Below are 129710 nucleotides of genomic sequence, written 5' to 3'. Positions count from 1 at the left end.
ATTTGCCTGAGTCCTGACTGTAGGGATTAGGTTTCCACCTGCAATCTAGTTAAATTCACATCCATTTAGCATGTTTCTCATATGAGGTGAACATGATCTGGTTGTAATTGGGAGAGAAGTTGAATTGTGCCCGTGTCTATTTCTACATCAGTGGTTCCATTATTCTAAACTGTGACTTAAACTTTGCAAAACTTCTCCAGAGGAGAGGAAAAGGTCATTAATCAGGTCTTGTAAACGTTAACCAAACTGTTAGATTCCTTTAGCTTTTAAATAATAAATGCCCACCTAAAAAGCTCTTGTGTGCTCTGATGGGAAATTTCCATAGGAGAGTAACTAAAGCCATTCTGGTATAATTCTCCTGTGTGGGCACATTTTTATTGTAGAATAGTGTCCTCGCAGGGAGTTACACCAGCCCAGTTATTCCACTGCAGCTTTGCTGGGAAACTTCCCCATGTCGACAAGGTCTTAGGTTACGTCTTCACTGCAGTAAAAGATCCACTGCATGGCTGTGGCTGGCCCAGATCAGCTGACTTGGGCTCAGGCTCCCCCTGAACCCAAATGTCTACACTGCAATTTTTAGCCCTGCAGCAAATCCTGTGAGCCTGAGTCAATTGACCCAGGCTCTGAGACTTGGTGCTGTGGGTTTTTATTGCAGTGTAGACTTACCTTCAGTCACTTAACAAAGACCTCTTGGAGTTTTCCTTTACTCTGCCACCTGCACGATCTGACCAGTGTTCCCTGGCTTATCTTGAGGCTTGCAGTTCTCTGGAGAGAAATGCTCAGGTTCTGCAACCTTACCCATATCAGGTCAGAATCCCTAACATCCTAGGGGTTGTGTGTGTATTTATTATCATTATGGCAGAATCCTATTTGCCACTTCATTACAAAAACTCCATTACAAATCCAATTAGCACTGTGATTAAGCATTTAAGTGCCCAGAATTGTAAAAGATTCTTAATAGCTTTATGTACAGGATGCCTTTAGAAAGCTTAAGTATTCTTTTTTATATTTAGAATGTTTTCAAATGTTAAATTTAAATGTGTTTATATACATTTTTGTACTATGTTTCCTAATAAAATGCCAGTCATGTATATGCTTGCCTTTTTCTTACTCAGCATGGGTTACTGTAACATTTGTATCTGCATTTGAGATTTTATTCAGCGCTTCGGTACTGTGATTAAAAATCCCATAGGACTTTTTTCCCCTATGAATGTATTTCTGAACTTTCAATAGTAAACCGTTTAGTGTTGCTATGAGTTGTTAAACACTTACATTCCACCCCAGAGGTGGCTGTATTTTAGTAACGAGTAAAGCGATCCCAGATCTCTACATTCCCCTTGGACTTTCACAGAGGAACAAAGTGATAAAAAATCTCTGCAATATTAAAATGTACAGCCTTGCTGCCACATTACCTTCCCAGGAGGGATACAGTAGTCAGAGGGGTAAGAACTAATGCCCCTGTCCAATGCACACAAAATTTCACACTCCACTCGGCGCTGGGAGAAGAGATTTATTCCATCTACCCTACCACAAAATACTCAGGCTGCTAAAGTCCTTTTAGAGTAGGAGTCAAGTTTTGTCCATCATGGATTTTGCTTGGTAAGTTTTAGACAAGGTTTTTAGCTTTGTATACAACTGGTATCTCTCACAGCTGTGCCATGAGGCTTCATTATCTGATGTGCTTATTTCTTCAAATGTTTAAAATCCTTGGCCCGCATCCTCCTCCACAGTCTTGACAAAGGGCAGGGAAAGGTGGCTTTTGCAGCAGGTCAACGAATCTGGGCTCGGGGGACCGAAGCAGGAGAGGGGAATGAATTACAAAATCAAGGCTGCCTCGTGGCGAACACCCTCTCCTTTGTACCAAGAGTCTCTGCAGAGCTGAACGGTGGCAGTGTACCATGGGGAGAGGGAGTCTCTCAAAGGTTTCTGTAGCACTTTCAGGCTGCAGATCTAAGTATATTAACATGTTTATTATGTGTGGATGTCTGCATGGTTATGGGTGATTTGACTTGACTATTAGACGGAGTGCCAAATTCTGTTACATAAGTGTCAAGCCACTGCCTTTAGAGGAGTTACTCCAGATTTACACCTGTTTAACAATAGAGCAGGCTTGAGCCCTGGGCTTTTCTGCAACTGATAACTGCAGCATCCGCACAACCTCCTTGCAAGGAAAGACTTCACGGAAAGACTATGTGGTAGCTAGTGTGTTTTGTTAAGAAATAGATTTCTGTGCATCTCATTTTTCATGTTTACCGCTAAATGTCTGCGGATTCCTAACGAATGGATCCAGGTTGCAGAAAATAAATCCTACCCCTGATGTTTTAAATGGTGGTTTTGATCTGATGGAGATAATTTGTTTAGCTCAGAAGAGTTTAAACCTTGGGGAATGCCCCTAGTATTGGATTTCTCTGGTTTCAGAGAGGCTGTCTGCTCAATAAGAGAACAAGGAATAATCTTTAAAATTCCAGGTGTGTTGCCTCTCTTGCAGTGAAGTATTGACTAACAACGCACATTTTTATGGGTAGTTATGATCCATTTTGCTTCTGCTGCCACATTGATTTATAATAGCTTAGGAGACGTTCAACTGAGAAATAATTTTTCTTGAGAAACCACGGAAGAGTAGCAGCTTGCTGCCAGAAGCTGAAAAGCGCAGGGTGGCTTATCTAGGCATTTTCCTGTCCCTCCGTCAGTACAAACAGTTACCAGGCTAGATGTCAAGGAAACCAGTGCTCACTCCGAACACTAAAATAGCCAAGATTGGCCTCCTGTATAAGCAGCATCAAGCAAAAAGGCTTTTGGCTTCCTCCTACAGTATGTCTGCACACCTCTTCTGCCCGGCTGACTCGTGTTGTGGAGGGAGGATAGGTAGGACAAGCCTCACCATTGTTTCATATTTTGTCAATAGGTGATAGCGCTTTCTCTCGAGTTTCTCTACTGTAAAGCACCTGCCTTTGTCCCAGGGTGGTGCTTGGTGCTGCTGCAGCCTGCATGGCTCTTTACCTTGGGATTGAACCTCACCCCAGAAGTCCTGAATGGTAACGGGTCCTACCCCAAATGCGTTTGAAATGGTTCTTAATATTTTGGTCTTAAGCTGTCTTTCCTCTGCAGTCCAAACATCCATTCACGCAGAATCCGGGAGACAGCTGTAGGATCCAGCAGTGGAGGGGAACCAACATTTAAGGAGCAGATCAGCTGGAACCTCCGGGCTGCTCTCCTGCAGCGGAAGCAGGGGGTGGGTGGCAGAAGTGAAGACTGTCATTTCCCATCTCACCACTGGAGTCAGTGCAGCTGCAGGAGGGGAAAGGGGTAGGGACCCAAGACCACCTGCATGGAGCACTGGCAGTTGGTTGCAGGAGCACTCCCTGCCCCTTAAACCCAGATCCACTCATACGCTCCTTGGCAAGGAGGGATACCTATTTGCCCCAGAATTCTGCACTGACCCAAATTCCTCACCGCTTACAAGCCCCAATCATGGACTAAATGTCTACGAATTGCCCTTTGCTGCAGCTGCTCTTTGTCCGGGGGGGCGGGGGGAGAGAAGAGAACTGTCCACTGGTCAAAAGAAGACCAGGTTCCTCTGGATAGAGACAAATGTTGCCAGTATTTAATGCAGTCAACTGTGCTTTTCCGCAAAGGATGATCTTGGCTGGCTCAGGCAATTGGTAATTTTGATGGGGAACCTTTTGCCTCTAAGGCATGGGTTTGTAGCTAAACGGTACAACAGCATTTTCCCCCCCAAGCTTTCAAGAACCAGGAGTTAGGCCCTCTCAAATCATCTGTCTGGCTTTAAAATAATGAGATTTTAAATTGTATGGGGGAAGCTTTTTATTTTCCTTGTGGTTTTTGAGCAGTTAGGGCTCACATTTTCCAGCATTTCTCCTGAATAAGGAGAGCTAGAAACTTCCCTTTTAAAATATAGATGTAAAAAAATTAAAGCTGAGATTCCCTCATAAAGCCCCAGCTTCTGGAGTCAGGTGATTAAGAAACAGCATTTAGCACACAAAGAAATTCATCTTGGGCTGTGTTATTTTCTGTAGCTAAACAGCTGTTTATTTTCCAGGGCATACTGAGCTTCACACTGTAAAAGGATTGTAAATGTTGCCCACCACTGTCCTAAAAAGCAGTTGGAGGGAAAAGATTGACTCAAGGGGGGAAAAAAATCACACACAAATAGTCAGTGACTGCTCCTCAGAGCCGAGTGGTTTCTAGAAATGCAATGCAAGCAAGAATGTATCACTACCAACCAATGATTCAGCTAGCCAGCAGAAGGCCCCAGCCTTGCAACTGGACCCCTGTACTCACACATGGGTGTTAGCTGATATCCATGTAGTGCTCCTGTACAATGCGGGGCACAAGTTATGAAAACCATCTCTCCTCCTCTCTTCCCCTCCATGGTATATAATGGGTAAAACCCGGGAAATCTAGGTTCAAAGACCAGGGTGTGCTCTCACCGCATGACCTTGGGTATATCACTTTCAATCTCTCTCTGCTTCCCCATCTGTGAAATAACACATCACCTTGGTAAAGGGGTTGGGAGCGCCACGTCGGAAGGGAGCGGAAATGTGTTCTTGAGAAACCAAGAATGTGGGGTAGCTTTAGAACAACCAGCACTTTATTAAGCATCTGGATTTGACTTCTGGTTTCAGATTTAACAATAAGAAAAGAGTTAAACCATCAAGGCAAAGAATGGCCATGTGTGATTTGTAACTGTAGTCAATAAACATAAAAAAATCACCTTAAACCCCCCCACCCCACAACATTTCACTGTGAATAGGCGGAAGAGCAAAGGTGACCACCCGAGACTGAAAAATGGGGCTGGGAAGAGGGAAACCAAGCCACGTCTGCTGCTGCCCGTGCAGCATACATCCAACCTGGGACAGAACAAAAGTTGTTGCCTTTGATAGTACTTTGTGGACCACCTGGGAGTTAATCATGAAGTTACAGGGTGTTGCTCATTAGTGAAGGGAGCTATTATCAGAGTTGCTCAGAGACTTGTGATGAGATGTAAGTCCCTAGATCTCTAGACCTTGATGACCTCAGTAGGTACCAGGGTAATCAAATGTGGAAACGGCTGTCTGGTTTGACTGGTTGATTCCTACCCCATTTCATCGTCCCCATCCATGTGATTCTTGCACAAAGACAGGTTGTAGGCTAGAATGTGACTTTGGGATTAGGTTCAACACCACCGGCTGACTCCTCACATCCTTGTGCAATGACTATGTGGCTTCTTGCTAACTGCCCAACTCCCCCATCCAGATTTTGTCCCCTGATAGATGCAGGAGCGTTTGCCGTTCCCAGGTCCCTCCCTAACCTTGCATGGGCCAGCGAGACTCTACAGGTCTACAGACTGCATCTGTCACTCCACCTCAGAGCTGCGAGAACGAGTGCCATCACAGCCGGCACTGGGAAGGAGAGGCCGAGGAGAGCACCATGCCCTGTGTAACCCGGGTGAGGGCTAGAGTTCGGGCACCACCTGTTGTCCTCACCGAAGGACAAAGCTTCCCTGTTTCCCTAGTGGGACTTGACTGGAGGTTGCATGAGCAGTCAGAGGGCTGCTGGTCAGGGCCTGCGGTCGCATCCCTCCAGCCAGTGACACATGCCTAAAGGCTTGCTCTGACCTCAGGGCAACCACCACCAGGGTGTGTTCCTAGGTGCAGGTAGCTTGTTGCCTTGAAAGCGAGAGTCCTGGCAAGCTATGCAGGCCGGGCTGCCTGGGTCATGGGAATCCCTCCTCTCCCCTTGTTAAAAGAGCCCCCTGCAGCCCCCGGCCCCTGCTCAGGGGAGGCGGTAATCGGAAGTGTCTTTCTCCATGTAGTCCGTCCAGGTGGAGGAGGGCATGCTTCGGTACGGGTCCAGCAGGATCCGGAAGCAGCGGACAATCAAAAGGCCCAGGAAGATGAAGAGGAAGAAGACGAAGACAAAGGCTGCCTTCTGCTCCAAGGTCAGGGACGGGGTCGGAATGGGCAGGGCCACTCCCGGCACAGGCAGGGCGTCTCCCGGCACGGACAGGGTGGCGCTGAGGACGTCCTCTGCCATGGTGAGGAACGACAGGCCCGGAGGGTTGTCACTGGCTACTTACTGGGCCTGCAATCAGAAAACACCTTCTCACTGTTAGATCCCCAGGGCACGAAGCAGCCCCATCCTCAGCCAGGGCCTAGGACAGGTTAGTCCCCCGGGGCTTTGCTCAGCCTGGTTTCAAGCAGCCCAGGCAATGGGGCTCCTACCTTTTCCTCTGCCCCCCACAGCTGGGGAGTGGCCCTGTACCCAGCTCTAAGGATCGCTGCAGTGTAGGGAGCCATCATGGCCCTTCTGCTACCTCCCAGCCCAGCAGCTGGGGCAGAGGTGTGGCTGGGGGGAGGAAATGGGGCATCGGTGGGGTTTCCTGGCTTCCTCCACCCCACTAGGGGTAACAGCTCATCATGGCCATTGCCGCTGGGTAATTTAGAATTGCCTACATACTCCCTCAATTCTAATCTCCCCACTCTTATCTGGCACCTTTCAGCAGCAAAGAGCTTTGCTTGGAGGGCCAGTATCATTATCCCTCTTTTGCAGATGGGGAAACTGAGGCACAGCACATGGAAAGTGGCTTGCCCAAGATCACCCTATGACAGAGCTGGGAATTCCTTGTTCTAGCCACTAGGCCATGCAGCCTCCTTCGTGGCAGCCTGGCAGTGGGAGACACTAAGGTCTCAGAGGAGTTCTTTGGCCTGCTGCTGTTTAATACATTTTGGAACAGCGGGGAAATTCCAGAAGACTGGGAGTGTGCTACTTGGAATGACCCGGGTAGGCCAGTCGGTTAGCTTGGCTTCAGTCCTGGGCAAAATAATGGAAAACTTGGTACAGAATTCAACTGCTACCCTGTTAGAGGATAGCAGGACCATTAATACTCTTCAGCATGGTTTTATGGAGAATAGTTCATGCCAAACAAACCTGATTTCATCTTTTGAGGAGCGTATGGGTTTGGCTGCTCCAGGTAACAGCGTAGATGTAATAGACAGACTTTTTTAAGGTGTATGACTTAGTACAGCACCACATTCTGATTACGAAACGAGCCCTATACAATATACATCGGGCAAAAGTTCAGTGGATTAAGAACTGAGTCACTGGCAGAGTGGAGGGGGTTCAGCAGTGATCTGCACTAGGCCCAGTGCTCTTCAACAGCGGCATCAATGATCTGGAAGTAAATATAAAATCACTGCTGGTAAAATTTCCATATGACGCAAAGATTGATGTAGCGGTGGATACTAGTGAGTCCAGGTCAGTCACACGGAGCAATCTGGATCGCTTGGTAAGCTGGGCCCTTTCCAACAAACTTTTAATACAGCCACATGCAAAGGTATCCACTGAGGATCAAGGAAGGCCGGCCATGCCTCCAGCGGGGGGGGGCTGTCTGCTGGAAAGCAGAGAGTCTGAAAAGGATCTAGGGGACACAGTGGACAAGCACTGGCCACGTGCTCTCGGTGTCCCGCTAATGCGCTCTTTGGATGTATAAATGGGAGGACTGAGCAGACGTAGGGAGGTGATTTTACCTTGGTACATGGCCTGAAACTGTATGAAAAAAACATTCTTTGATATCTTCCAGGTGCATTATCCCCTGATATAGACCAAGGCCTGGCTCTCACACACAGACATGCTCTCTACACAGCTGTCACACACACGTGATACACTAGCACTCCCCTCTGTGACTGAGAGTAAAGGTGCTAAGGTCATTAAGCACCTAACTCAAAGGGCAATTCAGTGGGTTTGAGGCATCTGTCTCCCTCAGCTTTCCTTTGACAATAGCCTATAGCTACATATCACAGACACCCCTCTCCCTGACTACTGACAGACACTTCTCTGGGTTTGTTACTCCCCTGTCCTGGGGAGGTGGAATTTGGCCCAGCGTTGATGGTATGTAGAGCAGGACAAACATCTTTCAGCTAAAACTTTTTCAGCAAAAGAAGCAGGTTTGGTGACATCAAATTGTTTTGTGAGTTCATGGTGCTTTTGTCACATTGTTCATTGAAAACAAAACAAAGTTACACCCCTTCCCCTGCAAAATGTTTTGATTTTTTTGGTTCAAAACACCTTTCTGTTTGTCAGTTTCTTTTAATTTTATTTTAAATTAAGAACATAAAAGTGCTTGAAACTGGCAGTTGGTCTTGGGACCGTATTTGAGGCAAAATATGTTTTTGATGTGTTTTTTTTTTTAACTTTACAATTTGCCAAAAATTTCAGAACATTTCCCTTTTCAGTCTGATCTGAAATGAAATGTCCCCACAACTTGTCAAAATTGCCAGTAATTCAGGCATTGGTTCAGCTCTGATTGGAAGCTGTTTGGGACAGAGATTTTCCTTTTATATTTGTACAGAGCTAGTGCAAGGGCTGCTCATAAGCACCCCGAGGTTGGAGCACCCATGGGGAAAAATTGATGGGTGCTCTGCACCCACTGGCAGCTTCCCTCCCCCCCAGCTCACCTCCGCTCCGCCTCCTCCCCTAAGCGGGCCGTGTCCCCGCTTTTCCCCCTAGCTCCAAGCACTTGCTGCCGCGAAACAGCTGTTTTGCGGCAGCAAGCACTGGAAGGGAGGGGGGAGGAATGGGGGAAGAGGCAGGGCCCGGGCGGGGATTTGGAGGAGTCGTCCAATAGGGGCAGGGATGGGGTGGAGTTGGGGCGGGGACTTTGGGGAAGGGGTTGGAATGGGGGCGGGGTCCGAGGCGAGCACCCACCAGCACCGGGAAAATTTGGCACCTATGGGGCTGCTGTTTCTTGATTAGGGTCTCTAGTTGCTACTGTCATACCCCTAATAAAGAAATGATGACATCTGTGCAGCCCCGGACACCGCAAACAACTGCCTTAGTGTAAGAACGCATTGGCTGGGCCCCTCCCAAAGGCCATGGAGGCATTACAAGGATCTGATCCTTGCTAGAAATCCGGCAGGCTTTGCACTGATGGTACCAAATATTGGCTCAAATCCTGCAGCTTGCAGGATGCCCGAGGAAAGACTGCAGGATCAGGCCCTTAATTACACCTGCACAAGCGATTTTGTGTACGGTCAACAAACACCAGCCAATGAGTCAATCCATCCTCAGCCAGAGATTAATGAGTCACGGATGCCTGTACAGAAACTGTACAGATTCCAGAGCAGCTAGTCCCATCACCCTGAAAGCAGGGTTCTTAAAGGTTTGATTGGTAATTTTCCCTACACTTGTTAACTCTCCTAAAAGTGCCTTAGGGAAAAGTGGGAGTCAAGGAGGCTTGGCTCAAGCACAGCTATAATTTCCCAGGCCTGTCTCTGCACGGGGGGAGGGGGAAGGATGCTAGCCCAGAAGATGGTTCTGAAACATTACTGAGAATCCCCAGCCAAGATCAGGACCCCGTTGCATCAGGTGTGTTAGGTGCAGAAAATGAGAGAGCCCCAAAGAGTTTTCAACCTAAGTTTCATTGGGTGTTTGGGCGATGCCTCGCACCAATGGGGTCTTGATCCAAGACTGCGGGTCCTAGGAGTGATAAATGAAAAAATGAGGGAGAGATGGCGAAGTGGCTTGGACAAGGTCACGCAGCAGCTCGGTGGCGGAGTCCCAAATAGAGCCCAAATCTCTTGCGTCCCAGACTAGTGCCCTCCCCACTAGGCCATGCTGCCTCTCCATCAAGATTCTCTTCACAGCCCAGCTGCTAGTTGCTGCGAGCTCCTCTGGCTGGAAGGGATTAGAGACGAGCAAAGCGTTGCTGTGCCAGAGGAGAGGTCTCTGCCAGGCCAGAGCTTGTCCTGTTCCCAGCTGGTCAGTGCAGGATGGGTTCCATGCAGTGTAGCAGTCTCTAGTGATGGGGTGCCTGCTGCTTACCTGGGAAGTGTGCTCTAGTGAGTGGAACGCTGGCCAATGACTTGGGTCACCTGGCTCCGGTCGGCTCTCTGTGCCTCAGTTTCCCCTCCCATTCTATGACTATTCGGGCTGTAAGCTCTTTGGGGCAGCGACTGTGTCTCTGCAGCACCCACCCCAATGGGGCTCTGATCCCACTGGGGGGGGCTCTAGTTGCTATAATATTTCAGCTTTATACCTGTCCCCGTCAGGGAGTCTGGCCTGATTTTCAGTGTTCGGGTGTGATGTAATGCGCACCCTAGGAGCGGCCATAACAGTCGATAATCCCCTTTTCCTTTCGCTCATCTTACCCCATTGATCTTGGTCCATCTTGGGGTTCGGCACCTTCAGATCCAGGTAGCCCCTCCCCGTGTCATTGCTTAGCAGTCCGTGGGCATCCCTAGATTGCCACCAGCTCTAAGTATGGCTGAGCCTTTGGCTCCTAAGTCAGACCAGTGGCCGCGATAGCTCCCCGCAGCCTATGGGCATGTCGAGCTGGCGGGATCATTTCCAGCTCGAAGAGACATATCTGCGCTAGCTCTGATTGTGTTTAAAAAATGGTAGGGCAGCCGCCGTGGTGTGAGCAGTGGGAGGAGCTAGTCGCCCTGCGTAGGATCCCATCCGAGACATTAGGTATATACTCAGGCAGACAGCCCCTCCTGCTGTTTGCGCCACCTGGGCCTACATTGCTGTTTTCAGGATGCTAGCTCAGCCAGAGCGGGTGCACGTACGTCTCTCCAGCTGCTGTGCTGATGTCCCATAAGTCTCACTGCCTCTGTCTTTGCTCTATCATTGTAATGTAAGAACGACCATCCTGGGTCCGCCTCCTGTCTCTGACAGTGCTTGGTGCCAGGGGCTTCAGCAGGAATGAACAGAACAGGGCGATTATCGAGTGATCCATCCTCTGTGGTCCAGTCCGGGCTCTCCCCATCAGTTCAGGGGACACACACACACACACACACACACACACACCTCCCCATCAGTACTGGATATAGACACATATAGCCTGCACAAACACACACTTCTCCGGTTAATAGGGACAAATAGCCTCTCTCTCTCTCTATATATATATACACTCACACCCCTTCTCTATCATTATACTATATACAGTACAGTACATGTATAGAGTGTATGTGTATCTGTACCTATGCAGACAGAGAAACACATTATACACACTCACGTTACACGCAGACATGCACCTTTCCCCACAGGTACATTATATCTGAATCACGCACCCCTCCCCCTGTTCTAGAGCTACACACACACACACACACACACACACACATGCTGTATGAGGGACACCAAGTTGTCCCCTGTACACACAGCACACCCTGGAAGTTGGGAAGATCGGTCACTATGTCCCACTCCGGAGCATCTCTCTGTATGAGCGTCTCCCAGATCAAGCATCCTGCCCCTCTCCATCCCGCCCCCTGCACAAGAGCCGAGCGGAGTCGGGGCTCAGGAAAGAGCCACACACCCCAGGAAGAACCAGTTGCGGGCACTGCTGGTACATACCACCGGTGTGCAGAACTCCATGTGCGGCACAGTCCCTCGCCACCCCGGCCAGGGGCTCTGCATTGGCAGCGATGCCCACTGGGATGCTGAACAGCGGGGATGGCCTGCCCAAGCCGCAGAGTGCTGTATGGAGACGCCGCCGGCTGCTCAACACAGGACGGGTTCGGTTCATAGATTCACAGATTCCAAGGCCAGAAGGAACCACTGTGCTCGTCCAGTCTGATCTCCTGGATGACACAGGCCAGAGAAGGTCCCCAAAGCTTAGCCCTTCCCTTGGCCTACGTTGGCCCCCAAGCCCCCTTGATCTCCCAGCCATGCCCCTCTGCCCATTTCTCAGAGACCCCGGCTTGATCGCCTTCGATCTCACGCGCACAGTGATGCCTCGGATGCTTTGAAGCGGTTGCCCATGGCAACCAGTATCTATAGCGACGCCCACGGTAATTCATTCACTACTAATCTGGTGATGCCCGAGCCAGGGTCCCTGCCCACTCTTTGTGCCAGTGGCCAGTGCTGGAGGGATGGGGATGCCCTGGTGGTGCCCTAGGCTGCGCCCAGACCTGCCAGCCCCTGGGTGGGTGGTGCCAAGTGGCTGAACGTGTAGGGGGCTCTGTGCAGGGCCCAGGACATCCCCGGCTCTGCCAGCTGCCTCGTCGGGTGGCAGGGAGCCCCTGACAGCAGCATCTGGGCTGGGGTGTGGGGGGTGTCCCTGCAGCAGCAGCCTGCATGGGGTGGCGGTGGGGGGCAGTGCCTGGTGGTTCTCCTCCTGCTCACCCCACATCCCTGTGTTGGCTCCCGATTGGCCGTGGTGTGAACGAGAGTGGGAACCGGAGCCTTGGAATTTAATAATAATTGGAGATATACCAATCTCCTAGAACTGGAAGGGACCTTGAAAGGTCATCTAGTCCAGCCCCCTGCCTTCACTAGCAGGACCAATTTTTGCCCCAGATCCCTAAGTGGCCTCCTCAAGGATTGAACTCACAACCCTGGGTTTAGCAGGCCAATGCTCAAACCACTGAGCTCTCCCTCCCCCCTGAATCTACCTAGCCATTTCTAGTGACACCTCCGCGCCCATCACCCTGGCATCTGGGCATAAACCCCAGAACCCTTAGTCATCTGGGCCCCACCAAATCCCCAGTGCATCATGGGAATAAAAGTTGGAGCTTAGCAAGGATGGAGAAGGATCATTAATTAGCTCCTGGCTGCTGATCACCCTTCCCCATCCCATGGGAGTGCAGCTGTCACACTTGGCTTCTGAACCCCCTCACCCCCCCCAGCTGCCGATCCCTCTCCCCTCTCCTGTGGGAGCCCCACTCCCCTCTTTTTCTTGGGAGGGGATGGAGTCTTTTCTGATGCTTATTGATTTCAAATGCTTACCCTTTCTGCGTCCGTTTCTCAGCTCATTCACTGCGTTGGCGATGGCTGTTTAAATCCCAGCCGTGTTTGTTGTACCCTGGGTTTTCCTGGTTTCGTTACCTTCCATGCTTGAAGCAATGTGATCTCATCTGTAAGTGCACCAGGTTTGCACCAGGAGACTTTTCATTCCTAGATCGCAACGTTCTTGCTAAAGGATGGAGAAACTGAGGCACAGAGAGGGGAGGGCAACTTGCCCCAGTTCACCCAGCAGCTCAGAGGGAGACGTGGGAACTGAAGCCAGGTTTGCAATCCTAGCACGCTGCCCTAACCACTAGGCTAGATGGGGTTAGCACTATGGATCGGCCCCAATACACGCAGCAAATGGTCCGCAGAGGGCCCCAATCCTTAGAGACGGGCTGGAACGAGTGGGCCCACTGAGGCCCCATAAGACTAGGTGCTAGTTTGCAGCTGAGGCTGGGATGAACCTGGGACCACACCAGAGACGCCTTATGGAGGCCTCGCCCGGCAGAGCCCTTGTGGGAGACACTTGCGGGGATCTCTGGTGAGCTGATTAGCGTGTGTGTATGTTCTTTTACTGTTTTCTCTGTAGTGCTTCCACCCTATGAATACCTGGGCTTGTACAAGAAAGGTTGGGCGGCACCTGCTAGCTGCAGCAATTACCCTGTCACCATCTCTGAGCAGAAAGGCAGAGCAGGTTTGCTGAGACAGTCGGATTTGGCTGCTGAATCCACAGTCTAATCAGGGAGCTGGGAAGCCCGGTCAGGAGGGAGAGAGACGCGGGTCTCAACCAGGAATGCTAGAACCTGGCTGGTGGCTGCCCGTGTTGGACTATAGAAGGGAAACACAGGGGTGGTTGCCCTGAATTGTGACAATATTGATCTACTGCAGTATGTTTATATTGTGAGCTCATCAGGGCAAGGGCCTGGTCACCCGTCTTTCTGGGAAGCAATTAGCGTGCAGCTGGCACTAATCAGCATTAAAGGCCTGGGAGGATTTTCCACCGCACTCAGGGTTCATCACAGCATCCCACCCAAATTCCAGCCTCGCTCATCCATCCTAGCGCCCCCACGCCAATCAGCTCCTTTTCACTTCCTGTCCCAAAGGGTCACCGTGCGCCGTGAAACGCCGGCCACATCCCGCCGCAGAGATGCACTGCATTGCCGCGGAGATGGCCCAGCAGCTCAGCAAGGCTGGATTTTCCAAGGGGCAATGGGATTTAGGCCCTTTTGGCAATCCCGTCCTAAGGGTTTCGGGATCCTTTGGATACAAGCTACCCTCAAAAGCGCAGACATTCATCCCGTCACTTCCTTGCTCCAGTGTGGCGCAGAGCCAAGAGCACTGCACTCGCTTAGAATTTAGCAGCCCCTGGTGCCCAGCCCAGTACAGATTTCAGCTTCCTAAGGGGGTTTTGCATCCGCCATTTATCCCAATTACTTTGCACGCTACATCTATCACAGTATGTGCTCCTAGGAGCAGAAGAGAACATTGATTTGCCCCTGGGTGAGCGGGGGTGCGTGCCGGGGCTGGGGGAAGAGATTCAAATCATTCTTCCATTTTAAACAACAAAATGATCAGCTTTGGGGCATTTGAAGCAAACTGTGCAGGTTGGCTCTGGCGGCTGGTCTGCGCTGAGCGAAACAAATGAAGGTTGGAGAGATCAGAGGCAAGGGAAGGAAATTCACTAGGGCTGGGGCTGCAAAAATGGTTTCTGAACAGCCGCGGGGACCAGGCGTTTAGCTCTTTGGGGCGGGCAGTGTCTTTCGGTGCTGTGTTCGTACAGCGCCTGGCACACTGCGGTCGTGGGCCATGACTGGGGAAGGTGCTGCCCGAATACAGACGGTAAAAAATAGCAACAACACTCGTGCCAATGTATTCAAACGCAGGGTCTTCAGAGCTGAGTAAATGAACCTCGACTGATTGAGCTAGAAGATTAGCGTTTAGAAGCCCTGGAAGAATGGCCCGAGCCCCAGGATATATGTTGGATGGAGCATCCCACTACGTCCTGGCTGGGGCTACCGGTTAAGCGAGGCCTGCAGGAATAGGTCCTTTTGAGCAGCAGCATGGGCCACAGAGAGTCCACACGCTAGGAGTCTAGTCCTGGCTCTGCCTGTGACAAACCTCTTTCTCCTTGCACCCTTTGTCTGCTGAGCCTGGGAGCTTGTCAGGGTTGGGTCCGTCTCTCACGCTGGGCACAACGGGGTCCTGAATTGACTTCAGGGCTATGAGGGCTACCTGGCTAGAACTAACTAACGAGTCAGTGCCAATGAGCATGTGCTGAGCTGGTCTGGCCACGAGGGGGACCTGTTGGCCCATCAAATTCTCCCTCTGGCTGGAAATGGTGAACGTTGCGGGTCGTAGGCTGGGTCTGAAGGTTCCACCAATGTCACGGGAGCGGAGAACCCATCAGAGTCTGCCAGGGCTATGGAGAGCCCATACAGAACTACCAGGGAAGGACCAACCACGGGGAACAGGTTAGTGTTAATCAGACCCCAACAGTCCCCAGATGCCCCCCAAGGTGCTAGGTGCTGTACATACATACGTACGTTCCATGCTAACACATCGTGCCTGCCCTAAAGGGCTCACAGTATAAAGAGACAAAGGGCATGAGGGGAAACTGAGGCACAGAGCGGGGTAGTGACTCACTCAGCAGCAGAGCCAGGATTAGAACCCAGGTGTCCTGGCTCCCAGTCTGCTGCCCTGTGGGCTAAAGCATGTTGACTGCCCGGGGCTGCTGATTGTTTCCATCACTCCTCTCTGACCCCCTAGTTCTGGTTTCTCTAAGACAGGGATGTGTGACCATAATTAAACAATTCTAATTGACACGGGGCTCTCAGAACCCAACCCAGCACTGCTGGTCACAGTGATCCGCTGGCTCCCATAATGGGATTAGACAATGGTTCGTATTTTAATCCTTAGACAGCCTAAGGCTTGGGTTGTTTGGTTGGCCGGGGCGGGGCAGAGGTTTCCACTGAGCTGTCTGTAGTAACACCCAGTCATTCTCCTACCTCCACAGCACACTGAGAACCCTCACTCAGATGGTTCCTTCTGACCTCTATTACTGGCCGACGCCATATTTTTTGCCATTGTCCTGCCCGTTCGCCTGGCTTAGTCAGGTCCCTCTGAAATGCCTCTAGCCAGGAGGAAGCCGAATTATTTGGCAGAATCGGCACAATTTTCCGCTTTGCTCCTCAGGACCAGGTGCTATCATAACACATCCTGTTATTAGTATTAATTGTGTATTATGGTAGCACAGTCATGGAGCAGCTCCCCATTGCGCTAGGCGCTGTACAGGCAGAGAACAGAGACAGTCACAGCCCCGGAGAGCTTGCAATAATTGTTACCAGATTTACAGGCATGCACACACACACATATAATGCACAGGCACACACAAATGCGCACGCACTTACATAAACGTATGTGCGCACACGTAAATGCACACATACCCAAATGCGTGCACATACACATCAGTGCACACACAGAAATAAGCACACACAGAAATGCATGCACACACACACAAAAATGCACACGCACAGCTGTGCATGCTCACACACACCAATGTGGGCACACACACACAACAATATAAACGCACACACACACACATAATATGCATACACACGTGCACACTCACAACTATAAATGCACACACACAAATGTGTGCATACACACATGCGCACACACACAAATGCGTGCATACACACATGCGCGCACACACAAATGCATGCGCACACACACAAATGCGTGCATACACACATGCACACAAATGCACACAGACACACGCCTCCCTCTTCCAGTATTCACCCAAGCAACAGGCCACCGGGCTCTGCCCTCCTTCCCTGAGTCAAGCCACGATGCCCCAGCTGGCGGTGGTGGAACGGTTGAGGTGACACAGAAAGCAGCCAGGAAACACAGGCAGAGAAACGTTCCCAGTCGATGCAGACAGCGTAACACGGTGCACGATCGATAGATCAATAACTAAACCAGCGGGTGGTGACTGCAGAGCAAACTGCTCCATCCCCCCAGGGATATGCCACACGCAGAAAAAATCCATCCGTCGGTGCTACGGTGCAATGAGTCCACCGAGCTCGATGGGCGAGCACTTCCTAAGCCAGCGTTAGCCACTAGGGGAGGCTGTTGGAACAAGGACGTTGCTCCTTTTATGGCAAAACTCCTTCCAAGGGCCTGGCTCACGAGCTCCCGGCTGAGTCCGGTGCAGCCCCAGTACCTGGGGCTGCTCCTGCATGACCCCATCGACCCAGAGCAGCGGCCTGGCTGTGCCCCGGGATGTGTGAGGAACACGTGTGTGACAGGAGGGGTTTTGTGTGTGTCGGGGGGGGGGAGGCAGGTGTACATTTATGCAGGTGGGTGTATGCATTTGTGTACAGGTATCGATCTGCCCTTGTGCCACTGGCCCTGCCCATGACACACGCCGGGCTCTCGTGCATGTGGCACGGAAGGGATGGCTGAATCTCCCCGCAGGCAGCAGCAGAGCCAAGGAGCAGACGCCTGCCTCGGGCCGTCTTTGTTTGGGGGTTGTGCAAGGCAGGGGGTGACGGGGAAGCTGCTGGCTGCCCGAGCTAAGCTCCCGCTGCCAGATCAGGCCAGTCGGCCTCCAGCGGCCTGTCTCCCAGCACAGCCCGGCACGAGGCCGCCGGGGGAGCCACGTCGGCCAGGCCGCCAGCCATAGTGTGATGTGGCTAAGGGCTGGCGTGGAGCCACTCGAGCACGTAATACACAGGCCTCACCGCCAGGGTGTGCTAGCAAGACACCAAGGTTTGGCCCAAAATCATTTAAAAAATACAACGGGGATTTGTTCTAGGAGCAGGACGAATAAAAGTTCCCAGAATCCAGGCCAGGCTGAAACCCGGGCTAGCCCCCCCCCCCCTTACACACACACTGTGGGGTTAGTTCCCTACGTCATCATTATGACAGGAAGGCGCCAGACAAGCCATAGTTTATTGGCTTGGTCTAGGCGATAGGGTCCTAGGACCTGGGTGGGGGGTGGGTGGGCTCTAATTCCTGGCTCTGGCCTGTTGGGTGACCTTGGGCAGGACACGGCCCCGCTCTGTACCTCAGTTTCCCCATTTGTAAGACGATACCCAGCTCCGGGGCAAAGCGCTTTGAAATCTGTGGCGGCCCAGCACTGGGTAAGGGGGAGGGACATGGCTGATTGTAGCACCTACAGCCGAATGTGCCAGGCCTAGTCACACCGCGGCTCTGGCTGCCACCTGGCAGCTTCTAAACCAAGGAGCACAGTGAGTGCGGCTAGAAGGCTCGCAGGCGATTTAAAGGGATACCACCCTATTCCTCTGCGTGACAGCCCCGCCCCGGGCACAGGATTTGCAACTCCCTGGTATCGCTGGGGCAGCTATTGAACAGATGAACAGAAGCCCCAGATGTGCAAAAATCCTGGTGCAACAGGCCTGATGGCGCTCCCCGTACATCCCCCCCCCAGCCCCACACACTCCCCTGCATCCCAGCTCCACCCCCCCCCGCCCACATCCCAGCTCCACACACCCCCGTCCATCCCAACTCCACGCACATGCCCCCTGCATCCTAGCTCCACACACACACCCCCTGCATCCCAGGTCAACCCACACCCCTGCATCCCAACTCCACCCCCCACCCCCCGCATCCCAGCTCCACACACCTGTCCATACCAGCTCCACACACCCCCTGCATCCCAATTCCACGCACACCCCCGGCATCCCAGCTCCACATACCCGTCCATCCCAGCTCCACACACACACACCCTGCATCCCAGCTCAACACACACCCCTGCACCCCAGCTCCACACACATCCTTGCATCCCAGCTCCACCCCCTCTGCATCCCAGCTACACACACACACACACACACACACACACTTCTCCTCTCTGACACGTCCGCATCCACACCCCCTTCCTTTCAGAGCCACGAAACACCCAGCTCCGCACACACCAACACCTCTGCCCCCACTCCGCCCCCCCAACAGACACCCACTCAACGACACCCACAGACAAACCCGTCCTCCCAGCCCCGCTCCCACCCAGAGGGGTGTTCTGAACGCCGGCTACAGCGCCAGGGCCAGACTGTCGGGCAGCCTGGGGCGGGGGTGAGGGCAGTTGCGCCGCTCACCCAAGCTAAAAGCCAAGCGTTGCTATGGGCACTGGGTGAGGGAGCCCCCAGTTAAGAGCCCCCTTTTTTTGCAGTGCAGACAGAGCCACGGACACCCGCATCTCCACAATTGTAGGGACCCCAACCCCCATCAGCGCACCTGGGACTTGGCGTGTTTGGCGTGAAGGCACCCCCCCCTCACACCCTCACACACACACACACACCCAGCCCTGCCCAGCAACAGACAGGTCCCCACGGCTGCGCCAGCCCTCGGGTGCATTCAGTGCACGGGGCCCAGGAGAGCTGCAGAGGCGAGTAGCTGAGCACAGGCTCATGGGGGGCCCAGCAGAGTTGTACCGGGCTCCCCCCACGTCCCCGTTTCTCCCAGATCAGCTCTGACAATGGGTCTCAGCCCGGCTGCCGGGTGCCTGGGGCCCAGGCATTGTTCCCCGTGTGGGGGCATTGTTCGGAGCAGTTCCTTCCCCGGCTGGGCGATGAATGGGCCTTGCAATGCTAAGGAGCTGCATTCACAGCAGCGCTTCCTGCAGGTAGGTGGTGCCGGGGCGAGGGGTGTCACAGGATGCTGGGGGGGGGAGGTTGCACAATGGGGATTCAGTGACACCCCGTCCAGGCCAGGGAGTTAATCTGGCCCGGCCATTCTTCCCTGCAGCTGCATCTCCAGCGAGGGCTCTGCCGGCTGGATGCCTCCGCTTGGCCCCAGTCAGCGTCTGCCCCACCCCCTGCCCTGCTGGACCCCCTTAGTGTGGCACAAGGGTAGCTGGCCTCTGCGTCCCCTTGGATCCTTGGCCCCTCTGCTGGGGCTGTCCGTGAGGGAGCCGGCTGGAGTGACGGCTGGGTGCCACTGGCCTGTGTGCGCGGGCAACTGGGCTGAGACCCTGCAAACTCGTCTCAGCAGCAAGCTCGGGAAGGGCCCGGTTCTCCCCTGCCCTGTGCAGTGCAGCCTGGGCAGCCAGCCACTGGGCTCGGGTGTAACTGAGTGCCCAAGGGGCAGGGCGCAGGAAAATCCGGCCCTGCAGCAGAGACTCGGGTCTGATGGCTTTGAATTAAATCCGGACCGGATTGGAAAAACAGTGGCATAAACCACATCTCATTCCCTGGGATCCCCAGGCCCTGGGAAATAGCCCAGGTTCCTCCAGGCAAGTATTTCCCTGCTGTTCATTCTTAAAAATACAAAGGAAATGTGTGTCACCAGCCCAGCCCCCCGGAGAAAACAATTAGGTGTATTACGGTAATGCCAATTTTGCTCAGGCTTCCACGGTGCTGGTGCCGGGTTCTGCCCAGACAGAGCGAGAGACAAAGCTCTTAGGCCCAGAGCCTCAAAGGCGCATGGGAGTTACCTTTGCGGATCTGGGCCTCACCGTGTAAATAAAAGGCGGCAGGGGAAACTGAGGCCTGGAGCGCGTAAGAGCTTATGGTCACCCCGCAGGCCAGTGTCAGAGCCAGCTGGGACACTGGAAAAAATCCCCCTGCGAGATTTTCCCACAGGAAAACCCCAGTTTGTTGTGGGACATCAGGAAAAGGAACATTTCGCAATGGCAGTCCACTAGGAAGGGACACATTTCTGGTTTTGTTTCGGCTTTAAAATGTTTCATTTTGGGAAATCGAAATCGTCCGTTTCCATATCGGTTTGGGGCTTCGGGGTTTATACGGCCTTGTCTCTTGTTGCCACTGGAGAAAGGTTGGGGGAAGTTATGAAAAGGAGAGAAAGTAGCTCTCATTGGCCGTTTTACAGTCTAGTATTTGCGGGGGGCAGGTCTCTGGCCTGTGTAACACAGGAGATCAGGCTAGATGAGCCCAGTGGTCCCTTCCGGCCTCGTAATCTTCTTCTTCACACGTTGTTCGGTTCAAAAAAGTGTCAGAAAGTGTTTCCTGTCCCGACTCTACCCTCCCCCTCTTCCATTGGAAAAGGTAGATGAAAAAAAATCGAAAACTCCCCCACGTGAAACGGTTAAACCAACGGTTTTCCACAGCCAAAGAGCAAAATGAAATGACGTTTGAACGCCGAACGGAGCCGTGCTGGGGTTGGCAAGGTTGATTCAACACGACGCTGTTCGGTTGAATTTGCCCTGGTCGGCAAACTGAAAATTGGAATGAAAATGGACATTTGCGTGGGGCAGATCATTTCCAGTGAACAAATGTGGCTCAGCCAAGATTAGAACCCGGGGGGGGGGGCCTGACTCCCAGTCCAGTGGTCGAGTCACTAGACGGGGTCACATTTTCCAAAGTGCCTAAGTCCCATTTTCAAAAGTACGAAGGCCAAGTTCCTCCCAGGTATTTAGGTGTCTAACTCCTGTGTATTTAGGAGATCAACACCCAGGGAAATCAGTGGGAATAAGGAACCTCTACACCTTTGAGTATCTTGGCCTTAGTTACTTTTGAAAATGAGGCTTGGGCACGTTGGGACAATTTTTACCCTACAATAAAGCCAGACTGAGCAGGAGACCCTACAATAACAAACCAATGTTTATCTAGGCCTAGCTACGCTAATGGGGTGGGAGTTTCTTGGTTTGAGGCTGTTCCTTTGCCAGTCCCTCTGAATCCCACGCCAGGATTTGAATCCGTTTCGTTTATTTGAAGTGCCATTAAATACAGAATTATGCACGGAGCACTTAAACTGCCTTTGGAAAAACTCTGCTTCAAATATTTAAGAAGGAGCAGTGAGTCCCGGATTATTTATGAACTCGGGACGCTCCCAGGCCAATCCTCCGGAGCCCACTCGTTTCACTTGCAGTCCTCTGCTGTGACAGCTGGGCCTCCCGCCGCAGAATATTAATCAGCTGCGTGGTAAGAGGCGAAGGCGATGCACGGTGAGCCACCGCTCGCCTTTGAAACAGAACTCCAGCAAGGGAGCAGATAACTACCTCTGCTGGCCCTAGTGCGCATCCTCCCTGTGCAACACTGATGACCCTACAATAACAAACCAGCATGCACAGCCACTGCACCGACTGACCTTACAATACCAAACCAGCATGCACAGCCCTGGCACTGACCGACTCTCCAATACCAAACCAGCATGCACAGCCCCTGCACCGACTGACCCTACAATAACCAGCATGCACAGCCCCTTCACCGACTGACCTTACAATACCAAACCAGCATGCACAGCCCCTGCACCGACTGACCCTACAATAACCAGCATGCACAGCCCCTGCACCGACTGACCCTACAATACCAAACCAGCATGCACAGCCCCTGCACCGACTGACCCTACAATAACCAGCATGCACAGCCCCTGCACCGACTGACCCTACAATACCAAACCAGCATGCACAGCCCCTGCACCGACTGACCCTACAATACCAAACCAGCATGCACAGCCCCTGCACCGACTGACCCTACAATAACCAGCATGCACAGCCCCTGCACCGACTGACCCTCCAATACCAAACCAGCATGCACAGCCCCTGCACCGACCGACTCTCCAATACCAAACCAGCATGCACAGCCCCTGCATGGACTGACCCTACAATAACCAGCATGCACAGCCCCTGCACCAACTGACCCTACAATAACCAGCATGCACAGCCCCTGCACTGACCGACCCTCCAATACCAAACCAGCATGCACAGCCCCTGCACCGACTGACCCTACAATAACAAACCAGCCCCATCACTGAGGCAAAGCCCTATGAAAACAAACTGGTTCATGGCCCCTGCACTCATGAGTAGTCTGATGATAACAAGCTGGTGTGTTCACCCCTTGCACTGATGGATGAGCCTACGAAAACAGACAGGCTCAGCCTGAGGTGCAACCCTACAATAACAACCCAGCCCGCGCAGCGCAGCTGCCAGTTTTGCCCTCTAAGGACAGACGCGGCTACAGCTCCCCATTAGCCTGGACAGCTAAAGAACAACCAGAGCAAACGGGGGCCAGAGGTTCTGGGCCAGATCTCAGCTGGTGTAAATCCGCGGGGCTGCCCTGATTCCCACCAGCCGAGGATCTAGCCCTCTGCTCTGGGCCTGGCTGCAGGAAGGGAGAGGGGAAATTGGCATGGTTCGCTCAGTTCCTGGCCTTGTTTGGCTGCGATCCGTCCAGCCAGGGACACCTGCTTTCGATTGTCGTCGCCTGGCCAATAGCCAGCGCGTCGCACTGCTGGGGAGCTACATTCCTCTTATTATTTTAAACTAAGTCATTTAAAATCTAAGAGCGTTCGGGGGGGAGGGGGCTTTATAAATAGCACTTGTTAGTGGAGCTGGTGGGAAAACAAACCAAAGCAGATGGGGGGGGTGGGGAGGGCTGAGTGGGGATCTGGGAAGGAAAATGCAACCACATGCCGCTGTGTGTCACCCTCTGCTCCCCAGCTGTCCCCCGAGCGCACGTGGGCCGAGCCCTTTGCAAAGCCTGAGCCCACGGGCCACGCCGAGCCGCTGGAATCGAGGGAGATGCAGCAGAGACCTGGGCGTGGTGAAGTGCACCACACGCTGGCGTAGCAGCCAGGACACCTGGGTTCTACCCAGCTCAGCCAGGGGCCCTGCTGCAGGACTTGGGCAAGTCCCTTCTCTGGGCTCTGTTTCCAGGCCATCGGCTCTTTGCGGCAGGGACTGGGTGTGCAGCACCGGGGGGGGTGTCAGTGAGGGGCTCTGGGTTAGGGTGACCAGACAGCAAGTGTGAAAAATCGGGATGGGAGTGGGGGGTAATAGGAGCCTCTGGTCACCCTACTCTGGGTGCTCCCTCGATATCTGATGCACGTAGGAAAAAGCCTGGCTGATCCGCGGAGAAAAATGTTTCGCTCCCTTGCAACGTGGGAGCCTTGTGCGTTTGTCTGATCGGTTCCACCCGTACGATCAGTTGTTTCCCCCGTTCTGTGTGGGTCTTTGCGTGGAGAGTCTGCTTTTGTGTGCAAGGTGTGTGCCTTTGTGTTGGGAGGTGTGACTATGGGGAGATGGGATGGGGGTGCGATTATGTGTCTGAATGTGTGTTTTGGGGGGCTGATTGTGGGTGAGAGTGAGGATGTGTTGGGAGGTGTGTGATTGTGGCGGCTTGGGGCGTGATTGTGTATCAGTTGTGATTGTGTCGGGGTGTGTGGATTTTGTGTGTGTGTGTGTGTGTGTGTGACTATATCAGTTGTGATTGTGTGTCAGGGTGTGTGGATTTTGTGTGTGTGTGTGTGTGCGTGTCTGTATATCAGTTGTGATTGTGTGTCAGGGTGTGTGGATTTTGTGTGTGTGTGTGTGTGTGTGTGCGTGTCTGTATATCAGTTGTGATTGTGTGTCACGGTGTGTGGATTTTGTGGGTGTGTGTGTCTGTGCCTGAATATCAGTTGTGACTATGTGGCGAGGTGTGTGGATTGTGTGTGTGTGTGTGTGTGACTGTATATCAGTTGTGATTGTGTGTCAGGGTGTGTGGATTTTGTGTGTGTGTGTCTGTGCCTGTATATCAGTTGTGACTATGTGCCGAGGTGTGTGGATTGTGTGTGTGTGTGTGTGTCTGTATATCAGTTGTGATTGTGTGTCAGGGTGTGTGGATTTTGTGTGTGTGTGGGGTGTGTGTGTGTGTGTCTGTGCCTGTATATCAGTTGTGACTATGTGGCGAGGTGTGTGGATTGTGTGTGTGTGTGTGTGTCTGTATATCAGTTGTGATTGTGTGTCAGGGTGTGTGTATTTTGTGTGTGTGTGTGTATTTTGTGTGTGTGTCTGTGCCTGAATATCAGTTGTGACTATGTGGCGGGGTGTGTGGATTGTGTGTGTAATTGTGTATTGAGGAAGATGAGTCACCTCTCACCTTTGACCATGTGGGGGTGCACAGTTCAGTTGGCACTGGGTCAGGCACTGCTACAGTTATGCCCACCTGCCTGAGGCCATGGGGGGGGGGTGGAGGCCTACAGATCAGAGCCAGAGACCGGAAGCAGGACCCCTGGGTTCTATGCCTGGCTCTGACTTGTCAGGTGAATCATTTACCCATGCTGTGCCTCAGTTTCCCCTTTACAAAAACAGGGAGGCTTCCTCCTCTCAGATTTGTATGCGTGGCCTTTATTATGCAGGGGGTCAGATTCCTGGCCTTAAAATCCATGAAACTATTTCCCGGAGCAGATCGGATTGATCAGCGGAGCCCCACACCCAGTGGAGAGCAGAAAACAGGTTCGGAACATTTCTTCCTGACCTCCTGCTGGGGATCAGCTTATGCCCTGAAGCTTGAGGATGGATGACAAGATGTTAGCTTGTAATGCATTATTCTGCTACTAGAGGACTCTGTTTTCTGTAGAGGGTGTGAGCCCTGGTAAACAAAGGAGACGGTGTTGGAACTTGAGCCGCACAGAAGCTGCTTTGTGTCTGTAGTTTGTATAATAGACACAGACTCTCACTTCTTTCTTTTTAAATCTTGGCTCAGTTCTTTGTTTGTTTATCATGTAGCAGTGAGTTCCATGGGTTATTTATGTGCTTCCCATAAGTAAAGCTAGCTGCCTTTCCAGGTACGCCCGAGAGCTTAGCCACATGTCGGGTATTTATATTCATAGTAACACAGCAGCTAGTGGTCCCAGCTGAGATCAGGGACCCATTGCACAGATGCAGCGTGAGAGACAGTCACTGCCCTGATGAGCTCACAGTCTAAGTAGACAAGGGTGGGAAGGGAAACTGAGGCACAGAGACTTGCCGATGTAACCTTGGCGTCTCTGTGCCTTAGTGTCCCCACCTGTCCCCTGGGGACAAGAGCCCTGCCTTCGGGCGGGGGGGCTGGGAGGCTGAATACATACAGTGAGGAGCTGGAACGGTTTTCTTGCTCCAGTGCTGTGCTTAGCTGCCGGCTCTGCAGCGGAGCTGGGGTGAGGAGGCTGTACCAGGCCTGTCGGGATAACGCTGGCCAGACCAGAAAGCCGGAGGGGCCCTGCTCCTGTGTCCTCCTCGGTGCAGAGCTGCTGTTGGCTTCAGCAGACAGCTGTGGCCATCACAGGATTAGGCGCTGAAAGGAGGCTGCCCTGGGGCGCAGAGAGACGCTGGATTAATTGTCACGGTGGCTCTGCCAAAGTCAGTTGTGTTGAGGTCGTCCGAGCAAGGCCGGCCTCTCCCGATGTGCCTGGCACACTGATGCCCTGACCAGGGCCGGCTCCAGACCCCAGCGTGCCAAGCGCGCACTTGGGGCGGCATTTTGCCGGCAGGGCGGCAGGCGGCTCCGGCGGACCTTCTGCAGTCATGCCTGTGGGAGGTCCACCGGAGCCGCGGGACCAGCGCACCCTCCGCAGGCACGTCTGCAAGAGGTCCCCCAGAGCCGCGGGACCGGCGACTGGCAGCGCGCCCCCTGCGGTGTGCCGCCCTGCTTGGGGCGGCGGAATTCCTAGAGCCGCCCCTGGCCCTGACCTCAGCTGGCGCCTGTAGCCTCTGGTTTAACACAAAGCGTAAAGAGAAAGGACCTGTGTGTAACGGGGCCCAGCTGGGGCAGGGGTGCAGGGCAGCACTCGGGCCTTCTCAGGGCCAGCTCGTGAACCTGGTCCCACTAATTTGGGAGCCAGCCAGAGCTGGGTTGAGGCCTGAAGCATCCGCACCTGGTCTGCCGTGATGAGAGCAGAATCGCAATGTTCTTGGGGTTTTTTTAAACAGGTTCTAGCCCTCAGGGATGCCAAGAAAATATGCCCTGAGTGTAACCGAGCCTGCCTGAGTCTGCCGCCAGCCTGACCCGATGGCTCCGAGAGGTGTGAACCGTCCCATTCATTATCACTGAAACCTGCCGCTCTACTGCCGCCCTGCTGGACGGGTGGGGCCATAGCCTGTGGGCAGGGCTACAGAGGGGCACGCAGCGGGGACTAGAGCCAGACCTTCCCTGTTGTGTGTGTGTGTGTATGTGCTGCCTCAATTGGTGCTTCTCTATGGAAACCAGCCACAGCCTGCTGGAACATTCAATCACTGGCTGGGGCAAATGAGGTTCGGTACGTCCGGCTGGCTGCTGCTGCAGGATCTAATTCGCTGCCTGAACAAATCGCTTCCACTCCGGCTCAGTAATTTTCAGCTAACTCGGACAGCCAAGCCCAGCCAATTAGATGCGCCGGGTCTCGCTCACACACCCGTGCTCATTTTTTAAAAAACGTCTCTGCTCTTGGAAGTAATTTCAGGGAAGATCTCCGGAGTACCAGCCTCCTTGGGCTACGTGCCCTGTATCAGCTCATAATGGGGCTGGCAAATCACCCAGAACCCGCCGCTGGGGAAAGGAGTTGTTATATTGGGGTTCAAAAGGGAGCTAGAGAGATTCATGGAGGATAGGTCCATCCGTGGCTGTTAGCCAGGATGGGCAGGAATGGTGTCTCTAGCCTCTCTTTGCCAGAAGCTGGGAATGGGTGACAGGGGATGATGGATCACTTGATGATTCCCTGTTCTGTTCATTCCCTCTGGGGCACCTGGCATTGGCCACTGTCAGTAGACAGGCTACTGGGCTGGATGGACCTTTGGTCTGACCCAGTCAGGCCGTTCTTATGCTCTTATGAGTCTCAGAAAACAAGGGGACGCAAGGATCCCAGCCCGAGCCCGCCCGTGGGCTGGGAAGGTGTGATCACCGCTCCTTTCCTTCCCACATGCCATCCTGGGCAAAACCCATTGCTAGGGCAGGCTGTGGTCACAGTGAGCAGCGCTCGCAGAGCTCTGCTCCGTGGGGCTTGCACGACCATGGTCCCCACTCTTCAGAGCGGGAAACTGAGGCACAGGGTGATTAGGGTCCCATGGTCGTTTTCCAGCAAAGCCAGGCTTAGAACTCAGCTCACCTGGCTCCCGGGCCCCCATCTAGCCTGCTCTGATGGAGGAAAACTGCCCAGCAAGCTAATCGTCACCCTGTAGAGTGGGGAACGCCCCTTCCCCTGCAACAGCCCATTCAGCCGTAATCCAAATCCCCTCTGATCTGTGTTCCCATGGCACTGGCATTCCTGCTGGGCAGCCACTGTGGCCACCCACCAAAGACCAGGCTGAGACCCGGCCCCCTCGTTTCACGCGTGGCTTTTAGACAGGACCAGGTGAGGCAGGATTCAGAGCAGCCACCTGCAATGGTGTTTTTGTACTGCCACGTCAGGGAGCCAGGATGGGGGGCTGAATGCCTGGTCAGCCTTGGAAAAGTGTTGGGTCCTGTTCCCTGTTCTGCTTCTGACCTGCTGGGTGGCCTTGGGCAAGTCCCGGCCCTGCTCCGTGCCTCAGTTTCCCCTCCCGGCTATGTCTGTCGGGTCTCGTTAGCCTGAGATCTCTTTGGGATAGGGTCTGTGTCTGCACAGAGCACCCACCCCGATCCCAGCTGGGGCTGCTAGGAGCTCCCCTCATACAGCGATTAGTGGAGGGTGTGAACACCCAAGGAGGGGGTGTGGTTTGGGTGCCTAGGGGAGCTCAGGGTGACCCCAGGGCAGTGCTAGGAGGACGGGGAGACATTAAGCCCAGGGGAAATGTAGCTGAACAGCAGGGAAATCTTCCTGCCTGTTCTCGCTGCAGGGTTGTCTCCTGGGATTGCAGGGGGAGCCCCATCACTTGGGCTGCCGATGAGGCTGGGGGTGAACTACAGACAACGGGGAACGCTCCTGCCCTGGCGCAAGGGGGACAGATAGATGGTGTCTTATGGGGGCTATTCTGCCTGCTAATTCCTTTGGTTCATTCCCCCTCTGGCCAGGTCTGGCCAGGCCCAGCACCCTCCTATGGGAATGTGTCTGCTGGAGGCCAGATTCCCACCTAGCGTAAGTGGCTGGAAGCAGGCAATGGCCTGGTGCCGGTGTATATCAGCTAGGGTGACCAGACAGCAAATGTGAAAAATCGGGACAAGGGGTGGGGGGTAATAGGAGCCTATATAAGAAAAGACCCAAAAATCGGGACCATCCCTATAAAAACGAGACATCTGGTCACTCTAATATCAGCAGAGGGCTTGGTCCTTGGTCTCCGATGTCAGGGGCTTGGGGAGGGACTGTTAGGCCATGGTCTTGAGACGCCACTAAACCTTCAGCAAATGCCTGAGCTGGAGGGGAGGAGAGAGCTGGGGGGCGGGGGGTCTTTTCCATCAGTTTCCCACCTTGCTCCTGCTGACTGTTCAGCCCAGATGCCCCCATGCTGCTCTGCTGCCTGTCTCTCAGCCATGGAGAAGGCTGCTCAGAGTTGTATAGTTCCTGGATGAAGTTTTCCAGCCCTAAGAGTTTGCAGCCCACTCCCTGCTGGCTGGGTTGGCAGAGCTGGAGGTGCCTGTACCCCAAAGACATCGCTTGAATGTGTGTGTGTGTGTGCGTGTGGCTTGGACAGAAGCTGATTAGAATTGTGGGGGGGTGACGATGGGGTATTACCGTAGGCACCCGTCTTCACACCCTACACGCTCAGGGCCGTTCTTAGGCATAAGCAGCATACGCCACCCGAAAATGTGGGGCACCACCGGGACCATAGGCGCCGACTTCTCATCTTGCCAGGAGGGGCTCGCCCTCCCCTCCGCTCCAGGCCCCACCCCCCACTCCTCCCCTTCCCCCAAGTCCCCACCCTGACTCTTCCTGCCCCTGCTCCACCCCCCCAACCCGCCTCTTCCCTGCTTCCTCCCTCTCCCTCCCAGAGCTCGAACACCACGAGTCAGCTGTTCGTGGCATGCCGGAAGCGGTGGGTGGGGACGGGGGAGAGTTGAGAAGTGTGGAGCCACTGGCATGCGAGAGGTGTGGGGGGAGGGGGTGAGAGTGGGGGAGCTTGGCGCCGGTGGGTGCTCTGCACCCACTAAATTGTCCCTGTGGGTGCTCCAGCCACAGAGTCCGTGCCTATGAGCGGGATGGCAGGTAAGAGCGGGTCGGCTCCCGCCCACCCAGCACGCGCTGCAGTCTCCTTACTAGACGGAAGGCAGGGGCCGTATTCACAGAGCCGAATGCGCCGGCGTAGGGGCACCGCTCGTGCCGGCGTAGGGGCACCGGTTTAATAACGCTGCGTAGAGCCCCATAAATCCACGCTACTGCAAGGCTATTTCGTACCAAATCTGCCTTGTGAGCTACCATGTGACAACCGCGAACACACTGGCCAATGGTGTCATTGTAAAATCTCGGTGACAGCGTTAGCTGTCAATTCATGACTTCGCTCCCGGCGATGTCGTTGGAACGTGTTTAAAACCAGACGGCCAAGCCCCGGTCAAGGCAATGAACAGGTCTGTCCTAGACAAAGGACCGTGGATTTGCTTGGCTGACCAGCCTGGTGCTTGGGCTAAACCAATGATGGGGCATGGGTATAAAAGATAAACAAAGCCATCACGCTAACGAGGGGAGGAGGTAACCACCACCCAACACCAGCGGGGCGGAGAGCGTGAAATCTTCCCTGCCCGGGAGGAGAAAAGGGACTTCATCTGAGACCGCACCGCAGCGGTTAACTGGATGATAAAGACGAGGAGGCGGAAGCGCAGACGCCAGGCAGGTCAATGAACTGATTGCAGACAATATGACTGTCGTAAAAGAGTAGCTAGTCAGCTCTCTTATGAGCGCTAATGGTGATGAATCTTGTAACCTGTCTGTACTAACACCAGGGGAGGAATTATGGCTCCTCGCTGGCATTACACCGTAAAGTCTGGCCCCAAAGGATTTCTGCCAGACAGGAGGGAAGGCAGCTGCTCCCCGTCGCCAACGAAAGTAACAAAAGTGCGGCCAAACCCAATGCAAACCCCATTGGTATAGGAATGGGCAGGGGTGGGACGTCCCCAGGCAGGGGAGAACAGCAGGGGTCAGCCCGCGTCTGGGGACAAAACAGTGACGATACGCGAAGCCATCCGGACAGATGCAAGCGGCCACAGCTCTTGCAAGCCCAGACAGATGGAGCCTTCAGCAAGGAAGGGGGGGATTTGAAGTCCCTGGGAACTGACGAGAGCGAGAAAAAGATAGGTCACCTAGGGAGACGAGGGAAACCAGCCCCTTGCACGTCTGTGCCCAGGCCTGACTGAGAGAAGGTCGGCCATGACTGGGAGGAAAAAGATTGGCTGGAAATCAGCCTTGACCCAAGGCTGTAGCTTATGGCGTCTCAGCCACTTGCTCACTTTTATTCGCTTGTCACCGTTTTATCTTTATCCCTCGTACTCGGGCTCACGTCAAACCTCCAGCTTTTGTCAATAAACGTGTTGTAGGTTTAATCCGACCCCTGGCAGTGCTGTGTTTGCATCGACGGGCTCGTTACCTCCAGGGCCAGGCATAAGCTGCGCTTTTATCTTTATAAAGGAGCCCCACGGCCCTTAATGCTCAGAGTGTTCCAGGAGAGGGCTGGCTGCTGCGGGGCAGACGGTGTGGGGGAAATGCAGGACCGGGGGTGTGTGTGTGCTGGGGTCACCTAGGGCTGCCAACTTTCTACTCGCACAAAACTGAACATCCCTGCCCCACCCCTTTCCTGAGGCCCCACCGCTTCTCATAGGCCCCGCCCTACTTGTTCCATCCCCCCCCCCCTCTGTCTCTCACTCTCCCCCACCCTCACTCACTTTCACCAGACTGGGGCAGGGAATTGGGGGGTGAGGGAGGGGGTGAGGGCTCTGGCTGAGGGTGCAAGCTCTGGGGTGGGACCGGGGAGGAGGGGCTTGGGGTGCAGGGGCTCAGGGCTGGGGCAGGGGGTTGGGATGTGTGTGTGTGGGGGGGTACGGGGTACAGGCTCCAGGAAAGAGTTTGGGTGTGGGAGGGGACTCCACGCTGGGGCAGAGGGTTGGGGGTCCCAGTGGCGCTTACCATGGCTCCCAGGAAGTGGCCACTAGGTCCCTGCGGCTCCTAGGCGCAGGGGCAGCCAGGGAGGCTCTGCGTGCTGCTCTCGCGCCTACAAGCACTGCCCCCGCAGCTCCCATTGGTCACGGTTCCCGGCCAATGGGAGCTGCGGAGCCAGCACTCGGGACCGGGGCAGTGCATGGAGCCTCCCTGTGGGACCTGGCAGCCGCTTCTGGGAGCTGCGCGGAGCCAGGCCAGGTAGGGAGCCTGCCTTAGCCCCGGGCCCCTGCTGCGCTGCCGACCGGACTTTTAACAACCCGGTTAGAGCTGCTATCCTGCGCGACGCTGTCAGAACTGCGGCATCAGAGCAGACCAATCGACCCTCTAGCTGTGCGGCCCGGCTCCACCAGAGGCCAAGGCAGGTGCGCGTGTAATTTCTTTCTCACCTGGCCACCCCTGCATGCCCTGCAGGTGAGCGCCCGTGTAGGTAACCTCCCAGCTGACCAACCGCAGAGACTAGTCCTGAGGGGTGAGCTGGGACTGGGGCCTGGCAAAGCATTCTGGGACTTGTAGTCCAGGAGGACTGGTGGGCCTTGTAGACTCAGCAGCAGTGCATGCTGGGAAGGAATGCCCATGGAATATAAGAAGCAGCCTTCTGGGGAAACAGAGGCTTCCCCCCCAACATACCCCTTGGCAATCCCTGCCCCTTTCTTTGCAGGCACCTGGTACATAACCCTGCAATAAGTTATGTGGCTCAAACGTGTGGTGAGGCTGGGTCTTACCGGGCCCCCCTAACGCAGGCAGGCTAAGCATTTAGCCCAGGTAGAAGACCCAGGTGAGCTCCTGGGTCCCCTGAGTTAGTGGTGGTGTAGATGGGACTGCCCCACATCCCCTTAACAGGGACAGCCCGGACTTTAGGGCTCCTGCAGGTTCAGTTCTCTTTACACTCCAGCAGCGAACTGGGTTGGCATCGGGTGCCCTGTTGGGAAGATGTGGCCTTTGCTTCACATCCAGCTCTGCTGAGGATCCCAGTGCCCCTGAGCCCGCCCCCCTGTGCTGGGAGTCACTCACAGGCAAGGTTCCCCTCTGCCCCCCCACGCACTCTGCGTTAAAATCACTGGCTGGCTTCTGAGCTCAGCGTGAATCTGGCGTGACTCCGCTGGGCTGAATCTCATTCACACCAGCGTAACGCTCTCGAATTCAGTGGCGCTGGCTAAACACCAGGAGCCTGCACCGGGCCGGTCAAACTGGTTTCACTCTCATTCTGGGAAGAGTGGGGGCTCATTTCTGTGTAAATTAACCCTGCTCCCAACTGACTTCAGCCAAAATCAGAGTGCGCCCACAGCTCAGGTTTCAGTTCCTACCCGTGATTAAAGCTGGGCTGAACCAAGTGCCCCCACGGCCTGGTTCTCGCCAGCCTGGTACCTCGTGCAGAGCCAGATTTCCAGAAGTGCTCTGCTCCCATTGTTCTCAGTGGGGGAGGGAGGAGGATTCGCCATTGTTTTCTATGTCGGGGTTAGGAGTTGGCCATTCTCTATGGGCAGGAGAAAGGGATGATCCATTGTTCTCAATAGTAGTGTGTGTGTGATACTCCATTGTTCTCAGTGGGGGAGTGGGTGCTGACACATTTGAAATTCTAGCTTTTGGGGCCAGATCCAAAGCAGGCTGGAGATGATGAGAAGCCTCTCATTGAGGTGGGCTTTGGACCAGAGCCACATCCCTGTGCTGGGGGTTGGGGGGGGTTGGGGAGGGGGGCAGATAGATCAGACCATATCCCAGGGAGAGGGTGTGTGTGTGTGATGGATCAGTGCAAGGGAGTGGAATTATATGGATCAGACCCATACCCCAGTGCGGGGAGTAAGATGGATCAGACCCGTACCACAGTGTGGGGTGGGGAGGCGAGTGAGATCAGACCCGTACCCCAATGGGTGTGTGTGTGGCGGGGGGAATGAGATGGATCATACCCGTACCCCAGTGCAGGGGAGTGAGATGGATCAGACCCATACCCCAGTGGGAGGAGTGAGATGGATCAGAGCCGTATCCCAGTGGAGAATTCTCCCCCCTCCTCCAGCACTTATCCTGATGATCAGACTCAGCCCGAACACTGGAGCTCTCTGCCGGTGCCCCTCGTACAAAGCTCATTTGAGGGTAATTGACCCTGTCCACCCACAGCCAAAAAACGACCCAACATTTGGGGCATGACGAGATTATATAATTCAGGCATCAACACGGGCTGTGTCTGTCCCGACACCGCATGTCCATGGCTGCAGCACCATTGGCTTGTGCACAGTTCGCTCTCCTACACGGTAGGATTAATTTGACTTCTCTTATGTGAAGTTACCTTGAAATATATATATATATATATATATTTATAGCTATGTACAGTATTTATATATATATATTCCACAAGGCTCGTAGGGCCATCTGTCTGAGGCTTCCCAGCCCTCTGCAATCCTGTCACATCGCTGGCCGGGTTGGGAGTGCTCTGATCTTCACCCCCAAATTGATTTTTGCTCCACGATGGGCTGTCCCAGGCCGATGCTTTCACCTGCCTCGGGGGGGCTCCGAAATCTGCCTGGCTGCAGTGACGCCGCTGGGTGTCAAACCTCTGGCTCCAGCACGGGCCGATGCTACAACGGGGCCGTTGCGTTTAAATTAGTTTCATCTAATAAATAAAACCAGTGAGCGGCAGGTTACTGGGGGCTTAAATGGAGCTGGGGGGAGGCAGGACGAGGCAGAAACTGAGGCACGATCCCCTTTTCTTCCCGCCCCGGCTGGTTACTGGAGTCGTTTGGAAGCAAAATGCAGCTGTGGTGTGGCGGGCTGGCCCGACTTCCCTTCCCTCGGGTGCTGACAAGCCGCAGGCGACGGCCAGGAGGCGCTCTTGTCTCTCAGGGCTCCACCGGCCCTGCCTCCCTGCAAATCGCAACAGGCCGAGCAGGAAAGGAGGCGGCTGGTTGACAATGTGGCCCCTGCAGCTTTTTATGGGGGGGTGGATGTGGTGGCAGGGGGCCTGGGGGACATGTTCTCCGCCCGCCCCATGGTCTCGAAGCTCGGGCGTTAGGAGGGGACGTGTGCTGGATGCATGTTGAAAAAAAAATGCTCTTTTAGATGCAAAACTACAAATCCAGGGGGCAGAGGGCAGGGCCTTTTGCCCAGCCGCTGCCGATTGTTCTCCCCTCCCCCACCCCGGAGCCGTGGACGGGGGCTCAGGCAAGCAGTGCCCCCCCCGGCTCATGCTGGCGGGGTCAGTACTTGAACTGGGTGGCCGGCTTGATGGGGGACGAGGGCATGAAGAGCAGCTTGGGGGGCACGTCGGGCTTCATGGAGGCCGATCTCTTGATGCCGCCGGGCCTGGGCAGCGAGCTCTGGAAGATGCCGTGCCCTTCGAGGGGCACCTGGGTGCCCGTGGAGTGCATACGAGTCAGGAGCGCGGGGGGCGGGTGCTGCCGAACTGCCTGGCTCAGGCTGTGCTGCCGGGAGATCAGCCCCCCGCCCACCGCTAGGTTCATCAGCTTCTGCGCCGAGCACAGCGAGTGCCTCTGCGACGGGTGCCTGGGCGGCGGCTGCTTCTCCAGGCAGGACTGCGGCGTGCCGTCGGGGGGAACGTCCAGCCTCCGGGGCAAGCTGTCCCTGGGGAGGGTGGAGGAGCTGTAATAGGGGGCGCTCTCGGTGTCCGGGATCTTGGGCTGCACCCTGTTGGCGAAGGACATGGCCGCGTGGGGGCCAATGGCCGGCTGATGGCTCAGCAGCTTCTTTGGGGATCCACTAGCCTCATGGAGGTGTTTCAGCAGCTCCTCCAACGTCGTCACCTCCACCCCTTTGGGCAGGTAGCACTGGGAGTGGCGCACCAGCACCCGCTCCGCGTTGGGGATCTTCTTTTCATCCGGGTAGCCGGCCAGCGACGGGTCGTAGCCCTGGAGGTTGCTAGGCAGCACCATGGCGCCGGGGAACTGGAAGACCTGGGTGCCGGAGACGGGGCCGGGGAACAGGTGGCCCTTGCCTTGCGACTCCTTGGCGTTGTTGCAGTTCTGGTTCTTCTCCCATTGGTTCCTGATGGCCTTCATGTTCTTCATGGGCAGCTCCGGGGTGGACTCCGGCGTGGGCAAACCGGACAGCTCCGGGTGCTCCTTCACGCCGGCCTTGGCCGTTCCGTTGTGCGGCTCCTTCTCACTGGGCAGCAGCGTGGTGTACAGTTTCGGAGAGGAGGCTTCCGTCAGCCCATCCTTGGACGGGTTGTCCAGCAGCCCGTTCATCTTAGCCAAGCTCCGTAGGGACAGGGGGCGCTGGATCGTGTTCTCAGGGTCCTTGCTGACGTGCTTGGTCTTCTGGAACACGTGGCTGCAGTAGCAGGAGACGAACAAACCGGAAAAGAAAGCCCCAAGGACGAACGCCACAAAGACGCAGCCGATGAGGAAGGTGAAATGGACGCTCTTGGAGCCGTCTTTGCCTTCGGATTCCTGCCGCACACCTAGAAACACAACGAGAGAGTTAGACGGGCGGTTAATCTATCGATCCATCAACATCCTCAAGAGTCTCCGAAGAATTGGCTGAGGCAGGGATGTCCTTTTCGTGGGCTGGAGCTGAGTAAAATACCCTTCCCAGGTCAGGGCCCATTTTGGAGAGGCCGGAGACTTTAGCTCACGGCGTCTTTTCTCGCTTGTTTTCTGTTCAGAATGAAATAGGGACGAGCCAAGGAAATCCCCGAATTTGTGCTCCTGCTGAATAATCTCTGGGACTGCAGAAAGGGGCAATGACATGAGATGGGGAATGGAATTGGGTGGCCAACATGGAGTCAATGAAGGTGCAACATGGAAGATTCCTGCCTGAAATAACTCCTTTGATTTTGCCCAGGGGTGCAATCTGGCCCAGTGGCTGCTGTCCCGCATGGAAAGCTATGCCAGCTCTTTGGAGCCAGTGTGAAACTCCAAGGGTGCCCAGGCTGGGGGAAGGAGGGGGTTATTATTTCTAGCGATGGGCAAGCGAAGACGACCACCTGAAGGCCTCATTTGGGAGCAACTTCTTTAACGTCAACAGAATCACAGTGATGTAATGAAGAGGAGATTCAGGCTGTGGGTTCAGATGAGCATCTGAAGGTCCCAGATTCAGAGGTGTTAAGAGCAGAAGGGACCATTAGATCACGCAGCTGGGCCTCCCATGTGGCCACAGGCCAGATAATTTCACCCAGTTCCCCCTGGATTTGCCAAAACCTTGCACTCGGCTAAAGTTTTGGCTGTTGAGCCACGTCTTGGATGTTGCTTTGAACTTTGGGCTCACAAACAATATGGATGGAAATCTTGGGGGATGCTGGCCAGTCCCTGCCTCTGGTGGGGGCAGAAATACTGCCAAGAGAAGGTGAAAAATAGCAGTGGGGGGAGGCCTGAAGAACCCAAGTGGCTTCTGCTGGAGGTTGGGGTGATGGGTCCTCACCAGTTTACCCAGTTAGGGACGGCAACGTGTCAGCTTCCTGTGGGAAAAGCCCTTGAAATTCAATCATCCCGTTAGCCGGGCCGCTGCAGCTGTTTCTGCTTCTTTATTCTTTTCCTCCCCTTTGCAAGCCGCTGAGGCATTATTCTAATGGCACCGTACGGGGGGAGCTGATTAATTTCAAAGCTGCGCGCTCCGAACAGGGAATGGAGCAGCCGAGCCCAAGGCAGCCAGAAGGCAGGCGGCTGCAGAGAGCGACGAGTGGCCTAAAGCGCAGAGTGGCAGGGAAAGCAATCAGGCTGCCTGATGGCTAATTGTGAAAGCTGGCAGCAGAGAGAGAGAGAGAGACAAAGACCAGACAGAGGAATGGAAAACTAGAGAAAAAAGAGAGCAGGAAACATGGACACGGAGAGCGAAGGAAAGGACCCTCCCCCACTCCACTCCCACTGGCTATCAGCCAACAAGGGGCACTGAGGAGGGGGTCACCATTGGGCCCCAAGAAAGACATGGAGATAAAAGAGGCAAGGAGATTAGGGGACAGAAAAAGAGAGAGAAAAGAGATTAGCTAGAGGGTGTGTGTGGGGGGGGGCTAGCGAGATGGGGTGTGTGGGGATAGATAGATAGATAGATGGGGTATATGGGGATAGATAGATAGATAGATAGATAGATAGATAGATAGATAGATAGATAGATAGATAGAGGGGGTGTATAGGGATAGATAGAGAGGATAGATAGATAGATATAGGGGGTGTATAGGGATAGATAGAGGGGGTGTATGGGGATATATAGATAGAGGGGGTGTATAGGGATAGATAGATAGATAGAGGGGGTGTATAGGGATAGATAGATAGAGGGGGTGTATTGGATGGATAGATAGATAGATAGAGGGGGTGGACATAGATAGATAGATAGAGGGGGTGTGTGGGGATAGATAGATAGAGGGGGTGTAGATAGATAGATAGAGGGGGTGTATAGGGATAGATAGAGGGGGTGTGTGGGGATAGATAAATAGAGGGGGTATGGAGAGTGTTTGTCCATAGTTTGTCCACTGGCTCCCAAGGCCTTTGGGTTGGGCCGCTTTGTGTAACTTGCCCTGAGCCCCAGGCTGGCTGTGTGGCCCCCGTGGGTCTTTGCTGATTTAGCTCTTTCTGCGGGTTTGGGGTAGCGAAGGGAGATGGCCAGTGAGGCAGCAGGGAGGGACTTGGGGGATTTGACTCGTGGAGCAGCCACTGGGCCATCCCATCCCTGCAGCTTGTGAAGCGATCCAAGTGGGTCCTGCTGGGACGACGGGTGTAGGGAAGGGAGGGGTTCAGGACTCAGAGGCTGGAGAAACCCGCAAGCTGCAGAGCATAATCCAGCCACCAGTCCTGGGGCCAGGAGGGAGCATTCCCTGGGGGCAGGTTCTCCCATCGCTGCAGGATCCTGGCAGCTTCCTCTGATGCAGCTGGTCCCAGCCATGGGGCAAGAGGAGATTGCGGCTAGCCGGAGCCCCGTCCTGACCCACCCCGGACAGTCCCATGGGAAGGCAGTAGGGGAACAGAGCCCAGGGACCCAGCTGGGGCCATGGGGGTCAGCGGCTTTTGCAGTTATCCCAAAGGGCATGTGATGAGCACAAGACACCATGGGCTCTGCGCAGGCCAGGCTGATGGCACAGAAGCAGCATGCTGCCTGGACACACGCGCCCTGCCCAGCCCAGCCCCGAGGGACTAATCACACTCCGTGCAGTTAGTAATCACGCGAGAAGCATGTGTGCCACTGGGGAACTGAAGCTGCAGGGGGAGCTGGTCAGCCGACCGTGGCAGTAAAGCATGTGCGGGTGACAGCAGCAAGCAACGCGTTCCATGCAGCAGCAATGGCGGCGCTGGGGAAAGAGGCCCATGTGGAGGGGCTGGCGCATGACACAGGATCGGGGGCCTCCTACCCCGAGTACTCACGCTCACCCAACAGCTGATCAGTGGACCAAGAGAACAAAGGGCCATGAGCCCGGTTTCTGTCTCCTAAAAATATCCTCTGTTCCTCCCTGGCTCTAACTGCCAGACCCAATATCCTCCAGTGGAACCCAGGAGTCCTGGATTCCAGACCCCCACACTAACCACGAGGCCCCATGTCCTCCCAAAGCCAGGAAAAGAACCCAGGAGTCCTGGCTTTCATTCCCTTGCTCTTACAGCTAGGAAACACTTCCCCTCAGTGCCATGAACAGAACTCCAGGGTCCCGACCGCCAGTCCCCTACACCCCAAAGCCTGGAATAGAACCCAGGTGTCCTGACTCCTCCTCCCGAGCTCCGGCAGGGTTCAGATGAACCGTGGGGGGATCGCGACACTAAGTCGTGTGGGCGTGCGTGGTCTCCCACAGCTCGGCCAGACCATTGCCATTTTCTGTTAGCCACAGGGGTCAGGAAAAAAGGCACCGTCTTCCCATTCATGCCTTGAATTTTTCAAGTACGGTGCGAGAAATGAAAGAGACGGGAGGGGGCTGATTATTGTGACCGGGTACAAAATCCTGTGAGTCAAGGGAAAAAACGATTTTTTCCATTAAAAAAAAGAGGGGGTAATAAAGTATCCATGGAAACGGGCCATTTCTTTCTACTGGGGCCGGGAGAGTTGGACATCTGTAGTTCTTTTATCTGAGCAGCCGGGAGGGAAGGGGGACTGGAACTGGGTCAGTCCGGCATCTGCCAAAGGCAAACGCCTCCCCACAGCGAAGCCATCAAAACAGCTCCTTTGCACCCGAGCTTTTGGGAGTTAAACCCCCCAACCCAGCCCCTGCTGAAATCAGCCTTTCTGCTGCGCTGAGGCATAAATCTTAAAAATCCCAGAAGAGGGGGAAGGGGAGAAGGCTGGAAGAGAACTGGATTTCTTTTCCCTTTTTTTTGGGTTGTTTTTTAGCTCCATCCAGCAGGAATTTGCTCCCTGGCTGGGAAAACACCAAAGCGCCACATCACAGGCTGGAACTGGTCCACAATCTACCCCACAACCCCTTCGCCACGGACTTTTAACCCACTGGTACCTAGGAACCCTGCAGCTCCAATGCCTTCCATTTTAGGGGATTTATTTTACCGTTTCCTCTGTGCTTAAAGGGGGAGACACAAGGGGTCACAGTTGTTAACTGAGCTGGGTCACTGCGGGGCGCATGTTAAGTGCTCTTACCACAGCTGCAGCTCCCAGCTTATGATAGCCCCCTCCATTGCTTTCACTGCCCTCCCTCCTGCCCTGGCCGGGTGCTGCTCGCTTTACAAAAGCCAAGCCGTGTGAGGCCTTTCAAGAAAAGACAGCGGATCTCTTTAATCCGCTGCGTTTCGCCATGGGGAGCAAGGGGCAGGACTGCTGGACACAGGGACCTTCTTCATTTTGTTAAAAATGGGAGCTTGACGAATGACGCAGGAAATCCGCGTCTGTGCAGAACCGATCTGTTATTCAGCCAAAGTTCAAGGGACCCTGTGCTTTCAAATTCCCCTGAGGGCTGAACCCCTCCTTTGGCTGTCCAGAAATTCAGGCCAGCAGCTGGGAGAGTGGATTTTACAAGCACAAGATGCTTTTTTATGAGTGTTGCAAGCATCTCCCCAGCCCGCCGGTGGCAAGCGGTATGGGGCCAAGCTCGTCTCCCCGTGCCACGAGGGGTCAGATCCTCGGCTGGTGTAAATGGGCGTCGCTCCATCGGCGTCAACCGTGCTGCATAAGCTGAGGATCTGGCCCATTGACTCCAATGGAGCGACGCCCGTTCAACCCAGCTGAGAATCTGACCCCATGGACACGTCCAGCCTCAGGGAGAGGTACAGGGGTGGGGTGGGGGGAGACTGTTGTAAACATCTGTTAGTCTATAAGGTGCCACAGGATTCTTTGCTGCTTCTACAGAACCAGACTAACACGGCTACCCCTCTGATACTTGTTGTTACCTTAGGCACTCTTGGCTTTCCAAGGCTGCGGTATGAGGCACCCCGGTCTGCCCTGGGACCTGCCCTGGGTGGGGGGAGACTGTTGTAAACATCTGTTAGTCTATAAGGTGCCACAGGATTCTTTGCTGCTTCTACAGAACCAGACTAACACGGCTACCCCTCTGATACTTGTTGTTACCTTAGGCACTCTTGGCTTTCCAAGGCTGCGGTATGAGGCACCCCGGTCTGCCCTGGGACCTGCCATTTCCAGCTCTGATTTATTTCCCGGGGCAGGAGAGCGGGAGCTGCCCATCTGCACCGCGGCGTCTGTCCCGGCACGGCTTACGGGGGAAGCTGCCGGGATGGCAGGAACTGAGCCACTGGGGCTGCGTGGCTGGGTCGGTGGACTGGACGTTACAGTCTGGGCATCAGTATGGCTAAGCTCACCCCCCCCCCCCAGATAAACCCCATGCTGCAGTGAGGAGTGCGGGGGGCAGGCGAAGGGCTCTGGGGCACCCACGTTTAGCAGAAGGGTGATGGGGGGGGCTCGGCTCCCGTCTCTTTCTCTCGTCCCTTACGACTCAAGGCAGAGCAATGAGTAACCCTGGGCAATGGAAGCAAGGCGGCGGAACGTGCTGCTGATGGAAAGTCGCTGGCTCAGCTGGAGGGCAGGGGCTGGCACAGGCTGCAGGGAGCTGAGCTGCCTTGCACTGGGGTCCCGGCTCCGCAGGGCTAGGGAGGTCGGTGCTTGGAGGGGAGACCCACCCCCGGCCAAGAGGGGGTGCTGACCCCGGTGTCCCAGGGAGCTATGGTATTTCAGGGGAGGCGTAACCCCTTGTGGCTGGTGACGATCCTGAGGCACTTTCAGTTAGTGTCAGGGGGTTAACCCCCCTCTCCAGCCTGAACGCTAACCTGCGTAGTTCCCTTCTACCCTACCCCTGCAGGTTCTCTTCTGCGTCCCAGCTCGGTCTGCGTGGCTGTTAAACGGCTGCTGCGTTCCACCCCAGAGGTGGCTGCATGCTAGTGGTGAGTGAATGAGCCCTATATAAAGAGCTGCTGTGTTCCACCCCAGAGGCGGCTGCATGTCAGAGGGGGCTGAAGTAAAAAGAGCTGTAGCAGTAAAGTCACTCTCAGAGGCTTTGAGAGGTTTTGGTTATTAACAACACTGGGCTCTGCTCAGTCGCCCTGGAATGGCACCAAACACCCTCCTCCTTTTGCTGCAGAAGTTGGGGGCCAGGCCTCGCGCTGGGGAACGCTCCCCAGGAGCTGCTCTATTCGCCGGCTCTGGGAGCAGTGACAACAGCTGGTCCTTGACTGAGGACCTGGTTCAAAGGTCACATCAGCGACAATAGCCTGGGGCACCCCCCTCACGGCTCCCTGATTTAGCAGGGATCAGATGCCGTGCCCACGCAGAACTGCTCACCCCGCTGCTCTGGCCCTGCCAGCCCCTGCTCACACGAATTCAGCCTCACAGGCGCCCTGCGAGGGAGAGGCGTCCAGGGTCACAGTCAGCTCTCCGCTCGGCCTATGGCTTACACCCGGGATGGATTCGGCCCATTTCCCTCACTGGATGGCTGGGGAAGCGAAGGTGCAGAGGGAGGCAGTGGCCAGGCCACACACTGGGTCGGGGCTTGTTCACATGGGAACATTATCCCGGGGAGGGCTCATCCACACGACGGATGGCGCTGTAGCACCGTAGTATGGACGCTTCCTCCAGTGGGAGATGGGGTTTCTCCGTTGCTGTAGGAACACCACTTCCCTGAGCAACGGTAGGCAGCCGACTGACGCATCCGTCCATCGACCTAGCCATGTCTAGGCCGGGGGTTAAGCTGGTACAGCCGCGGAGCGGAGGACTGCAGATTTTCCACACCCCTGAGCGATACAGCTATGTCGACCTGCATTTTACATGTAGACCAGGTGTGAATTCAAACCATGGTAGGTATAACCCATGGGGGGGATGTTTTATCCCAGAACGAGGGGCTTTTTTTCTGGCTTAGTATAATCCCTGTCCAAAGTGATATATGCCAAGCCTAAAAGAGATACAGGGTTCTCGCGGAGGTTATCCTCGTATCTCTCTAGTGGTTTAAATTCTCACCTTATCTCATACTGGTATAACTTTCTCATACAGCCAAGCCCTTCGCAGCTGTCAGCAAGAGAATCCAGGTGTCCTGGCTCCCCGTCCCCTGCTCTAACCACTAGACCACACTCCTCTCCCAGAACCAAGACTGGAACCCAGGAGTCCCAACTCCCAGCCCCTTCTGCTCTAACCACTAGACACCACTGCCTGCCTGCAAGCTGGGAACAATGCCAGGACTCGTGACTACCATTTATCAGCTCTAACCACTAGCGAACACTTCCCTCCCAGAGCCAAAAGAACCCAGGAGTCCTGCATCCCAGTCCCGTGCGCTAACGATTGCAACTCCACCACTGATTTTCCAGGCAGTATATATAAGAGGGGGTGTGATGAGCCGTTTTTTCTGGGAGGTGGGGGAGGGTCCCCTGAAATCATCCCCTCTGATCCTCCAGTACCCTGCTGGGTCGGTGACTACCCAGGGCTCGGAGCTGCCAGCGATCTGTGGCCTTCCCCCTGCCCATCCTGGTGCCAGTGCTGACTGGGTAAGGCCAGACAAGCCTTTCATCTGCGGCGGAGGGGGAGATAATCTGGCTGCTTTTTGCGACCCATTTCCGCTCACTCCAGAGCCCGCTTCTGAGCACTCGCTGCAATTTGACCGTTATTTTCTCACCTTCCCTCCTGCCAGGAGCAGCGCCGCCTCGCTGACTGGCTTTGTTTTTATAGCTTGTGTGTCTGGCTGGGTTTTTTAAACAGACATTAGTCCTAATGCCCCAATCAGCTTGGCTTTTAAAAGCCATTTCGGCTCTGGCCCTTCAGCTGTCTCCCAGGCAAAGGGCATCCGTGTCTTCCCTCTCCAAAGGGTTGGGCTCATTTCGGCATGTGAATTTTGCAGAAGGGATGGACTGACAGCGCTGGAGCCTGTCGTACCTCAAGCCTCAGGTGGGAGACGGCATCAGAGTTCCACCGTCTTCAAGTCAGGACTCCTGGGTTCTGTTCTAGGTCCCTGTGTTGGGTTAGTGGTTAGAGCGGGTGTCAGGACTCCTGGGTTCTGCTCTGGGTCCCTGTGTTGGTTAGTGGTTAGAGCGGGTGTCAGGACTCCTGGGTTCTGCTCTGGGTCCCTGTGTTGGTTAGTGGTTAGAGCGGGTGTCAGGACTCCTGGGTTCTGCTCTAGGTCCCTGTGTTGGGTTAGTGCGGATGCAGGACTCCTGGGTTCTGCTCTGGGTCCCTGTGTTGGGTCAGTGGTTAGAGCGGACACAGGACTCCTGGGTTCTGCTCTGGGTTCCTGTGTTGGGTCAGTGGTTAGAGCGGACGCAGGACTCCTGAGTTCTGCTCTGGATCCTTGTGTTGGGTTAGTGGTTAGAGCGGACACAGGACTCCTGGGTTCTGCTCTGGGTCCCTGTGTTGGGTTAGTGGATAGAGCGGGTTTCAGGACCCCTGGGTTCTCTCCCAGGCTCGGGGGAGGTGCAGCCCAATGCCTAGAGGGAGAGGGGGGACAGGACTTCAGAGGAGCTACCCCAGTCTTTTCCAGCTGCGGATCTGTCTGTGCAGCACAACTCCCCAGCACCCGAATCCTGATGGCTCCTTCCCTGTTGGCACTAAGGGAGCAGCGGCAAGTGCCAAGTGCTCGCTGTGAGTTCAGCGGCAGAGGGCAGGACACTGGGGCAGCAAGGCCACTGACTGCAGCAGGGACACCGGGCAGATTCCTGTTCTAACCCCCTCCCACCCAGTGCCTGGAACAGAACCCAGGAGTCCTACTCGTGCTGGGGACAGGGTGTGGGACTGGCTCTGCTACTGATTCCCTCTGGGACCCTGGGCAAGTCCCGGCCCCTCTTTGGGCCTGTTTCCCCATCACGACACTGGCTCTGCTGCGTATGGCCGGGGGAACGAGGGGAGACGAGCTAAGGATGAGCCGCTCCGTGATACACACACGTACACACTGCTCACCACACGTGTGCACACCTACCACCGACACGCACACACAGAGCACCCTGTGCACACGTCCCCCCGTGCACACAGCTCTCTCTCTTTCTCACACACAGAGCACTATAGCCGGGCGGGAACCCTCTCTCCTGACCCATGACAATTTTCAGAACAACCCCTGTGTGGCCTGGGGCTAACGTCGCGCCCTTTTGCCATTCTTCATGAAAACCCAGCCAGCGAGAGCGGCACCGCCCCTCCCTAGAAGAGCCAGCAGCTCAGGGATCGGGGCTGTCGCCTGCGATGCGGGAGACCTAGGTTCAGAGCAGGGACTTGACCATAGATCTCCCCATGCCAGGTGACAGCAGTGGGCACCGGGCGATTGACTCCTCTGGGGCGGGAGGCTCTCTCTCTCTCTCTGTATTTCTCTCCCCCAGCAAGTGAAATCCCAGCCTGGCCCGGAGAACGGCCTGCGCAAACTTGCAAAAAGTATCAGTTTCTGATGAAAAACCTGCTGCATCACCTAATCCCCACCCCGGTCCAGCAGCATCCCGCCTGCGGTGGCATTCACCGCCCCTTCTGCAGCATCCAGTGACGAGACACTGGGCTAGACGGGCCCTGAATCCGGCCCCACACCGCTCTCATACACATGGGCGCCGACTTATATGGGCTCCTGGGGCTTTAGCCCCAGGAATATTCACAGACAGGGGCTCTGCTCCAGCAATATTTGGAGCTAGGTTTCTCCCCTGCTGTGCGCTGCCGGCAGCCCAGAGCCTTTTAAATCCCAGCCGCGGCAGGGAATCAGAGGGCTCTGGGCTGCCTGCCGCGGCGGGGAGCCCAGAGCCCTCTGATTCCCAGCCACGGCTGGGATTTAAAGGGTTCTGGGCTCCCCGCGGTTGCAGGCAGCCCAGAGCCCTTTAAATCCCAGCCGCGGCTGGGATTTAAAAGGCTCTGAGCTCCCCGCGGTTGCAGGCAGCCCAGAGCCCCCTGATTCCCGGCCGCGGCTGGCATTTAAAAGGCTCTGGGCTCCCCGCGGTTGCAGGCAGCCCAGAGCCCTTTAAATCCCAGCCGAGGCCGGGAATCAGAGGGCTCTGGGCTGCCTGCTGCGGCGGGGAGCTCAGAGCCTTTTAAATCCCAGCCGCGGCTGAGTTTTTAAGGGCTGCGGGCTCCCCGCGGTTGCAGGCAGCCCTGATCCCTTTAAATCCCAGCCGCGGCTGAGATTTAAAGGGCTCTGGGCTCCCCGCCGCAGCGGGCAGCGCAGAGCCCTCTGATTCCCGGCCGCGGCTGGGATTTAAAAGGCTCTGAGCTCCCCACCGCGGCGGGCAGCCCAGAGCTCTCTGGTTCCCGGCCGCGGCTGGGATTTAAAAGGCTCTGGGCTCCCCGCGGTTGCAGGCAGCCCAGAGCCCTTTAAATCCCAGCAGCGGCTGAGATTTAAAGGGTTCTGGGCTCCCCGCCGCAGCGGGCAGCCCAGAGTCCTCTGACTCCCAGCCGGGGCTGGGATTCAAAGGGCTCTGGGATCCTCGCTGCCAGCAGCCCAGAGCCCTTTGAATCCCAGCCTCTGTCCGCTGATTGCCCTCCCCAGACCCCTGCCCCAACTGCCCCCCAGAACCTCCACCCCTATCTAAGCCCCACTGGTCCTTGTTCCCGACACCCTCCCGAGACCCCTGCCCCTAACTGCCCCTTGGGACCTCAGCCCCTATCTAAGCCTCCCTTCTCCTTGTCCCCAACTGCCCCTCCTGAGACCCCCAAATCCCCCAGGACCGCACCCCCTACCTGTCCCCTGATAAACCTCTTAGACTCCCATGCCTATCCAATTGCTGCCTGTCCCCTGACTGCCCCTTCGAACCTCTGCCCCATCCAACTCCCCCTGCGCCGTGTCCCGTGACTGCCCCCCGGAACTCCCTACCTCTTCTCCAACCCCCAAACCGCTTACTGTGCCACTCAGACCAGCGTATCTGGCTCCATGCAGCTCCAGACAGTTGCTGCCATGCTCCCCCATGGAGCCCACAGCCCTCTCCCACCCCCAGCACCTGCCTTCCAGATTTGAACACCTCAAAATTCAGGAGTGCTCAAGCTCGGTTTGGGCAGCTTTTACTTCATTTCTCCCAAATCAGTTTCCCCTGCAAGGTGCCAACTGAAGGTGTTGGAGAACAGAGAGATCAGGTGGCCTCCTAATGCCTGGAAAAGAGACAAAGGCCGGAGGAGGGAGTGTCCGTGCCTGTGCAGACTTCCGGGAAGCTCATGGTGTAGAAGGGGATGCTGTGATGCTTTGGAACAACTCCATACAAAGCCAGTCAGGACTCTGGGGGAGCCTCCTCTCTCGGAGCATACTGTCTCCAGGGCAAGAAGCTTACACCTTCCTGGGTCTGACCTCGGAGCATTCAGCATGCCCTTCCACGTCATGCACTTTCCAAAGTGAGTCTGCCCAGGCTGGTCCTGGGGCAACCAGAGGTCGCTGCACCCCAACTCTGCAGTCAGATGTGACTCTCAGCCAGACAGTAAAACAGAAGGTTTATTAGATGACGGGAACACAGTTTAAACAGAGCTTGTAGGTACAGAAAACAGAACCCCTCTGTCAGGTCCATCTTGGGGGGTGGGGAGCCCAGAACCAAGTTCTGGGTCTCTCCCAATTTCCCCAGCCAGCTCCAAACTGACACTCCCTCCTCTGGCCTCTGTGTCTCTTCTGGACAAGGAGGCCACCTGATCTCTTTGTCCCCAACACCTTCAGTTGGCATCTTGCAGGGGAAACTGAGGCACCCACACAGTATTCAGAGAAAATATTAAGAACATTCCCACTTCATCACAACAGATGCAACAAAATATAATACTGTATATTGAAGTAGGCAAGTGCTGCTTCTGACTTTCCACTTTTAATTGACCCTTGTAATCTTGTGGCACTGACGCGTTGTAGCTTCATTTTATATTGGCTTACAGGGCGGGAGCGGGGGGACACCACCATTTTGGGCCCCACCAAAAATTATACAAACCTGCCGCCTATGCTCATACACACCCCCTGGCCTCCCGATCCTGTCCCTCTCCTTGCACTGCAGAGAAGCTGCCCCCTGTGCCCGCCCCACCACCGAACACCACTGAAAGGGAGAGAGCTGGTTATTCTCCGCTTGCAAACAGGTGCCATGCTCCCGCGGGTTAATCCTCGCTCTGGGGAACCGCAGCCGCCACAGCCCCGGGGCTTGAGTTAATGGTGCTGGTGACAGCCCATCGTGCAGCTCCGCGCGGGCACGTCCCCTCTTACCCTGAGTGTTTACAGCCACGCGTAAGGTGGAGCGTGGGTCCCCGGCGCCAGGGGCGGGCCGGGCGTCTCGGGCCGTGCCCGCCTGGGTACGGCCCGTGGGCGCCGGGAAGGGCGCGGCACTGGCGGTGGGGCCCGCGGCTCGGACTTGCCCTGCGTTACCGGCGACAAAGAAAAACGTCAGGGGGACGCAGCAGGCTGGTGACGGCAGCATGAGCCTGCACCCTTGTGGGATCCGGGTCGGGGGCCCCCTCCGACCTGCTGGAGGGCTGGGTCACCCCCCTCCACCTACTGCATTATCACCAGTGACTCCCAGCGCCGGCACAAGGGGCCAGAGGCCAGCCGCAAAGCAGGTAGCCCAGCACCTCCTGCCGGATGGTAAAATACCCCTGCCCAGATCCATCCCACTGGTGTCTGCAACGGGCCCCTACACACCAATGCCAGCTCTGCACAGAGCAAACGCAGGGAGAGCTTCCCCCACACCCTGCCCGCCTGCCCACGGGCCTCGGCCCTGCCCTGGGGAGACCCCCCCTTGAGGGAGAGGGAAAGAGGAGCTCACTCGCTGGGCTCCATTCAGCCCTGGCCCCATTGATCACTGCAGGGTGGGCCTAGGCGCAGAAGGCCTGTCTGTGATACAGCCCCAGGGGAGCCCAGGGCTGGGCTAGCAGGGGGCTGCAGGTCAGGATTGAGGGGCACTGGCAGAGCTGTGGGGGAAGCCCAGGGCGGGGACAGCAGGGGGCTGCGGGTCGGGATTGAGGGGCACTGGCAGAGCTATGGGGGGAGCCCAGGGCTGGGCTAGCAGGGGGCTGTGGGTCGGGATTGAGGGGCACTGGCAGAGCTGTGGGGGGAGCCCAGGGCTGGGCTAGCAGGGGGCTGCGGGTCGGGATTGAGGGGCACTGGCAGAGCTGTGGTGGGAGCCCAGGGCAGGGCTAGCAGGGGTTTGCAGGTCGGGATTGAGGGTCACTGGCAGAGCTGTGGGGGGAGCCCAGGGCTGGGCTAGCAGGGGGCTGCGGGTCGGGATTGAGGGGCACTGGCAGAGCTGTGGGGGGAGCCCAGGGCTGGGATAGCAGGGGGTTGCAGGTCGGGATTGAGGGGCACTGGCAGAGCTGTGGGGGGAGCCCAGGGCTGGGCTAGCAGGGGGCTGCGGGTCGGGATTGAGGGGCACTGGCAGAGCTGTGGGGGGAGCCCAGGGCGGGGACAGCAGGGTGCTGGGGGTCGGGATTGAGGGGCACTGGCAGAGCTATGGGAGGAGCCCAGGGCAGGGACAGCAGGGGGCTGCAGGTCAGGATTGAGGGGCACTGGCAGAGCTGTGGGGGGAGCCCAGGGCCGGGCTAGCAGGGGGCTACAGGTCAGGATTGAGGGGCACTGGCAGAGCTGTGGGTTGGGTGGGGGAAAGCCCAGCACTGCCCAGGAGGAGCTTGCATGGCACCTGCCCACACTGTGCCCGGCTCCGTGTACAGAGCAGCCGGCGTGAGCCCCACGCTCCAAAGGACAGATCCAGCCCCCACCCCATGCCAGGGGGCATCGCCCGCCGCAATCTAACCCCTCTCTTCAATAAACCCAGCTGCCCCTTCCTGCCTTCCTTCGAACAGGGACTATGCACAGAGCTGTCTGGCCCTGCTGTCTCCTCCAGACCTAGCCCCGGGGGAGGACAGGTCGGGTCCTGGCTGCCCGGGGGGCTACGAGGAATTCTGCTGCTGCGCACAGAACCAGGATCTGGCCCGCTGGATTCACAGCACGACCTTAGGGGTGAAGGCCGTCATCGCGGAGCCTGACTCGAGCTGTGCAGCACGGCTGGTGAGGGAGCCACTGGGTTCCCAACCTCTCTCCAGAGCCCTGGGGATCAGCGCTCTGTCCCTGCCCTGGCGGAGAGGGATGTGAGACGTTCTGAGTGATGATGAGCAGAGATGGCGGGTGGGGTGATGAGAGGTGACGGGGTTAGCGATGGCGGCCAGGGGACGTGGTTAGTGTCGGTGTGGATGGTGACAGACTAGCAACACAACTCCTGGCACCCATGGAGGGCACCCTCTGCCCTCTCTCCATTTTCCCACCTTGCCAAGCCTCACTGCCTGGTGAGCATTTTGTCTGGGCATGGTCGGGCCTGGTGGGAGCCATCTTTGGACACCAGGCTTCAGCAGACCCGGACTCCCAGAGAAGGAGACATTGGGCCTGGCCCTGAGGGAGTTTATCGCTGTCCCAATAGGATGGTGTGGGGGATTCATGGAGGGTGTTACTCTTACCCAACAGGAAGCAATGGTGGTACTGCAGACGGGGGGTCCTGGCCAGTGGCACAATGCTAATACTCTGGGGGGGGTCAGGGGATTCCCAACATGGCACCATCATGGAGTAACCCAACATGGCGTCACCAAGGGGCATCCCAACATGGCGTCCCCATGAGGTGTCCCAACACAGTGTCCCCATGAGGTGTTCCAATGTGGCGTCCCCATGAGGTCTCCCAACATGGCCTCACAACATAGCATCCTCATAACCTGTCCCAACATGGCCTCCCGCTGAGGTGTCCCAACATGGCGTCCCAACATGGCGTCCCCACGAGGTGTCCCAGTGTAATGTCCCAACATGGTATCCCCCTGAGGTTCCCCAACATGGCGTTGCCAAGGGTTATCCCCACGAGAAGCCCCAACGTGACATCCCAATACAGAGTCCGTATGGGGCAGACCAATATGGCATCCCAACATGGGCTGTCTCACTGTCCTGTCCCCATAGGCTGTCTCAATACGGCGTCCCAGCATGGCATGCTCATGGGACATCCCAATGTTGGGGTCTCAGTGAAACTGGGACAAGCCCTCTGTGTTGTAACCCACCCTCAAACTCTCCCCGGCCCCGGGGTGGGGGGCGAGAGCAGAACCATGATGAGGAGTAAACCGTGTAGGGCCCGTCCCTCCCTGGGGCCTTGGGGGGAGATGTCACAGAGGGTTGGGGGTGAGGGATCTGGGGGGCAGCAGAGTTGGCAGGAGGATGAAAGTGAGACGGGGGTGTCACTGACCATACGATGAGTCACTGGCAGTGTTGTGATTCCCCGTGGAGGTCACAGCGTCTACGGAAAGGAGAAGAGAGAGGGAGCTAGATATCAACGGGGAGAGGGGGCAGGAACAGGGAGACTGCAGCAGAGCTGGGGGGAATGTCAGGGTGGGAAACTACAGGGCAGGGGAGGGGGGTTCAGGGATTCATCCGACCAGGCCAGCACCTGGTCCACCTGCTCCCTGCATCTCAGCAGCACCCACCGCTAAGGGTCTCGGCGGCCCCGCGGGTCCCAGCGCTCCCAGCCAGTGAGGCCTGGAGCTCAGTTTGCAAACTGGGGCCCTTGTGGGTTCTGCACATGGGTCTTTTAGCAAGAACTGCCCCCATGGTCACAGCTCTGGGTCGCCACCAGATGGGAACCAGAGCCCGGGAGGTAACAGGCCCCACGCTACCAGCACCCCAGAAAGGCAAGTCCTCACAGCCCATTCCTAGCTCCCCTTAGCCAGCCAGTGCCCTGGCCTGGGCCCAGCTCAGCACTAACCTCCCAGCAGCGAAAGGCCCCATACCCCCTTCCTTGCCTCCCGGATCCCTCCAGTACCTCAGGATGGAAACACGAGGATTTTCCCCCTAGAATCCAGCTCCAAATTTTGCATCTCTCCACAACAGGCAGAACCCGGCCCCCCGCTGGCCCCACACCTGCGATATCACAGGGGGCTGCAAACCGGATGGGAATTTTTCTTTTTCGCAATTTAAAGAGGCTCCATGATGAAGAAACCATGATGGCTGCTGCCTCCTCCTCTTTCCTCAGATGAGGTTCACGCTCCCACGCAACAGCTATTCGCCCGCCGCCAGGCTGCCAGAGCCGGGCCTCTGGGGGCACACGGCCACTTTTGTTCTGCTGGGCCAGGCCTGTTTTATGGGCAGCCCGGGATGCTGACTCATCCCGTTTCTCCTCCACGGAGACCCCCAGCGCTTCCTGCCCCTGCAGCTGCCGCTGCTGGGGGGAGGCGGCCCTGGCCCCACGTACCTTGACAGCTCCCCGGCTGCTTGGCGGAGTTCTCAACATCTTGTTCGAATCCGGCCCTGGAAGGAAACCAAGGGAGAGCGCGGTGAAGGAGCCTGTCGCCTCGATTAGACCCTCCGCTCGTTAATCGGGGGTGGGGGGTGGCTCCAAGAAAATGATACAGAGATAAAGCTAGAGGCAAGGGACCCCTTCCCCCAAAGTACCCCCTCCCCCCAAACCCCCAGCCATTGCTCTGCTTGGAGGGGCCTGACGTAATGTCTTCCCTTGGCTGGTTAGTTGGGTTGATGTCGGATTTACCGCATGGATGTTTAGGGTCTTGGTCTCGTGGCAAAGGTAGGAGGGAGTCGGGGGGGCGGAAGCAGGGAAGGCCATCAGGAAGGAGCTATAGTGAAGAACCCAGGAGATCTGGAATTCAGGGGCCAGGCGGTTAGGAGAGGGCTCTTCCACCCTGCCCCCTACCACCTGGGCTCGGAGGCAAATGAGGCTCAATAAAGGGACCTCCCCCCCACTGCTCTCGTTCACACTATCACCCCCGCCGCCAACCCTTCTGGATGCAGGGTCACCGCATGGCAGAGCCGGGCTGCTCTCAGGTCCACACTCTCCACCCCCACTTAAGGTTTCCACTTCGCAAACAACATCCAGCCTGTGGCTGTGACGGGCTAGTGGGGTCATGAGGACCCCATAAAACACCCCGTATGGAATAGGCAGTGCCTCCACGGAAGTGTGATGTAGTGGTTAGAGCAGGGAGGACTTGGCGTCAGGACGCCTGGGTTCTGCTCCTGGTTTGGGAAGGGGAGTGGTGCCCAGTTGTTAGAGAAAGGGGAACTTGGAATCAAGAGCCCTGGGTTCGATTCTCTCCATTCATTCCAGGCTCTCTGTGCCTCAGTTTCCCTATCTGTCAGATGGGGACACTTGCCTAGACCTATCTCTTTCAGGGAAGACTGTGGGGATTACAGAACAGGTGAGATGGGGGGTGACCCACACTGAGATATTCAGCTCAGAAGGCTTCACCCTCATCATCTAGTCTGACCTCCTGGCTGACTGCCAGCCATAGGACTTCCCTGAATTAATTCCTAGTCCGAGTTGAACGCGAGCAGGTCTTTTAGAAAAGCAGCTGGTCTTGATCTGAAAATGTCCAGCGAAGGAGAGTTCCTGGCACCGCTAGGTCATTAGCTGGGCCAATGGTTAATAACCCTCGCTGTTAAAATTCCCAGTCCACATGGGTCAGAGAATATCAGGGTTGGAAGGGACCTCAGGAGGTCACCTAGTCTGACCCCCTGCTCAAAGCAGGACCAATCTCCAGACAGATTTTTGCCCCAGATCCCTAAACGGCCCCCTCAAGGATTGAACTCATAACCCTGGGTTTAGCAGGCCAAGGCTCTAACCACTGAGCTATCCCTCCCCCTGAGCTTGACCTCCCAGCTGTTGGGTTGTGTTGGATGGAAGAGCTCTCTAGTCTCAAATTTCTGTTCCCCTCTAGGTACCACTAGACTGTGATCAAGTCACCCCCCCAACCTGCTCTTTGTTAAGCTAAACAGATTGAGCTCCTTGCGTCTCTCACTATAAGGTTTTCCAATCCTCAATCTTGTGGCTCTTCTCTGACGCCTCTCCAAGAGGGAGGGAGGGTACGTAGGACAGGGACACAATGAGGGGTGGGATCCAGGTGGCCCCTGACCATACGACCGAAGCCGGATGGACCCGATCTGAGAGCATGACATTGCTACCTGGCACACGGAGTCACAACGGCACTCAAAGATAGGGCAGCTGGGCAGGGAATCTGGGCCCCGTTCTTAGCAAAACTCTGGTTGTGCTCCTGACATAGTGTTCCCAGAGAAGAGAAGAGGAGGGAGCAGCAGCAGTCTCGGAGGCCTGGTTTACACTAGGTCAACCCAGCTATGGGACCGCTCAGAGGTGTGACCGATGCGGTGCAGACTTTGCTAGATCCATGGAAGAATTCTCCCTCCGACCTAGCTACGGCTTCTCGGGGAGGTGGATTAACGACAGGGATGGGAGCACCGCCGAGGTCGACACTGAAGCATTTCACCATAAACCATCTAACACCCAATGCACAGCATGATCCCAGGAACTGAACAACCAGCAGCCTTGATTTCTGTCCTTCCCCCACTATCGCGCCGCTCGGACCATTTCCAGAGCCGACCAGACAATCCCCTTTCGAGGCGCAGAAACGTATTGTCCTTCTGCCTGGGACGGAAGCCAAGCCTCTCCGACCGTTTTTGCCAAAGAGAGGAGTTGAAATGCCCCAGGATGTGAGGCCAATGGCCAGGGATGGGGGAGTCCCTGCTCTGCCTGGGTCAAAGCTGAATTTTTTGACCCGGAGCACGCTGCTCCAGGCAGAATCTGGCTCTTCCCCCAGGCTACAGAACACGACTCTCCCCCGCTCCAAAACCCGCTTCGTCGCAGCCTGTCTCAAAACATTTCAGCTTCCGTGAAATTTCAGTGCATAAAAAATGTTCCTACCAGCTCCACCTTCCTCCTCTCCTCCCGGCCCCGCACGGGCTGGGTTTCAAGGGTTCCTTTCTAACACTCAGATCTGGCGGGACTCCTAAGGCAGGCTGAGGACCCAGGCTGAGGACCCAGGAGTCCGGGGGCGCCGCAGGAGCTGCTATGGTTGCTCTGTGGGTGAGCCCAGTCGCCTGTGTAGCCAGGGAGTGGGGTTTGTCCCAAGCTTTCTCAGGGATGGAGCCTTCCGTGTGTCCCCCGCTAGGCGCCCTGTTCTGCAGCTTCAGAAAGTGGCACGCTGGGGAGCCCTCTGGCTAGTGCCACTGTGTCTCCATCTCCGTGCGTGTTCCCAGGCATAACCGAACCCAGAGCTCAGTATTTCCCAGGCAGCTGTTCCCCAGCACAAGATCCTAATTAGATGCAGCTGGGAGGCGCGGCTGTACGGCCACCGAGCTCCATACACTCTAGGAGCCGGCGGTGGGGTTTATTTGTGCTGCGGCCCTAATGAGGCTAATTACACGTTTCGTGCCCTGTGGTTTTCTCATGGTCCCCACGCAGGTGTCTTCTCCAGCAGAGGGTGCTCTGGAGCACACGCCTGCTGGGTCCTGGCCAGCCAGGGAGATGGGGGAACCGGGAATTGAAGGGAACAGCTGGCACAGGGCAGGGCCCGAGGGAAGTCGCTGCATGGACACATGCACAATGCTTCCGGGTGGGCACGTGGCTAGCTCTGCCGTGGCACGGCGGCACTCAGCTTGCTCCTGCAATACGCCCGCTTAGCGCATGCGACTCTCTCTCCCTCTAATGGTCAGCTTGGCAACTGCACCAGCTCACAGAGAAAGGCGCCACTGCCCCCGGAGGGGTGGAGCGAGGCAGCTTTGGCATCGGTTGGTACCCAGCACCCTGTGTATTACACTTCCCAAGGGGACCCAGCTGCTGGGCATTCCAAGGAGGGTGGGGCTGGGGAAGGGGGGCTCTGCTAACCATCTTTGCCAGCACATGGGCCTCGGGCCTGATTCTCCAGAGCTGGGCATGGACAGCACAGGTGGGTACACAGCAGGGTGCTATCAGATGGCAGTGGCAGCCTGTCACACCCACTGTGCACTGGGGAAAACGACTGTGCAATCAGGGAACAGGCGCATGCCAGCTGTGAGAACCGGATCACACTCGCCACAGCTGTGTGTGTGTGTTACACCCCCCGCTGACGGGAAGGGGCTTTCCTCACTGGCACCCTGGGGACTCAGCTTGGGGAGAGCTTTCCATGCAATCTGTATTGCCGAGCTCCGTGGGATAGGAGCCGATTCAGACAGTGCAAGAGCGACTCAAACTGAGCCCGAGAGTTGGCAGTGGCAGAGAGGCCAACCCCGCCACCCGGAGACGCAGAGGAGCGACACTGTGTGAAGGAGACAGATGCATAGGGGTGGGAGAGGAGAGGAAATCTGAGCCGGACTCTCTGCTGCCCTGAAGTGGGGGTGAAAGGCCACCGTCCTGATTTGACTGGTGCAATGAGCGCACACCAGGTGGGCGATTTGTAACAGGCTCAGGGAGTGGTGGAGTCAGCCGGGCAGGGCAGCTAGTCAGGGACATATGGTAAATTCTTCCATCCTCCAGCTGAGTTGTGTCAGGGCACATTTGAAACCCGCATCTGGTTTGCTTCAACGGCCGTCCCTTGCGCTGTGCACAGACACTGACTGGGGACTGCAGACCCCGGGGAAATCCCCCTCCCAATCTCTAACCAGGGCCACTCACCTGATTTCTTGTCCAAAAGCCACGCATGCTCCCGGCCGGAGCCAGACACAGTATGGATCGCGGGAGGCCAAGCAGCTCCTGTGAGGGATTGGGAAGCAGATCAGACACAGAATCACAGAAATGCAGGGCTGGACAGAACCTCGGTAGGTCAGCTGATCCACTGAGGCAGGACTAAATATGATCTAGACCATCCCTGACAGGTGTTTGTCTAACCTGCTCTTAAAAACCTCCAATGACGAGATTCCAAAACCACCCTAGGTAATTTATTTGAATGCTTAACTCTCCTTACAGTTAGGAAGTTTTTCTTAATGGCTGACCTAAATCTTCCTAGCTGCAATTTAAGCCCATTACTTCTTGTCCTATCCTCAGGGGTTAAGGAAAATAATTTATCACCCTCCTCTTTATCACAACCTGTTACCGACTTGAAGGCTGTTATCATGTCCCCGACTCGGTCTTCTCTTCTCCAGACTAAACAACCCCAATTTTTCTAATCTTTCCTCGCAGGTCAAGCTTTCTAGACCTTTCATCATTTTTGTCGCTCTCCTCTGGACTTTCTCCAATTTGTCCACATCTTTCCCGAAGCGTGAACTGGACACAATACTCCAGGTGAGACCTTATCAGCACCGAGTAGAGCGGAAGAATTACCTCTCGTGTCTTGCTTACAACCCTCCTGCTAATACGGCCCGGAATGATGTTCACTTTTTTGGCCACAGTATTACAGTGTTGACTCATATTTAGTTTGTGAACCGTTATAACCCCCAGATCCCTCTCCGCAGTCCTCCTTCCTAGGCAGTCATTTCCCGTTTTGTATGTGTGCAGCTGATTGCTCCTTCCTAAGTGGAGTTCTTTGCATTTGTCCTTATTGAATTTCATCCTATTTAATTCAAACCATTTCTCCACTTTGTCCAGATCATTTTGAATTTCTAATCCTGTCCCCGAAAGCGCTTTCAACCTCTCCCAGCTTGGCATGGTCCACAGACTTTATAAGTGTAGTCGCTGTATGTATCCATGATGAAGATATTGACTACAACCAGAGCAAGGAGAGATCCTGGTGGGACCCCACTCGATATGTCCCTCCAGCTTGACTTTTCCAGCCTGTTGTGCACCCACCTTACAGTACATCATCTCTAAGCTACGTTTCTCTAATTCATTTACGAGACAGTCATGTGAGACAGTATCGAAAGCCTGAGGTTGAGATATACCGCATCTACCGCTTCCCCCCATCGACAGGGCTTGTTATCCTATCAGTGAAGGGTAGTAGGTTGGCTTGACATGGTTTGTCTTGACAAATCCATGTTGACTGTTACTTATCTTATTTTCTTCTAGGTCGGGGTAGGCACCCTATGGCACGCGTGCCGAAGGCGGCACGCGAGCTGATTTACAAGGGCACTCACACTGCCCGGGTCCTGGCCACCAGTCCCGGGGGGCTCTGCATTTTAATTTAATGTTAAATGAAGCTTCTTAAACATTTTAAAAACCTTATTTACTTTACATACAACAATAGTTTAGTTATATATTATAGACTTAGAGAAAGAGACCTTCTAAAAACATTAAAATGTATGACTGGCACGCAAAACCTTAAATTAGCGTGAATAAATGAAGACTCGGCCCACCGCTTCTGAAAGGTTGCCGACCCCTGTTCTAGGTGTTTGCAACTCGACTGTTTAATTATTTGATCCATTATCTTTCCAGGTACCACAGTTCTGTAATTCCCTGGGTTGTCTTTAGTCTCCTTTTTACAGCTAGCTACTATGTTCGCCCTTTTCCAGTCCTCTGGGATCGCTCCCGTCCTCCATGAGTTCTCAAAGATAGTCACTAACAGCTCACAGATCTCTTCAGCCATCTGCTTAAGCAATATGAATGGTAGCAGCCTGGACGGGGCTAGCCAGCCTCATGCTCCAGGGCAAAATCAGATCATCCTCTGAGGGCCAGGAAGGAATCCCCCACTTCTGGCCCCAGGGGTAGTTAATGCTCATGTTGGGGGTGGTTTACCTGCCTTCAAAATAGCTGGCAGGGGACACTGTCAGGAAACCAGACAAGACTGATCACGGGTGTGTTCTGGGGCCTGATTCTGCCTTCACTTATGGCCCGATCCAAGGCCTGTGAAGTCAGTGGGGGGACGTCCCTGGGTGTCAGATCAGACCTTGGTTTGATGCCCGTGTCAATGACGGACTGATCCTGGACCTCGCGGGCCTGAGAGCAGGGCCAGGATGTCCAGCGTACTCCTTTAGCTCCTCCCGCCCAGAGGGCCAGGGGTGCCGCCAGGTCGGGCAGGCTGCACCGGGCGGGGGAACTACGAATGCGAGGCAGCGGGGAACTCCTAGGCTCTGGTCCCGGCTCCACCGTCTGCGTGACCCCTGTGCAATGAGGCGAATGGTCCTGGGAGCCGCAGGGATTAGGCAGCTAAGAAGCGCGAAGGATTAGAGCGCCGAGCAGCAATGACTAGCAGTGTGGAGATGACGCAGCTGGTAACACATGCTGCAGACACCAGCTCATCACCTCCCTGCTCCCCACCCCCACCCCGGGGGCCACTTTCAGCCACATAGAAAATGAGGCTCAGAGGACAGACGTGACCCATCCGAGATCACACATATCACTGGCAGAGCTGGGAATAGAACCCAGGAGTCCTGACTCCCTTCCCCCTCCCCCGCTCCAACCACTAGACAGGCCCCCATGCTTCTAATGCCAGGCCGGTTCTGCTTGTTATCCCGGCTCCTGACGACTCGGAGGGGGGCTGCTCAGGGCTTCGCTGGGGGCTTTTTATAGGTGGTTTTAATTGCCAGATAAAGGCCATGGAAAGGTCAGAGAGAGACTGCAGGGGGCTCTGGGTTTCTTGGAACTGGCTCGGGTCGGACATCTACACCTGTCGGGGCTGGGACACGGGCCAGGCCGGGGCACTGGGGGAGCCAATGGCTGCTTACGGTGCAAACACACCCTACGCTCACACAAACACACACACACGCTGTACACCCCACCCTACACACACACACACACACTTCCCCCATACGCAGACACACACTCCCCCTTGACACTGGGGGAGCCAATGGCTGCTTACGGTGCAAACACACCCTATGCTCACACAAACACACACACACGCTGTACACCCCCACCCTACACACGCACACACAGACTTCCCCAACACACACACTCTACAAACACACACACGCTGTACACTCCCACCCTACACACACACACACACTTTCCCAACACACACACACCCTACTTACACATACACATGTGCGCACACACACTTCCCCTTGACACACATACACATGCTTTACACCCCCATACCTTTCACATACACACACACACTTCCCCTCGACATACATTCACATGCTGTACCTGCCCTTCACACACACACACACACACACACACACACACACACACACTTCCAACAACATACATACACATGCTGTACACTTCCCATGCCCTGCACACACAGACTTTCCCCAACACACACACTCTACACACACACACACACACTTCCCTGACACTCAGATACACACTTCCCCCGACAGATACACATGCTGTACACCGTGCACACACACACACACACTCCCCCACCTGACACACACACACACAGTTCCCATCCCTCTCCCCCCCCAGCATGCGCACTGTATGAATGGAGCCCCAGGCCCTGCCGGACCTTCGGGTCCCTCCAAGCCAGGGGGCAGCAGGCCCCCGCCCACCCCACGGCCCTTCCCCACTCACTTCCGGCAGCTCCCATAGGCGTCGCAGCGGCTGAGTGGCACGCGGCGCACGCAGCTGGAGAAGGCCACGTACAGGGCCTGGTGGGCCGTGTCCAGCTCCAGGCCCAAAATCCGCCTGTCCTCCCTCTTCACGTTGCACCTGGGGCCGAGCACAGAGAGCCAGAGTCAAAATCAAGCCCACGCCCCCAGTCCCTGTGCCGGCCTGCGCCCCTCCTCCCATGAGAGCACAGGGACAGCAGAAGCGCTCTCCCTGTTTGACAGGTGGGGAAACTGAGGCACGGAGAGGGGGCGGGGTGACGATTCCCAGGCTTAACAACTAGTCAGTGGCACAGGGGAATAGAACCCAGGAGTCCGGACTCCCAGGTGCCTTTGCAAATCAGTCAGCCATATCCAGGAACAGAACCCTGGAGCCATGATCCCCCTCCTCCTTGCTCTAACCACTAGACACCACTTCCCTAACACTGAGGCCAAAACCCAGGAGTCCTGCTCTAAGCCCTAGATCCCGTGTCCCCAAAACTGAGGCCAGAACCCAGGAGTCCTGCTCTAAGCCCTAGATCCCGTATCCCCAAAACTGAGACCAGAACCCAGGAGTCCTGCTCTAAGCCCTAGATCTTGCGTCCCCAAAATGAGGCCAGAACCCAGGAGGTTCCTCTAATCCACTAGGTCCCACGCTCTCCAGTGAGCACTTTGCTTGGTCTCCATCCCTCCGTCCAGGCGCCCCTCCCACAGGGCTGTGCGGAGCGCCCATTGCCCCGGCTGCACTCACTGGGCCGGGCTGTAGACGCTGATCTCCTCCAGGAGCAGGGTCTCCACGCTGGAGTTCTCCTTCGTCCCGGTAAGAACCTTCAGCACCTTCCCGTCCTCCGAGCCGAGGAACAGCACCGTGTAGTTCCTGTGGGGGCCGGCGGCTGTGTCGACTGCCAGCTGGGTCAGCTTGTACCTGCGGGGGGTGGCAGGGAGCGAGGTCAGGGCACGAGCCTGGTGTGGCAGCCATTGGACACACAGACACATGAACATGCATGTGCACCCACGTGTGTGCACATGAATGCACGCCCCTGCACATGCACTATTGCACAAGGGAAAAACATAACAGACGCGCACATACCCGTGCACACGTGATCACACCTCCAAATGCATGCACACGTGCCCAACGGGGGCACACAGAACCGTATCTGGGCATGGCGCACGCACATGCAAACGCACGCCATTGGGCACCCATGTGTCACACATGTGAACACACCCCCGTGAACACGTACACATCCGCGCACACCGGTACGTGTGCAGAGGCCGGTCTGTCGCCAGGGCCCAGGTGGTTTATTCTCACTGACCACTGGCCAATAGTAATAATAGTAACAGTATTACTGGCCCCAAAGGATCCCAGCCCCAAGAGCCCGGGGTCAACTGCTTCCGCCACTGATTGCTGCCCCCCAATCCCAGGCAGAGCCTGGTGCAGTTCCCCTTCCCTGGGCACAGCCGGCCGGAGGATCAGGCCGCACGGGGCTGTTTAGGGTGAGCCATCAGGGACTAGGGTGGACAGGCTGAAACGGAGCCAGAGGACAATTTAGCAGGGAAAACGTCCGGACGGCATCAGCTGCCGGGGGAAGGGCTGGGAGCCCCCTCCCCGGGGCCCTTTTGCCCTAGGTTGAGACCATCTTGATGGGGGCGAGTGTGGTACAGGAGAAGCTGGCCCTGAGCTAGGTGGACCTGGCTGGGGTTGAGGGTTCCCCACCTCGGCTGCCCCTCCAGCCCCAGCACCCACGTGGTACCTGCTGGTGGTCTTGGTGAACCAGGGCCTTCCCGTGGCGGCGGGCACGGCCTCGTCCAGCAGCGGGTAGGACTTGATGAAGGCCAGCGTCTCGTCGGGGAACTCATTGGAGGTTCTGTAGCCGGCCGCTTGGCCAACGCTGGCGCAGCTGCCTGGCCTGCAGGGACGGCGAGAATCCAGATGTAGGCGCGGGCGGCCCAGGAGTGGCACCTCAGCTGGCACCGGGGAGGGGGCAGTGCCCCCCCTACTGTAGCTGCTCCACACGCCCAACTCCCAGTCCCATCCACAGGGTTGGACTGGGGAGCCCCCCAGGGAGCCGATGTTGCGTTAACAAAACCTTGTGTACATCTCTTTACATAATTAAGGTGCCAGGGTAGAACCCCCTAGACCCCACTTCCCCGCTTGGAAGAGGCTCCCACCCCTGCTCCAACCACTAGACCATACTCCCCTCCAAGAGCCGGGAGAAGAACCCAGGAGTCCTGGTTCCCAACCCTCTGCTCCGATGCCCAGGCCACGGTTCTAGCTCCTAGTCCCAGTGCTGGAAATAGAACCCAGGAGTCCTGGCTTCTGGCCCATTGCCTTGACGGGCAGGGCAGGGGCTGTGCCCAGTAACAGCCCCCACACGTCCTGCTCCATTTCGGGGAGGGGGGGGGTTGTTTACCTGGGTTTAGGCACCTTCTCCTCCGGGACTGGGGCCCAGGCGGAATCCGCGTTCTTCTGCTCCTTGAACTTCCCGGCGAACGCCCGCTCGATGTCGTCCAGGTAGAAGGCGCAGACGGCCGAGCCGGTGATGCTGGGGGGGTGGGAGAGATGAGGGGAGGCGTGAGTGGGGCTGCCGGTGGCTCCAACCTCCACCCAGCTGCTGCTGGGCCCAGCTTGGATTCACGCCCTCCCCCGCAGCCATCCCCCTCCCTGTCACCTTCAGGCCCCGACCTCCTCAGGGGGCTGCAGCAACCTAGGGGGCTAATAGGGTCAGAGGCTGCGACGCGAGGGGTGGGGGTCACAGGCAGTGTATGGGCACCCGTGAGCAAGGAGGTGCTAGAGCCCCATTGCCCCTCCCCCTCCCTGGCATCTCAGTCCATCTCAGACCCGCCACAAGTCCCCCTCCCCCACATCCCGTTCCAATCCCACCCCCACCCCAGGACTCTCCTCCAACCCCTCCCATCCTGTCCTCCCTACACCCCCTCCTGCCCAGCACCCCCTCACCCAGCCAGGGTCCTCCTCCCGTCATACCCTGCCCCACACATTTACCCCTTCCCCAGTCAGCACCCCCCACCAGCCCTAAATCCCCCTCCACCCCCCATGACACCCCCTAGTCTCTTTCCATCCCCCCATAATGGGCAGAATCCATTCCCCCCCACAGCCCCTCCGCATCCTGGGAAATGGCCCCGACAGTGGTGGGTGAGGGGGGTTTTCTTATTGTAGGGTCTCTGGGCTGCGCACACTGGATTGTTATTGTAAGGTCTCTGGGCTGTGCACACTGGTTTGTTATTGTAGGGTCTCTGGGCTGTGCACACTGGTTTGATATTGTGGGGTCTCTGGGCTCTGCACACTGGTTTGATATTGTGGGGTCTCTGGGCTGTGCACACTGGTTTGTTATCGTAGGGTCTCTGGGCTGCACACATCACTTGTTATCATAGGGTCATTTATAAAGAATCCCAATGGGCTTTGCAGGCAGGAAGTGACAGGGCGATGGGAAAGGCACAGCAGGGAGATTTACAGAATCCAGGCTCCCTCCCACAGCTCTGCGCCTGCCCCTTTCAGCCTTTTCTAACAGGCTCCTCTGCTCCACATCGGAGCCTGTCACTGACAGGAATGGATGGATTCTCCCACCCCCCGGGAGGCAGGAACGTTTCCTTATCCCCACTGCACTGATAGGGAAACTGAGGCACAGTGCGATCAAGTGACTTATCCATGGTCACATGGGAAGTCAGTGGCAGAGCCAGCTCCCTCCTCCCCAGGCTGGGGAGTGGATCTCGACCCTTCCCCTCCTGCCATCACCCTCAGACTCCTCCCTCTTCCTCTGCAAGAGGCCCCTGAAGGCACATGGCATCCCAGCGCCACACTCCAGGGCCTGGCACCCCCGGGTGCTGCTGGGCCGTTAGCAGGAAGGCCCAGGAGGACCCACCCCACTGAGCGAGCCGGCAGGGCTGGAGGGGGGCTGCGGTACCTGTTGGACTGGGTGGTGAACACCCCGAAGACGGCGGGGCGCCCGTTGACCTGGAAGACGTCGGTGACGGCCTGCAGCACGTCGAAGTAGAAGAAGGCGTCTCCGGGCACGGAGCAGTTGAGCCGGGCCTTGAGGAAGGAGGTCCAGTACTTCTCCAGCACGCGGGGAGAACCCCCCATGTCGTTCTTACACACCCGGCCCACGCGCGAGAAGATCACCTGCCAGGACAGGGCACTGGTTACGGGGAGGGGCCGGCCGGCCCCGCCGGGGGCGCTAACACTCAGCTCCAGCCAGGCTGAGGTGCCCTGCGGCAGGCCCAGCCTTTGGGCTGAATGCTTACGCTGCCTTGGATTAGGATGCTGGGGGGAGGGGGGTGTTCTCTTCCTGCTGTGGGGCTCAACTGAAGCACGGCCTGGCCAGAGGCCACAGCGATGGGCACACGGCAGGCTCCAATCCTAAAGGGTGGACTGTTCAAAGCTGCTCAGTACCCAGCAGCTCCCACTGAGAATCCCCCCATGGAGAGCAAGGGGGAATCCTGCCCATCCCCCTGACAGCACCAGGACAGGGATTTAGAAAGGGGCTTAAAGGGTTCAGGGATCCCCTCAGCTTCCCTGTCTATGGGATTTAGATGCCCAGATACCTTCGACCCCATTGCAAAGCCCAGGCTGGGAGGTGCTGGGCTACCCTTTGGCTGTCAGGCCGCTACCATGTCCGGGCACCGGGGTATGGCCACACTGGGCTGTGGGTGTCCCAGAGGGCATGGTGCCCCCGACTGCCAGCATGCCAACCCCCACCTGCCATGGTTGCACCCCATCCCTTGGGGCCTGGCCACGTAGAGTCCCCTCGGCCCCGCCCAGCACTCACCCTGCCCAGCGTGGTGTATTCCATGGAGATCTCCCGGAAGAAGACATAGACGTAGTTCCCATACTCCAGGGCGTGGAGGAAGTGGGGCTCTGCGGGGAGGGGCAGAGACAGGGGGTGAAGTGGGGAGGAGCCATTATGATACATGTGTTGGCCTCAGGCACCAGCCACATAAGGAGCGCGAAGCACTTTGCAGCTATTAATTCAGGCTGCCTCGGAGCCCTGCCGCCCCGAGGGCTGGGTCACTGTTATCCCCACTATACATGGGGGGAAACTGAGGCAAAGGGTGGGGAGGGAGCTAGTAGCAGAGCCAGGGATAGAATCCAGAAGTCCAGTCTCACCTGCTCTAACCACCAGACCTCACTCCCCTCCCAGAGCTGGGAACAGAACCCAGGAGTCCTGGCACTCAGCCCCCCTGCTCTAATCACTAATCTATGCTCCCTGCTAGCGCTAAGGTTCCTGCTAGTTCCCTTGATATGAGTCATTTGCTTCCCTGGGACAGCTCTAAGCGCATCCTGGCCTGGGGGCAAGGCTCCCAAATGTGACGTATTCCTGCTGCTCCCCCGCTCCCCACCAGCCGGGGCTTCCCCACGGCTTCTGGCCCCCTCACCTCGCAGCCACTTGGAGTCGTACTTGACGGTGCGGAGCACGGGGCTCCTCTCGCCCAGGCTGCGGTAAATCACCGCGTCGCTGGCCTGGAAGTCTGCCACGGTGGCTGAGTACAGGTTCCCGTCTGGGAGGGGGGAGGAAGAACGAGAGAGAGAGGGAGAGGGAAGGAGGGAGAGAAAAGGGGAGATTAGATACACAGATAAATAGAGGGAGTGTACGGGGATGGATAAATAGATAGATAGATAGATAGTACGGGGATAGATACATAGAGGGATTGAACGGGGATGGCTGGATAGATAGATAGACAGAGGTGTTGTATGGGGATGGATGGATGGATAAAGGGTTGAATGGGGATAGATAGATAGATAGATAGATAGATAGATAGATAGATAGATAGATAGATAGATAGATGGGTGTGTATGGAGATAGACAGACAGACAGAGGGGGTGTATGGGAACGGGACAGACACATTTAGGGTGACCAGACAGCAAATGTGAAAAATCGGGACAGGGGGTGGGGGGTAAGAGGAGCCTATATAAGATAAAGACCCAAAAATTGGGACTGTCCCTATAAAATCGGGACATCTGGTCACCCTAGACACATTCGATAGATAGACGTGTAGGAAGGAAGGAAGGAAACATGAGGATGGAGCTCAGGGAGCTGTCTAGTGTAATGCAGATGGGCTTGTCCAGGGGTGCCCCACACGTGCCCCATAGCGCCCAGTCCTGGTAAACTCGGGGCAAGGACTGAGCTGGTCACCGTCAAGGGTTTATCCCTGGTGAACTGAGCCAACAGGCAGCTTCTGCCCCTCTCAATGGGATGCTGCAGGCCGGCCCCTGGGGGGCGTTGTCCCATGGGCTTTGTGTGCGAACGCTCCCGTGTGTCAATGCACACGCATCAGAGATGGGTCCCAGCCCCTGCCCCGCAGACCCAGTGCTCCCCAGCGTCAGGGTGTCAGAATGAAAACTCCCGTGTGGGTCACAGTTGTGTGCGAACTCCCCCCTGCAGCCCCAGAATGACTCCCAGGTCCGGACACCCTGGGGGAGAACAGGGGTCCGAACCCCAAAGAATAAGCAATTGACTCAGCTGATGGTGCACAATGTGACAGGACTACGATGCTCACTGACATTACGCTTTAAAGTCTGTGACCAAACAAAGGGAGAAGCGGCTTTTCCCCCAGGCAGGCTGGTGAATCGTGACTGGCTGCACAGTGCGACCACTTGCCTGTGCAATGGCGTATTCTATGGGGATCAGACCCCCTGTTCTCCCCATGGGGTGCCTGGACCCTGAGTGTCACCCCCGTATCCCAGCACAGCATCTGGAGGCTGGCTGCCCCCCTCAGCTTGTGTCCCACCACCCGCCCAGGGCGCGGCAGCGTACCTGCAAAGAGGGCAACGTTGGTCTGCTTGGCATCGAAGGGGCAGCGGGCCTGGCCGTTCAGCTCCTCCCCTTCCTGCTCCAGGCTGCTGATCTGGGAACCAAGGGCCGAGGTGAACTCATGGGCCACGCGGATACCACCCCAGGGCCCTAAAGGAGAGCGCGCCGCAGCGATGCATGGGGCCCTGCCAAGGGAGGGCTGAGCTGGGCTGATCCGCACAGATCCTGGGTGGCCTGAGTGCAGCCCACCCCATTACCTTTGATAGGGAGACACGGCCCATGGGGCCTCCTGCTCCCAGCATGCATTGCCCCACCCTGACCCTGGGGGAATCGGACAAGGCATGCTCATAGCTGGCCTGGGGGAGACTCCAGACTGTGGGACCCACTCACTCCTTGGCCTCTCTGCTGAGGCTGCCCACAAGGGGGTGGTTTCTGAGTCCTGGACACCTGGGTTGAGCCCAAGCAAACTCATTTCACTTGGGGGTCACCCAGCAATCACCTGCCGGCCCGGCCTTTGAGCCCTGAGCCTGGATTGGAACCTAAGAGCCCTGCAGCACGATCGCTGGAAGTTCACTGGAGCCTAATCAGATTTGCCCAGGCATGTGGGCCACCAGGAACAGCCCTGAGCGTGTGCAGGGCGCTAAGTGAGAGAGGGATCCAGCCAGCAACCGGTGTCCATCCACCTCCCAAGCCCCACCACCTCAGCCCCCGCATGAGCTCAGCGGGGATTGGGCTTGGTCCCCGTGGGGCTCTGTGATGCTGCAGACAGGCCAGTGCGGGGGACGGGTGGGTGGTGCCCTCACCTTGTAGGTCCGGCACACGGGATTGAAGGAATTCGTCCCACAGGCGAAGAGGGTCCGATCATTCTTGGGCACCAGCACCTTGATGTAGTTATAGCATTCGTCCTGCGGGGGGTTAGCCATGATCCAAATGAAAGGGGATTGGGGTAGGGGTGGGGGATTGCGGGGGGGGGGCATGGCTTTGCCTAGCACTGGGAAGGGGGAGGTCTGAGGGGTGGGGGTGAGCTCCCTGGTATAGGGGGAGTGCAATCAGGTGGTATGGGGGGGCAAAGAAGGGGGCATGGTCAGCTGGCTCTGATGGAGGTGTGGAGTGAGTCACCTGGGGCGGTGTGGGTGTGCAGATCACCTAGCACCAGAACCTGGGTTAAGTGATGAAGAAAGGAGCCAGGAACCAGGAGATGTCACATTTCCCTAGCCTCTTCCAGCCTGGAGGATCTCAAAGTGTTTTGGAAGCTTGTGCCTAGAGCACCACTGGAATGCAGCCACCTCTGGGGTGGAGGGCAACATCTGACAGGCACATGGGGTATGGCACAACCCTGCGGGGTGGGGCCCTGAGCCAAACCCCCCGACCGCTGATGCTGTAGATGTCATGGGCTTTGGACTGGGCCCTTAGAGCGCATCTCCCAGGAAGGGGGGATGAATCTCCCAAGGCGCCCAGAGCTGCTCCCTGCTATAGGAGCTCAGAGACCCACGGGGAATGGGCAACAGGGGATGGATCACTTGGTGATCACCTGTTCTGTTCATTCCCTCTGGGGCACACGGCACTGGCCATTGTCGGCAGACAGGCTATGGGGCTAGATGGACCCTTGGTCTGACCCAGTGGGGCCGTTCTTATGATCTCATGGGGGAGAGAGAGGCTCCAGGACTTGCACAGGGGCATTTCCAGACTCCAGCTCTCCCCTCTTCCTGGGGTGGCCGCGGAGTGAACATCTGTACGGGAACATCTGGAGGCAGAGCCACATTTCTTACCCGCAGCTTCCCACGCATGGCGCAGTTCTTCATGTCCTGGGTCTTCCAGGTGAGATGCTAGAGAAGGGGTGGGGGAGGCAAAGGAAGGGGGTTAGGAGGGGCACAGAGGTGTTCTGGGGGGAGCATGGGACCCCGCAGGCGTCTGGCTAAGGAAGGGAAGGGCAGGACGGCAGCGGAGGTCACAGGATGCTCTGTGGACAGCCCCAGCCAGCACTCTTGGGGAGGGATAGCTGGGGTTTGAGCATAACTGGGGGGAGGGATAGCTCAGTGGTTTGAGCATTGGCCTGCTAAACCCAGGGTTGAGAGTTCAATCCTGGAGGGGGCCATTTGGAGAACTGGGGTAAAAATCTGTCTGGGGATTGGTCCTGCTTTGAGCAGGGGGTTGGACTAGATACCTCCTGAGGTCCCTTCCAACCCTGATCTTCTATGATTCTTGAGTAGCGTGAGCCAAGAATGCCCAGGCCACTGTTCTAACCCCTCAACCCTGAGGTGAAAAAGAACCCAGGAGTCCTGTTCCCAGCCCCCTGCTCTAAGCACTGCACCCCATTCTGACATGAGGGAAGATTGCCAAACAGTCCCACCCCACCCCAGTACCATGGCGGTGACTCCCCTTCCTCCTTACCCTGTCGGGATAGAAATCCTCTGGGGTCTGGCTGAGGTCAAAGGCATAAACGTGGTCCCTGTGGAGAGAGAGCAGGAAACGTGACGATCTCCCGAGCACGGGAGGAGGCAAAAGGACCACGGCTGAGGGCAGGGGGTGTGTGATGGTGGATGTGAGTGTGCTGTGGTCACGTGTGAGGTGTGTGAGCGGGCTCTGATTGTTTGAGGGGACCCTGTGCGGGATGGGACCGTGCTGTGTGTGTGAGGCCATGTGCACCCTGCGGGGTGTGGGAGGGGATGCACGCACTGTGGCTGAGTGAAGGGCGTGTGCACGCTGTGCTTGTGTGAGAGGCACGGGAGGTCTGTGCTGTGGCTGTGGGGGTGCGGGAGGGGGTGTGCTCACTCCAGCTGGGCGAGGGGCATGGGCACAGGTGGCTGGGCGAGGGGGTGTGCACACACGTCTGGGTGAGGGGCCTGTGCACACTGGCAGCTGGGCGAGGGGTGTAGGGCCCCCGCATTGCATGGGGGGTGCCCTAGCACGATGCCCCCTGGGAGCAGTCTCTCTCCTCACTCACCGCGCGGCGATGAAGAGCGTCTGGTTGAGCCGCAGCATCCTCTGGAAGTCCAGGCCGAGCTGGGCCGTGTCATTGTCGCCGGCGAGGCCTCGGAAGCAGGGGTACGCGGACGTCGCTGGTGGCAGAGAATAGGGCGGCCATTACACGCTTCCACCTCCTCCAGCACGGGGTCCCCCCACACACGATGGCCACCAGTGACATCCCAGCACAGCGGCTGAGGGGAACCCCATAGTGTCCTTCATACGTCACCCCCCACACATAGACCCTGTTCCGTTCCCAGGGGTTCATTCCAGACTTGGGGAGACACCCCAGCCCAGGCAGGGGCCACCCCATTTGCTCTCCCTCTGGTGGGGAGGGGGGGACATGTCGTGGTCCCGGCAGCAGGCCATGTGGTCTAGCAGCCGTGGCCAAGGCCACTATGTGGCTCGCCCAGTGTCCTGTCCTGCAGGCAGCTGCCTCGGGCGACGCGAGCCTGGCAGGTCTCAGCCCAGGCCCGTGGCTCGACAGCCGTGGGCTCCCTGCTCCGGGAGGCAGCGTGGAGGGCGCGACCGGGCTGGCTTACTCGGCAGGCCCACGGTGCTGAGGGGAGCGAGGTCCTTGGGGAAGGAGAGCGCGGATGGCAGCAGGCATCGGCCCAGCAGGAGGAGCAGAGCGGCCGCAGCAGGGCAGGAGGGGGGCATCCTCGTGGCCTTCCCAGCCGGAGAGCAGAGCGGAACCGGCTGGGCCTTACGACTGGACCATCGCTCGCTCGCCCATCGGCAGGCCCTGCGGAGACAGGGGAGGGGGGGCTGTCACGGTCACATCAACCTCGGAGCCCAGGCTGCTGCCTCCATGCAGCTCCTCCTCCTCCTCTCCAGAACATGGAGGCGCCCCCCCCCCGCGCCTCACAAGCCCTCGTTCCACCCCAGAGCCAGGGCGGGGTGAACAAAGGGGCTGTGCCAAGGGAGCTGGGGCCAGGGGAGCTTCCCGCAGGCTCTGCCTCCCTGCCGACGCGCTCCAGCCCTGCCTTCCGGGCACCCCCTCTTCTTCAGCTAGCGCCCCCCTCAGGTTGCTTCTGGTTGATGCCTCGTGGGGCATGGCACAGGAAGGACGGAGGTTAATCCCTCCAGGGACAGGGCTCTGAAAGGAGGGTGCTGTGCAGACAGAGAGGCCTGGGGTGCAGGGCAGCTAGCACTGGGTCGGTCCAACCGGGCACAGTGGGGAGGGAACGGGACGCACATGGGTGCCGTGAGTCAGGCTGGGCAGGCGCCAGAAAAGCCGGTAAGGCCAAATGGAAGCAAGATGGTCAATCCGCGCCCACAACCTCCGCCCCCCCACCCCCACAACAAAAAATTAATTTAAGAGTCTATTGGTAACAGCAGAGTCAAAAGGCCAATCGGAGGGAAAGGCAGATACAGGCAATTCGCCAGCATAGATTCACTAAAGCCCACAGCGTCCCTGCGAAGGCATCACCACTTCGTTATACAGCTGGGGAAACTGAGGCAGGCAGGGGGCGGGTGACTGCCCCAGGTCATCCATCCGGTCAGCTGCAAATCTTGGGAAAGAACCCATAACCACTAGATCTCACTCCCCTTCCCTAGAGCCCAGAAGCCCTGACGCCTACGTCCTTGCTCTAACCATTGGATTACGCTCCCCTGCCAGAGCTGGAGAGAGAAGCCAGGAGTCCTCACTCCCAGACCCTCCTGCTTTGCCCCTAGACCCCGCTGCCCTCCCAGGGCTGCAAACAGAACCCAGGAGGCCGGATGCTCAGACCTTGTAGCCTGATTCCTATTTACATTAAGACGTCATTGTGCCCCCTGGCAGCATAATGGGTCCATAAAGGGAGCATCAGCTTAATTTACCCCTGTTTTAAGGCCTTTTCACTTTGCCCTGCTTTCCCAGCCCACCCACCGCCCAGCTCTAACCACTAGACACCATGCCCAAGCCAAGGGCCCCTACAAGCAGCCACATGGGATTGGAGGATGCTGAGGACTGCTGAAAACTCAGGCCTGTTCCGGCAGGAGCACAGAAAACCCTGCCCAGGGTGCACCCGTCCTCAGAATACCCGGTCGACACGGGTGCTCTGGGAGCGCGGGCTCCACCCCAGCGGGGATGGGCAGGGGCGTGAACACCCCCCCCCAGCCCCCACTTTGTCCTGCGGGCTGGAGCTCTCCCCAGGCCAGGTTATAAACAGGGTACCAGACCCTCACTCGGCCCCGCCCGCATATGGGGCTTGCAAGCATTAGGGAGCAGCAGCTGGAGCAGGGGGTCGAGTTACAATGGGAGCTGCAGCCTCAGATCTGGGTTGTGGGGGAAGGAAGGGAGCAATCTGAGGGGGAAGAATGCGGGGGCGGGGGAGAAGCAACCCCATTTCTCCCCCTCCCCCGATGCCAGAGGACCCACACCTCTTCCCCAATCCCCTTTCAGTTGGATCATGGCTAACCCCTTACATCAAGGTGCTGCTGCATGAAGTAGTAGCAACCCAAATACATGGTTTCCGCCTTCTGCACCCCCACTGAAAAACTGTTCCAGCACCACTGATACCTGGGCGTGTGTAAGGCACATGTGTGTGTGAGTGTATCTCTGTGTGTGTGAATGTATGTGTAAGTGGTGCGTGCTGTGTAGAGCACTGCGTGTGTGTGTAATGGTTGTGTATGTGTATACCAGTGAGTGTGTATACCTGTATGTGAGCAGGTGTGGGAGGCGTGTAAGGGGTGTGCGTGTATAACTGTGTGTGTGAGGTGTATAAAGTGTGTGTGTGTCTATGTTTATATGTTGTGTGTACAGGCTGTGTGTGAGGGCTGTGGGGGATGTATAAGGCATATATGTCTCTATGTAAACCTGTGTGTGGAAAGATTGTGTGTGTATACCTGTGAGCGGGTGTGTAAGAGATGTGTGTGACTCTATGTATAAATGTGTGTGTACAGGCTGTGTGTGAGAGGTGTATAAGGGGAGTTGTAAAAGCTGTGTGTGTCAGGGGGTTTTGGAGTGTATAAGGGCTGTGTGTGAGCGGGGTGTGGGAGTGGAAAAGGGGGTGTATGGGCTGTGTGAGGGGGTGTACAAGGACTGTGTGTGTGCAGGGCATGGGGGTGTAAAAGGGCTGTGTGTGAGGGGATGTGAAGGTGTATAAGGACTGTGCGTGAGAGGGGATGTGGGATTGTATAAGGGGGGTGTATAATCTGTGTGGGGGGGTGTACAAGGACTGTGTGTGTGCAGGGTGTGGGGGTGTAAAAGGGGTGTGTGTGAGGGGATGTGAGAGTGTATAAGGACTGTGCGTGAGGGGGTGTGGGATTGTATAAGGGGGGTGTATAATCTGTGGGGGGGGGTGTACAAGGACTGTGTGTATGAGGAGCGTGAGGGTGTAAAAGGGGTGTGTGTGAGGGGATGTGAGAGTGTATAAGGGGGGTGTACGGGCTGTGGGGGGTGTACAAGGACTGTGTGTGTGGGCAGGGTGTGGGGGTGCAAAAGGGGGGTGTACGGCCTGTGGGGGCGGGTGTACAAGGACTGTGTGTGAGGGTGTAAAAGGGGTGTGTGTACAAGGGGTGTGTGTGAGAGGTGTGGTGGAGACTCTCCCCATCTACACACCCCAGGAGAGCCACACTCCGGGCTGCCAATTAGCAGGCCCTGCCCACAGGGCCTCCCCCGGGTGCAGCAGGCAACCAGTGCCCTGGAGCAGAGGCAGGTGATGGCGTCAGTGCCGTGTGGCGCTGACGGGCGCTGACGCGGGTTGGCTCTTGCGGGAGCCTCAGAAAATCTCTCCGGTAATTCCAGGACGGAGCTCGGCGTCCCTGGAAAGTCACCGGGGTGAACCCGAGACAATTCTCCACCCTCCGGAGTTCCCACACAGGCAGGATGTGGGCTCATCCCCCCCGGAGGGCTCTCCAGACCACAGGCAGGGGGGGTAGAGACTAGCCAACTGGGGGGGATATGGGGGTGCTACTGCAAAGGCCAGCTCAGCAGCAGTTTGGAGCAGAGCCCCAGACGGACGGACACACACACTTGTTTTAAAAGGAAAAATGTGACAACAAACTCTTTATCGGCGGAGTGTTTCCAGCGCCACCCCCCTGCTCTGACCACTAGACCCAACTCCCCTCCCAGAGCTCCTTCCCAGCACTGAAAATAGAACCCAGGAGTCCTGACTCCCAGTCCCCTCCCCCCTGCTCACACTATGAGAAACCACTCCCGTCCTAGAGCCGGACGAACCCAGGAGTCCTGGCTGCCAGTCACCTGCCCTAACCACTGCTCCACGCCACCTGCTATCTCGGCACTGTGCCCCTTTCCCCTTGGGCCGTGGGAGGAGTCGGAGACCTGCCCCGGGAAGGGGAAATCGCCGCCAAAGCCCAATTAATGCCCAACACGATGACAGTTACAGGGAGGCTCGTGAGGTGGGCTGGGGGGGACCCCGTTCCAGGGCGGTTTTCCAGCCGGGAGCCAAGTGCCAGGCTTTAGAAATAACCTGGCGCGGTCAGGCCGGGGTGGTGAGCCGTGATTAGCCGGGGACGGAGTTTGTGCTGCCGGATTTATAGGGAGCGGAGGGGCTGGGGTCCCGGTTCGGGGCAGCGGGGGTTAGCCGCGGGGGAGGGGAGACAGCACTGGGGAAGGAAGGAAGGAAGAAGAGAAAAGAGGAGGAAAGGAGGCGCTAGGGACAGAGAGATGGAGGGAGGCTGGGCTGAGTGTGAGAGAGAGGAGGGGGAGGGGTGTGAGTATGGAAATGACTGGGAATGAGAATGTGTGTGGGTGTGTGTCAGTGAACGTGGGAATAGGTGTGTGTGTGTGTGTGTGTGTGTGTGTGTGTGTGTGTGTGTGTGTGTGTGTGTGTGTGTGTGTGTGTGTGTGTGTGTGTGTGTCCAGCTGTGGGGGAGGGATGACTGGAACACCATTTCAAGGACCCAGCCCCATAGTCACGTACGAGCTCCGGCTCCGGGTCCTGGCGCTCCGGCCCTGTGCCCTCGGAGGCTGCTGGGGTGGCCGGGCTGGAGCGCCAGGTCCTGGCGTGGTGCTGGCCATGCCGATGGGCCGCCTGGGCTGTGGGCTCTCTGCAGTCCGACAGCAACACCCACTGAGTAGGGAGGGCTGGAGCCACTCACCTGCCTGGAGCCTGGTGCCTGTAGCAGAGCACCTGGGCTCCAACCCAGGGCTTCATCTCGCTGTGAATCCCAGTGCGCCCCTGGGCACGGGCCCCATCCTGCCCCTGCCCTGCGAATCTGCCCCCACACAGAATGCACTAGCAGCTGAGCAGCACAGCACCCACCACACCTGGGGACCTGAGGTTTGGTCAGGGGTCAGCCCCCCACCCTCCTGTTGCTGTCACCTCCTGGATGCAGGCAACATCTGTGGGAGTGCAGACAACAGCTGTCATTCCCATCACCTACATGCCCCGTCCATGTATCCATCCCCTCCATCACCTACACAACCCTCTATGTATCCCTCCATCCCCTATACACTCCTCCATGTATCCATCCATCCCTCCATCCCCTACACACCCCTCCATGTATCCATCCATCCCTCCATCCCCTACACACCCCTCCATGTATCCATCCATCCCTCCATCCCCTACACACCCCTCCATGTATCCATCCATCCCTCCATCCCCTACACACCCCTCCATCCCCTACACACCCCTCCATGTATCTATCCATCCATCCCTCCATCCCCTACACACCCCTCCATGTATCCATCCATCCCTCCATCCCCTCCATGTATCCATCCATCCATCCCTCCATCCCCTCCACACCCCTCCATGTATCCATCCCTCCATCCCCTACACACCCCTCCATGTACCCATCCATGTCCTCCATCACCTACACAACCCTCCACAGATCCAACCATCTCTTCCATCACCTACACACCCCTCCATCCAGTCTTCCATCCAATGCCATAATACCCTATATATACACATCTATCATGATGCACAGCCTTCCCTTTCTCCCTTCAGTCCCGTGCCATAAACACCCGCCCTCCTTCCGTCCATCCACCCTGTTCTGTACATACCGCTCCATGGATCCCCGGATTCCCTTCATCACTGGCTATCCAGTGCCACATGCACCCGTCCACCATGACATGTACCCTTCCTCGATTCCCGCATGCATTCATCTAACCTACCTCTCAGGACACCTGCTTCTCTGTGTACCTATCCATCCAGTGCGTTACGTGAGCCTCTCTCCAGCCACCTATCTATTATCCTACATGCTTCTCTACCTACAGGTTTTCCGGGAGAGCTTGCAGGCAGCAGGATCAGGCCCCTGTGTCTTCATAACAACCTAATTCTTGCTCAGATGGGGAGCTGGGGGTGTGTGTGGGAGGAGTGGGGGGTGAGCAGGGGCTGGGAAGAGGAGAATGATTTAAGCTCCTCAGCAGGTTTGCAAATCCCAGCACCCCATCCCCTCCCGTCAGCCCGAGCTCCCTGCTGCACTGCTAATTATGACGAGCGGCGCCATCCCAATCACCTGCTAATTGGAAGTTGGGACTGATTAGCTGTAATCTGATTGTGATGAGGCACCAGCTTAGAACAAAGACAGGCTGCCAGGCTGGTCGCTTTCTTGGGCAGTAGCCGGGAGAGGTTGGAGGAGGAAGAACCTGGCACCCTGAAGACGTCCCCCCAGTGTCGGGCGTCGTTCTCAGCCACGCCCTGCTACTCAATGGAGCCAACGCACGGTCCCCCAAAGTGGGGCGGGGGGACCTGGACTCCGGAGCGGAAGGAGGTATGGCCAGTCGGCCTGGACTCTTGATCATGAAGAAAGCTGAGCTGACGCACTGGAGCACAACGCGTAGCCAGGAGCCCTTTGCCAACAGGGGAAAGGAAACATCCAGGCCTAATCACAAAACTCCATTAGCACCTAGGTCCGGTTGCTCAGTCACACATAGCACTCCCCTCCCCGCCTCCCCACAGCTAACAAGAGGCCCCAGGCTCCCGATGGAGGCAGGCGACCTGGGTTCTCATCCCAGCTCAGCCACCTGCCGGAGAACATTGGGCTGGAGAACCCGTCCGCTCTCTGTGCCTCAGTTTCCCCTCCCCTGCATCCGTCTGTTTCGCTCGGGAGGGCTTTGGGGCAGGGATTGTCTCCCGCTCCACATCTGTCAAGTGCCCGGCACAATGGGGCCCCTACCTCAGTTGCTGCCGTAATGTAACTAAGTCGTTGTAAAAGCCAGGAAACCCTGGTTTAAACCGCCAGCGGCAATTTCTCCGGAACCCCGTTCACCGCCCTGCGTCCACGCTAACCCCAGGGAAATGGAGCGGCTGCGGTCTCAGAGCGGGAGCCGGGCAAGCCCTTGAGCCGCATGGCTTCTCTGTTTGCATCTCAACTGCGCCCTGGTAATAGGGGGGATGGATGCAGCAAACCTCAGGCCCAGCTGGGGCGAAAGCTTCTAAATCGGCCGTTTATCGGCCTTTTCCAGGAAGTCTCAGCAGGCTCCTGCGGGAGGCTCACTGCATTTTGCTGTTCTTGTCTCCCAGCGCTTGTTCGTCCTGGTGATTGAGTTACAATGAAAATACACACGGCGCCGGGGCTGATCATATGGCTCCCTCGTGAGTGACTGAGCTGAGAATTTGTCCCCCCTCCCCCCTCGCTCACTGCCTGTCAGCAGCCAGGACACCGGAGGACGCTGGTTATGAACCTCCAGCTCGCACTGAATGAGAGGGGAGTCAAATCACCCCACTGACATGGCTTGCCAGCTTAGCAGTACGTCACTGCCTGGAGACAGCCGAGGGCCTAGGTTAACATCCTGCAGAAGCTTTGGTACGGTTAGGATGGCTAACCTTCAGCAGTGATGCCTAGTGGGTGGATCGCTACCCTGGGACTCAGGAGGCCTGAGTTCTAGACCCACCTCTATCACTAGCCTGCTGGGTGACCTTGGGCAAGTCCTTTCCCCACCCCCGTGCCTCAGTTTCCCCATCTGTGAAACAGGGATAACAGTACCGACCTCCTTTGTAAAGCGCACTGAGATCTGTGGAAAGGCGCTATTAAAGGGTGTCAGAATGTACACAGCTTTCCCCAGATCCGGTCTGATTTCTTTTACGGGAAGCATGACGGTAGCAGGGAACGCCCCCTAGCTGAGATCCGAGCCCCATTGTGCCAGGCGCTGCACAGACACAGCAGAGCGCATCCCTGCTCCAGAGGGATCCCAGCCCAAACACATAAAGGGACAAACGGGAGCTGAGGCCTGGGATGCACAGGGTGTATCTGCAACTTGTACAGACACCCCCGAGCTGGCTTTAATCTTGCAAAGCTGTGGCAGGATGGACTTCAGTGTGGGCTAGCTGCCCATGTAATTACCCAGGGGTGGTGGTGGGGGGGGACGACTTGCACAGCTGCTGCCAGGGCTTCTCCGCTCCAGCACCCGAGCAAGCCCCAGGAAATCTAGCTGGGGTACGTTTACACACGCTGCAGTCACCCCACGATTGCAATCTAGGACAAGAGACAGCAGGTGGAGACAGCCCGGGGAGACGATTTTGGGCCAGCATGACGGGCAGCGAGATCTGCTTCTGCAAAGCTGGCCAGATCCCTTCCCTGGATCCCATTCCAGTGAGGAGCCGATCCCAGGTGCTGCGATGCCAGCACAGTCTACGAAAAGCCATGAATTTTGCAGGGGGGGGAGACAGACAGCAAAGACGCATTTTTAATATAGACTGAAAATGAATTTCTTCCCCGAGCTCCGTGCCGCGACCGTCACCATTCCCAGAATCCCAGCGAGGCGTGCGCCGAGCTCTCCTTTGTCAGCACGGCCCAGCAGGTGAGAAGGAGGCCGGGGCGGATTTATTTACACTTGATAAACTGACGTTCCAGCCGATTTATAATTAGACTGATGGGGAAGGGGCCTTTTATGTTTTCAACACCATTTAAAAATAGATGGTGAGTAACATGGAGAGAAGGTTTCTTTTTACCCCAGGGCACAGAGGAGCCAGGACTCAGCCCTCCCTGCTATGGCTGGCCCAGGCCGTGGGCTGCGGAGCGATACACACCGGGGGATTGCAAAGGTGAGTGAGGATCATTTTTCACACTTGACAGATGGAGAAAAATGAGGCAGAGAGATGGGAAGTGACTTACCCAGCAAGGAATCAGCAGAGCTTGGTACAGAGCCTGGGAGTCTTGAGCCACTATCCCTGTGCTAACCACTAGATCACACTGCCTCCTATGGCTGGGAATAGAAGCCAGGAGTCCTGGATCCCAGTATACCCCACTCTGATGACTAGATTCCCCTCCCTTCTCACAAGTGTGAAGAGACTAGCAGTCCTGACTCTGAGCCCCTCCTAATCTACCTACTAGGCCACACACCTTTCCAGAACCAGGACTAGAACCCAGGAGTCCTGCTGCTAAGGCCTGGCTACTGTAACCCACAGCAAGGATGAGAACCCAGGAGTCCTGCTGCTAAGGCCTGGCTACTGTAACCCACAGCAAGGATGAGAACCCAGGAGTCCTGCTGCTAAGGCCTGCCTACTCTAACCCACAGCAAGGAACAGAACCCAGGAGTCCTGCTGGTAAGACCTGCCTACTCTAACCCACAGCAAGGAGTCCTGGCTCCCAATCCCATCCTACCTGTAACCCACTACACCTCACTCCCCTCCCAGAGCAGGGAACAGAACCCAGGAGTCCTGGCTCCCTGTCCTCTGCGCTACAACCTCATGGGCAGCCTAAGGGTGTTGGACTCGTGCCAGTCCTACCAACTCCCTCGGTGAGTGTTGTGCCAGTCGCCCCCCAGTGTAACATTCACCCCCATTTCAGAAGCTGAGCAATTGGGCGGGGGGACCTAGGGTCCCAAATGCCTATGAATTTAGAGCAAACTGTACAGGCCTGCCATGGGGGGGGGGGGCGCCCATTGCTTGGGGGCTGTATAACACAGGGCAGCACAAAGAGCTAGAGAGAGGGATGGAACAATCCTGGGCCAGATCCTGACCCTACTGGGCCTGATCCATGGCCAATATCCCATCGCATTTCATGGGAGCAGCCCCCGGTTCCTAGAGGGTCCATCAGGATCCTCCGTCTCCGGGCCCTGGAACTCGCCATGGGGTGAAATGAGTTGGGGGACGGGGGGACCTTGGGCCAGTCGCCACCTCCCCAAATGCTCCCAGCGGATTCATCACTCAACCAGTCCCCGATCTGGGAGGGGAGTGAGGAGTAGTGGGTTAGAGGATTGGGAGCCAGGACTCCTGGGTTCTATTCCTTGCTGTGGGTTAAAGTAGGCAGGTCTTACCAGTCCCTCCCAGCGCAGCCAGCCAAACCTCTCCCCCACCGAAGGGATTTAAATAACAAGACTGAACCCAAAGATCCCTGGCGCTACCATGCCAGCTGCCCGCTCGCTCTGCACGTACGTTCTCCCCCCACCCCGCCCGGTGGCTGTCTTGTCTATTTTGTCTAGGGCAGGTGCTGTCTTCTCTGTACAGCACCTGGCACAAGGAGGCCCTGTTCTCGCTTGGAAACCAGGCACTCCCGTCATAGACAAGCTCCCCCGTGGATGAACAGAGCTGTTAAGCTGGAACCTTTCGTAGCAATTACCGGCTTAGGCGCTAATCTAGCCGGGAGCCTGCATCTGGCAGTGGCTGGTATCAGCTGGAAGAGGCTGGCATAAAAAGCCCTGTGGGAGGTAGGGTAACCTGCCCCCCCTAGTCAGAACTGGAGACCGTTTTGCTCATCTAAGCAAAGGCCTCTCTGTGTTGGCTTTTCCCCACGGTACCCGGGGAGGAGCGTGGCCTGATCTCAGCCTAGCTCTGCAGGGTGGAGGAGGTGTTGGGTTTTTTCCCCTCGTTGTGCCATAAAAACGTGTCATCCTTTTAAAGCCCCGGCGAAGGGAAGGGAAGGGGCGAGGAAAAGCACAAATGCGAAGGACGACCCCCCGATAGGCTGAGAAACGGTCGAAACGGCGGCGCCGTCACGCCATCTGTCTGGCAGAAAGACACCTGCCTGGGTGGCACTATAAATAGGCCAGGAATGAGCCCGGCTCAGGCGCCAGCGAGCTGCTGTGATTGACGGGAGAGCTGCCAGACAGTGGCGGAGGGGGACAGGGTGGCTCCGGCACACGGGGCCTTTCACCTCCGAGCCTAGGGCTGGAGATTTCCCACTGGAGCCTTGGGCGCCTCTGTCTGTCTGCATCTGCTGTCTCTTCTCTTAGACTGTGAGCTCTTTGGGGCAGGGATCGTCTGTTTCTTCTGGGCTTGTACAGTGCCTAGCGCCATGGGGTCTGGGCCATGACTGGGGCTCCTAGGTGCTACCATAATACACCTAATAGAAAATGTACAGCACCTGGCACTGTGGGGTCTGGGCCATGATTGGGGCTCTTAGGTGCTACCGTAATACACCTAATAGATAATGTACAGCACCTGGCACCGTGGGGTCTGGGCCGTGATTGGGGCTCCTAGGTGCTACCGTAATACACCTAATAGAAAATGTACAGCACCTGGCACCATGGGGTCTGGGCCATGATTGGGGCTCCTAGGTGCTACTGTAATACACCTAATAGAAAATGTACAGCACCTGGCACCGTGGGGTCTGGGCCATGATTGGGGCTCCTAGGTGCTACCGTAATACACCTAATAGATAATGTACAGCACCTGGTACCATGGGGTCTGGGCCGTGAATGGGGCTCCTAGGTGCTACTGTAATACACCTAATAGATATTAATAATAACTCAATAGCAGGCAAACTTTCTCTCTATGTGGGTCATTGCCTTCCATGGGGCACAGGCATGCTCTTCCATGGCAGAGGAATCAGGGCAGTGTGTACTGATGGGTGGATCACTAGGTTAGGCTGTGGGAGCTGTAAGTTCCAGACACAGCCCTGCAATCTTGGGCCAATCACTCCCCCACGCAGTGCCTCAGTTTCCTCTCCTGGCCTGTCTCTATTTTGACTGCAAGCTCTTTGGGGCAGGAGCAGTCTCTGCGTTTGTACAGCGCCGGGCACAATGTGCCCCCTCCCCCCACTCCAGATGCTACTGCAGTACAAATAACAAGGCCCTGGCACCAGTGGGTGACAATCCGGCTCTGACTGTGCCCCCCGGTGGGCAGGCACCGCAGAGAGGCCAAGGATGGAATGGGCCATGGAGTGTGAGCTCCTCTCCCTGTATCACAGGGCAACTCGCTGGGGTAGAACCAGGGCATTCAAAGGACCCACATACGGTTCCTAAGAGCTGCCTGATCAAATCAGACCACCGGGCAGTAGTTTAGCACCCACTCTCGTCACACGATCGGGTCTTTTAGTTGGCGCTGGTCCTGCTTTGAGCAGGGGGCTGGACTAGACGACCTCCTGAGGTCCCTTCCAACCCTGATCTTCTGTGATTCTATGATTCTTTTCACCAGCTGGGCCTATATTGCAATGCACCCCAGCCCAGCCAGATGAGCATCCCCCCATCTCCCAGCGCAGAGCACCCGGCCCAAGCAGGAAAACAGCAAACCACCAGGGTCGGGTTAGAGACACGGGCCTGGAGCAACCCTTCCTGGGGAGTGAATTCCAAGGACAACCCGCCATACAGCAATGACAATAACGCTTGTCTTCGTTATTAGGGATATTTGCACAGCCCCGACGCATTATGCAACGTCTCCCCGCGCAATACGCCACCCCTGCGGCAATAGAGATATTTACCCTCTCGGCCGACGGGCGGGGGATTTGAACCGGCGATGCCCGAAGCGAAACGCACGAGCTGCTACGTTTGGGGGAAGGCTCCCGAGCTGGGCGGGAGACGAGACACGGCTGAGCTTGGCCTCATTCATTCAGGGCGGACCGAGGCCTGCGTTACGCCGGCGGTCAGACGAGATGATGCCAACGGTCCCGTCTGGCCTTGGAATTCAGGCCTCGGGTTCCATTTGGAAAGGGGGCGCGAGGGATGGCCGGAGGCTGCGTGTGCATGTCGCAGGCGTGCCGAGGCGTGTCACAGACGTGTTATAGGCACCGCGGGGGGGACAGACGGCTAGACATGACCTATAGCAATCGGTCACTCGTCTCTACAGGGATCGATTAACCTTTCTGAGGATGCTTTATAAAGAGGGCCTGATGGAAAGGTTTCCCCCATGCCCTGCGGCCCCCGTTGGCGTAAGCTGGCAAAGCTCCATTGCCTTCAGCTGAGGGGGCAGGTACTGGCATGAAGCCCCTGAGGCTGTGCCCCCCGCCATTAAGATACAGAGCGGGTCCTGCTCTCCCCCACCAACCTGAGCTTGCCTGGTGCCATCCTGTCACACTGTCTTGCCTTCCAGGTGGTCCTGTCTGCAGGAGGGTCTGCGAGGGGCTCCAGGCTGCTGGCAGGGACGGGGCAGGGAAGGCATCAGAGCTGGGGGGGCAGAGTGAGCAGACAGGTTGGGTGGGGAGTGCCAGCGTATGGCTGGCTTTGCTGCTCTGCCCTGCTGAGCTAGGCAGGTTCAGGACTAAAATAGGAGGCCCCAGATCGAAATCCTCCAGGTGCTGAGGAGTCAGGAGCTCTGGCCTCATTCCAGCTCGTTATTGCTCCTTGCTGTTGCCCAGACGTAGCTGCTTTCCAGCAACGGGTGCCTGGGATCCCTAGGCCAGTGACTGTGTCAGAGCTGCGGAGAGAACCCAGGAGTCCTGGCTCACCCCTCCACGGCCGGTCTCTCCCTTCCCCCCACCTCACTCTCTCTCTGAATCCATCAGTTCTTTTTCCGCTCTACTATTTTTAAAGAAAGATCCCAGCGCTGCTGTCGCTGCCACACGCATCATTAACGTGGTTAATTACACTGCTGCCGAAAAGCCGGGCTCAGCCGCTTCCCCCCGCCTCCCAGCTGCCCCCAGCCCCTCGCTGGCACGGCACAGCGCTCCTGGAACTACCTGTGTGAGCGTGGGGAGCGGGCTTCAGGACTTGGATCTATTCCCAGCTCTGGCAGGGGACTGGGGACTAATGGTTAAAGCGGGGCCAGGGGGATCTGGGAATCCTGGGTTCTGCTCCCAGATCTGGGAGGGGAGTGGCGACTAGTGGTTAGAGGAGGGAGGTTGGGTGTGGAGCCAGGATTCCTTGGTTCTGCTCCCAGCTCTGGGAGGGGAGTGGCGACTAGTGGTCAGAGCCAGGCGGCGGGGGGGGGGGGGGGAGGATAGCCAGGACTCCTGGGTTCTGTTTCCTTACTCTGCCAGTGTGGCCCTAGGTGAGTTGCTTCCTTCTCTCTGTCCCGCCTCTCCCACCGAAAAAAGGCTGCTGAGACACAAACACTCTCTCTACGGTCCTTTCCCCACACTGCGGCTGCCGAATGACGCTGAGAAGGTACCAGGCTAACGGCCAGCTACCCCACCTGTGGATCTGGTCCCCGGTGTCCGTGACCACAGGGTAACCACCATGCACGGTGCTTGCATGGTAACAAAGACATCCCCTGGGGAGCTGTTCCCACCTTCCAGCTGTCCCGGTCTCCCAAAGCAGCTGCTTCCATCCAGCAGCGTGGGAACACTCGGGGGACAAAGGGCTTGGTCCTGCAGAGGGAAGATTCATCTCCTGTCCAGTGACCGATTCCCCATGGCTCCCCTATCACCCTCAAGGAAGGAGAGGGGAGATGGGAGCCTGGACTGCAGTTTCCAGCCCTGCCTCCCAGGGGGGTCCCATTCCTGCATGTGGGACAGGGACAGACATGGGGACGGGAAGCTGCTCTGAGCCCCCTTTGAACCCCCTGTATCCAGGCAGCCCAGCCGGGGTATAAATTAGAGCAGTCCCGGGGTGGCTCTAACTTACTCTCTGCTTCCCATGATCCCTTTGGGGTCAGAGAATAGCCAGAGCGCAATGTGCTCTGACCACACCCCCAATGCTGGGGGGCTAGCAGCAGGGCTGGTGCACAGGGAGGCTGTTTCCACTCACTCCAAGGTCCTTTTATGCTGCCGGGAGGGGAGGGGCAAAGAGGCCAGAGAACTGCCCCCTCCTCCGCACACACCCTCATCTCTCGTTCAGCAACATTTTGTGGTTTAATGCAAATTTAATGGCAGACAATTAAGCTCTGCGTCAAAGAGGATCCTGCCAGTAACAACCGCTCCCGCAGGCCCGTTCAGCGGTAATTTGTGTCAGCCTCAAATTGGTGCTCGGCTGCAATTTAAATATCATCTCTAACTGCGGATGCGTCGCCTGGGCTGGGGACTTGTAGAGAAATCAATGTGCCACAGGTAGGGAGGTGGGCCGCACGTCTGGGTGGGGTGCTGATCCAGCCCCCACCGCTATGGCAATAAACAAGTGGAGAGTTCTGGGATTTATCTGCGAAGGTCCTCTTTGTCCCCATTTAACTGTCGGGGAAACTGAGGCACATCACAAATTTTTTTTTTTGTAAATGATTTGGAGGTGGGAATAGAAGCGGGTCTCCTAGGTCCCAGTGAAGTGTCCTACCAACAAGCCTACTTTGGATTACAGTGCAACTGAAAGGCCCCTGATCACACTAGGCAGCAGGGCAACCAGCTCCTTACACACCTGTCTAAAATGTGTAGCAAAAAAACAAGAACAAGAACGGCATGAGACTTCGATTTGAGTGACACAAGCTGGAGGTCTCAGGCTGCCAGCTGTGAAACATCCTTGGAATTTCTAAATATTATAGATTGCAATTTCCTAACTCAAAACATGTTGCAGCCAACACCAGGGAATACTATATTAGACCTTGTCTTGACAGATAAAGAGGGACTGATCACAGAACTAACAATTAATGGTAACTGAGGTATAAGTGATCAAGACTTGATCACGTTTATAATGTACGTGCAGAATAAAGTCCAGACCAGCCATAGATATATTTGGTGCTTTACAAGGGCCAGTTTCACAAAGTTGAAAACAATTATGAGCCAAATCAGCTGGGAGGAATAATTTAATCAGAAAAATGTGAAAGATCATCGGGAATTGCTTAAGAACGCTTTAGATGCCCAAGAAAACACAATTTCACAATCAAGGAACAAGGCTGTATTGGTTAAAAAAAGCCAACAGTCTGGTTTAGAGGGGAAGTGAAGACACCTATAATAATAAAAAAATAATATATATAAAATGGAAAAGAGGGGAAGCTGATAGTGACAAAAATAAATCAGAAGTTAGGAACTGTAGAAAATTGATAAGGGAAGCAAAGGACACAAGGAGACCGCTATGTCCAGCAGAGTTAAGGACAATAAGGAGTTTTTTTTAAGTATATTAGGAAAAAAAATAATCTTAATGATATTGGTCCATCAGTAGATGGAAATGGTAGAATTATCAAGAACAATTCAGAAAAGGCAGAAGTGTTCAATTAATATTTCTATTCTGTATTTAGGAGAAAAACAGAAGACAAGACTTTTATTTCCATTAGTATCTCAGGTGGATAAACAGCAGCTACTAAAGTTAGACATTTTTTAAATCGGCAAGTCTGGATAACTTGCATCCAAGAGTTTTAACAGATCTGGCTGAGGAGCTCGCTGGACCGTTAATATTGCTTTTCAATAAGTCTTGGAACACTGGGGAAGTTCCAGAAGACTAGAAGAAAGCTGCTGCTGTGCCAATATTTAAAAAGGGTAAATGGAATGACCGGGTAATTATAGGCCTGTCGGTCTGACACTGCACCCTGCAAGGTAATGCAGTGGCTGATTTGGCACTCGATTAACAAAGAATTAAAGGAGGTTAATATAATTAATGCCAATCAACATGGGTTTATGCAAAATAGATCCTGTGTAACTTGAGCTTTTTTTGATGAGATTACAAGATTGATTGATAAAAGGAATACCGTTGATGTAACAGACAAACTTCTGTACGGCATTTGCCTTGGTACTGCACGGCATTTTGATGAAAAACCTGGAAAGCTATCAAATTAACATGGCACAGATTAAATGGATTAAATGCTGGCTCACTGATAGGTCTCCAAATGTAACTGTAAACAGCGAGGGGGCGTGTTTCTAGTGGGGTTCTGCAGGGATCGGTTCTCGGCCCCACGCTATTTCTTGGGTTTGTCTTGCAAAGAAAGAAACCAACAGGACTCCACTGGCCATCACATACAGTCCCCAGCTAAAACCCCTCCAATGCATCATCAGGGATCTACAACCCATCCTGACAATGACCCCACACTTTCACAGGCCTTGGGTGGCAGGCCAGTCCTCGCCCACAGACAACCTGCCAACCTGAAGCATATTCTCACCAGTAACTGCACACTGCACCATAGTAACTCTAACTCAGGAACCAATCCATGCAACAAACCTTGATGCCAACTCTGCCCACATATCTACACCAGCGACACCATCACAGGACCTAACCAGATCAGCCACACCATCACCGGTTCATTCACCTGCACGTCCACCAATGTAATATACGCCATCATATGCCAGCAATGCCCCTCTGCTATGTACAATGGCCAAACTGGACAGTCTCTACGGAAAAGGATAAATGGACACAAATCAGATATTAGGAATGGCAATATACGAAAACCTGTAGGAGAACACTTCAACCTCCCTGGCCACACAATAGCAGATCTTAAGGTGGCCATCCTGCAGCAAAAAAACTTCAGGACCAGACTTCAGAGAGAAACTGCTGAGCTTCAGTTCATCTGCAAATTTGACACCATCAGCTCAGGATTAAACAAAGACTGTGAATGGCTTGCCAACTACAGAACCAGTTTCTCCTCTCTTGGTTTTCACACCTCAGCTGCTAGAAGAGGGCCTCATCCTCCCTGATTGAACTAACCTCGTTATCTCTAGCCTGCTTCTTGCTTGCTTATATATACCTGCCCCTGGAAATTTCCACTACTTGCATCTGACGAAGTGGGCATTCACCCACGAAAGCTCATGCTCCCAAACGTCTGTTAGTCTATAAGGTGCCACAAGACTCTTTGCTGCCTTAGAGTGACAGACCCCAGGAGGTCAATCTATTTAGCTTAACAAAGAGAACGCTACAGGGTGACTTGATCACAATTTATAAGTACCTAGATGGGGAACAAATATTTAATAACGGGCTCTTCAGCCAAGCAGAGAAAGGTTGAACACGATCCAATGGCTGGAAGTTGAAGCCAGACACATTCAGACTGGAAATGAGGTGCACGTTTTTACAGGAGGGTAATTAACCATCAGAACAATTTCCCAAGGGTCGTGATGGATTCCCTGTCGCTGACCATGTTTAAATAAAGACTGGCTGTTTCTCTAACATCTCTGCTCTAGGATTTCCTTTTGGGCAGTTCTCTGGCCCGAGCTATCCAAGACATCAGAGTAAATGATCACAGTGGTCCCCTCTGGCCTTGGAATTTATGACGATCCAGGCCCCAGTGCGCCGGGTGCTGCACAAACATATAGTGCGAGACAGAGTGCAGGCTCTTCAGGGCAGGGAGGGAAATGGAGGCACCAAGAGGGAAAGTGACTTGTCAAGATCAGAGAGCTGGTCAGTGGCAGAGGCAGGAAAAGAACCCAGGTGTCCTGCCTAGCACCCTGCCCGCTAGGCCGCATTGCCTCTCCTACGGGCTGGCCTTTGAAGACATCGTAGCATTAGGCCAGCGAGGTCTCTGGGAGGGGAAAAGCATCCAGGGGTCAGCTGAGGGGTGAGCTGAGCTGAGATGGGTCTGAAGTCGGGCTGCCCAGGCTGGGTTATGGAGATGCCGGACCTGGGGAAATCCCACCTCTGGCTTAGCGTAGGGCAGCCTATAGGGCAGAGATGGGGGAGAGCAGGGGTTTAGCTGTAGCTGGTGCTAAAGCAACAGTCGTTCCTCTCTGCAGACCTGGGTTTAAATCCTGCCCGAGGGTCATGACTGAGGGGCATTGGCAGGGCACCAGCAGGGACCCCCATGTCCGGGCTGGAGCTGGCAAGCACAGCAGCTCCCCCTGGCTCTGTCCCTGCCCCACTGATCCCTGGTTGCCACGGCCCTTAGCATCTCCTCTGTGACACAAGGAACGAGCGGGGATGCAGCCCCCTGGCCCAGGAGGCTGCGGCTGGGGAGGCACGTATCACCCTGGGCTTTGCAGACTGCAGCAGCCTGTGGCCCCATCGGCTGCTCCCAGATGTGGCCAAGGAGCCTCTCCAACTGCCCTGCCAGGATTGGGGAGCGGCGGGAGCTCGGGACCAGACGACTGAGGCCCTTGTGGTTTATTCTTCCGTCATCGCTATCCCCCCAGGGGAGGAAGACACAAGCCGCCCTTCCCAGCACGGGGTGAAGGTGGGACCGGCCCCACTTCCCCCCAGCAGGCCGGTGGGTGCCGGCCGGTCTCAGCCAAAGGGGGTTGGCTTGGGAGCCCCATTTCTGAGCATCCTCCCCCATTCCCTCTATGGGGCTGTCCCCCCAGTGCCGCGATTCCCCCCCACCCCCAGGCTCTCTCTGGACGACGGAAGAGAATCCTCAGGCCCTGTGGGCACCCACCCCCACACTGTGCTGCTGGGCACTGGGGTGGGCATTATACACCCACGGGGCGGGGCGGGGCAGTGCTGATGCCTCCATGGCAGGCACAGAGAGGGGCATGTGCCCGGCCTGCAGAAAGCCTGCTCAGGGCAAGGCTGCAGTGTGCCGCCCCTTCAGCTCTGAGCGAGGGGCCTGGTGACCTGGCACGCGAGGTCACCGCGCCACTCAGGACGGCTGGACGGCCGGGCTAAATCTGCCACTCGAGGCAGCGGCCCAGAGGCCTCTGGGGCACGCCGGGCTGGGCAGGGGCTGGGGCTGGGAACTCTGCCTTTGGGCCAAGGAGGGAGAGGGCTCCCCCGCGGTGGGAGGATTTCCGTGCCCAAGGGAACAGATCCCAGCTGCCAGCCCTGGTGTCTGAGTGCAGCGGGGTGGGTGCTAGGGAACCCGGTCTGGGTCTCTGCGCCAACCTGGAGCTGCCTCCGGGTGCCACCCTTCCCCCATCAGAACTGCGCTGCCTGCCCCACAGATCCCTCCCATTCCCAGCTCTCCAGCCCGTCGCCCGCCTCCTCTTTCCCAGCTATTGCGCAGCAGCTGGGGCCCAGCCAAGTCCTCCAGAGGCCACTCGACTTCTCAGTGCCCAGGGCTTTTCCAGGAACAAGCCGTTCAGCGCCGTGGCCTCACGCCGACCCAGCCGGGCCAGGCACGGTGCCGGGGGGAGCAGGGCAAGGCGGGGCTGCCTAATGCTGCCAGCAGCCCACGGGGACGCGCCAAGCTGCCTTGGGCCGGTGCCCGGTGCAGGGAGAGCAGGAGATGCCACGGCCTTGGTGCAGGTGGGGAGGAGGGGCATTTGATGGGCACCCATCGCTCGGGCATGAAAAGGGGTGAGAATTCAGAGCTGCTTCTCGCCTGGGAGGGGGAGTCTGCTGGGTCAGGGCTCCTGCGTTCTAGCCCCAGCTCTGGGAGGGGGGGGCGGTCTAGTGGCTGCAATGGGGGCAGGACTCCTGGGTTCTATTCCCATCTCCTTTTAATGCTGTGTGAGAAGGAATAAAGCTTTTCTATGTTCCGATTTACAGATCGAGGCTCTGACGCGCCGCAGCTCAGGGTTGCTGGCTGGAGACACGCGCAGAGAGCTAGGGGTCGGTGCCCCTCGGGTCTGCGAGACCGTTGTCCCCAAAGCCCTTCTCACAAACAGCACTTGCCATTAATCACATTCCTGCTGGCAAAGGCAGTGAGAGTTCCCCCCCCCACCCGCTGCCCCCGTCCAGGGGCCAGGAGAACCAGGGACGCTGGCCTTAAGCTACGTTCTGGGCTGCGGCGCTGGGGAACAAAATCTGCTCGGACCCCAAGGCCAGAGAGAGGTGGAGGAGATGCAATGGCCACACCATCCCCCTCTGCTGGATGGAAAACGAACTGCTCGCCTGTGTGTCATATTCCCATCACTGCTAATGGGGATTCTTCTTCAGCTCTAGCTGGGGGTTGGGGCTTTTGACCCCTAATTCTATCCTTGCAGTCACCATGGAGCTCTCAGCAGCCCCTCCCTGGATCGCAAGGTGCTTAAAACATACCCAGGGATCAGGTCTAAATCCAATATGGAGTCAGGTATAATTAACCCTGTATCGCAAAGGGGGAAACTGAGTCACAAGAGGGAAGAGACTTGGCTTAAGGATCACACAGCAAGTCAGTGACTGAGCTGCGAATAGAACCCAGGAGTCCTGGCTCCTAGATCTAAGCCTCCCAAAGCTGAGGGCAGAACCCAGGAGTCCTAGCTCGTTGCCTGATCTAATCACTACACCACATCCCTCTGAGATCTTTCTCCACTCCAAGTTCTACCCATTCCAATGTCCTTTTCCTTTATTATTCATATCACAGTAGCACCAGCCCAAGATTAGGGCCCTGTTGTGTCCGGCGCTGCACACCCACCTAGTGAGAGACAGCCCCAGCCTTGAAGAGCTCTGTCGCAACACATCAGACAAAAGATGGGAGGGGAAACTGAGGCAGAGAGGAGTGAAGTGACTTGCCCACATTCACCCAGCAGGCCAGTAGCAGAGCAAGGAATCAAACCCAGCCATCCTGGCTCCCAGCCCAGTGCGCCAGCCACTAGTTCACAGCGGGTGGGGTCTAGCTCCCACCCCCTGCAGGCGGCTGTCACGCCCTGACCAATACACCCTGCTCCCCAAGCAGGCACCAAGCAGTTAAAAGGAGCGAATGCTGAGTTAATGGCACAGATCTAATGGTGCTCTATTGAGAAATGTCATTACTACTGAAGACCCGTGCTGGGTGTCTGAAATAGACGATGTAATTAAATGAAATATTATGCCAATTAAAATCCAGGCCCCCACATGCCAATATAATTCTTACCCTGGGCCATTCGCAATGTAAATTTAATGTATGACGTCTCATCAGTCCCACATTATATTCTGCTGTCTCGGAGAGGTGGTTAATTTTAGCCCGCGCTCCAGCCATCTCTTCCGCTTCCTCCAGGCCAGTGAAGCTGGGTCTTGGCGTCTAAATAATCAGGTCCGTACAATGCAATAGAGACTCGTTCTTTCAGCGTTACTTCTGCTTCCACCCCCTATTTCACATGAGTTGGGAATGGAACCCAGGAGTCCTGACCCCCGCCCCCCAGCTCTCACTCAGCCCTGCGCCCTATGACTCAAATGCATCCCCCAGAAGCATTAATGCATCACTGAGATCCTGGGGAGGATGCGGGGGGGCTTGGCTTAAAATTGCCCCCTCCCCATGCACTGGGACTGGATTCACCCTTTCCCTCCGCAGTGGGGCAGGGGAACAAATGAAGTTAAAAGGCAACTAATGCGCAGCATGAGGAAAGGAAATGTTTTCTAATGCCGCGCGTGAGTAACTTGCGGAACTCCCCGCCACATGATGTCCTTGAGGCCAAGGGCTAAGCAGGATCCACAACTGACAGGACCAGACACTGCTGCATTAAAGAGAAGGACTAGGGACCCTTCAGCTTTAGGGCCTGAGCCCACCACCAACTGAACAGGGACAGGAAGGGATTTCCTCTGAATCAGTGATTGTGGGTAAGTCACTCCTCCATGTTGTGCCTCAGTTTCCCTTCCCACCCACTGTCTGTCTGGTCTATTCAGCCTGTGAGCTCTCCGGGGGACGGACTGTCTCTCACTCTGTAGCTGTGCAGTGCCTGGTGCAACAGAGACCCAGGCTCGGAGGGGGGGTTGGAGGGGGCAACAGCTGGATCCAGCTGCAGCACTTAAGGGAGCCCAGCCAGCCTGGTGCACTGTGCCCCATCAGGAGCCCCGTGAGCCCCTGCAGACTACAGCTTCCCCACGGCCTGACTCGGCTGCCTACCCCTCGCCTGCTTCGCGGCTTCTCTGCCTGGGATTGAACCCACAGCTGCCCCAACTGCTACACATGAACTGGCCACTGGAGGGAGACAGGGAGCCACTGCAGGGGTCAGTCCCCATTGTGGAGGAGGAGGCAGGACACTGAGGTGTGATGGAGCGATGAGCTGACCAGGCACAGCAGCCCCCACCATGTGATTTCAGCTTCCCCATCCCCCTACTTAGCATCCCCCTCGCCCCTCCTTGGCTCCCAAATCAGTCCCTCCCCACTGCTAAAGGAGAATTCCTGCCAGCTGCCAGCAGTGCAGGGGCTATGGTACACACCGCTGAGCAGGTGAGATCCTGGCCTGCTCCCCAGACTCGGCCGCCCCGTGCACCCCTCCATCCCTCCCCCGGACCCTCGGCTGGCTGCATCGGAAATTAAAATATAAATAATTCAGTCCCCGTCGCCTTTATGAATAAGAATATGAACCTGACAGAAAGCGCCTGGGAGTAATTTATGTAGGGGGAGAAGTGACTCTGCTTTCAGATCCATTTGTGAGCCGGAGGGAGCTGGGTGCAGGAGGGACGCCGAACGGGGGGACCGGGATGGGGAGTCAGGAGGGACTCGTTAGTTTCAATCCGGGCAGGGCTGTAATTGCTCCTGATCGACGCACACGCCACGTCTTTGGCAAGCGTCAAAGCCCTGGGCACCGGTGCCAGGAGCGCAGTGAGGACGCGTCGTCCCCCTCCGCTGCCATGAGGACAGGAAGTGAGAAAAGAACCCTGGGCCCAGATCCGCAGCGGGTGCAAAGGGCTTTAACGGAGCTGGCTTACACCAGCGGAGGATCCGGGCCCCCGTCTCCAGCCGCAGCTCGTGGGAAGGTGGAGGGGTGTTTCGAAAGCCCGCGGGCAGCGTTCAGCTGGGACATGGCGGGATAGTGAGATCCCAAGAGATCCCAGAGGTCAGGACCCGCGTCGTTTACACCACAGCGCCAATAGACAGGGGCACACCCGTGGCCCAGCTGTGTGCTCGAGAGCTCCCCTCTGCTAGTGCGAATCACTGCACTCCCAAAGCACGCCGGTGCCAACAGTGCCCGCGGGCAGTCACTCCATGCCTGGCATACACCCGCCTGCCCGGGGCCAGTCCACACTCAGCACCCCCCGTCATGGGCACCCCATGCCCTGGGCCAGAGCTGGACCAGTCCATGCTGAGCACCACCCCGGGCCAGTCTGCATTGGGCACAAGCAGCCCCATTTCTGTTCCCGTAATTTTTATTTTGGAAACTGGAATGGGTCATGGTTACGAGCCCCAAACCCTTTGCCATCGACGGAGCTGGTGTGCCGGGGGCCAAGGCCGGGGCCAGGGATGGGGGGGGCGGGTGTCAGTTTCATTTCTTTTAGGGAAAAGGGCAGGAGGAAAACGACCAATCTGATTTGTTTTAAAAGCTGCTGCCTGTGTCCTAAGGGCATCTCTGTGCTGTGTCTACTGGCAACGCTGCATTCCGGCTACAAAGTCCCTGCCCCCGCACGCCGGCCTTGGCGGCATAAATCCAGCGATAGACAGGCTGCCATCCTGCCGCTGGCAAGGCCACAGCAGACAGGGGAGTAGCAGAGGCATGTTCCCCTAGGGGGGCTGCCTGATGTGCTGGAACAGATCAGTGGGTAAAAGGCTGGGTGGAAGGTTGTCAGTTTCAATCTCCCCCAGAAAGTATCCCGTGTCAGAGGTGAGCAGCACAGCAATGGTACCCTGCTGAGCTGGGGGCGGGAGCAGGGGGGTCTGTTTTCCCATCCCACGAGAACTTGCATGATTTTGAATAAACTTTTCCCCACCTCAAATTCAGATGAAAAATCCCACTCTCAAAAGTGTCCACAAACCGATTTTTTCAGTTTGGGGGCAATCGAAACCTTTTGTTTTCATCATTCGGAACCGTTTTCTTTTGCATTTGACGTTTCCTTTCTTTGGAACCTTTTTTTTTAAAATCCTACATTAAGGTATAGTTGGCAACAGAGAGGCGTTTCGAACAAAAAAACCCAAAATATGAAACTTTTCCTTTTGACCATGTCAGAATGTCCCATTTCCACAGTTTCTAACGTTTCTTTTCTTTTTTTTTTTTTCAAAAAAAAGGTCACGCTGGGAAATCAGCCACATCTGACCCTCTCCCCACAGACAATTTCAGTTCTGACAAATTGGCATTTTTCAGCAAAAAAAAGTTCATACAAAACTTCTACACTAACGCTAGTTCGGATCCCACCGCTGACATTCATTTATAGCTTGGCCATCAACATTTTCCAAAGTGGCCTCTAATCTTGGTTGCCCGTGTTAAGGGCTCCGGATGTGGGGTCTGAGTATCCCAGCACAAGCAGGGAACAGCGGCTTCTGGACTCCAGCTCTTCCCTGGGCCTAACCGAGGCCCCAATCTTACCCCATCCCTGGCCAAGGCAGGGGTGTGTACAAGTCACAAGCCATGGTCCCCTGGCGGAGGAGACGGCTCCCACCACATCACCGTGATGGGATAAGGAGGGGCTCGGCCCAGGCGATCGGTGGGAGAGATCAGGGCTGAGATAGCCAGAAGCATTGAGTTGGCCAGAGGAGGCAAAACCAAACTCCCCAGCTGCCCCAGAAGCCCTGCATCCAAGCCTCCCGCCCCCAAACTCCAAACGGAACTAAGACCCCAAGATCACAGCCCTGCACCCCGTGAATAACTCGGAACTGCCACGGCCCCTCTGCTTCGGCCTCGAACCACCAACCCCGCCCCATTCCTGCGCCGTGCTCTGCATCGTCCCAAGATCCCGGTTCGCCAGGCGGGACATCAAACTGCAATGGAAATGCCCACCCCCACCCCTGAGGAGAGCTGCCAGAGGAAGCCGTTGGCACCAAACCCACAACCCCCCGAGGTGCACAGATCCTGCAAGGAGCTGGGCTCTGTACTTGGCAGGTGCCCGCAGGTGGCACCTTATCTCCTAACTATTGACCTATATACATGCCTGGAGCACTCCTGGGACACCACAGAGAGTGCCAGCCCCCGCCCCTTTGCAGCCTGAATACTGCGGGGGGGAAGAGACCCCCTGCTGGTCAGGAGGACATATTGCAGAGCACAAGGCGAGAGCGCCACGCACACACCCCTACTGCCGGCCGCGGCCTTACCTTAGTTTCCAGGGTCCGTGGGGCAGCTGTGCACGGGTGGGGCTGGCCAGGCACTTGGGCGACTCTGGGGGTCCGGCAAGGCTGGGAAGAGACACAATTCAAAGGGGAGGGAGGTGAGAGACAAGGTCAGACAGGCAGCACAGTGGGGGTATCGAGGACCCGTGTTCAGTCGGCTGCATGGGGAGGGCACTGAGCCAGGAGCATGGCACTGCCAGGGGCTCGGTGCCTCAGCTCTGCCACCTGCCCCACAGCCCAGGTAGCTCATTGGTCCCCAAGGTAATTAACCACTAACGAACCGAAGAATTCTAGCGAGAGACAGACAGGCCTGGCTAGGCCAAGTGAGGGGGGAGCAGCATCTGCCCGACAGCATCTGGGCATCCCAGGGCAGCGCTACTCTGCTTTGGGCACTGGGTGAGATGCCCGCTGGGCCCGGGTCCCCCGGATCCGGTGCCACCAATCAGAGAGGGTGAGGCTGGGAGCTTGTGGTTGACACGCGTGCCCCAAGTGTGCAATGACACACATGTGCACACGCAGCCCCCACTCGCACATGCAAAACCAACCCCCAAATACACAGACCGAGGAAGCAAAGTAGAGGTTAGCCACCCCCTCGTCTGCAGTCGGGGGACAGCCTGATCCAGAAGGAAACTCTCAACTCCCCCAAAGCCCCAGAGCTAAACCTTGAACCTGGGCATGGGCTGATGGGTCAGAGCACAGGGCGGGGCGAGGGGCACGCACAGGGGCTGTGCTCAGGGGCACATCATTCATGGGAGCCGCCCCCTCCCTGCCCCACAGGCTGGGCACCCCCACCCTCATCTGCCACCCTTTCACCTCGTGCCGGCTGGTACCTCTGAGCCAGGCACTCTCAGCACTGTCCCCCGGCCTGTGCCCCTGTTCCCAGTGGGGACACGGCCCCGGGATGGAGCTCCCACCAGAAGCTCCCGGGGGGGGGGGTATTTTTAGCCAGACGGTGACTCTGAGGGAAACAAAGTCAGCGGCGCGACAGAAATAGCCCTGCTAGGGAGCCCGGCATCAATGGATACAGAGCAGGGCAGGGAGTTTCCAGACAGCCGGCCTCAGCGGGGAGAGGCAGGGACCAGACCCTTGTGCTGTGAGCCCTGCAATCCGGCTGCAGATGTGCCGCTGAGCAAGGTTATAAATATCTCCCCCATCAGACCCACCCACTCTCCCTCCAGCAGGTGGCGATAGCCAGAGGGGCTTCCCCAGGTGGCACAGGTGCTGCAGGCACTGACAAGGAGCTGGGGGGGGGGAGATTGCCCCATCATGCCCCCGCCTACCCTGAATGAATGGAGGGCTAATGGCAGGGCTGGCTGGGGGGGTGCATAGGGAGAGAACAGAGGAGGGGCGGACAGAGGGACGGACAGGCAGGCAGGGTGGACGGGGACAAGCACACAGCACGCACGGGGATATTGGGGCAGTCGCAGCCGCAGGAGGGGCTCCTGGCTCCAGATCGAGCCCTTTGGGACCCTCCCTGCCTCCGGGCGCCATTGAATTCTCAGCTGCCACCCGCCCGCGCCCACCGCCCCTGGAAGAGGAGCCCCAACGACCAGCGCCGCGAGTCGGATGCGGAGCCACGAGCTGCTTCCCCAGCCGAGATTCGAGCCGGGGCTCCCTGTGGGCCGCATCGTGCTACCCCAGCCTTCTAGGCAGGCAAGAGCGTGACCCAAAACCGGATCCGCCCGCGCGCCCCGGGCCTGCCCCCAGCTGCTCAGACCAAGGCTACGGGGTGTTACCAGGCCAGCTTCGGAGAGGCCTTGAGCAGCAGAGCGAGTCATTTCACCCCCTCCCGAGCCCCTGGCCACGCGGCCCTAAGGAGGCGCATTATCTGGGCCGGGGATCAGCCGACCGGCATGGGACAGCATCCCATGAGCGAGGCAATTTCGGGATGAATGGGGAGATTCAGTGCAGAGTCAGAGGGGCCTTTTGTTTCCCTGACTGAAGGCTGCCCGGGTGTCACCGGAGCGGTCCCGCTTCATTTGCACGGCACAGAGAAACTCCACGAAGCCAGGCCGGCGTCTTCCCATGGGCCGCGGCGCCCGAGGCAGATGCGCCAAGGCTTCCTGGTTAAAAGCCAACAGCTGGATCCGGATTACGCCCGCTCTGGGGAGGTTAGGAACAGCTTCCCGGCGGGTCACAGAGCACCCCGGCTCAGCAGCTGTGTGCACGTGCACGGGGGGTAGTGCCAGCCGTGAGGCAGGCAGGGGCAATGCAAGATTCCCCCGGGCAGCCGCAGTGCCAGTCTCAGGGTCCCGATCAAACTGTCAGTGCCCCTCCGTCCCAACCCACAACCCCCCGGCCCCCTACGCTATCCCAGCCCTGCCAGATCCCGTTTCTCCCAGCCTGTACCAAAGGGCTGGCTCTTGGGCAGTGCCCGCGGGGCACGGGGCTGGGCAGGGACTCACGGGCGCTCAGCCGCTCCCCGGTGGCACTGACGCTCTCCAGCCACGGAGGAGGCGCAGTTGATGCTCTGCGACCGCAGCCTCTTTTCCAGTCCATTTCCCTCGCTCTGTCACTCTGACATCTCAGTCCCGCCGCGCCTGCCCCCGGGGACCAGAGATATTCCCTCCCCGCCGCCGCAAACACAAGCTTGCCGGGCGCGCCAGGCTGCGCTGGAGGGAAACAAAAGCAGATCAGATCCGTGAAGGAAACGCAGCATTTTAACTGGGCTCAGTGGAGAGGAAATGAAACGCATGGGGGGGGTGTCCCTAATAGAGCGGGAGGAGGGTATAACGGGGGTGTAATCGCTTTCCACTCCGGCTCCCTCGGAAAGGTCTGATCGGCCTTGATTGCTAACACGTGTGAGAAATCCTAAGGAGGGAGCCGGCCTCTGTGCAGAGCAGCGAACTGGTGGCCGATGGCCTGCTGCCCGCACCGGGCCCTGCCAGCTCCTGGGGACGCAGCGGCTGCAAGAGGATCCAGGGCAGTGACTGTTGTTACAGGAGCATCACATGAGAGCAGGGCCCCGTTGTGCCAGGCGCCGCACAGACCCCGGGCGAGAGCAGGGCCCCGTTGTGCCAGGTGCTGCGCAGACCCCAGGCGAGATCAGGGCCCCGTTGTGCCGGGCGCTGCGCAGACCCCGGGCGAGATCAGGGCCCCGTTGTGCCAGGTGCTGCGCAGACCCCAGGCGAGATCAGGGCCCCGTTGTGCCGGGCGCTGCGCAGACCCCGGGCGAGATCAGGGCCCCGTTGTGCCAGGCGCTGCGCAGACCCCGGGCGAGATCAGGGCCCCGTTGTGCCGGGCGCTGCCCAGACCCCGGGCGAGAGCAGGGCCCCCCCGCCCATGATACCAGGCTACTTGTTCTCATTGACAGCTGAGCCAGCAGCCACCAGTGCACTGTGTGGGGTGTTCTTAGGGGCTCACGCTCTGTGTTTTAATGGAAGGAAATACAGGAACTTCCAGACTGGATCAGACCAGGGTCCATCCACCCCTTTATCCTGCCTCCCGCGGTGACCACAGTCACACAGCAGGGCAGAGCAGAGCCAGAAATAGAACCCAGGAGTCCTGACGTCCAGCCCAAGGCTGGGAATGAAGGTCTGGGAGGGGAGTGGGGTCTAGTGGTTAAAGCGGGGGGCAGGGAGGCAGGACTCCGGGGTTCTGTTCCCAGCTCAGGGAGGGGAGTGGGGTCTAGTGGTTAAAGCGGGGGGCTGGGAGCCAGGACTCCGGGGTTCTGTTCCTAGCTCTGGGAGGGGAGTGGGGTCTAGTGGTTAAAGCGGGGGGCTGGGAGCCAGGACTCCGGGGTTCTGTTCCCAGCTCTGGGAGGGGAGTGGGGTCTAGTGGTTAAAGCGGGGGGCTGGGAGCCAGGACTCCGGGGTTCTGTTCCCAGCTCTGGGAGGGGAGTGGGGTCTAGTGGTCTCAGGGGAGGGGCTGGGAACCAGGAGTCCTGACTCCTGTCGAATACCCAGTGGTTGATTCCTGTGGTGTGACAAGAGGAAACCACAGCAGCCCTTGTCCTGGTCTGGCTCCCCAGCCAAAGCCGACAGGCTGCCTCTGAGAACTGGATCCGTTAACTCTCTGGAGCCTGGTGTTTTCCCGCAGGGGACTGGGGGCAGCCTGGCCAGGGAGACCCAACCGGGGGCAGTGCTGAGCCAATGCCCTTGTGTGGTACTGGGGAGAGGTGGGGAATAGCGCAGCTGCTGCCCCAGCAGGGGGCGCTCTTCTCTGAGCCAGTGCAGTGCTCCAGCAGGGGGCTCGGAGCTGCACGGGAAAGGGGGGGGGTCCAGTAGGACGGGACGTGCGCCTGCCTTTGAGCATTGCTGACCCAGGACACCTGGGTTCTCTTCCCAGCTCTAGAAGGGGAGAGGGCTCTAGTGGTTACAGCGGGGAGGAGCTGGAGAGTCAGGACTCCTGGGTTCCTCAAAGGAGCATGGTCTCGCGGCCATGGGAGTCAGGAGTCCTGAGTTCGAAGACGATAAGTTCTGGGCACATCACAGATTTTAGTTAAAGGAGAACTCGGGAGCTGCTGTGCCGTGGTGTCCTCCAGAGACCCCAGGTGAGTCCCCCGGCCCAGGTCAGACCCACTCCTGTCTTCTCCCGCTGGTGAGCGCCCCCAGCTCAGACCCCTGCCCACCCTCCCCCCAGCTGGGCGGTCTGCGTGCCTAGAGCCTGGAGCAGCCCGGAGGAGGTGTGTGTGTGTGTGGGGGGGGGGTTAAGCGTGCGCTGTTAGCAGTCCGTGGAATTGTATCAACTGGATCATTAACGAGGTCAGGGCTCCTAAAGGCACCTTTATTATTTGAAATGTAAATAATTAAATTCGAGGCAATAAATCACTATTAATGCCAAGGGGCAGAGCAGGGACTGGTGTGAGTGGGATGGGGGAGGGGAGTGCATCGGGTTGCATCATTAGGTGACCCTACAATAACAAATCAGAGAGAGCTCCACTGTGGCTGTGAAGGACCCTACAATAGCATCCATGAGAGACCCTACAATAACAAACCATAGTATGCCCAGCCTAGCATCCACGAGAGACCCTACAATAACAAACCATAGTATGCCCAGCCTAGCATCCATGAGAGACCCTACAATAACAAACCATAGTATGCCCAGCCTAGCATCCATGAGAGACCCAACAATAACAAACCATAGCATGCCCAGCCTAGCATCCATGAGAGACCCTACAATAACAAACCATAGCATGCCCAACCTAGCATCCATGAGAGACCCTACAATAACAAACCATAGCATGCCCAGCCTAGCATCCACGAGAGACCCAACAATAACAAACCATAGCATGCCCAGCCTAGCATCCACAAGAGACCCTACAATAACAAACCATAGCATGCCCAGCCTAGCATCCATGAGAGACCCTACAGCAACAGGCTTTATGAGAGAGACTACATGGTGCTCTACAAACAATGACTTATTGTGAAGTGGGCCCTGTCAGACCCATGTTACAGGTGGGGCAACTGAGGCATGGTGGGGCCAAGTAACTTGCTTCAGGACACGCGGCAGGGAATTGGTCCCAGGAGTCCCGACTCTCAGCCCAATGCTTTAATCACTAGTCCATGCTGCCCAATGACCTCCGGCCTCAAAGGGTTAACGAGGGCAGAGCTGGCTGGCTGGCAGCCCCATTTCCCTAATGGGAACATTGTGTGTCACCCCATCCCTGACAAAACGCCAGGCTGCCATGGCCAATGTCCCTTCTGTGCCAAACTGCAGCTGCCTGTAGCAGGCTGTGAATGGCCGACACCGACGCAGGATTCACACAGCTCAAGGCTGGTGAGGCCACCACCATGGAGGAGGAAACCGGCTCGGAGGGGTTGCTCCACAGCAAAGGAGGGCTTGTGTGTGCATGCACGTCTGTGTGCTGGTTTGTATGTGCATGTGTGTCTGCACGTGTATACGCGTGTGCACACACATGGCTGTGCATGTACATCGGTGTGCATGCACATGTGTGCACGCAGGTGCATGCATGTGCACGAGCATGCATGTGGATGCCTATGCGTGTGTGCAGGTATGTGCATGAGTGTGCATGTGTGTGCTTGCATGTGTGTGCATGAGTGTGCATATGGATGCCTGCACATGTGTGCAGATATGTGCATGAGTGTGCATGTGGATGCTTGCACGTGTGTGCATGAGTGTACATATGGATGCCTGCACATGTGTGTAGGTATGTGCATGAGCATGCATGTGGATGCTTGCATGTGTGTGCAGGTATGTACAAGAGTGTGCATGTGGACGCTTGCACATGTGTGCATGAATGTACGTGTGGATGCATGCACGTGTGTGCATGAGTGTGCATGTGGATGCATGCACGTGTGCATGTACAGATATGCGTGTGCATGTTTGTGCATGCAGGTGTTTGTGCATGCACGTCTCTATGTTTGTGTCTTTGTGCAGGGACGCGTATGCACATGAGGGTGTGGGTGGCAGGTGGCACTGGGAAGCCATCACTGAAGAGAATGAAGTCATATCTTCTAAGGAGGCGAAGTAACAGCCCCAGTGTGAATCCCAGCGCAGGCTGGGAGCCATTTTAAGGGCTGCCAACTTTCTTCTTAATTATTAAAGAGCCCACAATGTATCACAGCTAACTACTGTTGGCGCGGGAAGAGTAAACAACTGGATAAGTTATGGCTTGCCTGGGCACGGGAACGACGCCGGCCTGCGGCCTGCACCGTGACCCAGACCTCACCGGCACGACACTCATCAAAGCCTGACCAGAGGCACTGAGCTGCACCGATTCCCATGGTGCACACCCTCGCACGCACACACACAGAGCACCCATCTCTGTGCGTGAGCTCGGAGGTGCATGTTTACCTGCATGCTCATGCAGCTGCCCCTCCGCCCCGAATCCTGTCCCCTGAACTAGGCTCAGCGGGTCCAGTGCTCTGTCGCCCAGTGGTCAGCCAGTCATTTGCGGCAGTGCAAAGAGAGCCCTCCCCCACCCCCCACCGGTGCAGGCGAGTGCCCGGCGGCTGGGCCATGGTGCATCGGGCCCCCTGCATTCGTTATTTGTATTCCACTAATGCCTAGAATCCCAACGGAGACGGGACCCCGCCGGGCCGCCGGGCCCCGAGCTCAGAGACACTCACAGGTGCTCTAGGCACGTGTAGCCCCATTGATTTAACGGGCAAGGCGCAGAGCCAGATCGTTAGCTGGCGCCAGCTAGTGCAGCTCCATTGACGTCACTGACTGACACCACGGGGGATCTGACCCCATTGGGCCTCACTCCACTGGAGTCATTTACACCGTGGGGGATCTGACCCACTGACTCCAATGGAGTGATGCCCGTTGACACCGACTGGGAATCTGGGCCATGCTCCATGGGGCTGAGCTGTGTAACGGCAGAGGGGTTTCCCAGGTGGGAGGATGCACCTCGCCGTAGGGGTGCGCAGGGGGGTGGCCCTGGAGCCCTGATCCCCCCTGAGCCTCTCTTGAAACTGACCAGCTGTTTCCCCCTCTCCCTTTTGAGGAATTCAGGCATCCCCCCCTCTGGGCAGCCCCAGGCTGGCTCCAGCCAAAAGCAGAGCAGATGAAGAGCAGAAGCCACAGGCGAGCTCGAGCTTTCCAACCTCCTCTCAGCTGTAACTAGCGGGGGACAGAAATGGGCCTGACTCCCATGAGGACTCGGGGCCTGGGGACCAAGTGTGCAGAGCCCCCAACGGGAGCCAGATCTTCACAAGGGGCGTGCACAACTGTGCGTGTGCATTCACACGTGTGTGGACGTGCATGTATGCATGTGTGTGTGTGTGTGCATGACCGTGTATGCGGAGCATCCAACGTGCAACGCTCTTGTGAAAATTCTGGCTGAGGCCTGGGAGTTTAGCGTGGGACGGGGAATCAAAACAGGCAGAGCTGTGGGAGACAGGACACCTGGATTTCATACCTAGCTCAAGGAGGGGAGTGGGGTCTGGTGGTTAGAGCCAGGGGGCTGGGAGTCAGGATTCCTGGGTACTACTTCCCAGCTCTGGGAAGGGACTGGAGTGTAGTGGTTAGAGCAGGGGATCTGGAGCCAGGACTAAGACCCCCACCCCCACCCGATCATTCTCATATTTGGGGGTGAGTTTTGTGAAGTTAACACCGTTTTCGGGAGCGGGGAGGAGCTGAAGACTGAAATTCTCTGACACTCTCCAGGGCAGGACTAGTCTGGATCTTAACAGCGGGCGCTCCCTGTTACCCCAAATTTAAGGGGGGGTGTACCCCAGAATGTAATCAAGCTAATTGCAACCATCTTGTGTGCATTCAACCATCACAAATGACAAATTAACCACCACATATAGAGGGTTAATTGGAAAGCAGGCTTTTAGAGGCAAGGTCAAAACGAGCCGGCAGTTTCTGCTAATTAGAATGGAAAAAGCAGGGAAACAAGTGAACAAATAAAACTAGAAGAAAATTAAGTAAATAAAAAAACTTAAGTCGGGGCACCTTCAATAGTAAAAAATGATTCCAAAGTTTAAAACGTAACAATTTTCTAGGGGTTAGTGTAACCTGTGTGTTTGATAAAAAAATAGTTATAAAAACCCCTTAGCTAATCTAGTGGACTTCAAAGCCATCCTCTGAAGCCATCTCGAGAAACGTTTTTCCTAACACCGTGGGTGAGCAACCGGCCACTGCGTACCCGCTGTTAATTACCCAACACCGTTGCGGATTTAAGGTAAACCTATTGCTTCTGCCTGTGTCTGCTTAAATGTAATAAACTGCAGCTTACTCGCATTAATCTTTTAGCAGACGGAATTGCTGTGCTCCCATCCATTGATTTCCTGACACTGCCTGGAGTGAAACGGTGAAGTTGCTCCTGCTGTGGGTTCCTAAAACCCTGGGTAACATGCCCCCAGCTATTCCTTTCGCCTCCTGCTTGCCCTGGGCCTCTGTCACCTGTGTCCCCCTAACTCCATGACCGTGTACAGCCTGGTACAGCACATGGCTGCCCACCTCCTCTGTGGCTGAGGCCACTGCACACAGCCCATGCACCAAGTCCCTGCACCATCCCCACCCACTCACAGAATCTCAGGGTTGGAAGGGACCTCAGGAGGTCACCTAGTCCAACCCCCTGCTCAAAGCAGGACCAATCCCCAGACACATTTTTTTGCCCCAGACCCCTAAATGGCCCCCTCAGGGATTGAACTCACAACCCTGGGTTTAGCAGACCAATGCTCAAACCACCGAGCTATCCCTCCCCGTTCAAGGCCCTGCTCCTAATTCTCCCAGCAGCAAACAGCTCAGCAACGTCAGGGAGTGACTATCCATCTACACACGCCTGCGACAGCTGAGCGGCTCCGGGACAAGGAAGACCCCAGTGCCGGGGCGCGGGAGAGCTGGGGACACAGCACCCCCAGATCTAGATCAAACAACCCCGAGCAGACCAGGCGGATCCAGAGTCTGACCAGCTTCAGGAGGCGTCACAGGACAAACGCTCCTTTTAGTCCCAACCCTACCAATCCCTTCCCACCCCCAAAAAAACCTACCCTAAGCAGAATTCTGGCCCCAGAAAGGGAGAAGAGCCAGAGACTCCATCAAGTCCATTAGGGGCTTTGCTATTGCTCCTGATTTTATGTGGAAGGTGCCCAGACACCACAGTGGTGGGCGGCAGGATAACCCCCTTAGGAGCAGCTCGCTAGCTAGAATTACCCCACGTGGCTGCCAGCAGGGGAGGGTTGTCCTCGTGGACTCTTCAGTTCTTGGTCTTATCGTTCTGAGATCAGGACCTTCTTGCACTGGGCACTGCCCAGACGCACAGTGAAGGACACCCCCTGCCCTTAAGAGCTAACAATCTAGACAGATTAGACGGACTAAGGGTGGGAGGGGAAACTGAGGCAGAAAGAGGGGTCCTGATCTGGGGTCCAAGCCAGGCCTAGAACCCAGGTGCCCTAATGCCCAGTGCCTTAGCTGGCGGCTCATCCAGCATTGTTGTTCAGGGCTCGGCCGCCAGGCAGCAGCAGCAGCGCCCCCCAGTGCCACACTGGGGCTTTAAAACAACCACCTCCTCCAATGCCCCCCTTCCCGCAGACTCCGTTGGCATCACCCAGCCACTGAGCGCCCATGCCGTGGGAGAGCTGCCACCGGCCGAACCCGACCGGGTCACCGCCGCGCCACTGAAGGGAACTTGGAACAATTCCGTTACCACTTGGGTTCTTCCTGCTGCAGCCAGCGGGGCCGTAAATGCCATATTGATTAATCCGTTCGCCCGCTTACTGATAAATAGCTTCTAATTTGTTGCCTCTGGGCTCGGCAGCCAATGCAGATGAACCGCGGGTGACGGAGATTAATGGGTTGCTGGGTGGTAATTTGATTTCATTGGGGCTCTGAGTCACTCCAGCTTCGGCAATTTAACCCCGTCGCTTGCGATTCTGCTAGCACCTGGGACAAGGCTGCTTCTCCACGGGCCGGGTGGCAAGTGGGATTCCTCACTGCTAACTACCACAGGCTTTCAAGGGTTAAACTGTGCCGGGGAAATAAAATCCTTGCAGGCCAAGGAGGCAGTGTTGCCTCGTGGCTTGGGAGACAGCACACCTGGGCTCTCATCCTACTGACCTTGGGTAAGCTCTTTCTTGCACCGTGCCTCAGTTTCCCCACCCAATCCTTGTCTGTTTAGCCTGTGAGGCCCAGATCCTCAAAGGTATTCAGGTGCCTGACTCCCATAGGCATCTAGGCCTACACCCTTCAGGCCAGGGACCGCCTCCCACTCTGTGTCCGTGCAGCGCCCTGCACAATCTCAGCTGGGTCATCTTGGCGCTACCATAATACACCTAATATTATCACCAGCTGGGGATGATGCCAAAGCTGTTTTAGGGGGAGCCTCGCCAATTTGGCCCTGCGGACCCACACGTGTCTCATGGGTTATCAGGGCAAAGTGGGAATTTTCCAGACCACTGTTCTGAAGCCCCTGCGTGCCTCAGTTTCCCCCACAGTTTGCACTGCTACTCAGCGGGCGCAAAGGGGTTAACAGCGCTCCTGAAGAAGAGCTGGAGATGGGGGATGGAAGGAATAGCCTCTCTGGCCGAGGCAGACCAAAGGGGCCAACAGGGAATCCGAAAAGGGCGAATGCCCAGAACATGCCCACAAGCAAACAGCGGCCCAGAGGAAGGTGATTTTCCCCAGGAAAGCTGAGCTGAGGGCCCCGCTCGAGAACAAAGGGAGCAAGGTGCCAGGTGGCGAAGTTAAATGGAGTCCGTGACAGCTTGGCAGGCTGATCGCATTGGCTTAGCCAGCATGGACCGTGGCTTCACCTTTGCCTCTGTTTGCTGGCCTAAGGACTTTCAGATTCGGTAGCCAGGCGGCTAATAAATTCTCCTCTGCTGGGAGAAGGCTGCCTGCTCTGGCAGCAGGTAAGCAGGAGTCTGGCTGGGCTGGATTCACTGCAGGGAGACCTGGAGAGAGACAGGGATCACGGGTGCCCAACGGGCCAGTCTCTGCATCTTAAAAGCCCCGGGCCTGCCCCTGTGGAACTGAGGGTCCTGGGGGCCCAGCCCACTAAAGGGGTCACTCCCATAGACCAGCCTTGCGGATCCGCTCTCTCTAACTTCCCTGGAAAGGGTTAACGGGAGCGGTGCCCAGCGCCCCCCTGGGGAAGCGCGCGGGGCTGTTTGCATTCTGCTGTGTACGTCGATTGCATTTTGCAGGCGATAGATTTCACTGAATGTCTTAATTATTAAATGCGGCGCACCTGCTGTTCCGCTGCAGCGCCAGCCACCCCCTGCCCCCCACCAGCGCAGCCAGCCGCCCGGAGACCCAGCCCCGCGTACGCCGTCCCGGGAGGGAAATCAAACCCCACTGAACGGCTCCGCCTGCCTCACCCCGAGGGCGGCTCCCTGCTCCCTCGGCTTGTTAGCAAGGTGAGCTGGGGCAGCCGCTAGGATGTTCCTAATGCAGTCCCCGTGGAGGGGGACATTGGAGCAGGCTCAGCTGGGGGGCAGGCAGGCCGGATCAGTGGGCAGAGATCAGGACTGGGAGTTGGGACGGCGGGATTCTGTTCCCCAGCTCTGGCAAAGAGCGAAGTCTAGTGGTTAGGGTAGGTAGCTGGGAGCCAGGACTCCTGGGTTCTGTTTCCCAGGGCTGGGAAGGGAGTGGGGTGCAGTGGTTAGAGCCAGGGGGCATGGCTGGAAGTCAGGACTCCTGGGTTCTATCCCTGGGAGGTGATTAGAACCAGAGTGGAGGGGGGCAGGCTGTGAGCCAGGACGTGCGGCGAGACGCTCGCACACTATATGGATGGACACAGGCAGCTGCCTGTGGCAGTTTGGCTATTGACCTCCCTGGGAGCGGGAGCAGGCGCAGGCTTGTGTGAAATGAGCCGGGAAGAGGAGGCAGGGTAGTCGGCCTGGCACTCTCATACAGACTCATTCTTTCATGGCCCTAGTTAGGGGTGGCTAAGCCAGCCATAATCACCCCCCCCCCCCCCGCACGTGCTGCCGGGCAGCCATCTCTGTGCCTGAGCCTCCCGACCCAGCCTAAGAGCTGGCCAGGAACTGATTTGCAGCAATAGGCACTTTATTCCAACACCGTCTGGTTTAACGGGGGTGGGGATTCCTCTCCCCCTGTGAAAGTCTCCCCCAAGGGCATTAAGCCACGGCAGGTGGAGCAAGGGAAGGTTGCAGCAGGGCAGAGGGGAGCAGCTGCTGGAATAAACCCAGAGCTTCACCACTATCCAACCCATGGGGCTAGATTTCAACTCCTCCTGTCACCAGAGCCACAGGAGAATCGCCCACAGGCTGTTAGCAGTCCAGGGCTTATGACACACAGTTGAGCAGTTCTATTCCGGACACCAGGCAGCAGCGGTGATGGGCAGACTCTAGAAAGACTGACACAGTATTCGAGAAGGTAATTCTAGCGGCCAAGCGGTGAGCAATTTATATCCTGAAGAGCCCAGAATGCTAACTTATAAGGATCACCTCCCCTGCCACAGAAGTGCAGCCCCCTCTGGGGTGCAGCACAGCAGGTGGCTAACAGCCACACAGCACTGCTGCAGTGGGGTTGCTTATCCAGCACTGAAAGGTTGCGATCTCTGGGGTGGGGCACAGCAGCACGTTAGGAGCTACCTGGTAAGAGTGCATCGGGATGGCTTGCCCAGGACTGAAATGCAGCCACCTCTGGGGTGGAGTGCATCAGTGGTTTAGCAACCACCCAGCAACGCTGCCCAACCTTTTAGGGCACACAGTTCGGGACCGACGCTGGATCGGGCTAGCAAATTAGCCCTTCGCACCTGGAACCCAGTCATGCCCAGCAAGTGGGATGAGTTTCTGGGACATCAGCCCAGTTTCTGGGCGGGCATCGGTGCAGCATGAGGGAGTCAGCTCAGGCCCCTGCTCTGGGCTGCAGAGTGGCAACGTCTGATTGCTCTGCCGGGCCTGGCTCTAAATCATCCCAGCGGATGTCAGGTACCATCAGCTCCCCTGCTCAGCCTCTGGCCCGGCTCTGATGAGGGAAGGGAGGGACCTGAGAGTGTCTGTGACAATAGCAGGAAGCAAGTAACACTGCGAGACATCCTGATTCTGGCAGGGCCGTGGCTCCGAGATCGGCAGCTCCGACCCGTTGCATCAGCCTGTCCCCATAACCCTTCACCCCAGGGAGAGGAGCAGAGGGGTGGACGGAGCAGGGGACGGCCTGCCTGCCCGGGGGCGAGAAGCAGACCCCTGACTCCCCCACAGCTCCGGCCTGGGGCTCTGCAACTCTTGCAAGCTGGCTGCTGCCTGCTTGGATCCTGTGGTTTGTTACAAGGGCAAACGCCCTCCCCACACTCCACTGCCCCTGCCCAGCCCCCAGAGAGGCTGGCGTAGGGGGGGAGGCGATTTCAGGCAGCTCTTCTGTTCGCACAGTCGCTGGATTGAAGGCACAGGGGCTCCTGGCAGCTGCTCTCCAGCCCTAATTAAAGTGAGCAGTTAGCATGAGGTAATCGCTGGCAGGAGACAGAGCCAAAACTAACGACACCATGGCCATAAACAATGGGCTCGGGCCGGCCCCTCACGGTGCCAGAGCACTGGTCTCCCCAGGCTGTCGGCCGAGTGCCCACAAAGGAGGGGGCACAAATCAATCGCTCTTAATCCCCCACCGCACTCCCCATCTCTCCCAGCTACAAATGGGGCACAACAACCCCCATTAGAGGTTCTAACCGAGATCGGGGCCCCGTCGTGCCGGGTGCTGCACGGACACAGAGTGACCGAGATCAGGGCCCCGACGTGCCGGGCGCTGCCCAGACACAGAGTAACCGAGATCAGGGCCCCGTCGTGCCAGGCGCTGCCCAGACACAGAGTGACCGAGATCAGGGCCCCGTCGTGCCAGGCGCTGCCCAGACACAGAGTGACCGAGATCAGGGCCCCGTCGCGCTGGGCGCTGCCCAGACACAGAGTGACCGAGATCAGGGCCCCGTCGCGCTGGGCGCTGCCCAGACACAGAGTGACCAAGATCAGGGCCCCGTCGTGCCAGGCGCTGCCCAGACACAGAGTAACCGAGATCAGGGCCCCGACGCGCCAGGCGCTGCCCAGACACAGAGTAACCGAGATCAGGGCCCCGTCGTGCCGGGCGCTGCCCAAACACAGAGTAACCGAGTTCAGGGCCCCGACGTGCCGGGTGCTGCCCAGACATAGAGTGACCGAGATCAGGGCCCCGACGTGCCGGGCGCTGCCCAGACACAGAGTGACCGAGATCAGGGCCCCGACGTGCCAGGCGCTGCCCAGACACAGAGTGACCGAGATCAGGGCCCCGTCATGCCGGGTGCTGCCCAGACACAGAGTGACCGAGATCAGGGCCCCGACGCGCTGGGCGCTGCCCAGACACAGAGTGACCGAGATCAGGGCCCCATCGTGCCAGGCGCTGCCCAGACACAGAGTGACCGAGATCAGGGCCCCGACGTGCCGGGCGCTGCCCAGACACAGAGTGACCGAGATCAGGGCCCTGACGTGCCGGGCACTGCCCAGGCACAGAGTAACCTTCCCCCCTCCCACATCCGGCTCCTTGATCCACCCGTCCCTGTGCCCCAGCCCTCGGCAAAACCAAGTACCAGGTTTGTTACAATTACCCTTTCACCACCCCAGCAGGACTTCTGGGTTCTACCCCCAGCTCTGGGAAAGGAGTGGGGTCTAGTGGTTAGAGCGGGGGTGGGGGGACTGGGAGTCAGCACTCCTGGGTTCTATTCCCAGCTCCAGGAGTGGACTGGGATCTAGTGGTTGAAGCAGATCAACCTGCCCATAGGACTCCTGGGCTCTCATCTCTATGATTTCCTGTGTGACCAGGAACAAGTCCTTTCCCCTCTGTAAACGCAGCCAACCCTGTCCGCCGTGTCTGTTTCGCTGCCCCCGGCTCGCAAGGTACCAAATAAGCCAAGCCCAGCCGATACCCGCAGGCCGGGACGCAGCGCTCAAGGCCAGGCCGGCACGACTCTCCTGTGCCTGTCGCCAGCCTGGCCCGCTCGCTGGGGCCCCACACACAGCCCAAAGGCAGCCAATGCCAACCGCGTGGTGTTCACAGCAGGGCCAGCTCTGGCAACGGGTCTGATCGCACTGGGTACGTCAACACGGCAGTAACGAACCCGCGGTGCCCGTCTCAGGGTTACGAGGCCCTGCGCTATGAGCCCTTCCCCCTTTGCGAGGTCTCAGAGCCTGGGCTCCAGCCTGAGCCCAAACGTCTCCTCTGCTACTGTTAGCCCCAGTCAACGGACCCAGGCTCGGAGACTTGCTGCCACGGGCTTTTTGTTGCAGGGTAGCCACAGCCACAGAGACAGGGCCCACAGTGAACCACCACAGCTCTGCCCGGGGCTGGACCGGGGACGACGACCGGAGTGTCCGACCGTAGGGAAACCCTAGGCAACCGCAATCCAAATTAGTGCCCTTGGGCTCGATCACCCCAACTCCTCCGGAACCCCCAGCAGGCACCCGAGCTCCCCAGGTGCCTCGGGTATAGCCCAGGTTCAGCAGAAATTAGCCTAACCCCGCGCAGTGTGGGAAATTGAGGTCGGTAGTGTGAGAAAGTTGAAAACGCGCTTGAGACAAGGCCAAGGCCTGAGGGTAAACTGTGGCTCTGTTCTGGTTATAACTGGTCTCTGCAGGGTTTTTAACGAGTGTTTTTAAGAACTGGGAATGTTTTATTAAACTGCTATCTATACTGATAGCATGAGAAGGAGACTGGTGCAGATGGACGAGCTGGGGGAGGGAATATCTTTTCTTCAACCAATTTCTGTTGGTGCGAGAGAAACGCTTTCTCCAGGGCTGGAAACGTACACAGAGCGTCCCAGCGAAATACAAGGTGGAACAGATGGTTTAGTCTAAGTAGCGAACCCGTATTTCTTGGCAAATGTACCATGAAACCAATGATACACCTGAGACACGTGGAGGATATTTTCCATGATATCTACCACAACTTCAACAACCACCACCCGTCCACAGCAGCATCCACTTCCTGGACACCACAATCAGCTTCAGCAGTGGATAGGTTGACCACCTTTCGAATGGCTGGCAACTGGACCTCTGAGACCCCGCCCCTGTCCTGGCTCTCCCCCCAAGGCCTCACCCCTGCTCTACTCTTCCCCAGGCCCCACCCCATGGTCCACCTCTACCCCAACGGCCCCGCCCCTGCACCCCATCCCCCCGTGACCCCGGAGGCAGCTGATGCTGCTGTGCCCCCTCCTTCCTTCCGCTTAAGGTTGCCACAGATTTAAAGAAAAAGAACGTCAGGGCTTGTCAAATGGCACCCGGCACACAAGCCGAAACCCAGGCTGTCCAGGTGAAAACCAGACAGGTGGTAACCCTAGCAACGGAACCCTACAGTCACCTACATACAAGAAACCCAGGGATCACCACACCCGTAAGCACCCCAAACACAGCCAGGCGCTCAGATACCACAAAATATGCTCCAAGGAGACAGTCCGGGATACACACCTTAACACACTCAAAACCACCTTCTCCAAACAAGGCCCCTGCACCAGGGAAGTAGATCACAGCATGGAGCACAAATACCCCGAGATAACTGCTTCTATACAGATATAACGCCCCCCTCCCCCCCGACCACACACCCCTAGTTGTCAACAACTAAAACCCAGACTCGATGGGGACCCCATCCTAAAAAAAAAAATCTTTCCTGAACCCCGTCTTCTGGCCTTCAGACAACCTCCCAAGCTCATCATCAGAAGCAAGCTCCCCACAGACCAGGACCCACCAACCCAAAGCGGCACCAGACCCTGCCAGAACAACAGGTGCAAAACCTGCAGACACAGCTCCACCGCTGCAATGATCAACACCCCCCACAGCACCCCGGTCAAGATCCATGGGTCCTACCCAGGCCTAGCACAACATGGGCTGCACCTCAACCAGCGCACTGAATACCCCAATAACCACTAGACAATCAACGATAAAAGACAAAATCACCCCGTGGATGAGCACTTTTCACAGCGCGATCGCTCTGTATCTGACCTCTCAGTCCTCGGCCTCAAAGGAAACTGACTCAACCCCTTCAAAAGACGAGCCTGGGAGCTTAAACTCAGAGCTTTGCTAGGTGCTAAAAATCATGGACTGAACAGAGACGCCGGATTGACGGTTTATTACAACGGTCTGTGATCGGGGTGCCAGGACGGGGTGCCAGGGGGCCATGGCCCATCACTTTTTACCAGCGCGGGGAAGGGTGGAGGGGAGCGAGCAGGAGGGTGGGGTCTTGGGGGGAAGAGGCAGGGTAAGGACGGGGCGACAGGAGGAAGCAGTGGGGCAGGGGTGGGGCCTCAGGGGAAGGGGCAGCAGGGGGGGCGAGGGCTTGGGGGGGAAGGGGTAGTTTGAGGGTGGGGACTCTGGGGGAAGGGGCAGCATGGGCGGCAGGACCCCAGTTTGGCCATCAGAGCCCCTCCACACACACTTTTAGGGAGCCTCTGCCATCCTGGTCTGTGACCCACTAACAACCCCGCCCAGCTGCTTTCCTCCCCCGTTTCTTTTCCCCCTCTGACTGGAGGGGTGTTAAGGGGCCACTTTACCTCGAATGGCCCCTTGAAACACCATGTGTCCCTCCTTGTATTTAGCCGTGACCCTCAGGACATCTCCCAGCCCTGAAGAGCTCTGAGGAAGCTCGCAAGCGCCGTCTCTCTCACCAACAGAAGTTGGTCCATTACAATATATTCCCTCCTGATCTCCTGTGCCCCGCACGGCTACAACACTGCAGATGCTATTTCAAATAACGTGCCCTGTAAAGCACCGATCAGGAGGTGGCGGAAGCAGAAATGGGAACAGGGCACGGGGCAGTTTGATGTTAATTAGCGGGATAATGGCTTGTCACAGGAGCGTGCCGATTAACATGCCCAGGGGCCGTTAGGTTACCAGGTGTCCTTCACTCTGTTGTCAGCGGACTGAGCGCCCAGGGACACACTGTCTCCTCGGTGGGTGTAAGAATAATTGTTCGTGTCAGTGGGAAGTGAGCACAGTGGCGGTATTGTGGGAGCGGGAACCTCACGCCTGTTTCCTGACCTCCTCGCTCTTCTGTGGAATAACGATTGGTTTTCTCATTCAAAGTGTCGCCCTGCGTCCTCCACTAAATGCATCTTCTGTAACCCACCGAGAGGCTCCACCCTGACACCGGCGCTGGGTTTTATTGTGCCTTTATCTTTCAGGGCTTAATATTAATCGGGAACATTTTGACACAAAGGGGCTGATCCTGCAGCACACTCCAGGATCCGATTGCCCTGGTGTCCGATCCCCCTGAAGCTTCAGGGCCTGATCTGTGCCAGTGCCCCCGGCACCTCCAGGCAGGGGCGGCTCTAGCTTTTTTGCTGCCCCAAGCACGGCAGTCAGGCAGCCTTCGGCGGCATGCCTGCAGGAGGTCCCAGGTCTCACGGATTCGGCAGTATGCCTGCAGGAGATCTGCCGGTCCTGCGGCTTTGGCGTACCTGCCGCCGAATTGCCACCAAATCCGCGGAACCGGCGGACCTCCCGCAGGCAAGCCGCCAAAGGCAGCCTGCCTGCCGCCCTCGCAGGGACCGGCAGGGCGCCCCCTGTGGCTTGCCACCCCAGGCACGCGCTTGGAGCGCTGGTGCCTGGAGCCGCCGCTGCCTCCAGGACGAGCCCCACCCCAGTGAGCGTGACCCACGTCCGTTCTGCCTGGGCAGCATTTTGCACGGGCATAAGTGATTCCACGAGGCAAAGTCCTGCAAAGGGGCCGAATGCCTGGCTGGGGTGAAGCAGCATTGCTCCCTCCGGCCCTGGTTTCTGAAGCCGGGCGCCTTCTCGCCACACTCCGCGATGGGACGGATTGTGGACGCAGCCCAGACGCTCCCACAATGGCTCAGTTCCCACCAGTGAAAGCCCCCCCTGCCCCCCTCCTCCAGCAGCACGTCCCGCTGGCCATTTCCCTGGGGGGGGAGGGGACGCGGCAGGGGCTGGGAAAGCGTGAGATTGGGAAAGATTTCCCCCTTCCCCTGCCGTCGGCCCAGCTCTTCCCATGACTCTTAACACAAACATCCCGTCCCTGGCGTGATCGGAGTGTTACAATCATTCGTTCCCCGCCCCCACCCCTGGCTTTGCACCGGGAAGCTGGGAACTGGAAGCTGCTATTTTCCTCACGCACGCTGGCTTGCGACGGTAGGCTTGCACGTGTACCCCACTGTTGCGGTAGGGTTGTGTGCACACACTGCAGTTTGTTATGGGAGGGTTGCACACATACCCAGCTGATATGGTAGGGTCGTGCACAGTGATTTGTTATTCTACACATTCCCCACCCCTCTTGTTATGGCAGAGTTGTGTACACACAGCACTTTGTCTCGGGTTGCACACTCATCCAGTTGTAGGATTGCGCACACAGTGGTTTGTTATTGTAGGGTCGCGCATGTCTGCCAGTGTTATGGTAGGCTTGTCATGGAGGACTGTGCACACAACAGGTTGTTATGAGAGGGTCACACACGTTCCCCATTGCGCACAGAGTGGTTTGTTATTGTAGGGCCACACACCCCAGTTGTTATGGTAGGGCTACATACATGCCAGTCTGCTATTTGCAGGGTTATGCCCATGCAAGCGGGTAACAGAAGCGAAGCAGGTGCCGGGTTGTTATTGTAAATGCAGCAGGTCCTTGTTATTTGAGGGTGTGTGCATGCCAGTTTGTTACTGTAGGGTCGCACACTGGCCCATTTGTTATGGTCCCCTTCTCTAGCCACTGGACCACAACCCTTTCCATACATAGGAACAGGGTCCAGGAGTCTTGATCCCCTCCCCTTCCCCTCCAGCTCTAACCCTTAGACCCCACTCCCCTCCCAGAGCTGGCAACAAAAGGAGTCCTGATGACCCATCTCCCACTGATCTCAGGAGAAGGTTTGGGTGGGGAAAGGGTGAAGCAGGGATGTGTCCTACCAAAATAGCAAAGCAACCCTGCCATGGGGGCTGGGAATGGGTTCTCAGTCCCCACCCCCACCCCCACCCCAGAATCCTGGCCCCCAACATCACACCCAAGCTGCTCACCCAGGACAAATATTTCGATGCACATTTTGCTTATTTACATTTCCCGCAGCTTGGGGCTGGCTCCCCGAAAGCCAAGCAGACCCCCCCATCCATCTCCACGCCAACCCTAGAGCAGGGAGTGCAGACTGCCAGCGGGCGCTGCCAGGGCTTCCCCCTGCACTGCCCCTCTAGCTGTGGGAAGGGGTCAGAGGCAGCTGGGCTCACAGCGCCTCCTGCTGGCGAGAGGGCAAAGACGACTGCAGGAGATGCCGCTGCCCCTGATGCATCAATGCAGGCTCCGGGGTTACTAATGCAACAGTCTCGAGCCCCCGTGCAGGCCGCACTGGGGGTTAAAAAGCAGAGATGGGGGGGGGCAGCCAATGGCTGTTCCAGTGCCCCCTGCTGGTGGCGGGGTGCTGGGAACATCCCAGAGCCTGGGGGGGATCACGGCAAGCCAAACAGGAATTGTCTCCTACCAACAGTTCCCAGCCCCAGAGGACACTGGACCAGCTGCTGCTGCAAAGAGCTTGCTGGGCTTTGTAACACATGGGCCTCCAGGCTCAGATCCTGGGCCACTGTGGCGCGAAGGGGACCCCTCCCCTCTCGCGGGGATAGAGGGGGACACTGCAGGGCCAGGCTGGGAGTGGGGTGCAAGGGGAGATGGGGGCACACAGGCATTCCAGGGACCCTGCAGGGCAGTGGGGGGATGGGAACCCCTATAATTTCAAAGACCAGGCCGGGTGGGGGAGCAGAACGCATGGGGCAGGCCCCGCTCCCCACAGTGTTCACCTCACTTCTGTCTTTCGCTGCCTGTGTGGGGCTGCGGAAGGGGGGGGTCCTGGGCCGCTCCCCTAGATCCCTGCCTCAGCACACGCACTGCCCTTCCCTGCTGGCCCAGCACCTGCCCGGGGGACTCCTGCCCCACCCCTGGAATATGGACTCAGGATCTCCGTTAGCAGCACCCAGCGAGCACAGCTGAGCGGGACAGCGGCTGAGCAAAGCACCAGGCCTGGGCTACCCACCTCCCAGGTTCTAGTGCTGACTCACCTAGAGCAGGGGCTGGGAGCCAGGACTCCTGGGTTCTAACCCCCAGCTCTGGGAGGAGAGCGGGGTCCAGTGGCTAGGGGAAGGAGGTACTGGGAGCCAGGACTCCTGGGTTCTAACCCCCAGCTCTGGGAGGAGAGTAGGGCCCAGTGGGTAACGCATGGGGGCTGGGAGTCAGGACCAAACACACAGATCTGTCTCCCTCCCCTCCACACTTTCTTGGTCTCTTTTTACCATTGTTCCTGATCTGGGGGGCAGTTACCAGACACCCGTTTGCCCCAGATGGCCACATTCAGATCCCTCATTCCCCCCACCACCCTGGACGCTCCTCTGTTCCATTCCTACCCTATAAACGTGCACTAGGATTAACCGGCCCCATTACAATGCAAAATATTTGTATTCACTCCCAGTGCAAACCCCAGGGGGCAGGGGGGAGGGGGAAATCAATGGGGTGAAGTTGCCCCCTACCCGTCTGCAGAGGCCGCTGCCTGAGAGCACATTTGTATTGCACCTAGCACTCTGCCAGCTCCCCGAAAGGTCACCCTGCCAAGGCTGGAAGGGGGGAGCGTAACTGGAACCCACGGAGCCGGTGGCTCCGGACTAAAGAGCTTTATTTATTCGCTGTTTGTTAAAGCCGAAGCGGCTGCATTAGTAGAGAGATTCCAGCCGCTGCAGCCGGTAATCAGGGCCGGGGGAAATAATCAATTCACTTATTTTAATGGGGGGTCGTTTTTAAAGGCTTGTAAATATCAGAAATCGAGCAAAGCGGCGACTCGGCAAGCAACAGAGAGTGGGGGGGGGGCGGCCCATCAGAGGCAACTTTTGTTCCTTTAAAAGCTTAAACGTGCCGAGCCAATTCTGCTCCTTTGTTTTTTGCAAGCCAGGATCGCGCTGGTCAGAACATCCCAGCCTGTAGGTGGCGCCCGAGTGCAGCAGGACAATAGCTCCGTGGGGTTGGGTCACGCTGCCCCCTGCATGACGTGCAGCCCCGACACCGCTGCCAAGCGAGTGTGCGATGCGTAGCGACCCTACCACGACCAAGCAGCACACACAGCCCCACGGCCCACGAGTGACCCTACAGTAACAAACTGGCATCATAGCCCCACAGCCCATGAGTGACCCTACAATAACAAACTGGCATCATAGCCCCAGAGCCTACGAGCAACCCTACCATAACAAATCAGAATCATAGTCCCACGGCCCACGAGAGACCCTACAATAACAAACTGGCATCATAGCCCCAGAGCCTACGAGCAATCCTACCATAACAAATCAGCATCATAGTCCCATGGCCCACGACAGACCCTACAATAACAAACTGGCATCATAGCCCCAGAGCCTACGAGCAACCCTACCATAACAAATCAGAATCATAGTCCCACGGCCCACGAGAGACCCTACAATAACAAACTGGCATCATAGCCCCAGAGCCTATGAGCAACCCTACCATAACAAATCAGCATCATAGTCCCACGGCCCAAGAGATAACAATAACAAACTGGCACGACAGCCCCAGGCCCATGCGAGTACCCTACCGTGTCGAGACGGCATGCACAGTGCTTGGCATTAACGTTGCAGTGGTGCCAGTGACTGCACGTGGTGCGAGGTACCAGAGCCACACCCCCCAAATGTTGCTCCATTTCCCCCTGCATTCGTAGGAGCCCTGCGTTCCTCCGCCCCCCAGCTCAGGGATGTAATGACAAAGAGCGGCTGCCTCAGCGCTCGTCACAGGTCTGGAGATGCTAAAGCAGCCAAATGCCAAGGGCCTGTCTTCAGGCAAACCTCCCAGTGACAGGATTTGCCCCGAGCTCACCGAAGACCCTACAATAACGAACAACCAGCTGCAGGATGAGACGCAGCAAAGCAGTGCAGGCCGGCATTCCCCAGCGCCTCCTGCCTCAGGCTCCAACAATAGCTCTCGTTTGCCCCAGCCAGCATTTGCAAGAGGCCCTACAATAATAAAGCCAGCCACTAGAGAGACCCCGCAACAGTAAAGAAGGAGGCGCAGCCTGGCGCCTCAGAGTCACCCAACAACTCTTATGGAGAGCTCCAGCGACTCCGTGCAGATCTCAACTGGAGGGTCTTTGGAGCAAGGACCATCTCTTTGTTCTGTGTGTGTACAGCCCCTAGCACCACGGGGTTCTGGTGCAGGGCTGGGGCTCCTATGAGCTACCGTAATACTCCTAATAAATAATGTACACTGGGATCCTGGTCCAGGCCAGGAGCTCCTAGGCATTACCATAATACACCTAATAGCATTAAAAAGGAGAGTGTCCAGCACAGTGTGGTTGTGGTCCTGGTCCCAGACTGGGGTGCCTAGGAGCTACCATAATACACTTAATTTCAATACAAATGTACAGCGCCTAGCACAATAGGGTCCTGGTCCATGAATGGGGCTCCTAGATGCTACCATAATACATCTAATAAATAATAATAATAGTTATAAAACTGGTGTGTACTGCAAAGCCGTCACAGGCGACCCTACAGAAACAAATCAGCACAGCGTTACCGGTGCCACCCTATGCTGAAATTCTCGAGCATGCAGCACAGCAGTCACATGCAACCCTACGATAACAAACCAGCACGTAAACAAAAGACGGAGAGGAGCAATCATTCCGGTGTGCTCAGTTTCCAGCCTGAGGCACATTTGCTATAATTAACAGCCAAAGGGAAATATATTATATATATATTAGAAATAAAAATAGACGCTAGATCTTGTGCCAGGACCCCAGGCAGAGGAACTAACCCATACTTTTCCAGAGGAACAAGAGAGACCGTCTCTTGTGAATGGAAATCTCTGCTCGGCTCTTTCCATCCTTGAGCTCCATGGGATTTGACCTCGCAATGGACACCCTGGGGGAGTAAAGGCCAGGCCCAGTTATTGACCAAATCTCTGTCACCTGGTGAACGTGGCAGGACAGTGGGTCGATCTCTCCCATGTCTCCTTGGGCTAGGAGCTGCAGTTATCTTCGGGGGGAGGGGGGGAGACAGACACCCCTACCTCCGCAGGGCAGCGAGGAACTGGGTTTGTGGCGTCCCAACACACCTCGCTGTCTTGTTAGCATGCTGGTAATCGTCCCTCATAAGAGACCCTACAATAACAAACCAGCATGCATGGCCCGATGGCCCATGAGCAACCCTATCATAACAAACCAGCACACACAGAGAATTACCAGGTGGGATCACATTCGGATCCATCTGGCCCAGTAGAGCCAGTGACCAGAATCAGCTGCATCAAGAAACCTTGCAGCCATGGGATAGCCTGTCCCCAGGGAAAGGCCCCTTGTGGCGCACCCACAAATAAGCACAACCTACAAAAACAAACCAGCACACGCAGCCCCAGCCTCACAGGGGCCCTACAATGACAGGGCAGCATACGGCCCCACCTGTACAAGGAGCCGTGTTTCATAAAATTGCTCATGGTACATACACAGGGGTCAGTTCCTCTCTCACTGATGTGCAGCCACTTCTGGGGTGGGGCACCGCCACTGATTAACTCTTAAAACACCCATGGTGCTAACAGCTCTCAGGGGGCATTTACATGGGCGGGTAAGTAGCATTATGTTCCTTTCACAGGTGGGGAAACTGAGGCATGAGAAGGAAAATGACTTACCCAAGGTCATCAGGCTGGTCAAGACCAGGAACAGAACCCAGGAGTCCAGTGCCTCAGTTGCTGCATTGCATCACCTCCCCCTTTCCTCCCCTAGATCTGTCCCGATGGGTCCTCGCTTGCTCATTTGGGACAGGAAGTGGAAAAAAAACGCCATCTCTAATGGAAAGCATAAAGGAGTGGAGGCGGGGGATTCGCACAGGAGAACTGAATTCCTTTCGCTGCAGCAGGAAGGGCTCAGAGCTTATGTCAAAGGCTCTTATACACTAAGCCGGGGAGCGTTCTGTTGTACAAGGGGCTCCGGGATGCAGGCTAAGGAGATGGCACCAGTGCCCTGTGCGGTTTGGATGGGGAAGTCCGTGCTGCTGTTTCTGATCCTGGCGAAGAGGCAATCACAGGGCCAGAGCACTGGGGAAACCAGTTGTTGCCCGGCATGTCCATCCACACATGGTTGTGTCACCCCATCCTGCCAGGGTGCAGGCCCCAAACCCTGCAGAGAGATTCTGCCCCAGGGGCCAGGGAGAACTGGCTGGATTGAGCATGGGAGATGCAGCCTCCCTCCGCCTCCAAGAGAGGGCGCTGTTCTGCACCCGTCTGCGTGGAACGAGTTTGCTGGGTCTCAGTCCCAGGGCCCAGGGAGCAGCGTGGCCAGGCGGATGGCAACGGATGTCACCCTGCTTGGCATTCACCCGTTTCCTTGGTGAAAGGTCCAGGGCAGAATGGGTCCCAGAGCCTGACTCCCCTCTAGAGAGTGGGTCCCTTCAGGGCAGGGCAAAGAGGGTGGGAGAGAGATGCCTCCTGGGCTGTCCCTGATTGGTGGGGTGGGAGTCTCCAGGGCTGCCAATCTGGCAGTCACCCCAACTTCAGAGATGGGGGGGGGCAGGGCTGTTAAACCAGCTTGCTCTAGTCTAATGACAGCTGATTTCCTCAGCTCTAATTGCCAATCAAGAGATTGAACAGCCCCCCCGGCAGGGAGACGGCGCTGCAAGACACAGAGAGTCTCAGGAGGTCTCTCAGCCAATCTCCCCATCGGGGCGTAACCCCTTTACAGGCTTGGGGGGGCAGAGAGGGGATATTTCCGGCTCCCCACCCCTGGCATCAATACACCAGGAGCTGTGATCTCAGGGGGCCGGCGGGGGGAGAATCCCCACCCCCCATACACTGGGCTGGGGGAGGCGGTGGCGCTCCGATCGGGGCTGGAAAGGCAGCCTCAGCATCCCAGCGCCTCACCTGCTCCTCCAGAGCCTCTTCCCAGCTTTTATTGTTAATAATAATTAAAGGGAAGTTGGGGGAGGGGCAGGAGCGGCTCCGCGTCCTGAATTTCCAATGAAAGAGCGAGATCCCTGCAGAGAGAGAGAGAGACAATGAAAAAGCCGAAATCCGGGACTGCGTCCTCAGGACTCAGCCAGCCCTCATCCTTCCAATGCACATGCTGCACCTCCCAGCCCTTCGGCAACGAAGGGGGCAGCTTGGTGCCTAGGCTACAGCAGGAATTAGTCGTCACACTGGCCTGGGATCCGCAGCCCCACGGCAGGTCTGTGCTGGGATGCGTCTGTGTCCGAGCAGGAGGCAGGGCAGAGGGTGGAATCTGTGGGGCAAAGGAAGCAGATCTCCGCCCCACTCTTTCTCACCGGGATGGGAAGAGGTTACACACATACACTCACGCGGCCCGGACGCCATGATTTCCCAGCCCCTTAGGCCCCACCACCAGTGTTAACTGCACAACGTTACTGCAGCCTCAGAGCTTTGCCACAGAAGGGAGCGACTTCCCCCTCCCCACACCTTGTCCCCTTAGCCGTTCCTTGGGCTCCCCACAGGTCAAGATCTGGAGGGTCCTTACACTCAAGCTAAGCTCCCATAGCAGCTCTGCTGTGAGCAGTACAGGGCCAATGACACACGGTTGAGCCATTCCCAATCCATCCAGCAGAGGACAGTCTCTCCACCAGTTAATAACAAGACATATAGCTCCTCTCTCTGGTGTCTGCTAGAATACATTTCATACCGCCACAGGCTAATCGGATATGAGATCCGTGTAATATGATTCACAGTCACAGCATAACCTGCTTCCTACTGACATGGTGCAAAACACGTCAGGCTCACTCTAACTTTCCAGTAGGAATAATATGGGCTATTACATGTCAGGGGGAGGGATAGCTCAGTGGTTTGAGCATCGGCCTGCTAAACCCAGGGTTGTGAATTCAATCCTTGAGGGGGCCATTTAGGGAACTGGGGTAAAAATCTGTCTGGGGATTGGTCCTGCTTTGAGCAGGGGGCTGGACTAGGTGACCTCCTGAGGTCCCTTCCAACCCTGATATTCTATGATTCCACATGTAAGAGAGCAGCGCTTAGAGGCCCAAACTGAAATTAAGGCCCCATTGTGTCAGGCGCTGCACAGAGACAGTCCCTGTCCCCAAAAAGCTCCCAGTCAGAAGAGACAAAGAACAGGAGGAGAAACTAAGGCACAGAACGGGGGAAGCAACTTATCTAAAATCATCCCGCAGGATGGCAGTAAATCTAGGCATCCTGAGTCCCAGACTAACATCTTACCCACAAGGGTATGCTGCCTCCCAGTTTGGCTATGACTAGTGCTGCTCAGGGAAGCTCAGATGGGACTATATTCCATCAGAAGACGAGTTCCATCAAAATTGAAACACTTCACGCAATCAAGTCAATGTCACAGGAATTTTGCGTCAGATCAAAAATGGAGGGAGGCAGAATTCTGACAATGCTGAAACGGCCGGTTTTACCATTTTGGGGACCGAATGTTTTTTCAGTGTTTTTGTTTTGAAACGCCATGTTGTTGCCAAATTTTTTTAAATGTTGTATTCTGCTCCGCCGTTCGGATTCAGCAACGGCAGACACTGAACCGGAACGTTTCCATCCACCCAAAAGGAATCTGGTTTTCGGAATTTTCCTTCCTGGAGAAGTCTGAAGCGTTTGGGTTGCGTCCGGATTTGGAACAAAAGCCCCTTTCAGCATCTCACGCCTTCGCGAAAGGGAATGCCCACCCCCGCAGAGCTCTAGCCAGGAATTGCTGCCCTCTCTGGGCTCGCGACCTGTCCCGGGCTGCTTTTCGTCAGCAAATCGCTTCGGACAAATTGGTTTTGGCCACCAGCCTTGCTCTCAGACAGGTTTCCTTTTGCCATTCGAGGTGTGCGGTTGGTCACCTCTGAATCACATGGTGTTGCAGCTCCTCCCTGATTGGAAGAATGAAATTCTCGAGGCGCTGCTCATTCTAAAACCATGAAACTCGGAATTTGTGAACTTGTTTCACACCTTTCCAGCTGCTGAGCAAATGTCTTTACAGTCTCTGGGATAATGGGGATCTGGTCCCTGTCTGGGGCTCCTAAATGATACCATAATACACCTAATAGCAATAAAAACGTACAGCTCCTGGCACATTGGAGTCCTGGTCCATGTCTGCGGGCTCTTACATGCTACCATAATCCAGATGGCAAACAACAGTTACAGCCTCATGCATCACAGTGAAACCTACACAATGCTTTTATTTACACTTCACAGCCCAAACCTGGAGCGTAGCATGAGGGACTGAAGAATAGGGTGTGACACCCGGGGCTCAGCTCAAGGAGCCTGATTCAGTTCGACCGCCCCATCGGAAGCAGCCCCACGATGGGAGCTTTCACTTTCCTTCTTGGTTAGCTCCCATTGCCCTTAAACAGGAGTAACCGAGGCTGGACGCGCACTGCGCTGTACAAATGCAGTCTTAAGAAAACTCGCTCCATTGTGCCAGTGCCGCCCCACTCAGTGTGCCAGGCATGGCATGATCCTCAGAGAACAGCTTCCGAATCTGACACTGCAACCTCCCGCCACCGAGTTATTAAGGAAATGAGCGAGGATCTATTCCAGCCCTCGCCTCTGACACAACTAGCAGGGCCCGTCATACAAAGAGCCGTCTCCTTTCCAGGCCTCACCAGCAATGTCACAGGTGTCATCCTCAACATTGCCCAACTGCCAACACTAGCACGGCAGCTGGCAGGAGGGGAAGGACGGTCGGAAAGGGTTAAAAAAAACAGAAGAGACTGTGTTTGTTTTTCCAGGACGGATTTCCACACACACCATTCAGAGGATCTGAAATTAAATCTGAGCCTGTGGAGAGAGGAGTTTTATTGTGCCATAGGGTTGCAATCTGGGAGCAAATCCACAATCCCGGAATTTAGGGGGAGGGAAAGAGTCAGTTCCACCTTTGATTTCAGGATCCCCCAAAATACCAGCTGCCCCCCCTGTTCCCCTCCCCGATTGAGACCAATGAGAACAGGGCACTAAAGGAATTTCAGCCCCCCAGGCAGCATTTTGCCTTCCAAGGTTTCCGAAGCAGCCATCAGACCTCGAATGGATTTCACTGAGCCCTCCCCCTTCCAGGAGCAGCCACCCTGCAATCCCTGGGGTGCCACATCTCCGTTTTTTTTGGGGGGGGAACCCACATTGCTCCGTCCACTGCAGCAGCCTTGCTAGCAGAGCATGCCAAGCCTCGCTAGCTGCCCAAACGGACACAGGTCCGAGCCAGGGCAAGGGATTAAAATAAACTTGCGCTTGCAAAACGGGTGGGGGGGGATTGAATTCCCCTCGCCCCTCCGCCCCATATTGGAGCGGAGGTGCCAGCCCCGGAGGCTATTTTCGCCTCCATGTTACAGTGCTGAATGCAACACCAGGGGAATAAAAATAATGAATAAATTGCAAACTTTCCAGCCAGCTTCCCTGCCTGAGAGCTGGACTTCTGCACACGCTGCTCGCCACCACTTGTGACGGGGGGGGGGGGTGATGGTGGCGGGGAAAAGTGCAGTCACCACAATTCACGAGGGTTGTCTGTATTTCTGTCGGGAAGGGATTTGGGGGGACAGCCCTGGGCAAAGTGGGGGACCCTCAACAGCTGGAGTGTGTGTGTGTGTGGGGGTCTGTCTCCTACAACATCCCTTCTAGCGCTGGCATTAGTCCTTCGTGGTGCAAAGTGCTGTGCCCCTCTGCCCGGCCAGCAAACTCCGGGGGGACCCCAGGGATCACGGACCCACAGGGTTGGAAACACCTAAGCATCCTGGGGGGGGAAAGAGGGTTGCACCCCGCAGACCCTCTGCCGACCCAGCCAGCGCTCCGGCACCAGGAGCAGGCGAGGAGCCAAGCCGACACCTCCAGCAGGGGGCAGGCTGCTGTGTGCAGATCTCCAGCCAGCAGCAGCAGCTCAGTCTCCCCCTGGCCCCACAGATCTGGGCTCAGAGCAGGCTCCGTGACAGCCTCCCAGCTGGGCGAGCCTGGGCTGCAGCCCGCTGCTTTCCAAACAAGATTTCTTGGACACAGGATGCGCGTCGCGAGTCGCTTGCCAAGCAACCCCCGCCCCCGCCATGCAATAACTCCCCCCTCCAGTGTCCTCGCCCCCCCCAACCCCCCCAACCCAAACAGGGGCTTCCGTTTGCAGTGTCAGTGCGCGCACCCCCCCCCCCGCTGGGTTGCCTACCCCCTCCCCTTTGCAGAACAGACACACAAACACACATCCAGGCTGACCCCCCCCCCGCCCGTCTCGGATCGCCCCCCCGTCCGCCTTTGGGAGAAGTTTCACGCCACGGAACAAGTCACATCGCGAACTCCAGACACCCCCTCCAGCCCCCCAGGGCCGGGGCAGGCTCCGCTCATGCCCCGGGCACAGGCAGCTCCGTGCACGACCCCAGCCCCCGATTCCCGTCCCTGGCAGGGAAGCAGCCACCCCCCCCACCGCGCCCGTCTTACCTCCGATCCCTGCAGCCCCGGCTGAGGCCGCCCCGCCAGGGGCCCGATCCCCGCGGGTGGGGGGGCGCTGGCGCCCCGCTGCCGAGTTATAATCCGGCCCTGCGCCCCGACGGCCGAGGCGGGGGGATAACAAAGCCCTGCACGCCAAGGGCTGGCAGCTCACCGCCCAGCCGGCCCTCCCCCGGCAGCCGGCGCCAATCTCCTGCCTCTCCCCTCCCCCGGCCCAGCCCCGCGTCCTCCCCCTGCTCCCGGCCCTGGCAGCCGCCCGCAGCCTGCGCCGCTTCCCGGCAGCCGGCAGGGAAAGGGAAGGGAAGGGGGCCGGGCGGAGGGGAGCGAGCCCAGCTGGTGCCCATTGCCCCCAGGGAGAGGGGAGGAGAAGGGGGGGGAAGGAAAGACGCGGCAGGAGGGATCGCAAGGCGGCCGGGGGAGGGGGGTCGGCCTTGGGTTAAGCCCTGTGAAAAGTTCTCCCTGGCCATGGGGGGAACCTGGCAGAGGCGCCACCTTTCCGCTCCCCAGCAATGTTCCGCCATTTCAGACTTTCCTCTTGCCCCAAGTCCCAGCGGAAGGTGGAAATTTCCCCCCGCCAGACTTGGCGTCGGAGCCGTCGAGCCGCCCGTCCAGGCTGGGGGCCCGGGGGAAGCGAACCCCCTTTCCCTCGGGTTTGCGGGCGAGATCGCCCCATTCCCCCCATTGGTGCTGAGCGGTTGGGACTCCTGGAGCCGCTCAGCAGTGGCCCCGGCTGGCGCGGGCTCAACGCCAGTCCACGAACGTGTGTGACATGCACTCTCCCCCGAGTACGCTAGGCCAGGGGTCAGCAACCTTTCAGAAGTGCTGTGCCGAATCTTCATTTAGTCACTGTAATTTACGGTTTCATGTGCCAGTAATACATTAATGTTTTTAGAAGGTCTCTTTCTAGAAGTCTATAATATATAACTAAATGATTGGTGTATGTAAAGTAAATAAGGTTTTTAAAATGTTTAAGAAACTTCATTTCAAATTAAATTAAAATGTAGAGCCCCCCGATCGGTGGCCAGGACCCAGGCAGTGTGAGTGCCACTGAAAATCAGCTTGCGTGCCGTGCATGCCGCAGGTTGCCTACCCCTGCGCTAGGCTATTGACCCAGGTTTGGAAAAGCTTTTATCCCAGGGCCTTGTCTTCACTAGGAAACGGGGTGTTTGGACCCAGGGTACAGCCCAAGTGTAGACAGGGCAGTGTGTATTTTAACAAGTGTTAAGCCCCTTGGAGCCAGCCCTACTGGGGAGCCTATCCTGTAGCAGGAGCAGCTAACTTGTTAAAGCTACAGCTTGTCTTCTCTGCACTAGGGCTAAAATCCTGGCTCCACTGAGTACAGGTGAGGTTTGCCATTGACTTCAGTGGGGTTAGGATTTTAACATGTGTTGGCTAATATATGTCAGCTAACATGTGAGTTAATACACACCAGCTAACACATGTTAGTAAATACATCCCAGCTGACACGTTAGCTAATACATCCCAGCTAACATGTGTTAGTTAATACATGCCAGCTAACACGTTAGTTAATGCATGTCAGATAACATGTTAATACACATTAGCTAATGTGTTGATTAATACCCACCAGTTAACGTGTTAGTTAATGCATGCCAGGTAATATGTTAGTTAATACATAGTTAATCCATGTCAGATAACACGTTAATACATCCCAGCTAACATGCTAGTTAATACATCCCAGGTAATATGTGTTAGATAATACATGCCAGCTAACACATGCTAATTAATACATATCAGCTGCCACATTAGTTAATTTATGTTTGCTAACATGTGTTAGTTAATACACACCAACTAACACATGTTAAAACCACACCGTCTTCCTAGTGTAAACATGGTTGTAGGGAAGACACACACACACACACACACACACACTCTCTCCCCGACGCGCATGCAAACACACACACACACACACTTTCTAGCCCCAGTTAGACGGGAGGCCTTGCCGGCCAGAAAGCAGCTTGTGGGAGGACTCGTGGTCTCCCCAGAGAAACGGGCAGGCAGCAGGGAGTGTGTGGAAGCCCAGCCCTGCTTCCCCACGCTGCTTTCAAAGGACAAGACTGCAAAGCCGGCCTAGTCTGGCCTGGCAAGATGTTGGCACTGCCCAAGCTCTTCTGCAGAGACACCTGCCCGGGTAGCAAGGAACCACATGGCTAGAATGTGAACCGGCACGGCTCTTCCTGGTGCACAGAGGAGTCCCAGTCTAGTGCCACGCGATGGGAGGCCACAAACGGTGCACTTGGGGGGGGGGGGGACGCAATAAACACGCAACAAATCTTGTGCTAAGTAAAACATCTGTCACTCCAAGAAGCATTTGGGTGCTAATTAGCCAATTATTTCTCTCTTATCTTTTTTTTTTTGTAGCATCAGTAATGGGGGCGGGCGGGGGGGAGGAATTGAATAAATAAAAATACATGAAGCGCCTGCCCCCAATAAACAGGGGCCTGCACAAAGGGGGGCCAAGCCGGGGCCTGCCCCCCGCCCAAGAATCGGCGGGGGCACAGAACTCCTCCAGCCCTGGGGCCATGGTGGTGAAAGCAAGCTCCTGGGGCCTCGGTGGGGTCACAGAGCTCCTCCAGCCCCCAGGGCTGCGGCAGGGCACCCCACTGAAAGCGGTCAAATTTAAATTCCTGTGCATGTCCCTGCCAATAAATAAATCTAGGGACAAACTATTTTCATTCAGGAGATCTTAAACCGTGCCACCGTCTTCCTGCTATCTCTTAAAAGCAGAAAGCACTAAGATGATGAATACATTTGGATTGTGTGTGTGCGTATGTGTGTGTAGTTGGGTTTTTGTATTGCTCCGTTTGCCTGGGTAGAAAGTGCCGGTGTAATTAGCAACACAGCAGCCTAGGGTGCTGGGGTTTTGAAATGAGAAAGTAGTTAAAAAAAGATCAGCCATTTTTTATGATTGTGTGGTTGTCGCTGCGAGTTGAAAGGCCTGCTGCTGCTGCCGTGCGTGCGTACTCATCTGCAAAGATAGACGGATAGATCTGAATCTGTGCAGCACCTGGCATGATGGGGCCTGATCTCGGCTATTCTGTGTCTGTGCAGCACCTGACACAATGGGACCCTGATCTCGGTTATTCTGTGTCTGCGCAGCACCTGACACAATGGGGCCTGATCTCGGTTATTCTGTGTCTGTGCAGCACCTGACACAATGGGCCCTGATCTTGCTCTGGCCCTCTAGGCACTATAGTAACAAACTTAAGAACACTAATAATGTAAAAGAGAGAAAAGTCCCAAGATAAAAATAGTCTGTCCCATATTTCCTCTAACCGATTGCCCTGGGGTTGTTCAGACAGACTCTGAACTGGCCGATTTCCTTCCCCCTTGTGGGTTCACTTTTCGCGTTCCCCTCAGCCGGCGCCCATTCGCTTTCTGTTTCCAGTCTGTTTCGCTTTCTAGCTCTAGGGTCTGATCCGAACCCTACTGAAGTCCAGGCCAGTCTTTCCCGTTGACTGCGGTGGGCTTTGAATCGGGCCCCCTAGTGCTTTACACTCCAACTATGGTGGTTAGTGGATAGTGCACTGGACTGGGACTCAGGAGATCTGGGTGCTAATCTCGGCTGTGCCACTGGGTGACCTTGGGCAAGTCGCTTCCCTGCTCCGTGCCTCAGTTTCCCCAATATATACAATGGCTGAAAACCACCCTGCTTTGTAAAGCGCTGTGAGATCTGCAGATGGAGAGATGATAATTAATATCACT

General features: G+C 56.6%; 1 protein-coding gene across 5 annotated transcripts; it reads right to left on the bottom strand.

Annotated features, from left to right (window-relative positions):
* Positions 1-33613: 33613 nt before the first annotated feature.
* Positions 33614-126178, bottom strand: SEMA6C (semaphorin 6C). Of its 5 annotated transcripts, none has more exons than XM_039512976.1 (20): positions 125979-126178; positions 95247-95327; positions 70164-70366; positions 69602-69716; positions 69049-69106; positions 68427-68483; positions 67461-67562; positions 66661-66751; positions 65282-65404; positions 64675-64763; positions 63811-64028; positions 62302-62433; positions 61642-61797; positions 60642-60815; positions 59877-60014; positions 56166-56243; positions 51963-52018; positions 50961-51011; positions 47960-48109; positions 33614-35887 (listed from the first exon to the last, which is right to left on the bottom strand). In XM_039512976.1, exons 3-20 carry the CDS (start codon positions 70279-70281, stop codon positions 34665-34667), a joined length of 3129 nt encoding a protein of 1042 aa, XP_039368910.1. In that variant the 5' UTR covers positions 70282-70366; positions 95247-95327; positions 125979-126178; the 3' UTR covers positions 33614-34664. The 5 variants fall into 5 exon arrangements, with proteins under 5 accessions (XP_039368910.1, XP_039368911.1, XP_039368909.1 ...); XM_039512977.1 differs by lacking the exon at positions 125979-126178 and adding an exon at positions 97667-97801; XM_039512975.1 differs by lacking the exons at positions 95247-95327; positions 125979-126178 and adding an exon at positions 86681-86705.
* Positions 126179-129710: the final 3532 nt, after the last annotated feature.

This window comes from Mauremys reevesii, linkage group 24, assembly GCF_016161935.1.
Source record: "Mauremys reevesii isolate NIE-2019 linkage group 24, ASM1616193v1, whole genome shotgun sequence".
Taxonomy (NCBI): Eukaryota; Metazoa; Chordata; order Testudines; family Geoemydidae; genus Mauremys; species Mauremys reevesii.
Note: the sequence above shows the minus strand (reverse complement) of the source record. Positions and strands in the feature narration are given on the sequence as shown.

What these genes read in the sequence shown, in the direction of transcription:
- SEMA6C (XM_039512975.1), bottom strand. Translation starts at nt 86,703, where the DNA reads ATGTGGGCAGAGTTGGCATCAAG. An exon ending in AGGATTTCTATCCCGACAGG is followed by an intron (nt 68,484 to 69,048) that starts GTAAGGAGGAAG and finishes CCCCTTCTCTAG; the next exon opens with CATCTCACCTGGAAGACCCA. An exon ending in GCTTTTGGACAAGAAATCAG is followed by an intron (nt 52,019 to 56,165) that starts GTGAGTGGCCCT and finishes GTTTCCTTCCAG; the next exon opens with GGCCGGATTCGAACAAGATG.